Source organism: Adiantum capillus-veneris, chromosome 20, assembly GCF_014529385.1.
Source record: "Adiantum capillus-veneris isolate H3 chromosome 20, ASM1452938v2, whole genome shotgun sequence".
NCBI classification, from domain to species: Eukaryota; Viridiplantae; Streptophyta; class Polypodiopsida; order Polypodiales; family Pteridaceae; genus Adiantum; species Adiantum capillus-veneris.
This window is the reverse complement of record NC_140950.1, coordinates 55,712,098-55,856,276: the sequence shown is the minus strand read 5'-3', so window position 1 is coordinate 55,856,276 and position 144,179 is coordinate 55,712,098.

Below are 144,179 nucleotides of genomic sequence, written 5' to 3'. Positions count from 1 at the left end.
GAAATTTGTAAATTGCCTTTCCAATGTTTGTAACTATTCCAAAATTCACTTCAGATAGTAATGATTAGATCCTGTACTATTCTTGTTTTAAAGACAATACTATGTGTACTATTGGCGTCTTGAAAACATTGAATTTGTATACATTCTCATTGGAAATCAGCAAAGGTATGCTAATTAGCATAACATTTATGCTAGTTAGCAGACTGTTTATGCTAACATAGCCAAAACAATATGCTAATTAGCATACCATGTATGCTAATTAGCATACTCATAGTAGCTAATTAGAATACATTCTAATTAACATACTGAGCATTTTTGTTTGTGCTAACTTCCACTCATAGCATACCATAGTATGCTAATTAGCATACACAATATACAGAAACTGCCATGTTTTCTCCTTGAAACCAGCAATGGTATGCTAATCATCATATTGTCTATGCAAGCTGGCATAAACAATATGCTAATTAGCATGATTGGTATGCTAATTAGCATTCCTCCAATTAGCATACTGTGGATTTTTGTTTTTGCTAACTTCCACTCACAACATAGTATGCTAATTAGCATACACAATATATAGAAATTTTCCATCCCTTCTTGAAAGTAGCATACAGTATGCTAATTAGCATACATGATATGCTTATTGGCATACACAGTATACAGAGAGCTGTTATCTCTTCTCCTTGAAACCAGCAAACCTATGATAATTAGCATGCTGTTAATGGTGTAAACTATGCTAATTAGCATACCCACAGAATGTGAATTCCACTCACAACATACTATACTAATCAACATACATAGTGTATAGAAAGCTGCCATCTCTTCTCCTTGAAAACCAGCAAAGTTATGCTAACTAGCATATATAAGTTTATGCTAATCAACATAAACAGTATGCTAATTAGCATTAGCATACACAGTATACAAGAATCTGCCATTTCTTCTCCTTGAAAACCAGCAAAAGATATGCTAATTAGAACATTTTGTATGCTAACTAGCATTAATAGTATGCTAATTAGCATACCCACAGAACACAATTAGAACACAATGAGACAGGTTGTACAAATGATCTCTCTTAAATTGAGACCCCTCTGTGATAGACACCAAAGCCATGTATACACAAAGCACACAAGAGACACAAGAGACAAAAGATGCCCAAGTTTTTGATAAAACTGCATTATAACCGAGCAAGAAGTATATTGAAGATGCAGTGATTACAACTTAAAAGCTGAAGGGTATGCTATTATAGATTGCTTCATAGATTTTTGGGTTGATTGTGTACACCTGCCGTCTCCTTGGGATGTGATCCATGGGTATTTTGATACATCGTACCAGATGTGAAAGTACGTGGACGATGGGCTGCTTGTGGTCTAGCTTGAAGGTGTATGCATCCAATTGCTTGTAATATAGACCTTGCACAACATATGAGCCTCTATCAATTGCATTGCCCCACTCATTTAGGTACCCCTTCTCCACCTTCTCCTTTGCATCTGGATTTATAGAAAATGTCTCGCCAGCACATAGAGTGCTACTCAACACATCATGATGACCTTCGTATGTAAAGTCATCGTAGGTGGCTGCTTCATCTTCTGAATCGGACACAGCCTCATCAGGTAATGATAGTAGAGTATGATAATCCGAAGGCTACACGTGAGCTTTATTGACAAAGCGATTCCATCTTCCGTGCATGCATGCATCACAGAAGCATGCCAAGGTTCTTGTTGCAAGGGCACTTGGATCCCAAGGTTGTGGCCACGAAAAGCATGCAGAGAGCGAGTTTTTGCCACAGTGACACAATTCCACTTTACCTCCCTGTTCACTTCCCCCTCTTTAACCTCCCAGAACACACAGGCACATTCCCTTTCTTTTGAAGGATAGTGTGAAGGTGCCCCCTGCAGGTTGGCTTGGCAATAAGCAACCACATCAGCTGCACACCGCAAAATAGCTCCATTAGGTTTTAGCTATTCATGGGTCAAGGTTCTTTTCACAACTGCTCTTGCACCATCATGCTCTCTCTTTCCATGCCCTGATCCAAAGAAGAACCAACTCATCCCCATCTCTGTGAGTCCACCATATCTTGCAACGAATTAAAAAGGCCTAGCTCCCTTGAACTGTGAGTCCGTACCATCAGACCACACCCAATTTTTCTTAGGAGTGACACCCTCTTGTTGTAACTAGTCACGGTGTAGCATGAAGCAGTGTTGCACGAACAATGTGTCATGCACCTTGTCATCTGATATGAAGAAGTGGATGGTTTTGACTACCTCCCCTACTCTACGGTAGTATGTTATGTGTACAAAAGTGGTTACTTGACTAGAGTGCCAGTGCATTGACTGAATCTCATTTTGTTCCTCGAAGGCATAATTCTCTGCAAAATCAACAACTGACACGACGACATTCTCCGGAAACCAAAGAAGGCAATCCTTGAATTGTTGTCCTTGCCATCGAGCCACATAGTTATGAGTGATAAAGAGCTCCAACTTGGTCTTCAAGAGTTGAAGAAACTCCCAGCACTGCATTTCTTTGTGCAAAAGATCTTTTCTTTTGTTACTATTTCCATGCTTGTCTTGAGCTTGTACATATGCAAATACTTTCACATTAATACTATTACCTGGCTTTGCTATCTCCAAGCAGCATAATTCCAACGTATTCACTCCACATGTCAAACACTCTCCCATCAGGAATTCCCTTCTATGGAAAATTGCATTTGTAGGCTTTGGATAGAGAACAGACTCCCACATATGTGTGACACCTTTGAAAGTGTGATGTGAAGCCAAGCAACTCTTGCTAATGTTCTCACTTGGGGCATAGATACCGCATATACAGTCACAACTTGCTCTATGCAGCCCAAAAGCATGAGAGCGCATGTGGTTCATTGTGTCCTTCAAAAAAGACATTTGCACATGGTATTCGCAACAACATGTGTATCTATCCTTCAGCCGCCTACAAAAGAATGGATTCAACATCTCAAACATTCTCATGCCAATCTTGCAATCTGGATGTTTTTCCATGAATCTACGAAAGAACTCAACGTGGAACATCCAAATGATGATCATTATTTAGATTGCTAGCTAGGACATCCAACAATTTCATGAAAATAAATCATAGTGACAATCAACATCCTAATGTGCATGCAACAATGTACTAGCATAAAGAGTGTTAGCTAGCATATATCTTGTGTTTACCAGGTAACTCTGTATACTAGGTAGAGCACATGGCATGCTAACTAGCACAGACCATATGCCAACTAGCATACTCATTAGGACACCCATAATGATGTTGAGCATAGTAGGTGTTAACTAGCAAAAATTATGTTAATTAGCATACATTTTGTGATGACTAGCTAGCTCTCTATGCTAGGTATAACACACGGCATGCTAGCTAGCATACTCCATATGCTAACTAGCATACCCAGCCTAGCTGCTAGTTCTAACTAGCATACCCAGCCCAGCTTCTAGTCCTAACTAGCATACTCCATATTCTAACTAGCATACTAGGTATGTTAACTAGCATACCAAGCATGTTAATTAGCATACATATTGTGTTAACAAACTAGCTTTGTATGCTATTTAGGACCCAAGGCATGCTAACTAGCAGAGTCCATATGCTAACTAGCACAATCTATATGCTAACGAGCATCCTCCATATGTTAGCTATCATACTCACTATGCTAACTAGTATATGCATTAGGACACCCATCATGCTATTGAGCATACTAGGTGCTAACTAGCATAAATGATGTTAATTAGCATACATCTTATGCTGACTAGCTAACTTTATATGCTAGGTAGAACACAAGGCATGCTAACTAGCATACTCCTTATGCCAACCAGCATACTCTATATGCTTACTACCATACCTAGCCCAACTTCTAGTTATAGCTAACTAGCATAACCGTTGTCTTAAATAGCATACCCATCATGCTAGTGAGCATATTAGGTGTTAACTAGCATAAGTGGTGTTAACTTGCATACCTTTTGTGTTGACCAACTAACTCTGCATGCTATTTAGAACTGAAGGCCTGCTAACTAGCATAATCACTTTCTATTAGACAACATACTTATCATGCAATTGAGCATACTAGGTTTGTAACTAGCATACTAGGTTTGTTAACTAGTATACCAGGTATGTTAATTAGCATACATATTGTCTTAACCAACTAGCTCTGTATGCTATTTAGAACCCAAGACATGCTAACTATCATACTCCATATGCTAACTAGCATAGTCAATATACTAACCAACACAGTCCATATGCTAACTAGCAAAATTCTATAGATCAGTATGCTTTTAATCAGCATATACAAGTTACTAAGCACTAGAGATACAATGCATAAAATGCATAAGTTATGGTACAAGTATTTTATTGATCACCTAAGGCTCGTCTAGGAGGTGCATTGGGTGTTCTATGTACCTATTCCTCCCCATCCTCTTTCGACAAACATCCTTCTTGTTTGGTGAAACACGAGTCTACACTTTCCAAAATGCGTAGACCAATTCCTTAATTTCATATGTGATAGGGCTATGACAGTGTTGCTTGTGACATGCAACCAATGAAAACAATCGACCATCAACATTGGGCTTCGCCTGTCGTGATCTCGCCTTGTGTAAGGTGCAATGATTGACATTTAGGACCCTGGCAATTTTTGCAATAGGCATGTTTTCATTTGAATTCAACATCATTTGCAATGCTGCATTCTTCAAAAACAACTCCTCATTGGAACCTGGCTGCTTGACGGTAGCCAGTGTGCTGCGGACATTGGAGACAATTGCGGTCTGTACAGCAGCCTCCTCTTGGAAAGACTCATCATGGATCACCTGAACATGCGGATGCTCAGCAACAAGATTCTAGATTTCCCACTTTGCTTCTGTACTAAAACCTTCAGTCCTACTCTTGAAAGCTCTCACAATCTTGGAGGAGATTTTCTTTTTCTCCTCATCGTTGAGGGCATGATATTTTCGCTCAAATTTCATTTGTTTCTGCTCCCGTTTTTTTCTCTTTCTTACTCTCACATATTCCCTGATTACAGAAAGAGCTGAATCTTAGGAGTTGTAATTCATTGCCTATAGTGGCTATCTTCTGATTTTTCCTAAGAACTGTAGACGTGCATACTATGTTACTTACTTAAAATCACTTAAATGTATAGCTGTCAACATTTGATGTTGTAATACACACATACTATGAACAAATGCCCTCACAAAACTATAGATGTGACAAACAAAACCAATGACTTCATTTGGAGTGCAGGGTGGGCTACACATAAGATTTGCCTACCATCAGATTACAGTACGGCTCCATTTCCAGCATTGGAGCTAGTGGCAATAATGTTGGCTGCTGGTTCTCCATTTTTGTAGGTCTATGTCAGAACAAGAGAAAGAGCTCAGCTTTGACAACTAATCTCTCAGGCAGGATTCCCGATTCAAGGAACGAACAAGAGAGAGAGCAAGAATCAGCAAACCCCCTTCTAATCTGAGAGAGAGAGAGAGAGAGAGCAAGACTCAGCAAACCGCCTGCTAGTCTGAGAGAGAGAGAGAGAGAGAGAGAGAGAGAGAGAGAGAGAGAGAGAGAGAGAGAGAGAGAGAGAGAGAGAGAGAGAGAGAGAAAGAGAGACTCCCCACGTCGTCTTCAGTCTGAAAACAGAAGCACATTAAGAGGGAAAATAAATTTTTAATGGAACATTTGAAATTCAAAGGACTTGCCCATCCGTTTGAACATTTGAAATTCAAAGGACTTGCCCATCCATTTTCAGTATATGCTAACAAGCACAAGTAACTAGCACTGTCCAGGACAACATATTCAGTGACACGTTAACATGCTTCTACCCACCAAGAAAATGTTGAATCTTGACATGCATGACTAAGAATTCCATCGTTGCATAGAACTTCCAAAAATCAACATACAGACATTTGACATAAAACTTCTAGAAAAATAATTTACAAACACTATGTAATAATTGAAAAGAGCTGGAAAAAATGGATCTGCTGATGTGTCTTTGACATATCAACCATAGTCATCTAGAACAAGAACAAGATCAACAAGGATAATGGAGACTAAAACGACTTGCTCATTTCAATAGAACGGTTTCAAAATGGCTTTATATAGGTATATTGTGTATAAAACATTTGAACCCCCCAAAGAATGGAAAATAAAGAAAAGAGAAATGGGGGACGAGTTCTGATCTGATAGGCTCCAAAGCGAAGTCTCCTTGTAATTATGATATCAAGCGGGACATGAATCATATCAATGCATCGATATAGATCACTCGCCTAACCCATGATTGAAAACGATTGAAGTGCCTGTGAGCATGGAGTGAATGATGGGTGAAGGATTGAGCACATTCCCAAATACAACTAATAAAACTGTAGTAAAACAACATCCAATACTAAACAAGTACAATTTCGCCTCTTAATTTGTTGCTGCATGGATTCTTATAAACCAAAATATTTCAAGAATCTAATAGAAATTATCCCTACATGTTACAAAAAGAGAAATTCATTCTGCATTTAAATTTCTAACCTTGCTTTGGTTTGAAGCCAAAGATGAAATTTGCTATCTTTCTTGTTCTAGCTGCTGGTGGAGCAAGCAATGCCATCTTCATTGGCTTCACTTCATATTGGAATTCCCCTTTGAGTTCGGATTCTCATTTTCTTATGCACAGAGGCATGGGTAGCCATCGCTAGATGCTCAAGGAATAGCTATGAAGCATCTTGTCAAGACAAATCAAAGAAGTTGGGACTCTGTAGTCAGTAGGATGTCCAAATATGTCATAGGCCTTTATAAACCAGAATGCATAACAATGCTAAAAGACATGCCCATGTTAAATCATATGAAAGATCCCCAACTTGGATTCACATTCGTTATAATCTCCAATAAAGAACATCAAGAAGAAAGTTGAAGTGCTGAGTTACCGGCCCTAGAAAACAGAGACAGGCGGAGAAGACTGGCTAATTCTTAGAAGCTCGCAAACGGTACTGTGTGGAGTGCTACAGTTGGTGGGGCGAGTAAGTTGGAATTTGATGAATTGGAAGCTTGACAAAAGCGATTATTTTTTGCTAATACTGCAAAATTCCTCCTCGACACCTTATTCATTGTCTCTTCTGTGTGATGCCTGATCTACATGCTCCTTTAGTCCTTTCATTTCTATGTCTGCGTTCACCTTTGCCTCTAATTGTTTGATGCACATAAGCTCCAAATTAGCTGAAGGATGCTTAATTACACCAAAGCAATATGGTCAAATGAGGTTTGATGAATGCTATGGGGAGTTTGAAACTACAGCAGTGCCTTCTTGCTTGCCTGACAGTCTTTTGATTTGTTATGATCTAATGTGACACATACAGTTGTACAATGCTGATGGAAATTGAGCTGTGAGGAAGTCTCATGAAGCCTTGCAATAGCCCCTTGTGAAATCCCATACAAGAATTTAGAAAACGTGGTACTTCCCTTGTTGTCCTTCTTTGCCTGGGCTCCTCCCCCTCTTTGCCTCGACATAGGACAAAAGCATAATGTTACGCATAAAAAATAAGTACATCAAAGCCAGGATGCCCTACCAAAAAAAAATCTTGAAGTTACAAATCCACTTGAACCGAATTCAAGAATTAGATGAAAACAAAATGCACAAGGAAGCTGCATGCTAGTGCAATATCATGTGATTGCAAGATACTTTGTTTCACCTTGTACTTCTTTAGCAGACACAATAAATTGAATACATCAACATACCTTCAGTAGCATCTAGCATGTGAAGTTGGTAGCTAGCCTGATAGAAACACAAGAAGACATAAATGAAGCAGATGTTCTCCACTCGGTAGAAGAATGATCAACAGTGACGGTCGAGATCGTGCAATTTTGATCCCTCATTGAACACCCGAACACCAATGAAGACCAGCTAAGATTAGGCATTAGCAATGCAGGCTTTCCATCACCAGCGTCTCCCCACTCAAAACATATGATACTTGTATGAACCTCTCCTACCATAGCTACAACAACAGTGATGAAGATATTTCTGAGTGAAGAAGCACGCGTGCATGTATAGAAGATGTAGAACCAAACAAGCTATCTGCTTCAAGCAGTAGAAGAACAACAAAACTGACATAATAGAAGCCCTAAAATGAAAATCAAAACTTTAAGGAAAAGAGATGTGACCCGTCTCATCTAGTCTCAGAGCAGGAGGGAATAGCTTCCACCAAAACCAACACGATGAGGGGAAAAAACATCGATACATTGGTGTCCACTCTTCTTCAAGGAAGTCTCGGGAGAACTCACCAAATTTTTCACAAGTGTAGCAAGCATTTCCACCTCCACCTCTGCCTCTACCACCATCGCATGAGCTATAACCTCCACCACCACTTCTCTCTCTCTCTCTCTCTCTCTCTCTCTCTCTCTCTCTCTCTCTCTCTCTCTCTCTCTCTCTCTCTCTCTCTCTCTCTCTCTCTCTCATGGTAAGAGTAGAGGTGGGAAAAATGAGCAATAAGTGTCATGCATGCCTGCTCTACATACTCACGTGCTTGCACACACATTTTCTGTTCTGTAAGTGCGCACTTATATTTTATCACAAATTAACGCACAAAGACAAAAGGAACCACAACCTCCCTTCTTATACACAACAAAAATCAAAGAAAACAATCGTCCATCACACAATCTCTCTCTCTCTCTCTCTCTCTCTCTCTCTCTCTCTCTCTCTCTCTCTTACATACACACACACACACACACATCGAGCTGTTACAAGGAATAGTGCAATTTCTCATAGAGAATCAATGCCGGCCCTTCAACCACCCCTTTCCACCAAGCCGTCCTTCCTCTGCTAATTGGTAGCTGGCAATCCCATGCCTTGCTACTCTCGATGTTCCTGATCTACCTGTCTCTACTTGTGTGTGCTTGCCTTGCCAAAAACCTAGTTTCATTTGCAACACAAAATATGCGAGGGAAAGAGTTTAAAAGATCTATGCAATGAGTTTTTAACTCAAGACTTGCTTTTAAGAGCCCCCGTCCCACCCGAGGGCTGGGTAATCACGACTTTTCATGTCCCCTAGCTAAGACTTTTTGGAAAAGCGCAATACAAGTTATCAACTACAGCCATTTTACCAATTTTTTTCTCAATTTTGGCATTCTTTTTTCCAACCACCTTCTAACGTAGAGGGAGGGATCTCTACTCGAGATAGTTATCCACATTTGTGCATTGAAGAGAGAGAGCAAGAGAGCTCTATGTGAATTCTTGCAGTGTAACTGGAGAGAGCTCTATACAGTCCTTCATCGTTTTCACAAAGAGAGAGAGAGAGAGAGAGAGAGAGAGAGAGAGAGAGAGAGAGAGAGAGAGAGAGAGAGAGAGAGAGAGAGAGAGAGAGAGAGAGAGAGAGAGAGAGAGAGACGGGCACATGTCTCCATGTAAAATACTATGGAGAAAAAGGCATTGCTTTCCATCATCCCAACTATCATAATCACGGCAGAGCAAGCTAAGGAAAATTGTGAGACAATGCTCTCGCCTTCGATGGAAACTAAAGATAACGATTCCATCGAGCTCACCTACAAGCATGTTGCATCTTGCACAACATGCTGATAGATCTAGAAATGGAGCAAGAGGTCAAGGTGTGTCAATGACCCACGTCTCGACAATACAGCCTTCACGGACATGTTTGAGAGGTGCTTCAAGAGATGGCAAAGAAGGAACCATATCAGATTTCTTATGGAGTGTTGTGTTTTTCCTACTTCTTGGTTAGAGTCAGCCAAGAGAGACGATGTGACATGCTCTAAGGTTCTCACTGCTTAGCACTCACAGACTCTTAAAGGAAATCTTTGAAGATGCGGGATAAGAAAATCTGACAGAGTTGTGTCACGTGTGCCACAAATGTTGAGAGAGAGGAAGAGAGAGAGTGAGAGGGGACTCTCAGACAACGCTCACAAGTCACAGGCTCACAAGGCAGATTGTAAAGAGGCGGGACCCTTGCCAACCAAAAATAATGTCTTTAAACTTTACATGCATCGTGATTCCCCATTCCCACTATCCTTAGTCCTATTCCTCACTTCAAGAACACAGTGCACTTTTAAAATTCTAAAAAAACTATATAACTTTTTTATTTTCCCTTACATTTATCTTATCCTTGTATATTTAAAAGGTAGTTTACCTCCTCTTCCTTAGCACACACTTAAAAAACCTAATAGGTTCTTTTCTCTCTAAGTTGCCAAAACCCACATAATTAATTTCAAGAGGTAAATTTTAAAATTTGTAGGTGGAAATACACGAAACCTAGGTTTGTTTCGAGCAATGACATGTGGCCTTTAGTTTTGGTTCAAGATAGTATAAAAGATATAGGCTAGATTTTCAAGCATCTAGAACATGATATAACAAAGAAAAATATAGGGAATAGTATATGTGCCCCCCTCCCCCGCCAAATATGATACCCCTCCCTTATTTTTAAGATTGGGAGATATATTATTGGGGGCCTACCCCTAACTTATACCCTTATGTAACTTGTAAAAAAAAACCCCTCCCCTGCACTTACGTTGTGCGGTAAGTTCTCCATGGTGAATCCCCCGGGATCCAAACCGGGTTACCTCATTAGCTAGCTGGAATTCCCCATTTTGATCTTACTTGTTGGGTATAATTTTCTAGTACCTGCAATCTGTCAAAAAATGCTTGATAGCTATAAGTTTACAGTTGTTTCTTGTTAGTTCTAGCTTTCAATCGACAAAATTCAATGAGGTTTTTCAATAACACACAATTTTACTCACAACATCAACAATTCAAGTCTAGTTTCCATTTTGAAAAAGCCACCAGGTTCCTGTGGACTACCTCTCTATGTGGTCAAATTTTTCTTTTATTATGACTCATAGGAACATGGATCGTGATTCATGTTGGGAAGCCAAATTGAATTTTCTTGGTACCATTAGATTTAGCATGACTGGTAGGTACTATGGCATCAAAATTTCTTGAAATGGACCTCTCGATTGAAAATTAGGTCAATTCTGACACTTTGTCAGAGTTCTTGGCAGTTTTGGGCTTTTGTTCTGTTTTTTTATATCCAGATTCAGTTTTGAAAAGGTCACTAAACTCCCAGTGATGTCCTCTAGCTATGGTGCAAATTTTGTATCAAATTGTGTCAGAGGAACATGGATCGTGATCCATGTACCTCAGTGTCCGAATGTACTCAAACTTGACACACAGCTAGTCCTTGGTCTACTGATCCTGGCTATATGGTTTGTGAGTGTTTTGGAGTTTTTTAGGTCAACCAAAAATCAATTTTAGAGTCTATTTCAGTGGTTTCCCCCTTGATCTATTTCTTGCCCTTTTGGCCCACCTTTTGCGTTTTTTTTATAAGAGTTCTTTGGGAGAAAGTACTTCAAATTTTATCACTTTTCTACTTGCTAAATATCAGCTCAAAATTCCAAAAAGATACATGGATCGTGATCCATGTTTGGCAGATTTGGACATGACCTTGGTGAGTTTGTGACAGAGGGTATGGTGATGCTCTTCCCCAAATATTTTTGGATTTGACCCACTTTTTCCAAGTCAAAAGAAATATTTTGTGTTTGCTTTGTGGTTTTTTGCAAACAAATCCTTTTTGGTATTTTGATCAGGTCTTTTCACTTTTTTGTTGTGGATCCTTTTGAAAAAGTTGTTCCCTTAGTTCTCAAGAGTGCACTGGTCCAGTTTCCCTTACAAATGTCCACTAGGTACATGGATTGCGATCCATGTTTGGAAGCATTTGGTCATGATTTTTTGTCCTGCTGTTTCCCTGCTTCTAGTTGATCCCAATTCTCACCCTTTTTTGAATTTGGACAAATAAAAGTTTAGTTTCCCCAAATTTTCCCAATTTTCAAGGTTTTGCTCTGCTTAACCCAATTTCTTGATTTAGATGATCTTTAAGCACTCCATTTTTTACCAAACTCAAGGTTCTGATGCTTAAGAGTATGTTCTAAGCAAAGGAAACATTTTTTGCTCACTTTGCCTGACCGGTACATGGATCACGATCCATGTTTGGCAGGCAAGCTGAAAAATTTATGAACAGTGTGTCTCTAGCAAGATTGTATATCCCCCTTTTTGCAAGTTTTGTTGGTTTTGGTTCATATTTGAGACTCTGACCATCTATTTTACAACTTTTCAGAGTTATGGTCTTCGGAACCAAAAAAAGGTTTTGGACAGTATTTTCCTTGATCCTGTTGGCCCAAATTGATAGTGGAAATTGTTACTTATCCTACTCTTATAAGCTGAAATAGATGCACAAACATAAAAGAATTTAACAGTACCAAAAAAAAAAAAACAAAGTGTATGGTGAAACAATATTTTCCAAGCATGGGAAAATCAAAGAACAAAATACTCTTTTGTACTTCACTCACAACTTTCTTTGCTCATCAGGAGTAGCACTAACTGGTCTCGGACTCTAATCTTTACTAAGCACTAAACCTATGTCTAGATGCTTTACTATCTATGTGTAAACGAAATGGGTGTCAAGAGCTTTGGAAGGGATTTTTCGTACAACTGAGTCACTCACCACCTAAGGAGAGACTTCCTCGGCAACGGCGTCAATGTTAGCGGGTCGCCGCTACGGACATCTGTATCATAGGTTTTTGGTACTAACATAATGTCAATATGCAAGGAAGCGACTCGGGATGGGGCACAAAGATTTAATGAGAGTGGCAACCTCACCAAAGTGAACTCAAAGGGCTATTCATACTACAATAAAAGCAAATCAACCACTTCCTAGTCAGAAAATGATCGTTTGTCCGATCTCACCACTTAGGTTATCACGTCTTTTCAACATCCAAATGAATTTGGAATTCAATGAAACTTAAGGAGAGGTATTACAACGCCTAAGGGTACAATCCTACCAAGTTCTGCAGCCATCTGAGAAGGTACATAGATCACGATCCATCACAAAAAATGTTTAGAAAATTGAAACAAAACTACACAGAAAGATCCCCCTTAAGCATAGAAACACTTATCCAAGGTCAAAACATCAAAAAACAGCCATTTAAGACCTCAAGTCAATGCATTTAGCTCGCAAGCAAGACATCATGAACCATAGTAGAGTCAAGAATGACTACACTTAGATTATAGAGCAAGAGACAAGGAACTCAATGCGCTATTCGAAATTTAATTCTGATTACCAAGCACGGAGAAAAGCGGATTACCAATTGTAGCATTAGCAAGAAGCTCTCACAATGGACGTCCAATACTTCCTTTCGCTAATGATCATGTGTTTTCCAAATTTAAGGTTTTTGACTTAAGAGCTAAGGGGACATTCCCATGGCCATTCGGCCACTTACAAGGACTGTAGACTCAGAGAGGCTAAGAGGGCATGGCAAAATATATTACAATTGGGGATCCTTCTTAGTAGAATTACACCATTTCTTTTGAAAAAATGAGTGAGTACAACAAGGTTTGGTGTACATCCTTCTTTTACGTGTCAGTCCATTGTGTCCACCAAGCAGATACCAAAACTCTTCATGAGATGATGTCATCCCCTATCCGTTGTGCTCTACCTCTATTAGAGTTACTGCATATAAGACCTCATCTTTGGATAGAGATGAGATTTTTTTTGGAGAAAATAGGGCTAGTAATTCTGCCACCAAATGCTTCTCCAAAAGCACTGAATACCCAAACCTCCAAACAAGCTAAACATGAGCCAGTGCCAGTGAACAAGGTAGGAGATTATTGTGAAGGAGAATAAGGAAATATTTTCTCTAAGACCATATGGACATGTTGAGACTAGCTCATATGTCAACGTGTTCGACAAGCACAAGATCGTTATAAATATTATGTTGATGAGAAACATCAACAAGCTACCTTCACAAAAGGGGAAGATGTAGTTCTTTATGAGCACGGAGTGAAAGATAAGGATATTCTTGCCTTTTCATGGTTTTGTAAAACTGATGATTTAGGCCAAATTCTCTCATCATATCATGAGATCATTGGAATGTATGCATTATGTGGGTTTCTTTCATAAAATCTAATATCTAATATCTAACCAACCCAAATGATTTTCTCATATTAAACTGATCACTTAACGTGGGAGAATAAACGGGAACAAGGGTTAAGATATAGACATGTGCTTATAGATCTATCTCAACACGGGGCCAATGGTAAAGGGGCCCAAATGAGATTTTCTCTATCAAAGAACAAGGCATGTCATAAAATATAATATCTAATATCTGACCAACCCAAATGATTTTCTCTTATTAAACTGATCACTTAATGTGGGAGAATAAATGGGAAAAAGGGTTAAGATATAGAGATGTGCTTATAGATCTATCTCAACACGGGGCCAATGGTAAAGGGGCCCAAATGATATTTGGTCTATCAAAGAGCAAGGCTAAACAATGGAGCATAAGACCTTAGGGTTAGCTTCATTGAAGACCTCCAAAAATGTGTGTAAAAACCCTTTGACCTCAGGTAAGCTAGGGCTGAGCTTGAGGCGGGAATCCGACCCAACTCGAGGTGCTAGTCCTGCTTGTCATGCTTGATGACTGAGGTGATTGAGGTGCTTGAGATGCTTGAGGTGCTTGATGATTGAGATGCTTCACGTGCTTGACATGCTAGCATTGCACTTGAGGTGAGAACCTACCCCAAACTTAAAGTGCTTAAGGGCCAAGCTTGTGGTGGGAACTGGGCCTATGCATGAGGGGCTTGAGGTGTCAAAAGGTCAAGATTCAATCCTACAAGGAAGGGGCTAGACCTACAAGAGGGGGGATGAGAGAGAACATCTACACACTCACACAAGGCATGCATGGTATAAAGAAAGAAAAAGGGACACTTGTCAAGTTCCTCCTCATGTTGCCTTTATGGTGTTCCTAAAGCCTATTGATTGGCCACCCGAGGGGTCCAATGATAATTTAGGAGATTTAATTAGTTGATTTTGCATTTATCAAGTTCTCTCTCTCAAAGGGGAAAGGGGGACACTTGTCCCAAGGCTACCCTTGCTGCTTGTAATGCCGCCTGCTTGTGATTGGCTAGGCCTGAAGGGGTCCAATGAACTTCAAGCATGAGCTACAAGGGGGGGTCTACCCAAGAAAGCTAGGGGGTTTCTTAGGGGGTATACTCACCCACACACACTGACAAACACTCTCATTGTGCTCTATGCAAATTGCAAGAGTTCCCTCTCCTTCTCCAAGCAAGTAGAGGTTCAGAGCCTACACCAACACTCTTGGCTATGGAGTGCAAATCCAACCAAGAGCCATGCTTTGATTCTTAATCTTTCCATCTCATTCTTCTTCATCACTATGCTATTAATTATGTATGCTAGCAAGAAGAGTTATGATAAGTGAGGAACTAATTCTTTCTCCTATGAAATGTTTCTTCTTCCTCTTACCTACCCTCACTCTCTGCTAGCTCTCTCCACCTTTGAAGGTGTTTGAGGTCTTGGGACTAAGGCTTGGGATAGTTAAAGATTTCTTCAAGTTTATGTTATGCTTGTGATGCATGAAGCTTTCCATCTTCATTGCATCACCTAGGTCACAAGGAACACAAAGATTGTATTGTAACAAGTCTCTCTTAATGGGAGAAATCATAATACAAATGTCTATTGGAGGGGGGTCCGGCTCCACATGAATCCGGTTCTCAACTGTTGTCATGTTCTCTATATTCTCTCTCTTGCAAAAGTATTGTTCATGCCAAGTTAACGAATTGGTATGATTATGTTGCTATCTTCAATTATGTTCACCCGCTATGCTCACAAAGTCGTTTCTCAAAAGTACTCTCAGTAATTTCCACTACTGTCAAGTTAAATAGGCCAATTCCATTACATTGGTATCAAAGAATTTGGTTTCTCTTTTCTTGCTTAAGAAGAGAGGTCCTTAAGTAGCCTATAAATGGTTGATGTTGTTAATAATATTTGGGTAAGTGGAAATGGGATCTATTATCCGTTTTGTTGAGGCCACTATGTGGGATATGGTGCACACCTCGAAATCTTTGGACTTAAAAATGGAGTCTTTTTAGACTTTCCTATGGCTTTACCATTATTGAGCCATAAGAAGTTCGAAAGGAGCTAGCCCTTGGCAACTCTGCTATGTTAGACCTACTCCTCTACTCTCTATAATTAACCACTTTGAGTTGTGGGTGTAGATACTTAAGAGCCAATTTTCAAAGGCTAAGAGGAGTGGCAACTACGGTTTTGAATTGCCAAAGCATACACTAAGTACATACATAAATTTTGTTAACATGAATGAAAATAATCAAGAGAGTAGAATGAACATTGATGCTTTGATTTTGCACATGAAGGTGCTAATGATGATGCTCCATGTTTGTGAATTCTTGTCACTAGGTTGCAGCAAGCTATGGGCAACCCTGCTTTGCAAGTTGAAGTTACTCAACAACTTCGTGCTTATGGAATTTCCCTTCCTCTCAAAGAGAAGAGAGAGCTTAGGAGGCCTCTTGAAGAGACCCCCAAAAGAAGACTCTCTCCCATTCAAGAGGAGGAATCCAAAGAGCAAGAAAGCAATGAATGTTTAAGCTCCTCTGAAGATGTGGCTCCACGAAGATGGTGGTCTAGACGATTGCCCACTTCTCCCAAGAGGAAAAGATCAACATATAGTCCTTCTCCTCGTCACTCCAAAATGGAAGAGAGGAAACAAAGGAAGAAAAGGTCTAGGAAGAGGTCACCCTCTTCTCCTTCTTCTTCACCTTCCTCCTCTTCCGACGAAATCTATGGCTATTCTCCTAGAGAATACAAGAGGGGAGGACATTGCAAATCATTTTCTGCATGGCAAAGGTCAAAAAAGCTAAAGAAGTTCAAGGACGGGGGAAAGAGTATCTCTTTTCTCACCTATGATGGAACCTTTGGTGCTACCGACAAAGTGTTGGCCTTAATCTAGCAATTTGATGTGGCCTTTGGAGACGAGGGCTTCACAGAGTCCTCCAAGCTACACCATGTAGCTATGCACTTCTAAAAATCAACTTGTCAATGGTGGGCTAGCTTTCGTGGCAATGGTGAAGCCCCAAAGACATGGAAAACTCTACGAGTTTCCATTATGAAGCAATTCCTTGCAAGCGATGCAAAGGAAAAAGTGCTTACCAATGTTCAAAATTCTTCCCAAGGAACTTCCAACAACAACAACAACAATCGGTCCAAGGAGAAGGGAGTTTACAAAGGTAAACACAAACTCTCTCCTAAGGAGATTGAAGCTATCATTATTACCCCAAGAAGAATACTCGCAATGAGACTCCTAGGGCTTCCATCATCAAATCTCCAAAAGAGGATGCTCATTGCAAAGGATAATCACTTTCCTATGCTTGGGGAAAGGTAAGAGAGCATGATGCTTTCATCTTGTTTGACCCTAGATCTACTCACAAATTCATATCAACGGAGTTGGCCACCAAGTTGGGCATTCAAGCTTTTGAGATGGGAGATATGGCAATGACTGACACAGCTTTCAAGGGACAACAAGCCTCTGTTACTCCCTTGATTGGAAAGTTGAGGCTTCATGTCCAAAGCTATGTCGACAAAGAACACTTCTTCATCTCTCCTCTCCAACATGAGGATGCTATCCTAGGGGCACCATGCTTTGATTGCATGGCTGCCAACATGAAGTTCTCTAAAAGGAGAATCTACTTCACCTACATGGGGAAAGAACATGTATATAGATTCTAGTGAGCGTAGTCGCACTATTCCACTTGTAAATCCTCTTGCTTTTGATAATTCAATGGAGAGGAGTGAGCGTGGTTGCACTATTCCACTTGTAAATCCTCTTGCTTTTGATAAGTCAATGAAGAGCTCAGTTTCTGCGTACATGATTTTTTTCAAAGAGTCTCTAAAAGTTCCTAATGTTTCATCAAATGTAAATGGTAGGAATCAAGAAGAGTTAGACTTGTATAATTTTCTAAAAGGATTCCAAGATGTGATGATATCCCTATGGACTTATCTCCAACACGAGGGGACGATGACCATTGCATTGAGCTACTTCCAGGAAGCTCACCGCCTAACAAGCCTTTTATTGAGTCTCACAAGCTCAACAAGAGGAGATCATGAGGCAAGTATAGGAATTGGTAGACAAAGGGATGGTGAGGCCTAGTTTCTCTCCCTTTTGTTCTCCAGTCCTTTTAATGCAAAAGAAAGATGCTACATACCGTATGTGCATGGACTATCGAGCACTAAACCAAATCACTATCAAAAATAGATTTCTCGTGCCTCGGGTAGAAGATCTGTTTGATAAGCTACAAGGCTCTGCCTACTTTAGTAGGATTGACCTTAAGAGTGGCTATCATCAGATAAGGATAGTGGATGAAGATATCCTAAAGACCGTGTTTGACACAACGTTTGATCTTTATGAATATCTAGTCATGCCTTTTGTCTTGACTAATGCAACAGCTACATTCAATTGTCTAATGGAGAAAAATTTTAGACCTATTGTAAATTCACTGGAATGTTCTTTGGTGATATCATCATCTACTCCAAGTCTTTGGAGGAACATAAGCAACATCTCCAAGTGATTTTTCAAGCATTGAGGGAGAATAAGCTTTTTCTCAACCAAAAGAAAAGTGAATTTTTCCTTTAAGAGATTCAATATTTAGGTCATATTATCTCTCAAGCTGGTATCTGTATGGATCCATCGAAGTTAGAGGTAATAAAATCATGGCCTAACCCAAGGAATCTACATGAGCGAAGAAGCTTTATTGGTATGTGTGCATACTATAGATGCTTCATAGCGAAATTCTCTCAAGTGGCAGGATCACTACACGACTTAACTAAGAAGAACGTTAAGTATGTATGGATTGCTAAGGAGAAAAATGCTTTTGATAAGCTCAAAGAGAAGCTTACTTCCCAACCAGTCCTCATACTTCCGGATCTCTCAAAGCCACTTGAGGTCCAATGTGATGCTTGTGGTGATTGCCTTGGAGCAGTTTTGCTTCAAGAAGGGCATGCCATAGCACATGAGAGTCGAAGTCTCAATACTGATGAACAAGTCTTGGGCATTTATGAAAAAGAGATTTTAGCTGCTCTACATGCCCTAGACACATGGAAGCACTACTTGTTGGGGACTCCATTCATTCTACAAACCGATCACCAAAGTCTCAAGTATTTCATGACGCAAACCAAGCTTTTTGACAAACAAATGAGGTGTGTAAATTTTCTTTTGCAATTTAATTTTCATATTGCTCACATTGCTGGTAAGAACAATCAAGTGACCGATGCACTTTCACAACGACCAAAAGTTAATGCGGTGTCTATAGCTACTCAAAAATGACGTATCTTGTATGATAGATGAGTATGCTACTGACCCTAACTTTAGAGACATAATGTCAGCCCTTGCTTTGGGGAAGAAAGAGGAACCATTCACCTTGTAGGATGGTTATCTTCTCCACGGAAATATGCTATGTGTTACACATTCCCTTCATGAGAAAGTTATCTATGAATCCCATGCTACTCCATATGCGGGGAATAGAGGTATTCAACCTACTCTCTCAGCAGTAGAGACATACTTCTATTGGCCTACCATGAAAGTGGACATACAAGAGTATGTTTCAAAATGTGTAGTATGCCAAAAGACCAAGTATGATAGAGGGAAGCAACCTGGACTACTCTAGCCATTGCCTATTCCAAATTCATCATGGGAGAGTATATCCATGGATTTCATCTTTGGATTGCTCAAGTCTATCCATGGGAATACAGGAATATGGACAATAGTCAACAACTTTAGCAAGCAAGAACATTTTATTCCTATCAAAAAGACTATTAAGGCACATCAAATGGAAACTCTCTTCATATCTCATATTTTCAAGCACCATGGATTACCCACATCCATTGTGTCACATAGAGATCCTAGAATGACCAATAATTTTTGGAAAGGTCTCTTTAAAGATCTAGGAACAAGATTGAATTTCTCTTCGGTCTATCACCCACAAAAGGATGGCCAAAGTGAGATAGCCAATCTTACGATACTCGATCTACTCAAGACTTATGTTACCAAAGTAGATCAACGCTCACAATGGGAAAAGTACTTACCTCTTGTAGAGTATGCCTACAATAATACTGTACATACTTCTAGGAAAAATCACCTTTTGAGATCAGTGAGGGAAGACCTAAAATTCCCTTGCTACTCAAAGTACATGTGAAGATCTTTTCCGCCGATGATTATAGCCGTGACCTACAAGAATCTTTTCAAAAGATTAAGGAGGCTATATCCATCTCTCAACAAAGGTAAAAAGCTGCTGCTAATAAGAACAGAAGGGCCTTAATGTTCAAAGAAAATGAGTGGGTCTTACTCAAGTTTCCTAAAGCTGGATTAAGGCAAACGACCGGAAAAAATCCTACGGGCCATCAAAAGTATTATGCTAAACTAGCAAAAAACATACTATGGTCCTTTTCAAATTTTGAAGCCCATCAATGAGACATCTTATTTACTCAAGTTGCCCAACCATTGGCTCATACACAATGCCTTTCATGTAAGCCTACTTAAGCCCTATGAAATTGGAGCTAATCTCTTCAGATAGCTAATTCCAGTGTTAGAATTTACAGCTACTGGAAGTCGTCAATTCAGTTAGTGAAATTGGAATGGAATATAGAAACTGAGCTGGAATAGTTATTGAACTGAAATACTCCACTAGAACTAGAAACAGATTAAATTACTGGAAAAGTGTTTCAGATTCAGATTCAGGGTTTAGGAATACAAGTATTACAGACTGAAGCTCAATTGACTACTGTAGTGATGATTATAGAGCAGAGTTACAAGTGAAGAGATTGTCACTCAAGACAACTTCAAAGACTAGAACCAAGAGACTAGAAGTGAGAAGTCAAAGAGTACAAGGAGCCCAAAGTACAATCAGCCCAATTACAATGTAATGGGTCCTATTTATAGCTTCTTGAGGTTACTGTGGTAACCACCACGATAATTACTCGCTGGTCTGCTATTCGGCTTCTAGGAGACAATTCCCGCCTATTGAGACTATCTCCGTCATGTACATCCTTCCCTCCTTTCTTGAATTTCAATAAGGCTCCAAAATTTCTGAAAAAATCCACCGTCTAATCCTTCTGAGGTGTTGAGGAACCTCTTTGCCTGCTTGCTGAGTTGGTTGATGTTCCTCATGAGTTGGCCTACGTTCCTCATGATAGTACTCTTCTGAAGTTGCTAGCTCTCCTGATATTGCTAGCTTTATACCATACTTCATGCTTGTTCAGTGCTTGGCACCCCTATAGTTGTAATTCCGTGGGTGTCCAGCCAAAGAAACTCCAACACCTTACTGGAAAAATCCACCGTCTGATTCTAAAATTGGTTGGAAAAATCCATCGTCTAATTTTAAAAATAGCTGGAAAAATCCACCATCGGATTCTGAGATAGAACTGCCGAGTATCCTTCCATTGAACCCGCTTCCTCTTGCCCTTCGACCGTGTTGGTGTTTCAGAAGTCCCAGTGCCACCATTGTCCTTCTGGATAAGTCTGTAAATGGCCTCCTACTCAAGATGACCCCCCCTTTCTGAAGTCATTTCTACTTCATAAGGCGTGAGAGGATGATAGGTTTTGGTGTCGGGATCATAGAGCGTGCGTTTGCCTTTTGTTAGACAAGCTCTAGACAATTTGTGACAATCCAAAGTTGTATGGATCCATCCTTCTGGAAGAGGATGATTTTTTTAAATCCTAGCTTCAAAGAGAATCTCAACCATCTCTCTGTATTGTGGTCCCAGGCTTGGTTTACCTGTAACATCCTTTTCAAGGATTTTAGAGGACTCCACAGTAAGTTGCAACAGCTGATTTGTGATCTTGGCGAGACCTCTAAGCTGGATTTTCCATTGTCCCATACACAGCTTAGGTCTTTGTATCTCCTCCTTTAGTTCCCCAGGATCATTTAATTGAAGAGCATCATTGAGCAGTGTTTGCCAGGTTTTCCATTCGACGGTAGATTGCTCATACCAATCCTGAAGATCATCAGTAATATTTGTAGTATGTGAGCCGATCTACTGGTTCTGGATGTTGAGGATACTGTGCTGGGAAAAAACTAGGTAGCTCAGCTTCTTTGGCTGGTAAAGCATACAAGAGGACTAGAGAATCGGGTACAAATTCCAGAAAATTGAGGACAGCCTGATTCTCCTGCTGCATCATCTTTCTAGTCTCTCTAACCAGCTAAAACAGTCTTTGGAGAGCAGTTGCTTGTTCTCCCACTGTCATTTGAGTTGAAGGCCCTTTACAGGTGGTAGCCTGATCTTCAAGAATAGATTGTACCCTCTGATCCAGAACTCTCCTGACAATTTTTTTTTGTAGTAAAACCTCTTTTAATTGACCTCTGATGTCCTTCAAACATTTATAGGTTGGCCTATTTCCCAGCAGGAGCTCTAATTCAATGGCTAGGGAATGACAGTTTACAGTAGACTGCCGCTGCCCCAATGTGGATTAGCTATTTTGTCATCAGAGTTTAGTACTCATTCAGCTACTCTTTCTAGCAATTGAATTCTGCTAGGATGCTCAGGTAGTTGGCACACATCTTGGTCATGGAAAGCAGCTGATTTTCAATGTTGGACCATTTCTCTGGCGTCGACATACAGTTACTGAAACCTTTCAATATCAGACAGAAGAACATCATCCTCCAAATAAATCATGGTTAAAGGAGCTTGCTGATGTCTTTGTCTCTTGTTCAATGTGATGAGCTGTAATGAATATTGCTCATCACCTTTTAGAACCTCAGTCACAACTTTTGCTTTCCCTTTCTCATCCGTACTGTGTTGTGACTGGTGCACTGGTGAATTCCCAATGTTGCTGGGTTGTTGATCTCCAGCCTGCTGATCACCCGACTCTTGATCTTCATACTGGTCTGGCTGGTCTGTATTGGACTGATTTCCTCCTGTGGCCCCTGCTCCACCAGCCCCAGATCCTGAAGGTAGAGATGGAGGAGAGTCATCATCATCATGCCTTTCTTCTGGTTCATCCTCCTTCTCTTCCTCTTCTGTTGCCTTCTCATCATCCTCATCAAGGTTATTTTGCTACTCAATATAATCTAGGATAGCTTGATTTGCTAAGGCACTGTTGTATTCAAAAAGTTTATCCTGCAAATCACTCTGCATTGTTTCCATAAGTGCTCTTAGATTATCTATATTGAAAACAGCATTCCCATCTATGAAGTCATGGAGTGGAGCGTGGATCGAGTCACACACACACACACACACACACAGATACACAGAGAGCTTACGTAGTACGCAGAGAATTGTTTGAAGGGTTATCTCCCAAAACCTTATTATCCACAAAAGTATAAGTGAGTATATACAAAGAGTTAGTGAAAAGTGAGTTAGGCGGGTAGCCGGGGATATCCGTATGAGGCCGCTTGGGCTTTAATCCCAACAACCTCCCACTTAAATTCCAATGTGGCACTTTAAGTAACTGTAAATCTATGAACATAAATGTACAAAGATTTACATGGATGCCATCTATCCAATGCCCAATAACTCACGACAATGCACAAAGCCCTCTCCTGGAAGTCCCTTTGTGAGTAGATCAGCAGGATTGTCCTTGGTGTGGATCTTCAGCAGTTGTATCTGCTTGTCTTCAAGTACTTCCCTAATGAAGTGATATTTCACATCAATATGCTTAGTCTTCGAATGGAACACTGGATTCTTTGCCAATTGTATAGCACTTTGACTATCACAATATAACTCTAGAATATCTACTTTGATTCCCAAGTCGGCTACCAATTTACCAAGCCAAATAGCTTCTTTGCATGCCTCATTTGCTGCAACATACTCAACTTTTGTAGTAGATTGTGTAATACAATCTTGTAATCGAGATCGCCATGATATGGCACCTCCAGCCAATGTAAAGACATAGCCTGATGTAGATCTCCTCTTATCCAAGTCTGCTGCATAATCTGAGTCAGTGTATCCTCTGACACTCAAATCCTGACTACCATAGCATATGCGCATACTCTTTGTCTGTTTTAAGTATCTCATGATACCTTTCACTACCTCCCAATGTTTCTTGCCGGGATTTGACATATATCTGCTAACCACTCCCACTGCAAATGCAATATCCGGACGTGTAGCAATCATTGCATACATCAAACTACCCACTGCAGACGCATATGGAATCTTATCCATTTCAGCCTTTTCTTCCTCAGAAACAGGACAATCTTGTTTGCTAAGTTTCACATATGGTGGCAATGGAACACTCAATGCCTTTCCCTTCTCCATATTGAAATGTTGCAAAACCTTGTCAATATACTCTGTTTGAGATAACCAAATCAACTTCTTTGATCTGTCTCTCTCAATGTGCATACCAAGTATATGACTTGCCTCACCCATGTCTTTCATGTCAAACGATTTTGCCATCTTTGACTTCAAAGCTGAAATTTCTTCCCCAAGTGTTTGCCAGCAATCAACATGTCATCCACATACAAAATAAGGATCAGCCAACTGCCATCCTTAGCCTTCTTTGTATATAGATAGTGATCGAACTCACTATGTTTGTAGCCTTGAGAAAGCATAAACTTGCGGAACTTATGGTACCATGCCCTTGGTGATTGTTTTAAGCCATAAAGACTCTTTAACAACTGGCATACCAAATCTTCCTTGCCTTTCTCAACAAACCCTTCTGGCTGCTGCATGTAAATTTCCACATCTAAATCACCATGCAAGAATGTTGTCTTGACATCCATTTGGTGCAACACCAATCCAATATGGAAACCAATGCAAGAAAGAATCTCAATGTATTCATCTTGACCACTGGAGAGAAGACTTCATCAAAGTCAATGCCTTGTTCTTGCCTAAAGCCCTTGGAAACAAGCCTTGCTTTGTACTTTGGCTGACTATCATGAGCGGTGATCTTATACCTATAAACCCATTTACAAGGTAGAGCCTTTTTGCCCTGTGGTAATTTAACTAGCTTCCATGTCTGGTTTTTATGTAGAGCTGTCATCTCTGACTGCATGGCCAACTGCCATTTTTTTGAGTCAACCACTTATAATGCTTCCTTGTAACAAGATGGTTCTTCGCAATCTGTGAGCATGACATAATTTAGAGATGGCACATAGCGATCAGGTGGTTTGGAGACACGCTCAGAATTTCTCACCACAACTGATTCTGCCTCTCTAGCCACTATAGGCTGTTCCTAAGCCTGACCATGATGTCTTGATGTGCTAGCACTAGGTCCATCTTCCTTGAAGACAACTCTTCTGATCTCCTCTGTCTTCTCTGGCTTAGCGATGAAACTTGGCTTCATTGAAATGCACATCATTGCTACAAATAAATTTTTTGGACTCAGGATCCCAAAGCCGGTAACCCCTCTTGCCTGATTCTCCGTAGCCAAGAAATATGCACTTCTTGCTCTTTCGTTCTAACTTATTCCTGAACTCCTTAGGAATATGGCTATAAGCTTCACAACCAAAGACTCTGAGATGCTTATATGAAGGTGCCTTGCCTGTCCATAGCATCTCAGCCACTTCACTCTTATCCAGAACCCTACTAGGAGACCTGTTGATCAAATGGACTGCTGTAGCCACTGCTTCTATCCAAAATCCATCAGGAAACTCAGCATTTGACAACATTTTTCTGACCTTCTCTTGTATGGTGCTATTCATACGTTATGCAACCCCATTCTATGAAGGATTATATGGTGCAGAAAGTTCCTGCTTAATCCCTTTTGCTTCACAAAAGTCTTGAAAAGCTTTGGAAACGTATTCTCCACCATTGTCAGTTCTCAAGAACTTTAGCTTCTGACCACTCTGATTCTCCACAAGCTGCAAGAATGTCTTAAAGACCTTGAGCACCTCATCCTTGTGCTTCAAGAAGTAAACCCATACTTTGCGAGAATAGTCATCTATGAATGTACAAAAGTACGCTGCTCCCCCTAGTGACAAACTAGGCATTGGTCCGGATAGATCATTGTGCACAAGAGCTAACCGTTCATCCCTATGATTCCTCTTTGATCTATGTGGTTCCTGTGTTTGCTTACCATAAACACAATGCTCACAAAACTCAAAATCTTGAAATGAAAATCCACGTAAATAACCATAATAAGAAAGTATTTCCATTCCTCTTTTTGACATATGTCCCAACCTACGATGCCACAGTGACACACTTGGCTGCTCAATCACATTAATTACATGGTTTTTAACCTTTGAAACATGTAAAGTGTACAAAGTTCCCGATTTGCTTCCATGTGCTACAGTCATCGAACCTTTGGAGATACTCCAAGCGCTGTTCCCAAAAACTGTCACATAACCCGCATCATCCAACTTCCCTGTACTGATCAAGCTCTTTCGGATTGCTAGAACATGTCTGACATTCTCGAGCCATAAAGAAGAGCCATTCTGAAACTTCAACTGCACATCTCCCACTCCAAGTATGTCACAAACGTGCTCATTTCCAAGTCTGACATAATCTTTAGTAGCCACATATGATGTAAACCACTCTTTGTGCGGAGAAACATGTAAAGATGCCCCTGAGTCGATAATCCAATCACTCATAGCATGTCCATCCTCTGCAGTCAAGAAAACAGAATCAAGATTTCTTGTGAGGAAGATGTCACCAGCTGCTATACCAGAATCACTGTCTGAACCAGATCTTGTGACATTCACCTCTTCAATCTTCACAGAACTCTTCTTTTCATCTTGCTTAGAACTCTTTGTTTTGCCTTTTTCTTGTTTCCACTTCGTATAGTCTCGCTTCATGTGACCCTTCTTGCCACAATGGTAGCATTCTATGTCATCCTTTGACTTCGAGTCACGAGACTTACTTCGATTTTGTGCCTTCTTACCTTTCTTCTCTTTAGTCTGTGGTCTCCCTCGAACGACCAAAGCACTATTGCCTTTGTCTTTGTCAATGTTCTTCCTGTTCACTTCCTCTGTGAGCAAGTTGCCTTCTACATTGGCACTTGTAAGACCTTCTGGCACAACAGAATTAATTAACGCTGTACGAAAAGTATCCCAATTGTCTGGCAAAGTGATTAAGAGAAACATAGCCTTCACTGAATCTGGAAAGACTATCTCCTGTGTTGTTAACTGGCTGAAAATTGTGTGAAATTCATTGAGATGATTTGACATGGCTATCCCTTCCTTCATCTTCAAATCCACCAATTTCTTGAGCCAGTAGATCTGAGAAGCAGCACTTTGTTTCTCGTACATATCACATAGCTTTTTCCATACGCCATACGCTGTAGTCTCTTCTGCTACGTTGAAGTAAACATTTTCTGCCAGTGTCAGCATGATTGTGGAACAAGCTAACTCATCAAGATCTTCCCACTCATCTTCAGCCATACCTTCTGGTCTCTCCCCTTTGAGCTTCAGTGGCTTCACTTGTTTTTTCTGCACCAAAACCTGCCAAATCTGCTTCTTCCAGAATGGAAAGTTTGTGCCATCCAGCTTCTTTATGTTGTAAAGAGTCTCACTTTGAGAAGATGCCATACCTGCCAAACTATTTACTTCTGGGAAAAATCCGGCAGATTTTCCCCTGTAAACTGGCCTATATACACAATAAACAAGCTGTAAACAACAAGTTGAACACCTCTCCTCAAGAACTGTCAGTATTTTGAAGAATTTTGATAGAGTCTGCCCTGTAAACTGAGCTCTAGGAACCAAAAGATAGCTCAAAAACAATCATAAATAGCTGACCAATGACAAATCTAAAAATCTCTGTAATATGTTGTTCTGTAAGTATACACGGTCTCCTGTCTGGGCGATCATAGAACCTGTATTTGTCTCAAGACTAAACCCTGAACAATGCCTCAATGGCCTGACGCATAAGATCCAATCCTGTGTCTACACAAAGTCATACATCCTATGGGATAAAAGTCGCCGAAGAGGATGCGTGTAGAGGGAAAATCGAGCAACCTAATCCACCTCACACTGGGTAACCCAGCCCCCAATGCTTGTCTTCAAAAAACCTCACACACGACCCTCTCAGATGGCTCAGCAAACTACCCAGAACTAGCATACATCCTACAATAGACCAATCACTGTCCTATGACCGTTGCGGCGGTCTGTCTGCTAGCATGACTCACAACTAGCAGACCCACAATCACAGTACATCAATTTGTAATACATGCCAGTGGTGTCAAGTTGTCGTATGGCCACACCTCCCCTGGAACTTGGCAAGCACAAGAAGTAGCAATGCAGACTGCAATATATATATCTGATGATATATATGTGTACCTAGTCAATAGATGATTCTTTGAAGACTAATGAGTGATGTATGTCGATGCCGATATTGATGCCGACCACCTCCTGCTTGCCAATCTACACAAGACGGGTTTCTTTGCGGCTGAAACCTATCTTCTGATGTAGTGCTCAGAACGAAATTCTGAGGGAATAAACAACTTCAAAAGGGGGGTAAAACTCCAGGTCTCTTGATGGGGATACTCCCGGAACTCCAAGTGTGAATTTCCAAGCTCCGAATCCAGAATCTGCCTGAAGAGTACGCGCGTGCGCGATTACGCAAAAACGCACTGCACCTCGCTCTGATACCAACTGAAGTCGCGGAGTGGAGCGTGGATCAACTCACACACACACACAGAGATACATAGAGAGCTTACACAGTACATAGAGAATCGTTTGAAGGGTTATCTCCCAAAACCTTATTATCCACAAAAGTATAAGTGAGTATATACAAAGAGTTAGTGAAAAGTGAGTTAGGCGGGTGGCCGGCCATATCCGTATAAGAGGCCACTTAGGATTTAATCCCAACACTCTGGATTCAATATCTCAGCCAAATTATTATAGATACATCTTTCAGTTGAAGTGGCTTTCAAGGCAGTGTGACTAGTTGGCAGTGAGTTGAAAACAACTCACTTCATTCGCAACATGGTTTCGAATATGCCAAGCAGCTCTTTCAGCCTCTTCTTTTTCTTCTCTAAGCGTCCATATCTCAAACTCCATATTGGAAAACTTATCTTCTAAGTGTTGAATGGTCCTAGCTGATTGATTTTCAAGGACACTGTCTCGCAGAGACTGGGCTCCTCTCTCCAGCTCCAAATTTTCAACTCACTGCTCAGTCTCCTTTAGTTCAGCTTTTAACTTGGTCAATTCATCATTTGACACTGAGGCATCCAACATTTTTTCTATAGAATTCACAATAGTGTTCTAGGATGACTGAATAAGTACAAAATAACCATCATTCAGTGTGGTTGGGTCACAGGCAATTATCTCGTAAACTGTGACAGGAGCCATATATGGTAGTGTAGTATAATCAGATTTGTGGAGGAGTAGACGTCCTTTGAGAGGATGAGTCTGCAGCTGTTGTGACCGGTCCTTCTTAGTTAAATGCAGAGCTGCTTCACTGTAAGGGATGGAAACCTCACCAAGTGGACTCGAAGGTACTGCTGGTCCTTTTCCTTTATCAGTCTGACCCGTTGGCTACTCAACACTGGTCCTATTTGACTGGTCTTTTCCTGCACTAGTGGTTGCTGAAATATGCCCTGCTAACTAGATGATTCCAATAGTGGTCTGGACAAGAGGTTGTTTTGATTGGCCAGCTGAAGTCTGGTATGCTGGAGTCTTTTCAACAGCCATTGTTTTTACTTGACTTTCCAGCTGCCTAAGGAAATCACTGCTTTTGGCCAATGTAGTTTTTGGTCTTTTCGAACTGCCAGCCTCCTCTTGCATGGAATTCCTCTTTTGCCCAGTGATAGCTAACTGGTTATCTAGGGCTTCTTCATTTGATGATAAATCCACATTGTTAGTTACCAGAAAGGGCTTCTGGCTCCAAGCCATCCTTACCTGGTCATAAGCGTCTGGAGAAGTTGCCCAGTAAAGGAACTGCCAAACATGCCATGCTTTGAAAACATTTTGGGACTTCAACTTAGCAATTTGGTGAAGAAAATTATGTGACAAAATCTGACATATATTGATTGGAACTGTGGCATCCAATCTTTTTGCTAGTAACATAGCAAACAATTTTTTAGACACATAAGTTCGGTTGTTTTTGAGACTCACAGCTTCAACTACAAAGCGGTAAGTAGAAGGAATGTACAGACCTGCCACTGGAACCCCTTGCACGCTGGCTTTGCATTTCTTCTTGGCAGCATCATCTTCTTTCAAGGCTGCACTGATTTGTTCTGCTGTTACTATAGATGGCTCTGGCTCATCTGGCATCTTGAATGCAAATACAATATTCTCAGGTGTTACCGACACCTTTCTACCATAGACCATAGCACTTTCATCCTCCACATCGAAGGAATCAAGAACCTGTCTAATGATAGATGTGTCAAACTCAATTCTTGTGGCTTGCACAACCACATGCAAGTCCCACAGTCTGAGTAACACCTTGGCTTGCTTAGTAAACACATACCATTGTATTTTACTGTGAGGAATAAGTGGAAGAGAACCTTTTGCAGCAACAATAAGTTCTTGGGTTTCTTCTACAGTCTCCTACATTCTTTCTGACAGTTCTTCCTACCCATACACCGTGAAGACAATGACTCAGTAGAGGGAGTAGAAGAGGACTTACTTGAAGCTTCAAATCCGTATTCTGGTGTAGCTAGTAAAGATAGAAAGTAATCAAAAGTTTCCTCAGACAAAGAATTTTGTGGTTGTAGTGAAGAAACTTCAGAGCTTCGCGATGGCGAATGGATAACATTAGGCAGACGTCGCGTCGTGTAAGAGATTTACAAGGAAAAATTCCTACGCGCTTATTGTTATACGCGTCTGCGCCATAAAAGCTCCACTACTTACCATTCCTAGAGTCCTCTGCACCACAAATGACGTGGTGCACATGCATTGGCTAATCCTCTCCATCTTCTCTAAAATGATTACCACTAATAGTCCAACTGACCCTTTTCCCCATAAAAGCTGATATTGATTTCGACACTTTACTGATTTTGGTACTGCCATGGTATTCTCGTACTGAGACTTTTATGACCTTTTGACTGGTTTTGGAACTGGCTGTATATGAAAAAGGCTTAAAATAGCTGATTCTAGAATCTCCTGGTCCTTAGTTCCCAAACTACCAATACCCTTATTTCTAGAAGTCTCTATGTCTTTTGAATAATAGAGCTTGATTTTAGCCCCATTATATACCCATGCCAACAACAACCCAGATAAATCTTTCAATCTGATTGTGCCATTGAAGAACACGCAACCAACTTTGTATGGACCTGCCCAAGCTATTTTAAAGTTCGGTTTCTTAGGGCCTAGCTTTGATTGATATAAAAGAACCAAATTTCCTTTCTGAAACTCCCTAAATTTGATTTGTCTGTCATGCCAGTGTTTCCTTCTTTGTTGAACAATTTCTTGTTCCAGCATAGTCCTCTACCTTAACTCATCCAACTGTGTTAACTCCTCCAGTCTCTATTTCATATTGTGATTAAAATCTAGCCCATACTCGAGTGTTATCCTCAGACTGGGTATGACAAATTCCATAGCCACAACAACTTCTGTACTATACACCATTCTAAATGGTGTCAATCCCGTGGTGACCTTATAAGCTGTCTGATATACCCAGAGAGCTGTTTGAAGTTTCAAGTCCCACTGGTGCAGCTCTTTCTGCACAATCTTAGTGAGAATAGTCTTGATAGTCTTGTTACTGCTTTCGGCTTGCCCATTGCATCTAGGATAATATGGTGTTGATTTTTGATGCTTGACTGAAAGCATATCCATGAGAATATCCATAGTCATTGATAAAATGCATACCCTGATCTGACACAATCTCCACAGGACATCCGTATCGACAAACAATATTTTCAAATAGAAACATAGCAGTGGATTTTGCCATGTTGTCGGGAAGAGCCTTAGCTTCTACCCATTTGTTCACATAACAAGTGGCCATCAATATATATCTATTCTTCCTTGGAGTAATTTTCTTGAAGGGACCCATTATAAAATCTAGACCCCATTTCATAAAAACACCCAGTGGCTGAACGAGTGTGAGAGGAGTCATATCTGCTGTCGTGGGTCTACCCATTCTTTGACATATATCACAAGTTTTACAAAATCTTATGACATCAGATATTAAAGTCTGCCACCACAAACCAACCTATATAATCTTTTTGGAAGTGATATCAGTATAAAAATGCCCCCCAGAATCCCCATTATGTGCTTCCGAAATAACTTGCATTCATCCCTTCATAGGCACACATCTGCGAAGAACCCCATCAAATCCTAATCTGTAAAGTGATCCTCGAATGATGGTGAACTTCAGACTCTTAATAATCAGAGCCTTCTCCTGATTCAGAGTGTAGTTATCTGGGAATCCTCCCTTAGAAAGAAACTGATATACCTCATACAATTCTAAATCAGTTGATTCTGTCGCTGTTAACTGAAATAGTTTTGCATCCACTGGCTCGTCTCTTAAAAGATCACCTCAAAGTAGCCCTTCGTACTCCTGGATAGGAAATCAGCACCACAATGGTTTATGTCGGGCTTATGGAAGATACAAAATTCAAACTCCATCAGGAACATCATCCAGTGTATCAGTCTTCCTTGAATAATGACTTTACTGATTAGAAATAATAAGGCTTGATGATCCACATAAATATGAAATAGCTTGCCCAGCAAATAATGTCGGAATTTGGTAGCACTGAAAAGCATCCCTAAGGCTTCTCTTTCAGTAGGTGTACACCCTTGTTCAGCCTGACTGAACCTACTAGCAAAGTATATTGGATAATCAGTTCTTCCTTTTGGCTGAGCCAGTATTTCCCCCATCGCCAGTCCTGAAGCATTGACATGTACATGAAAAATGACTTCCCAATTTGGTTGTCGAAGAACTGGCTTACCAATAATAGCATTCTTTAAGTTTTGAAAACTCTCCTCACATTCATCAGTCCAACTGAACTTGTTGGTCTTCTTCGTAAGTTCATACAAAGGTAATGCCTGGGAAGCAAACTTGTGCACAAATCGTCAATAAAAATTGATATATTCTAGAAAATAGCTTAACTCTGACACATTTCGAGGCGCGTTGGCTTGTTGGACACACTGGATCTTGTCATTGGCCATTTCTATACCATTCCTGGACACTACATGTCCAAGTAGCTGTCCTTTCCAGACTAAGAATACATATTTGAATGGGTTTAAATGGATCCCCTTTTCCTGACAGTGCTGAAAAAACATTTCAAGAAAAAGTAAATGCTTCTCCTCTGTGGAATATATGGTAAAATCATCCATAAATATGGCAAGGAATCGGTGAAGGAATTCACTAAATATTTCCATCATACATGGTTGAAAAGTGGCTGGTGCATTGCAAAGACCAAATGGCATTACCAGATACATGAATGCTCCCCACTCAGTAATAAAACTAGTTTTAGTCCGGTCTTTAGGAGAAATTTATAACTGCTAATAGCCACTATAACCATCTATAAAGCTATACATCTCATATCCTGCAATTTTATCAAGTAACATATCCGTGAAGGGTAACGGAAATGGATCCTTAATTGTTTGAGTGTTCAGCTTCCTATAATCCACACACACTCTAAACTTTCCATTTTTCTTGGGTACCACCACAATAGGGAACAACCAGTCACTACTAGCTACTTCAGTAATGAACCCAGCCTTAAGAAGGTTATCAATATCTTCCTTGACCTTCTTAGCATAATTTAAATTCATTCTGTATCACTGCAGTCATACTGGTCTAGCACCAGGTTTCAATGGTATTCGATGTTGACACACTTCTGGATCTACTCCTTTAAGATCAGTATGTTCCTATGCGAACACATCCTTGTACAGCTAGAACATATGTCGGGCCTTCTCTTTCATCTTACAATTCATATGCTTGTTGACATTGATCAATCTAGGATTTTCTTCAGAACCTAAATTCCATTCCTCTATTTCCTGATCATCTGGAAGTAACCAGTTAGGCCCTCCTCCTTTTCTCTTGGTTGACTCCTCAGCGTAATCCCAAGACGGTCCCCTGATCTCTGAACTGCTATTCTGATTTTCAATAACTTCTTCCAAGCGTATTTGTTCAGAATCCATTGATATACTAGAATTAACTGGTTCTTCTGGCCTTCCAGTTAGCTCAACTCGCCGTTCTCCAAAGTTCTGCTCATTGAACTGGTCTCGAAATTGCTTCTTTTTCTTTTCAGTCTGATCTTTGTCCTGTAACACTGCATTGAGATCTATCTTGGTTAATGGGAAAATATTCATTGTTGCCTGTATTTTCTCAGTTTTCTTCACCTTATACTTCTGGCAAAGCTCTTCAGGTCTCAGCTCCTTTTTCTAGCTCCTCGTGTTGTTCGTCTGAATCTGAATTCTGCTATTGGCACCTTGTATTCTTAGAGTCTGATTAGCATAGTCGTGAACAGTCTGTGCCATTTGCAACCATGGGCGTCCCAAGAGTATTCCATACATGCCTTGCACGTTGTGAGCAGGATGAAAACACACACAATGCCTCTATAACGACCCGACACACACTCTTGGGAAGATACACACACACACTATGGGGCACCACTCGGCTTACACAACACACCTGGCCGAGACAGGGAACACACCTCTGGAGTGAGAGGAGAGAGACTATCCACTTGCCCACTCCACACACACACACACACACCCAAAAAACTCAGCTCAAAAGAGGAGAATTTATGATGTTTAGATACAATTGAGCTTGGGCCAACACCAATGGGGAAAATAGCTCACACAATATGGGTAAAATAAGCCAGATACAATCACAAACTAGAGCAGAAACTTCGCTCATAGGAGAAAATTACACAGAAAAACAGCAAGAAAAGAGTGAGGAATTTGGAAAAATGAACAGCGCCATCGCGTCCGGAACGGCCCAAAAGCCCAGTCTACAATGTCAAAGTGCTCAAATCCGACATCGGATAAGCAGTTTACGGCCAAAACAGGCTCCAAAAACCCCAAAAACACACCTGCGGCTGTTCCTCCTCTCTTCTCCACATTTTTTCTGATCTTATCTCAGTTTTTTCAGTTCCCACACTTAGCTTTATTAGTTGGACACCCTTGGCCTTTTAGTTGACCTCAAACGGACCCTGAACAGGCCAAAAACTGACCTCGCAGTGCATAGTTGTCACCTTTTTGCATCATCCGCACACCTGGCACTCATTTCTTTTCAATAATGCGTCTTGCAACCACGTGAAGTGGCCCCAAAAAGTGGTCCTAATGATGACCTTTCTGCATAACTCTCATGAGAAAACACCCACGTTGTGTTCGTCCTCATCCGCGTGCAAATATTGACCCCGTTCGCCCTCCTGACGCCACTAGATGCCATCTGACGCACCTGCTTACCTCATGTCCTCGGCCCGCGGATAGCTTCCTCGAGAATTTTTACACGCTACCAACTCCTCATTATTGTAGAAAAAACACAATGGTACTGGTAATAGTGAAAATCGATGCACTATGTACACCCTGTCCTACCTGTACACATGTGGGCCCCACGTAACCACCTGGCTCTGAAAAATGGGCAATTCTTTATTTGATGCACCATGCATGTATATGTACATATACGCAATCCCTTGCTCCAAAAAACTCCTGACATAATTTGCCCATCCCCTAGCCTGCTAGATCATTCATGATCAGCAGCAGCAAAGAGAGATATGAGACTCGCCGCATCACAAGTCTCCTCATCCCTCATCAACACTGCTTGATCCACAGACAGCTCATCTTGCTCCACCATCATCAATCTAGCATGATACAATTTAAGACGCAATCCATTTACCCTTGACTTATGTAGAACACCATCCAGGTTAGCCAGCTGATATGTGCCATTTGGAAAACACTCCACTACCTTGAAAGGGCCTTCCCACTTAATTTGAAACTTCTTTTGGAAGGTGTTGTCCAGCTTACTGTTGTAGCGCAAAACCAAGTCATGTTTCTTGATACCCTTACTTTTGACCTTTTCATTTATCTTTGCCAAATCCTTATCCTGCATCTGCCCATAATGCTCCAATGCGCTTATCCTATCCAACTGGACCTCTTGTAACTGCAAGAGCCTCTCTTTGAATGCATCACTAGGTGGCCCAAGCAACTTCTCTAACATCTTGACCGTAGGCAACTCTACCTCCACAGGCAATAGTGCTCCCTTTCCATACACCAAATGAAATGGATTAAACCCTGTACCTGTCTTCACCGAGGTACGATAAGCCCATAATGAACTAGGCAATTCCAAATCCCAATTCTTTCCTTGGTGCTCTGTCACTTTCAAAAGAATCTGTACCAACTCACCATTGAATCTTTCATTTAAGCCATTACAGTGTGGGTAATAAGGAGTGGTATGTTGGTGCCTAATCTTCATCTTTGCACATAAAAAATCTAGCAGTTTAGCTCTAAAGCCCGGCCCCTTATCTGAAAGTAGCTCCAGTGGCACCCCAAACTTACAACATATTTCATCATACACAAATTTTGCCACATCCTTTGCAGTGATCTGTTTTACTGCTATCGCCTCTGCCCATCTAGAAAGATAGTCCACTGCCGTCAAAATATAGCTTTTGCCCCTGCGTGTGATAGGTAACGGGCCTATTGCATCAATCCCCCACTTTTCAAACACATCAAACTCCATAATGGTTTTTCGTAGCTCTGGCTTCAACACTCTCTTCCCAAATGCTTGACACCTATTGCAAGACCTACACCAATGGTGAACATCCTTGTGCAAACTAGGCCATACATACCCCTCTTGCAAAATCTTATGCAAGGTGATCTTTAGAGCAAAATGGCCACCACATGCGCCTTCATGATTCTCTTCCAACACTCTGTAAAGCTCCTCCCGCCAAGGTACACGTCTCAACAGGGGAGCAGCCCCTTTCATGTATAAGAAATCACCAATCAATTTGTACCTGTATGCTCTACGCACAAAGCCATACTTCTTAGACTTCTGAATCTCCTTTGGAATGATTCCTGTTAGCAAAAACTCCTCTTCTTGAGCCAAACTTTCCCGGCCATGATAAAGAGGTAAAGTGGTCCTCAACACAAATAGCTCCCCAATCATGCTTTGAGCTACTTCATGTGCCTCTCCATTTAGAGCACGTTCAATGTGTCTGATGCTCCATGCTTCAAACTTTTTTAACAGGCCTTTAATTCTGAAGCACATTTCCTTCAATGAGGTGTTCTTGCTCTTCCACACACCCAGCACTTGCTTCACCACTAACAAGGCATCACCTTTTATGCTCAACCTTCGAACCCCATGCTTCAAACAAATGTGTAATCCGGCTTCCAGAGTAGCATATTCAGCCTCATTGTTACTATGAGCATCCAATTTGAACCCTCTCTTGCATACTAGCTTCCCCTCTGAATCATAAAGTGCTATACCCCCTGAAGCTGCATCATGGCTCTTTCTGTATGAACCATCAAAGAACAACACATGTGCATTTCTGATCTGTGGCACTTCTTCAACTACCTTTCTCACCACCTCTTCCTTAACAATAAGGGGATTCTCCTTGTAGGTCAACAAATCAGCTAGGGTAGCCCTTGTACTATCTTCCACTAGAAAAGAGAACTCAAACTCTTGCAGCTCAATTACCCATTTCTTCACCACATTTGACATGTTAGTGCCATTAATTAACTGTGGCAAAAAGGCATAACTCGTCAAGAAAACAAAAGGTTGTGGTAGCAAGTAATGATGAAATCGTCGACAAGCAAATATTACACTAGCCATCACTAGCTCTACTTCCGAGAACTTTCTCTCCGCTACCAACTTCACTCGGCTTGCACAATACACTGGACTCATATAATGGTTGCCCTTCCCCTTTTGCAATAGCATGGCTCTAATGGCATCCTCCCCTACTGATGGATTTACATAAAACACTTGCTCCCAATCAGGAGCCTGCATGGCTGACAACCCCCCTAACACCTCTTTCACCTCTTGAAACACTTCTTCACAGTTTTCATCCCATTGCAATGGATCATGCTTTGCCACTTGTTGTAATGGATAAAGAATCTGAGAAGACAATGGAATAAACCTTGCCATGTACTTCACTTTGTGTATAAAGGTTGCCAATTGCTTCGTACTCGTAGGTGATGGAAGAAGAATAATAGACTTAACCTTGTCTGGATCAGCCTCAATGCCATTTTCTGACACGATGTGGCCCAATAACTTCACCCTTGGCTGTGCTAGATGACATTTCTTTGGATTTAGTTGTCCTCCACATTCATCATAACGAGCCAATACCATCTGCAGCTTCTCATGGTGTTCAGCCCTACTGCTATAAACACAGAAGTCATCCATAAAAGCTTTAACACAACTACCAATGAATGGTTCCAACACCCAATTTGCTCTCTCTTGATAGAAGGAAGGTCCATTTGACAACCCAAATGGAAATACTGTGTAGCAATAGCAGCCCCATGGCGTAATAAAAGTTGTCTTTGTGCGGTCTTTAAGAGAAATCTTCAATTGAATATAGCCTAAAAAACCATCACACACACTGTACCTCTCATAACCTGCCACTGAATCCAAGATCTGATCAATGAATGGAAGAGGATATGGGTTCTTCTTAGTGGCTGCGTTTAAGGGTTTAAAATCTACACAAATTCTCCACTTCCCATCCTTCTTTGGACTATCTACAACTGGACTCACCCATTCTGTGGTCTCCACAGGGACTATGAACCCTGCCTTCAATAACTTGTCCACCTCTTCTCGCAAGGCTTCCATTTGCTCTTGACCCATCCTTCTTAGCCTTTGCCGCACTGGCTTAGCACCTTCTTTCAGCTCTATATGCATCTCTTCGCCCTTGAACCCTCTGATCTCTTCATATGAAGTAATAAACAAATCAGGAAAACTAGCCAGCATGTGCAAATATATATCCTTCTCCATAGCTGAGAGGTCTCCACTGATCATTTGTGTCATCAATTCCTGCTTCTTTGACAACTCAACCTTGGTTTGCATCAGCCCTTCAATCACTTCATAAGGCCCTTCACTTTCATCTTCAACCTCATTCGCAAATGCAACTAAACCAAACTCCTGGATTTCTTTGTCCATCAAAAGAAATGCAACATCAGCATCCTCATCACTGGTGGTAGTGCTATCACTGTCCTCATCTGTCACCGTGGAAGAGTCTTCATCACTAGACTCATCCTCATCTTCATAAAGTTCCTCTAATCGTTTCCTTGTGTCCATATTATAAAGCTTCTTGGTACCTGTCTTTCCATAGAGGCTAATCATACCATGTCGCCAATCTTGAATAGCCCCCACTGCACGTAACCATGGTCTGCCCAGTATAATAGGATATGCTCCCAACCGCGCTTGCATCACATGAAAATCAACCAGTGCCTTTGCATCATATGCCTCCACTTCTAAGCTCTTTACAACACCCAAGCATTTTACTTTTTGATGGTTTGCCAATCTGATCTGAAACCCTGACACCCCAGCCACTGTGAGACCCATCTTCTCAACGCATGAGTGTGTTATGATGCATATTTGGGCTCCGCCATCCACATAACCTTGTCCCAAATTTTTCCTTTTATGCCACACATCTACTATTGGACAAATGTCTGGTAGCTCATCCATTGCCAACACCTTTACTGAACCTCTCTCTGGCTCTTTCTCCATTCGGTTAACCATCCTCTTCCACTGTCGCTTTAGCTTAGGCACCATCTCTATAAGCTGCCCAAAAGTAGCATCTGCCTTCCTGCTCGCCAGATCCTCCTTCAAGTCATAGCTTAATTGCCCATCCCCTAGTGGAAAATCTGAAACATGAAACTTTCGACGAGCTCTCCTTTTCCTCTTGGCCTTGACATCCTCGCCTTCATGGCTCTTTCCTTTCTTCTTACTAGGACCTGGGGCACTTCTTCCTTCCTTATCCTCTGTGGTCCTCTTCCCAATAGGCATCACTAATGTATCCTCTAGCTTTGATGCCTTCTCCAAGGTGACTACACTTAGCACTTTTGTCTTTCCCTTTTCCTCCTGGGTCAGCCCACTAGTTCCTTCGTCTCCCTTAATTTCAATGCCATAATCATTTGACCTAGTTAGCACCTGTCTTGGCAATGGATACATGTCCCCCCCCATCCTTGGTGGCTTATCACATTGCGGGCTGATGTGACCCAACTCTCCACAATTATAACATGTGGGCGTCTGCCTCCAGTATCTACCATTGCTTTGTCCAACACCATTCCTAGGCTTTTCTTCACCTCCTGGCTGATTTGCAAACCTCCCTCGACCTCGATTATTTCCCACTTGACCTAGCATGTTTAGGCTGAGATTCTTCATCAAATCTACCACTTGCCTCATGTCTTGCCTTAGCCCATCATCTTGCACCGATGTAGTGACCACTGCTGGCATAACCTGAGTAGTAACAGGAACCACTGGTTCATGATGAACCCCTGACATGCGACCTTGTAAAGACTCTATAGGCTGAAATTCAGACCTCATGGGCAAAGACTCCACCCCTAACTGGCTCATTTTCCTCAACTTTTACTCTTTGTTCCTTGCTACCTCTAGTGCATCTTCATATGTCCTAGGCTTCTTTAGCTCCACTCTCCAACGTATATTCTCCCAAAGACCAGCCAAGAACCTGTCCTTCTTCATCATGTCAGGCGGGGGTACCTGTGGTGCTAAGGCCTTGCACATCCGCTCCCATGCCAATGAGAACTTACGTATGTACGCATCTAATGGCTCACCTTCCTTTTGCACCAAAGCCTGTACTTCTTGCCACACTTTGTCAGGATCTTCTATCTTCACAAACTCCACTTCCAACCCATGTCGTAGATTGTCCCAACTCAACCTTACAGGTGGATCAGCCACACACAACTCCTCTTCAAATGCTTTAGACCAAACTCGTGCATCACTCTTCAAACAAATTTGGAGAAGGCGTAACATCTGCGCAGGGTCATGAATCTGGTTGCTAATGCAGGCAACCTCCATCTTTTCCAAAAATTCTTCCACATCTTCATCACTTCTTCCATGAAACTCTGGATAAGAGAAAGCCATGGCTACCCAAGTTACAATGCTTTGAGAACCCCTTTGAACACACGTGCAAAAACCCAAAACTTTTGACTACCCAATCCCCAGAAACTTCAATGGAGCTCAACTTTAGATAAGGACAAACACATGCACATCAAATGAGTTTTCATAGTTGATCATCGGAATTACAACAGGCAAAGGACATTCCAAGATCTCTCGTAATCTTCTTGGCCCGAACATAAAGACTATGCACTGCTGGAAAAAAATCTTCCTGGACACATGAACATTTATCTGGATTCTTTGAGTTAAATGAAATGGAGTGAATTGAGGGCCATTTTGATCATCCATTAAAGCCAACCATGAAGCTCCCAAGAAGGCACACCTGACTTAACCTCTGATTTTGCCAAAATTGCAGCAGTATAATAGCATAAATGGTTCAAAAGACCAAAAAACCAGCCATCATAACTTGGGAAAATTTCGACAGAGTTTCCCCGGAAGTAGAGCAGTAAGAACCCAAAATATAGACTGTATGTGTAAGCATAGACTGCCAACAATAGAACTCGAGCATCAAGTAGGAATCACTAGTACATAGCCTATGGCGAGGTCACGAAAAGGGTGCTCCAGCTACCTGTATCACCGAAAGGATCTCCACATTTGAGAATCCCCCAGCTCAATAAAAACCTCACGTTATCGACCCTCACACGAAGGCTAATGCAAATCGCGTATAGTCAAGTCTCAGAAATGACTATCTTCCAGACCAAGTCTCAGAAATGGTTGGGACTGCCAAATACAACCAAGTATGGCTCCACAAATGCGTACAATGGCAGTTTCCACAAGTAACGTACAATCCAGCAGACAATGCGCTCAAATAGGCGCCAAGTGATGCATACCCACAACAATTGCAAGTGACACCACTGCTAGTATATCACTGTACTCCATCCACCTGTACCTGTGTGAATCACCTGTACCTATACCTCTCCCTGTAACCTGTAACCTATAACCTATAATCTGTAACCTGCAACCTGTAATCCCGAATCTGGAAGCTCGAAGCTCGAAGCAGAAGGTACTCGAAGAAGATCCTCCGTGGGGGCGCCAAAAGAATGTGAGCGGGATGAAAACACACACAACGCCTCTATAAAGACCCGACAAACACTCTTGGGAAGATACACACACACACTATGGGGCACCACTCGGCTTACACAACACACCTGGCCGAGACAGGGAACACACCTCTGGAGTGAGAGGAGAGAGACTATCTACTTGCCCACTCCATACACACACACACACACCCAAAAAACTCAGCTCAAAAGAGGAGAATTTATGATGTTTAGATACAATTGAGCTTGGGCCAACACCAATGGGGCAAATAGCTCACACAATATGGGTAAAATAAGCCAGATACAATCACAAACTAGAGCAGAAACTTCGCTCATAGGAGAAACTTACACAGAAAAACAGTAGGAAAAGAGTGAGGAATTTGGCAAAATGGACAGCGCCATCGTGTCCGAAACGGCCCAAAACCCCAGTCTACAATGTCAAAGTGCTCAAATCCGACATCGGATGAGCAATTTACAGCCAAAACAGGCTCCAAAAACCCCAAAAACACACCTGCGGCTGTTCCTCCTCTCTTCTCCACGTTTTTTCCGATCTTCTCTCAGTTTTTTCAGTTCCCACACTTAGATTTATTAGTTGGGCACCCTTGGCCTTTTAGTTGACCTCAAACGGACCCCAAACAGGCCAAAAACTGACCTCGCAGTGCATAGTTGTCACCTTTTTGCATCATCCACACACCTGGCACTCATTTCTTTTCAATAATGCGTCTTGCAACCACGTGAAGTGGCCCCAAAAAGTGGTCCTAATGATGACCTTTCTGCATAACTCTCACGAGAAAACACCCACGTTGTGTCCGTCCTCATCCGCGTGCAAATATTGACCCTGTTTTCCCTCATGACGCCACTAGATGCTATCTGACGCACCTGCTTACCTCATGTCGTCGGCCCGAGGATAGCTTCCTCGAGAAGTTTTACACGATACCAACTCCTCCTTATTGTAGAAAAAACACAATGGTACTGGTAATAGTGAAAATCGATGCACTATATACACCCTGTCCTACCTGTACACATGTGGGCCCCACGTAACCACCTGGCTCTGAAAAATGGGCAATTCTTTATTTGATGCACCATGCATGTATATGTACATATGCGCAATCCCTTGCTCCAAAAAACTCTTGACAATGTCTAATACTAGGAAGCTAGTTTTGAACTTTTCCTTGCCCACTCTTATCTGCATCCTTGATTTTCTCAACATAACTTCTGACTAATAACTTCCTTTGCTTTATCTTATCCAATTCATAGAGGATATCCTCATCTCCTCTGTTATCTTAATATTCGAGTCGGAAAGCTTTGAGTAGTTTGTTATATGATTTGAGTTGGCAAGCTGCGTAATGGTAGTACCATTTCCTTGCTGCCTCCTTTAATGTCTGAGGAAAGTATTCCCCTCAGTCATCATCATCAATGTTTTTCAACTCAGCTTACTGTTTAAAGGCTTGGATATGAACATCCGGGTCACCTTTCTTCCCACCCTTAAACACTGGAAAATAAATTTTCAATGAAGAGTTGTAATCATGTCAATCAGCATCGTTGCGGCCTCTTCTCATCTTAGGAACCTGACTCCTTTTTTAAGATTTCTTGTAATGGTCGGTATTTGCATCCCATTCAATTTCTTCTCCAGTCTCAGTTTCTGTCTCTTCCCTGGCTTTTCTGTTGGAACTGTGCAACTACTTTTACTACCTTTGGCTCCTTCATCCCCATGTATGGTCCGGAACTCCTAGCCTTGCGTTCTTCCCTCTCAGCCCTTCTTCGTCTAGACTGACTGGAGTGCTGAAAGCCTTTAGACTCATCAGCTTGACTGTGCTCCTTCGGAGCCTCAGTCTTAGTCCCCGGTTCCGTCTTAGGATCAGAATCTCTTTTAGACTCCTCAGGGATAGGGTCAAAGCGGTAGGATGGTTTTCGACCACGGCTGGTTTTGGGTGCCATATCTTCAACTGAAAATTCAAACTGGGAGAAGCGGTCTAGTCAATGAGCAAACAGCTCTAGCCACCATGATCACCAAAATGGAATTGGAGCTAATCTCTTTAGATAGTTGATTCCAGTGTTAGAATTTACAGCTACTGGAAGTCGTCAGTTTAGTCGGTGAAATTGGAATGGAATATAGAAACTTAGATGGAATAGTTACTGAACTAAAATACTCTACTGGAACTAGAAACAGACTCAATGACTGGAAAAGTGTTTCAAAATTCAAATTCAAAGTTTACAAATACAAGGTATCACAGACTGAAGCTGAATTGACTACTGTAGTAATGATTACAGAGTAGAGTTACAAGTGAAGAGATTGTCACTCAAGACAGCTTCGAAGACTAGAACCAAGAGACTAGAAGTAAGAAGTCAAAGAGTACAAGCAGCTCAAAGTACAATCAACCTGATTACAATGTAATGGGTCCTATTTATAGCCTCTTGAGGTTCCTGTGGTAACCGCCACAATAATTACTAGCTGGTCCGCTGTTCGCCTTCCAGGAGACAATTCTTGACTATTGAGACTATCTCCGCCGTCTACACCCTACAAAGGAGAGCCACCAAGTGAATCAATTATTGAAGACGCTCCCAAAATTGAAGACCAAGAAGAGGTGATACAACCCAAAGCTATCCTTCGGCATGAAGAAAATGTACTAAGACATGGTAAGATTATCCGATGGTATCTTATTAAATTCAAATATTATCCTTTTGAAGATGCTAGATGGATGCGAGGAATACATCTTAAGGATAGTATGAACCTTGTCAATGATTATAATGCTACATTAGAGTAAGAAAATGTACAAATTTCTTTTAAATGACTCATGTTTTTGTCTTACAAGACTAGTTCTCTTTTTAATTGTGCACAAATTTAGCTAGTATGCATGCTTAGAATCATGTTGTGATGATGACGTCTCTCAAGCAGCAAGTAGAATTTGTCACTCTACTTTGGGAGAATGAATGGACTAAAGAGCAGACGTGCTTGCGGCAACTATGTCTCCCAAGCACCAAATGGATTAGTCATCCATCTTGGAAAGATGTCGTAGGGTAAAAAGGTATCCTCTACCCGCTAAGTAAAATTGAGTAATGACTAAGGATTTACCTCTTCCACCTCATAGTCGAGGACGACTATGCTTTCAAGAGAGAGGTAATGTCATAGAATCTAATATCAATATCTGACCAACCCAAATGGTTTTCTCATATTAAATTGATCACTTAATGTGGGAGAATAAACGGGAACAAGGGTTAAGATATAGACATGTGATTATAGATCTATCTCAACATGGGACCAATGGTAAAGGGGCCCAAATGAGATTTTGTCTATTTAAGAGCACGGCATGTCATAAAATCTAATATCTAATATCTAACCAACCCAAATGATTTTTTCATATTAAATTGATCACTTAATGTGGGAGATCTGGAATAAGGGTTAAGATATAGACATGTGCTTATAGATCTATCTCAACACGGGGCCAATGGTAAAGGGGCCCAAATGAGATTTGGTCTATCAAAGAGCAAGTCTAACCAATGAAGCATAAGACCTTAGGGTTAGCTTCATTGAAGAACTTTAATAATGTGTGTAAAAGTCCTTTGACCTTAAGTAAGCTCTTGAGGCAGGAGCCTGACCTAGCTCAAGGTGCTAGTCCTGCTTGTCAGGCTTGATGATTGAGGTGCTTGAGATGCTTGAGGTGCTTGACATGCTTGAGATGCTAGGGTTGCACTTGAGGTGAGAACCAGCCCAAGCTTAAAGTGCTTAAGGAAGGGGAGAGCCCTACAAAGGGGGGATGAGAGAGAACACCCACACACTCACACAAGGCATGCATGGTACACAGAAAGAAAAAGGGACACTTGTCAAGCTCCTCATCATGTTGCCCTCATGGTGTGCCTGAAGCCTATTGGTTGGCCACCCAAGGGGTCCAACGATAATTTAGGAGATTTAATTAATTGATTTTTCATTTATCAATTTCTCTCTCTCAAAGAGGAAAGGGGGACAAGTTCAAAGGGGAAAGGGGGACACTTGTCCCAAGGATACCCTTGCTGCTTGTAATGCCTCCTTCTTGTGATTGGCTAGACCTGGAGGGGTCCAATGAGCTTCAAGTATGAGCTACAAGGGGGGTTCGACCCAAGCAGGCTAGGGGTTTCTTAGGGGGTATACTCACACACACACACACACACTCACAAACACTCTCATTGTGTGCTATGCAAAGTATAAGAGCTCCCTCTCCTTCTCTAAGCAAGTAGAGGTTGAGAGCGTACACCAACACTTGGCTATGGAGTGTAAATCTAACCAAGAGCCATGCTTCAATGCTTAAGCTTGCCATCACCTTCTTCTTCATTACTATGCTATTATGTATTCTACCAAGAAGAGTTATGATAAGTGAGGGATTAATTCATTCTCCTATGAAATGTTTCTTCTTCCTCTTCCCTACCCTCATTCCCTGCTAGCTCTCTCCACATTCGAAGGTGTTTGAGGTCTTGGGACTGAGGCTTGGGATAGTTAAATCTTTCTTCAAGTTTATGTTATGCTTGTGATGCATGAAGCTTTCCATCTTCATTGCATCACCTAGGTCGTAAGGAACACAAAGATTGTATTGTAACAAGTCTCTCTTAATGGGAGAAATCACAATACAAATGCCTATTGGAGGGGGGACCGCCGACTCCACATAAATCTGCTCCTCAACTGTTGTCATGTTCTCTAAATTCTCTCTCTTACAAAAGTATTGTTCATGCCAAGTTAACCAATTTCTGTGATTATGTTGCTATCTTCAATTATCTTCACTCGCTATGCTCACAAAGTCATTTCTCAAAATTACTCTCATTAATTTCCGCTACTCTCAAGTTAAATAGGTCAATTTCATTACAGTTTTTGTAGACCAAAAGTGCCTCAAAGTGAACTAATTGGGTGGACAGGTGAAGATTGAATGAAGGGTTGGTTTTCTACTTAAAAGGGTAGAGCTTGAAGTGCTGAGTAAACTGGTCCAAACGGCTCATCAAACGGAGCTCTAGTGAGAAAGTTATTGCAGTTTAAAGCTAGAAGTGGTTGCAGATCTAAGATGGACAGGGTAGATGGGAACATGTGGTTAAAGGTGATTCGAAGTGATAGATGCATAAAGCTTGAATTATGGATTTTGCTCGTCTTTTCAGATCGGCAATCAGGGCTAGGGTGAGAGAGTTATCTAGTAGAGGATGTTTTGGTGGGGGCTAGGTTGGTACCAGTTTGTGCACATCGGGGAATGTGCCATCATGTGGTTTTTGAAGTACGACCAAATTCCAAATTGTACTGCATAGAATGGGGAGTTAACTGGAACTAACGGTGTGTCAAAAGGAGTCACCGTTGCCAAGTTATGGCTAGAGGAAGTCGAGTGACATTGGTGGATGAAAGGCACCGGACGATTATTTGCCATTTTGATGGCCTTGTTAAGTGGACCCGGAGGAGTCATGATATTGTGGGGATTGCATGGTCTGAGTTCAAAAGTTGGGGGCTCCATTAGGCTCTTACGGCTTGGCATCGGATCATCGAGCAGTGACTTGGAGGCTCTGAAAATTGGTGGTGAATGTATTTTGTGTGTGTCTACCACACTATGGGGTTCCTTAACACTAGGTTGGTAATGGGACACTTTTATGTCTTGGGACACTTTTATGTCTTGTTAAGTGACCATTTTCCTTGAATTATATCAAGAGTTTCAAAATGGATTTTGAGGTTCTATCTATCTAGAAAGTTGTCTCATGAGCTGAAAAAAACTTGACATTTTTTTGGAATCTTTAACCTTGTCCTTGCACAACATTTCACAACCTAAACTGTGTGAAAAAACGGGTCCTATTTTTGGCTTTTTTCAAGTTTTTGCAACTACACCACTCTAGAATTCATGTTTGTGAGGTCTATAATGCTAGAGAACTATCTTTAGTAGTCCTCAACATGTCCTGATGCTTCTAGGGATAAATAAATGTTAAAGTTGTAAGTTATGACCAAATTACAAAAATTGTCAAATCCTGTTTTTTAGCCAATTTTAGCTCTTCTATGATTTTTTTGGTGGCTTTCATGATATCCAAATGCAGTTTTGATTTTCTATGTCGCATATTGTAACATAAAGCTAATATTCCTTGAGTTTTGGGGCACCTAATACCCTATTTTGCATAGTACACAATGATGGTTGATTTTTTCAATTATAGAAGAAAATGAAACATTCTAGTATATCAAGTATAGCTTTTTCAATATTTCTAGTTTCTTGTGACAACTATATGCATTTTGTAGGTAGTAACCATATCTAGTCATAAGGATCAAATTTGGCTAGATATTGAATAGTTTCTATGGGATTGTACAACTTATAATGTTGAACCTAGTTTTTTCATGTTTGCTGTATTTAGCACTTCATCTTTGTCCCCAAGATTCACCTTGGTAAGAGATGTATTATTCTTTTGACATGCTCCATGGAACCTTATGAACCTAAAGGACAACAGGGAACTAAGAAAACATGCATATATTATTTGTATTGAGCGTGGCTATAGAAACTTTGATGATAGGTTTGCAGATTGGTAAAAATTCAACTTTTTTGTACCTATTTATTTTGACAAAACAAAAAATAGTGAGTGAGAAGCAATCATATGTTCTGATCACCAACCCATTGAAGTTAACTAGGGAATTTATCTCAAGTCCTACAAAAGTCCCTAATCTTATTTTTATGCAACAAAACATAAGAAATGACTCTTTTTATGAAAATGTGCTGGTCCATCAACTTTGGAGGCTTGGTGTGACCAAAAGATGAGAAATTTTACAAGTTTCTTATTTTTTCCATGTGTAGTAGGCCTTGAACTATAACCTCATGAAAGGATTTTACAAAATGAGTGGATCTACTATGGTTTTGGAGGTTTTTTTCAAAACCCTGAAAGGACACTTTTATGTCCTATTAGGTTACCAACCTAGTGTTAAGGGCTTGAACGGGTGGCCACTTCTAAGTGTGCCACGTGGCCAAGCAATGGCCCCACAAGCAAAACCAAAGAGCCGATTGCAGGGTAGAAGACTTGGGAGGGCACGCTAGTAAGGGCATCAAGTGAGCTCCTTTGGAGCTCAAGGCCATGGCTATGGCGCCTCCCATGGGGCGCTGCTCGCAGGCGGACGTGGTGGCGCTATGGTTGGAGAAGGTGATACAAGAGGCGCTTGCTGCTGTATTGTTAGCGGACGGTGGCTGTCGTGGTCCGTGTGGTGCTGACGTGGCATAATGGGGTGCCCTCAAATGGGGCCGTTCCCACGATCTAAAAAGATCTTCTTTTTTGAGAGAGAGAGAGAAGGCAAAGCAACCCCCCCCACCACCACCAACCCACCCACCCACCCACACACACACACACACACACACACACACACTAGCGACCTCGCTAGTGCGCGGGGCGGGGAAGAGAGAGAGAGAGAGAGAGAGAGAGAGAGAGAGAGAGAGAGAGTTCAAAGGCAGGGGAAAATTCAAATAGAGCCAGTCAAAGGGGCACTTCCCATGCTATGGGAGAGGAGGGATGGCCGAGGTTACCGGCTAAGGGTCATGCCATGCAATGGTTGCTATAAGGGATAATGCCAATTGTATGCAATGCAAAAAGATGCTATATTGAGCTCAAGTTGATTGTACGAATAGATAAACACCCAATTTTTTTATTTTGGGCTTAGCTACTCTATAAAAGGGGATGCACACAATTTTATTTGTCTCTTCTTCTTTTTGGGCTAATTTTGAGGGTTATTGGGAGGGCTTTTTGAGAACCGACGCAGGATTCTTGTTCTTGAGTGCAATTGGAGAAGACAAGGGAAGGTTGGGAAGAACATCAAGGGCACGAAAAGACTCGACGATGGTTCAATTTTTGGGAGCTTTCTGGTTGAAGGGTTGCAATTCATAAGGTGTACTAATGGGGCGTATGCAACCGGATTGTAAAAAGGGCAATCAAAAAAATTGAAGCTATATCACCTGTCAGTTGAATAGATCTCTTGATTCTTGAATCTATGTTTCTTATCATCGTAGCAATTAATAATGTTCTTACTTATAGTGTTCTCTCTCAAACTCTCGTTAATTACGAGTATTACATGTATTAAACCCTATTTCAGTCTATCTGCACTCGTTTATTCGAGTTTGAACGTCTGCTAAGCTCCTGTCTACAGCCAGAGGCCCGGTGCACTCAGACAACTTTTGCCAGAGCATTCAAAAAGTCTGAAGAATGGGCCAAGACCAAAACTATTTCTAAACTATTGTGGTCCTTTCAAGATACTCAAGCGAGTTGATGAAAGGGCTTACAAACTCTCCTTACTTGCGCACTCTCGTATTAATCCGGTATTTCATGTAACCATTTATGTAAAGGCTTACATGGGGACAACAATGTAATTCACCAACATATTTTGGTTGATTTCATTGAACCTCTATCCCAACCGCATGAGATTGAACTCATCTTAGACTATTATGATTTACATACTTGTTATCACGTGCGTCGACAACTTTTAGTCGAGTGGAAAGACTGACCCGAAGAAGGTGCCACTTGGGAAAAAAGTAGTGTTCTTAAAAAGAGGTTTTCCATTTTAGTTTTCAAGGAGAACAACACTTCTCCAAGGCGGAGGGGGGGGGGGGGGGGGGGGGGGGGGGGGGTAATATAAGGCCAAGGGCAAACCCAGGGGGGGCACAGACTTAGGGAAAGGACTGGCTACTACGTGTGGACAAGGGGGTTCTAAAAATGGATGGCCAAGGGCCTATATGATGGGAGGTAGAGTGGAGAAGCCTCTTTGTAGTTCCAGGGTTCTCTCATATGTGTGTGAGGGGGACCTACAAAAAAAGACATGAAAGAGACTCTCTCTCTCTCTCTCTCTCTCTCTCTCTCTCTCTCTCTCTCTTCCTCTTCCTCATCTGTCAATTGAATTCCATTCATCACTTGAATCACCTTAGACCTCTCTGTCTTGTTGATGATGGCCCACCATCTCTTGCACACTCACCTTGAAGCTCCAACCCTTTGTGCTCTGCATCGCCGCTTGAGCTTTCTCAAAACCATCTTGAAGTATTTATTCATCGTTTTCTTTTCACATTAAAGTGGTAATGGGCTGGTGAGGTGGAGCAATGGAATGACACTGTGACTAACATGCGCATGCAAGCTTTTCTCTCTTTCGCATGATGCATCATCCCCATCCTCACCTAGCCCTTGTTTGCGTGTAACCTATATTGACAGGCTCTCCAGAGGAGGTGCTCCTTCCTAACATGGATTCACCTCCTCATTACCTAGGTGACCCGGCTCTAGTTGCGCCTAGCTAGAGAGAGAGAGAGAGAGAGAGAGAGAGAGAGAGAGAGAGAGAGAGAGAGAGAGAGTAAGTGAGTTTCCATATGTTGCTTTGTTCATCAAGCTTATCCATTTCACCTGCATGTGGTTGTTTATTGAACCTCTGCTTGTTTCTCCCTACGTTTGTGTAGTGACCGCCAACCCTTTCAACAATAAGACTTTTTTGCTATTGCTTGGGCTTCCAACCTCTAGGCGTGTCGGTGGGTTAAGGAAGCCTCTCTCTGGATTTTCAAATATATTAATACTAAAATCATTGCATGGGCGGCGAGCCTTGATGATTGGGCCTTAAAAGCTAATTGTCCTTGATGTTGGGCCTTGAAGGCTAATTTTAACACCACTCTGTGCAAAGGCTGCAAGACCTTATAGGTTCGCACATTCAATAGGCGATAGGTGCCTCGGTATTTAACACCATGTGGGCGACGGTCACCTTGATGGCATGCGCACGTGCAAGCTACGACGCAACCTTGATCCCTACACATTCAATAAGTGCCTTCAATGAACGGGGCAAGACCGCCTTGCCCTGGAGACAACCTAGGCGAGTGTAGAGAGATTCTGAGAGGTGCTTTCATGGAAGAGGCGACAACGGACTAAGGTGGAGGAGGGAGAGCTTGACAGACGGTGGGGGGGGATTGGAATCCCTCCCCAAGTTTCAAGATCCAATCCCCCCCCAAGTTTCAAGAGATGGATAAAGTTTGAAAGTAGGAGATGAGATGGCAATGATGAGGGGAGTGTCCACTTAATTGTGTCGCATCCTCTCTCTCTTTCTCTCTCTCTAGCACTAGGGATAGGAACCGCCTGAGTGCTCTTGCCGCATTGCCGTCTCCCAACAGATAACTTGAAATTTTTGGATATTTCCTTAAATCCATGCCACTCTTAAATTAATTAACACTAGGTTGGTACCACAACATGACATTATAGTGTCTTTTTTGGATCATTTTATAGAAAATACCGAGGCAAAATCGTAATGAGTTTCTACCAACTCACATAGTGTGTGACTTGTCCTAGGGTATACTACACAAAAAACCATTACAAAGCTATTTTGAGAATCACTATTTGACTAAAAAAAGTCTCTATATACAAACATTTAGAATATGCTTGGAATCTTGCATATGTGTCCTGCCGTGATTTGTTGAAATGTGTACCAATACTCACCCGTGAGTGTCTCTAATCTCTTAAAATCCTTCAAACGTGAATTTTTCCAAATACAACATTGAGATAAAATCCAAAAAATATCAATCTTGGTATTAACTAATTCCCCTCTTCATGAAGAATCTAACACAATCTTTAGATTTCAAATCTGGCTAGATATGCGAAATCCTCCCCAAAATCATGAATTTTTTGTTAGTTGTCCCACTATTGGCCCCTTTTCCCTATTTGGACGTGGCAATTTGAGCATCGGTGTTTGGGCGTCACCATTTGTGCATTTCACCGTTTGGACCAGGCCATTTGAGGGCAGCAGTTTGGGCGTCGCCATTTGGACGCAGTATATCTGTTAAATGTTGGAATAATAAATGGCATCTACTTCAGATTCTCTTACTATGCCAATGGTCATTTCGGGCGTGTCCAACTGGTGCCATCGATCTCAAGCTAAGAACACCAGGTAGCGCCGTCATTCTCTTCTTTCGAGAACATCAATGGGCTGTTGAGCGGTCTAACCGACCTCTGGCCACCCTCGACGCAGAGCAAGGAGTGCAAGACAACTCGAAGGGGGCACACAGTCAGTCCTCTCTCTCTCTCTCTCTCTCTCTCTCTCTCTCTCACACACACACACACACACACACACAGAGAGAGCAGCAGGGCCCTCTCTTTCTGCATCGTAGGTCTGAACAGTCAGGGCCGAGGAAGGGAACTGGGGAGGCGGGCAAAGGGGAGTGCATGCAGGAAACTCTCTCTCTCTCTCTCTCTCTCTCTCTCTCTCTCTCTCTCTGTGTGTGTGTGTGTGTGTGTGTGTGTGTGTGTCTGTGTCTGTAGGACGCCACAAGCTGACGTGGGTAGGCGTTGCCATTTGGGTGCTGCAACCCCCACCCATAGCTCGAAGTTGAAGAAGTCAGGAGGCTCTAAAAACCTGAAGGCAAAAAACGACAATTAAAAGGAGGAACTTGAGAAGAAACGGGTGAGCAACGGGATGTAGGGAGGTGAAGGAGAAGGTATTGGAGGAAAAAGAGGAGAGAAACAAATGGATAGAAGTGGTCAAAAAAGAAACACGAGGGAGCACCACAGAAGAGACTATATCCGCCATGTTTGAAGAGAAGGATAGGAGAGAATCAAAAGCAAAGAACGTTGCGATTAGGGGCACAGAGTCAGGGGGCTCACTCAAGGAGGACACCGAAAGAGTTATGCAAAATATGGGGATTTGAGTGCCATTTGAGGCTGCTTGGAGGGTGGGGAAGGATGATAGCCAGATCTTATTGTGAGGCTTAAAATAATAGAAGACCATACAACATTTGTAAGGAGGGCAACACTAAAGGGTACGAAGTGTCACAAAATGGTGATGTGGCATGACCACCCGTGGCAAATGTGCTGGCATGGCAGCATTTCGGTCTTAAATATCTATGGACATGATCGCAATATGGGATTAGTTAATCTAACATCAGTGAGATCTGGGATGGATCTAGATGTGATTGTAAAATATGTTGAGGAATCATGGTTCTTAGATCAGAACAGTATCCATGGACGTGATCGCGATATGGGATTAGTTAAATCGACATCAATGAAGTTCAGTACGGATCTATATGCGATTACTAAATACGTTACCAAGAATCACGGTCCTAAATTCTATGTGATGTGATCTGGCTGTGATGTGATGTGAATGTCAGCTTTGTATAAGTTGTGGATTTGTGTCGTCTAGTGTGTCGGCACGTAGAGTCAGTGTCTACTGAACTGGTTTATGGCTTATGTTTGATTTTGCAGGCGTAATCGAGGGCAATTGCAATTCTTTCACGAAGGGGGTGTGTCACCAAATGGTGACGCGACATGATCACCAGTTGGCAGTTGTGTTGGTCCGTGGTAGAGGACAATAGAAATGATGACGTGCAAAAATGAAAGCAAAGACAGAGAGAGAAAAAGAAAGAGGAGAGTGCACATGTGTTTTTCCATAGCAAATTTATACATGCTACTCTCAAGCACGGCTAACATCAGCAAAACAACAACACAATGTCAGCTACACTAAAATCACCAAAACAAAATGAAAGGCCTCTATCGATCATCCAAAACAACAAGACAATCTCGGCTACACTAAAATCACCATGGACCCTTCTGTCGTGTGGTAACACAAGCTACACCAGCCCACATAAAACTACCATGTGCACCTCAAAGAGGCACAACATACACAAATCACAAGCCACAACATCACACATACAAGCATATCATCAATCTGCACCAGTCCACATACTACCATATGCACCTCAAAGAGGTACAATGTACACAACATCACACACACAAACATATCATCAATCGTGCAAAATCAAACCTTACAAAAACATAATAGAAGATCATAAAGCAGACATGTCTCCTCTTTGGAAATTGGAAGATGGAACAATTGCGCTTGCATCAAGACCATTATACAGCACAAAAACCTTCTTGTCCTTCCTAGTACTGAATTTACTAAGAATCCACCACATTGCACATTAGTACTTCATGTTATGAAAAACACAAATGTTTTCAATACCTTATCACTGCAATTTCAAAGACATGACAGATAACAACAAACTTCGTCCAATAGACACTTTCGAGATAACTTCAAAGAATGAAAAGGCTCATGTAGTCGTGGAAAAGCTCTAGCGACATACTACATTGTCTATGCCCTCGGAACAAAAGTAGCAACATGATCAAATAGAAAACAAAGACTTAAGTCTGCAACAACAAGATCAAAAGGCCTCAACCGAAATGTACAACAAAAACTGAATTTTAGAATTGCAAAGCCACAACTAACAACGTAACTAAGACACACTTCAAATAAGCCCTACACCAATTCTAAGCTCTCAGCATAAAACATCTTTTAAACATGCAAGTACTATTTGAGAACAAGACGATATTAACAGTTGGGACATTGAAGCACCCGCCTCTAGAAAGGGAACTTGGTATAGTCCAGGGAAGGTTACAAAAAACGTCATAGCCTGCAAATGTTAGGTACATGCCTTTTCATGTCCACATCCCACAAACTTTATCCTGAACCTTTCACACCCTTCAAGTCCTAGGGGTAGAAGCCTCAGCTCTGTCAAAAAAATCTAGCTTTGGATCGCTCTTGTCAAAAAGAAACTTGTAGACCTCCACAAGGCTCTCCCTCTCAAACCCTTTCTTGCTACATATTACTTTGCATAGAGACTCTTGTCTTCTGATATCATGTGCGCAGATGCTTCTTCCATCTGCTTCATCCAAGCATCAGGACCATAACAAGTAGCTTTACGCCCGTAATCCCTATGCAGCCCCAACAATGTAAGCCAGGATAGGCATCCAACATCATTATTAATTCAGTTCCAATCTTCTTTAGAAAAGGGAATGTATGATGTTGTTAAAGCTTCTTTACACTTGTCTTAGCACTTCTCTAGGATCTTTCTGACCAGAAAAACGTCCACATTGCAGACTGTAAGCGCAACTTTCTACTTGCCTCTCCAAGCTCATTGCCCAAAATAGCATTCTTTGCTCACAGCTGCTCAAGGTCATTTTGCAGGACTACAATCTCTTCTCGTGAGGCTTCATCCTCTTCTCACAGCCCCTCCATGTCTATTGTGAAACAGAATCCCCGAGATGCCATGCATGCTTGCAAGGAAGTCGGGAAACTATCCCAAGAGACCTTAAAGATCTAGCCGACGAGGGGAGTTGAACTCAAGACCTATTATTCAAGAGGGAAATGACATAATCAATCTACCACACTTGGGTGATTGAAAGTTCATACCATTTTCCTCTTTCTATTAGCACACACACACAGCCACCTGAGAGAGACTCTTTACAGAGAGGACTTTCACCTCGCTCGGGAGACTCTCTTATCGGCCCATCACCTCCCAGGTACGGTGCTTACAAGGACTTATTACCCCGCAAAGGTCTCCATGGACAAGCAAGCAGTCTGAGTGGGAGGGATGCTTGTGTTTACGCCCTGACCCTCTCTCAACAGTGAAGACATCTTATTTCACAAGACAGGGAAGTATGATCAGCTTAACATGTCGTCCACTGACATACCGCTCCGTTTTGGGTAGAAGATCGAGGGAACACCCACCACTATCAATGTCTCCCTTGGGAGTGCAGACAGCACACCAGGTGACCAGACTTCCTTACAAGCAAGCATGGCAGCTCTAGAATTACGTTTCACAATAGACATGGCGGGGCTGCTAGAGGAGAATGAAGCCTCACGAGCAGATATTGTTGTCCTACAAAATGACGTTGAGTAGTTGCGAGCAGAGAATGTTGTCTTGGGAAATGAGCTTGGAGGGGCAAGTAGAAAGTTGCACTTACTGTCTACAATGGAGGCTATTCTGGTCAGAAAGCTCCTAGAGAAGTGACGAGACAAGTGTAAGGAATATTTAACAACAGTAGACATTCCCTTTCCTAAAGAAGATTGAAACTGGGTTATTAATGATGTTGGATGCAAAGGGATTATGGGCTTAAATCTACTTGCTAAGATCCTGCTTCTTGGATGAAGCAGAAGGGAGACATAGTTGCACACATGATATCAAAAGACAAGAGCCTCTATGCAGAAGTAATATGTAGCAAGAAAGGGTTTGAGAGGGAGAGCCTTGTGGAGATCTACAAGTTTCTTTCTGACAAGAGAGATCTGGAGCAAGATTGTTTGATAAAGATGAGGCTTCTACCCCTAGGACTTGAAGGGTGTGAAAGGTTCAGTATAAGATCTGTGGGGTCTGGACAAGAAAAGGCATGTACCTAACATTTTGCAGGCTATGAGGTTTTTGTAGCCTTTCTTGGACTATACCAAGCTCCCTTTCTAGAGGCGTGTGCTTTAGTGTCCCAACTTTAAATATCGTCTTGTTTGTTGTTATCCATCATGTCTTTGAAAGTGTGGTGATAAGGTACTGAAAAAAATGTGTTTTCTCATAACATTAAGTAGTAATGTACAGTGTGGTGGATTTTTGGTAAATTCAGTACCAGGAAGGATAAGCTGGTTGGGGTTGTTGTGCTGTATAATGGTCTTGATGCAAGCGCAATTGTCTCATCTTCCAATTTCCAAAGAGGAGAAATGTCTGCTTTATGATCTTGTGTGATGTTTTTGTAAGGTTTGATTTTGCACGATTGATGATATGCTTGTGTGTGTGATGTTGTGTACATTGTGCCTCTTTGAGGTGCATATATTAGTATTAACATTAGATATCAAATGTGTTAGATGGAGAACGGAAGGTGCTAGTTGACAAGACTAATGGGCAATAGCATGTGGGTTGGGGGTGATAGCATAAGCGTGAAAATTGCACGATGGGGATAAAGATGCCAAGGGTAAATTTGGGGGCGTGGGCAAGAGTTGCAGCTTGGTTGCAGATTCAGGTGTCAAGGCTAGAGAGTGTTGTCAGTGGGTTGAGCTCCTGGGACAAGCAGCACTTGGGATAGGTTTGGCGAGGTGTAGTGGATAGGTGAAAGCCTAGAGCATGCAAGTTTGTTAGGGTTGTTTCCTACAGAGGTTATTGTCCTTGTATGCTCTAGAAGTCAAGGGAGAGAAAAGAAAAAAAATAATCAGCAATCTAGAAGTAGCATTTCCACAACTCGTGTACAAATCAAGAAGAAGTCTTTGTGATGTAAGTTTTCACTTCTGTATTTTTATATGGTGTCTTCCATAAACAAATCTTACACCAATCATGTTGAGGTTTCTCAGAGGCATAGATAGCTATAGATGTAGTGTTGGGCACTTTTGTCAATTGATATGTATGCCAATTTTCATGCCTTAGGGAAAGCACCTAAAGATTTTGGTGACAAAATGTAATATTTTTTTGGAATACACCTCTCAACAAGATGTTCCCAAAGTGACGAGGATCAACTCTTTTATGTGTTTAGATTGGATGTAGAGAGAGGGCTTCTCCTTGAATAGGGTGAGTTTTGTCAGCTAACTAAAAACATGTGGCAATGTAAAAGCCATTGACTTGGGGGAATAAGTTCATGAATAGATTTCTAGACAAGGATTGATGGGAAAAAATCACTACACTTGGAAACATACTAGTTAATAACCATATGTGGTTCTCTAATAAAAGCTCAACAACTAATCAAGGAGTTTCCCAATTGTGATGCAGTCCCTTGGTTTGCATTGATTGTGGGATATGCCCAACATGACAAAGATCAAGATGCTTTGAGCTGCTATGCGCAGATGCATCGTAATGGGCTCCCTTAATGCAATCACCTTTATGTCACTTTTATAAGCTTGTTCTAGAATTTGACCACTTGAAAAAAGAGAGAAAATATATGATGATAGCAAGAAACAGGATGTGTTGGTGAAGGGAACCATGCTTGGGAATGCTTTAGTGGATATGTATGTCAAATTCAGTGCTCTAGTGAAAACAACACACAAGTCCTTGACGATGGATTACCTAGTCGAGAGATTTTGTTTTGGTCCTCAGTTATAGTTGGTCAAGTTGACCAAGAGTAGATTCTAGAGATTCTAAGCTACTTTGAGAAATTGCAGTAGGAGGGACACCCTCTAGATACAGTCACTTAAGACTAAAACCATGTGGAAACTTAGAAGCAAACGAGAAAGGTAAAAGAGAGCATATTAGCATACATATTAATGAGAGCATTACTACTTTCTGGAACACCCCATACCTAGTCAAGTTTAACTTGCAATCAGAGAACTCCAACAAATGATGATACACAAAGGTAGGGCAAGTTGCAGCTCACCAAAAACTTTTCCTTTCATGTGAATAACCCATGTGAATATTTAAGAAAATAGAGTTTAAATCATAAAAAATGCCAATTATTTAGGAAAAGTTTCTCTTTGAATCTATCCTGAAGGGAATTTTGTATGTTGTGAAATGGAATTTTTTTGAGCACTAGTGCAAAAGGAACATTGACTCCACACCTGTAGGCAAGTGTCTAAAAAAAAGAAGAGGAGGGCTGGAGCCTCCCCATCATCCACATGTGCATGGAAGATGGGGCTCTAGCCCCCCCTTTTTTTGGACTGCCATCGGGGGGCCTTTGTTAAGGGTTCCTCTTTTGCATAGAGCCCCCCCCCCCCCCCCCCCCCCCCCCCCCCCCCCCCCCCCCCTTTTTTGGACTACCATGCCCAAGTTATGTGTTCACCATGTACATAAAACACACAAATCAAAACATCAAAATGAAATGTCTAGAAAGAGTATATGTACTTATTCATGCTCAACTTTAAGGAGACTATCATTGTCCATAATATTGATGACACTCACCTTAAACTTAAGGTATTGGCCAACAAGAATGTCCTCATGGCGCATTTGTTCAAAACACTCAAGAGCTTCTCAGTACACTTGGTTTTCAAAGCATTATAGAAGAATGCTAGGAGAAGGGAGCTTCTCTATGGCACATCCAAAATAAGAAGGCACATATTGCTTGCCATTACGTCTACCGGCATTGGGTCGTTTTTCATTTAGCCACCAACTGTCGTGGCTGTAGTACCACTAAACTATATGAGTAGAAGAACACAGCCTTCTTGTAATAGCAAAGTTGAACATTGAACACCATAACAATTTACCAATTTTTGATAGTTGGACATGACAATTCACAAGCGCATTGTCATATTTCAAGAGTAGAGTGACATGACACCAAATGCATTGACATAAGAAAATGGGATGGTATTTCATATTAAAGTAGGAGCAAGTACAAAATACTGTCACAACATCTAATTCCTAAAGATTTGTGAATTGAGGACATAGCCAATGGGGCTCTTTCTAGATTTCACATTGAAGAGTTTGGAGAGGGTGGCTGAGTGAATGATATCATCTATTTCTAAGGGCATTGCATCAAGTGTCTACTCTGCACCTTTGCCCTTCCCCAAACCTTTGGCATCCTCCGTGCCTTTAGCCGCTAATGCGGTCCGGTACGGGCAAGAAGAGAGGTGATCTCTAAACACCCCTCAAGACTCCCATGCTACTCAATTGGGACTGGGGAAACCACAAGCAGAACACAAAAACAAACCCATAGCTAAGCCCAAACAAGACCACCTAGTTATGGGATGGGAACTAGGACGCAAGAGAGATTTTGTCACAACCAAGAGGAGGTGCCAAAAAACACACACAAGCAATCTCACACAAAGACACACACCAAATGGTGCAAGAGAGAGTCAGAGAAAAGGGAAGAAAGAGAGAGAGAAGTATAGTTTGCACAAATACCTAATTATCACACTATCATGGAGATTGTATAAACGAAACCACCAACAATTAGTGAATGATAAACATTGCTAGCACACACACATTGTCGTAGGGTGTGGGAAACCTCTCACCATAAAACCCTCTTACAATGAACAAGAAACTTAGAAATGAAAACACACTAACCACTTTCTCAAACAAGCTCAAATGATGGAACTTGAAAGATACGAGTCACCTTGCATTCACCAAACCATGCGGCACAAGTAAAGGAGGATGATTAGAGAACCAAGACACACCTTTGAAGAACCTGTTAAGTATAGAGCCTAATTTACCCCTTGTAATTTTTTGTGGTAAAAACGCACATTTGTAAGGCCCCCATTATGAGGAGAAGCCATCGTGTGTGAAGGAAAATCACTCGCCGGAATATTATGGCCGGACGGCGGCTGAAAGTGGTCGAAAAACGACTGATCGGTTGGCCGGTGGCCGGTAGTGAATGGCTGGTGGCCGGTGGTCGGAAGTCAATGGCTAGTGGCCGGTGGTCGTAAGTCTATGGCCGGTGGCCGGTGGCCAAATTCAAAAGAGGACTTGTCTTCTCAAGGGCGGCCACACATGGGCAGATTGGAGGCTCCGATTTGGACTTATCTACACAAGGGCGGCTACACATGGCTACATCTCATGAGAGAGGGCAGCCCTTTTGGCCTATAAAAGGAGTCCATTTCTACACACATTTCATAGTGTGAAGTTGATGAAACAGGTGGGTGTGAGGTGGTGAGAGTGAAGCAAGGTGGGAGCTCTATTAAGGATATAATCCCTTTGTAAACTACTTCTTGTTTTGAAGTACTAAATCCATTGAGTGGCTGCTTTCCCATGGACGTAGCCCACATTGGGTGAACTGCGTATATCATGTGTACTCTCTCTCTCTCTCTACTCTATTATCTCTTGTGTGTGAAATCTATCTCTCTCCATTAAATAATCTACTCAAATATCTATTTAGCTACATCATATTTCCTAAAAACTGGTATCAAAGCAAGGTTTGCTTGTAGCTAAATTATCTTAAGGAAAGGATTTCTTGAATTGAGTGGGAGTTATGAAGGAGGAAGGGAAGCTCAAGATTGAGAAGTTCAATGCAAAAACTACTAACATTGGAAGATGGAGATTGAAGACTATCTCTACCAGAAGGACCTCTATTTGCCACTAGGTGGTCTTGCGAAGAAGCCCGCAACAATGGCAGATGAAGCATGGATTGTCCTTGATCAAAAGGCACTGGGAACAATCCAGTTAAGCTTGGCATCAACAGTGGCCTTCAATGTTTCATAGATGAAGACAACGGAGGACTTGATGAAGTCACTTGACGACTTCTACGAGAAACCATCGGCATCCAATAAGGTATTTCTTATGAAGCGCTTGTTCAATCTAAAGATGGAAGATAATGGTTCAGTTGCAGAACACCTAAATGACTTGAACACAAACATAAGTCAACTTTGATCGGTGAAAATCAATTTCAATGACGAAGTGCGAGCTCTCCTTATACTATCATCTTTACCGGATAGTTGGGACAGCCTTGTGATGGCTGTAAGTAATTCTATTTGTGGCACAAATACTCTTAAGTTTGATGATGTTGTGGGTGTTCTCCTAAGCGAGGAAATACGAAGGAGAAGCACAGGAGAATCATCAAGTGCTACACTGTCAGTAGAAACAAGAGGAAGTCCTAAGGAGAGGTTCAAAAACCAAAAGGGTCGTGATCGCTCAAGATGGAGCAAGTCACGCACAAAGTCAGTTCTTGAATGTTGGGATTGCGGCAAGAAGGGGCACATCAAGAAGGATTGCTGGTCCAAGAAGAAGAAGGACACTCAATCTCAAGACAACAAGCCAACCTCGGAGGCCAATGTGGCAAGTAAAGTAGAGCAAGATGCTCTAATTCTCTCATTAGACAATGTGTCTAATTCCTGGACAGTAGATTCTGGGGCTTCATTCCATGCGACACCACACAAGCAACATTTCCAAGATTACACCAAAGGTAATTTTGGGTATTTATACTTGGGAGATGATGAAGCTTGTGAGATTGTTGGCAAAGGTACAATTTTCGTCAAAACTGCTAACGGAAATGAATGGAATCTTAAAGATGCTAGGCATGTTCCTTCTCTTCGGAAAAATTTGATCTCTACAGGACAATTGGACAATGAAGGTCACAACATTGCATTCAGAAACAAACGGTGGAAGATCTCAAAGGGATCTTTGGTGGTTGCCAAGGGAGAAAAGGTCGGTACACTTTACTTGTGTACTATCAGCACACAACCTTCAGCTTGTGCAGTAACTACAGAAGTTGACAGTGCAGTGTGGCACTACCGGCTTGGGCATATGAGTGCCAAAGGAATGTAAATACTTCAAACGAAGAAGCTTCTACCAGGTTTGAAAGAAGTGGACTTAGAGTTCTGTGAAGATTGTGTTTATAGTAAATAAAAGAGATAAAATTTCAAAAATCAGAAAATGATTAAAAAAAAAAAAAAACTTGAGTTGGTTCATTCTGATGTTTGGGGTCTTGCAAGTACACCATCACTTGGTGGCTCATTGTACCATATAACATTCATAGGCGATGTGACTAGAAAAACATGGGTTTATGTCATGAAGAATAAGTCCGATGTATTTTCTATATTTCAAAGGTGGAAAGCCTTTGTGGAGAATGAAACAGGTACCAAGGTTAAATGCCTTAGATCCGACAATGGAGGCAAATATTGCAGCCAAGATTTTAAAAGCTTTTGTGCTAGCAATGGCATTTGGAGGCAAAGGACAACCCCAAGGACACCTCAACAAAATGGGATTTCGAAAAGAATGAACAAGGCAATCATGGAGTGAGCACAAAGCATGCGGCTACATACAGGCCTACCGCTTGAGATTTGGGCGGAAGCTGTAAGTACGTGAGTGTACTTAATCAATCGGTCACCCTAAATGGAATTGGATGGGGGAGTTCCATAAGAGGCATGGACAGGTAAACTGGTGAATTATGCATTTCTCAAAGTTTTTGGGTGTGAGGCTTTCATGCACATAGATAGAAGCCTAAGATCAAAGCTAGATGCAAAGTCCAAAAAGTGTTTCTTCATTGGCTATGGAGAAGGTGACTTTGGGTATTGCCTATGGAATCCTGAAGATGGTAAAATCTTAAGGAGTAGGGATGTAATTTTTAACGAACATAATATGTACAAAGATTACTTGGAAAGAAAATAAACAAAAGAAACGGGTGATGAGTACATGGAGCTTGAGGACGGTGAAGACTCAAGGACTGCAAACGGTGACAATGTGCAACAACGTCAACCAAATGAGGAGCCTTAACCCATTACCCGAAGATCTACAAGAGCAAGTAGACCTCCAGAAAGGTTTGTTCATTCCTTTAAGTACCATCTCTTGATCTCAGATTTTGGAGAGCCAAAATCATACGTAGAAGCTATGCAACACGAATCCAAAGAAGAATGGACGAAGAGCATGCAAGTGGAGATGGACTCACTACATCGCAACCAAACATGGGAGTTGGTTGATTTTCCTAAAGGTAAGCAGGCACTTAAAAAAAAATGGGTGTACAAGTTGAAGGAAGAAGGTGGGAAGAAAAGGTACAAGTCTAGGCTCGTGGTAAAAGGGTTTTCTCAAAAGAAAGGTATTGACTTCAATGAAATATTTTCTCCTGTTCTAAAAATGAACTCAATTAGGCTTTTCTTAATCCTTGTGGTTGCCCATGATCTAAATCTTGAGCAAATGGATGTGAATACAACATTCCCTCACGGTGACTTAGAGGAGGAAATCTACATGCTTCAACCAAAGGGGTATGAAGTAAAAGGTAAGGAGAAAATGGTTTGTAGATTAAAGAAGATCTTGTATGGTTTAAAGCAAGCATCAAGACAATGGTACTTGAAGTTTGATTGATGGATGTTGGATCATGGATTCACAAGATGCAACTCGGATCATTGCATCTACACGAAGAATTTGGGAGATGGGAAATTCATCATCCTAATGTTGTATGTTGATGACATGTTGATTGCAAGTGCTAACATGCAGGACATCAAAGACCTAAAAGAGGAGCTATCTAAATCTTTTTCAATGAAAGATTTAGGTGCCACAAAGAGGATACTTGGTATGAAAATATCAAGGAACAGGATGAAGAAGACAATAAAGATATCTCAAGAGGATTACATCAAGAAGGTACTAGAAAGGTTTGCAATGCAAAATGCAAAACCAGTTTCTACACCTTTGGCTGGTCACTTTAAACTAATGAAGGATATGTGTCCAAAGACACAAGAGGAGATAGCCTATATGTCTAAAGTTCCATATGCTGCAGCGGTAGGTTCTCTAATGTATGCTATGTTCTGGACAAGGCCAGACATTGCACATGCAGTGGGAGTTGTGAGTAGGTTCATGGACAACCCCGGTAAAGAGCATTGGCAAGCTGTGAAGTGGATACTTAGGTATAAAAGGGACAACAACAACTGCTTTGTATTTTGGAGGAACTGATATTTTTCTTCAAGGGTATGCTGATGCAGCTATGGCAGGTGACAAAGATACTCGAAGGAGCACTACGAGCTATGTATTCACATTTCGAGGCACAACAATAAGCTGGGCTTCAAAGCTGCAGAAAGTGGTCTCACTTTCTACCACAGAAGCAGAGTATGTAGCAATAACAGAGGCAAGCAAAGAAATTTTGTGGCTTCACAGATTCTTAGAAGAGCTTGGATTCAAACAAGACAATTGTGTCATGTACAGTGATAGCCAAAGCTCTATCCATCTTGCAAAGAACTCTGCCTTCCATTCAAGGACAAATCACATTGAGGTGAGATATCACTTCATATGCACTCTTTTGGAAGATGGGCAACTAAAGCTAGGAAAGGTGCATACAAGTGAAAATTCTGTAGACATGTTTACAAAGGTAAAGAGAAGTTGAGCTTTTGCTCTTCTTCAATCAACATTCAAGGATAGGAAGCCAGGATGGAAAGCAGTCACAGGTTTGGTTTGGAGATCACTCTCCAAGTGGGAGATTGTTAAGTATGGAGCATGATTTACCCCTTGTAATTTTTGGTGGTAAAAATGCACATTTGTAAGGCCCCCATTATGAGGAGAAGCCATCGTGTGTGAAGGAAAATCACTCCCCAAAAACCAAAATTTTCACGGCCAATCTTGAGCAAAGCTCGAGATTGGCCTCGTTGGAATATTATGGCTGGACAGCGGCTGGAAAGTGGTCAAAAAACGACCGGGTGGCCGGCAGTCAATGGCCGATGGCCGGTGGTCGGAAGTCAATGGCCGGTGGCTGAATTCAAAAGCAGACTTGTCTTCTCAAGGACGGCCACACATGGGCGGATTGGAGGGTCCGATTTGGACCTATCTACACAAGGGCGGCTACACATGGCTACCTCTCATGAGAGAGGGCACCCCTTTTGGCCTATAAAAGGAGTCCATTTCTACACACATTTCATAGTGTGAAGTTGATGCAACAAGGTGGGTGTGAGGTGGTGAGAGTGAAGCAAGGTGGGAGCTCTATTAAGTGTATAATCCCTTTGGAAACTACTTCTTGCTTTGAAGTACTAAAGCCATTGAATGGCTGCTTTCCCATGGACGTAGCCCACATTGGATGAACCACGTAAATCGTGTGTACTCTCTCTCTCTCTCTCTACTCTATTGTCTCTTGTGTGTGAAATCTATCTCTCTCCATTAAGTAATCTACTCAAATATCTATTTGGCTACATCATATTTCCCAATAACTAGTATCAGAGCAATGTTTGCTCATAGCTAAATTATCTCAAGGAAAGGATTTCTTGAATTGGGTGGGAGTTATGGCGGAGAAAGGGAAGCTCAAGATTGAGAAGCTCAACGGAAAAAACTACCAACATTGGAAGATGCAGATTGAAGACTATCTCTACCAGAAGGACCTCTATTTACTTTTTGTTGGAATATTCCTTTTCACTTGAATATCATGACCGGACGGTGGCCAGAAAACGATCGGTCGGTTGGCCGTTGGCCGGTGGCCGAATTCAAAAGCGGACTTTTCTTCTCAAGGGCGGCCACACATGGGCGGATTGGAGGGTCCGATTTGGACTTATCTACACAAAGGCGGCTACACATGGCTGCCTCTCATGAGAGAGGGAAGCCCTTTTGGCCTATGAAAGGAGTCCATTTCTACACACATTTCGTAGTGTGAAGTTGATGCAACAAGGTAGGTGTGAGGTGGTGAGAGTGAAGCAAGGTGGGAGCTCTATTAAGGGTATAGTCCCTTTGTAAACTACTTCTTGTTTTGAAGTACTAAAGCCATTGAGTGGCTGCTTTCCCGTGGACGTAGCCCACATTGGGTGAACCATGTATATCGTGTGTACTCTCTCTCTCTCTCCCCTCTATTATCTCTTGTGTGTGAAATCTATGTCTCTCCATTAAGTAATCTACTTAAATATCTATTTAGCTACGTCATATTTCCTAACAGAACCAAAACCTTCAATTGTTGAAAATGGAAGAGCATATACAATAGTGGTTTTAGATAGGGCAATCACACTCTCACACTTTGCAATGTGAAAGCTTCTCTAACACAAGTGTGAAGCTCACAAAGTGGTTGCTACACCTAAGTCTCTCCTCATGCCTATAGTATTGGGCTACTATGTGAAAGGTTGGAGATGGTTTTACAAGAAGGAGATGGGCCTATTTATAGGTTGGAGACACCTCATTAAGATTATTGGAAATTCTAATTTACAAGCTAGCAAACCAGGATTATGATTTTTTTTTAATATCAAAACATTGCGGGCATTCTTTGTCTGCTTGAGTCATCGATGTGAGATTAAGGGAGTGCATTACTGATGGTAGATAAGATGAAAGTAAAGCTTTAAGAGAAGAGAGAGAGAGGTGTGTGCAAGATCAAGTGTATCCAGTTTTGGCAGCTAGGCGGAAAGTGTGACACTCAAGGTATTCAACACATTTGTCTACACCTCATATGTTGGCATGTCCAATTAGGACTAAGATGCTATAATGTACCCTTGGAGAATGAGAAATGCCAATTTTTTAATGTTTGAAAATTTTTTGACCCTAAGATATATAGTAAGGATAATCCAGAGGTTGCACATAAGTAAAATGGATAAAAGATAAGCTTATGAAGCCTTACTGCACACACTATTTTCTCTATGGGCTCCTTGTACCACAAACTAATATATGTGTTAAATCCATGAAAAATTAATAATTATTTTATTTATTATAATTTTTAAAAGAGTTGAGTTTCATTTATTGTTATTCTATGTAAATTTTCCAAGGACGATATGTCAAAATTTCAACCATGAAAGTATGGTTTTTTCATCTCACCACATTCCATATAACTATATCTGTCAAATGACCATAGGATCTTGAGAATAGGAATAGTGATGTAAAAGACTACTAAAATTTTTCACAAAGATAATTACTAATAATTTAAAGAAATGAGCAAAAAACTCTAATAATTCCAAATATTCTCTTTAAGCATATGCAAGATTCATGTGCAAGTTTATTTCAAAATTAAATAAGTGATAAGAGACTTATATAAGAATCTATTCTAAGATCACAATGTTGTGACAGGGCGTGACATGTCCAACCAAGAGATTCCTTACACATAGATAATACTATTTTCTTTAGTTTGTTTAGAAATTGAGCCTTTTTTGTATGTTAATACTTATGTCTTTTCTGTGGCCACCAATTCTTGGCTCTTAGAAATGAGTATAGCTAGGGTGTCATGTTTTATGCAATAACATTGCATAAAACGCTTGCTTTTTTGCAGTCTAAAGCTGCATAAACTTTCAAAACTAGGTACACTTGATCTTGCATACACACACACACACACACACACACACACACACACACACACACACACACACACAGAGAGAGAGAGAGAGAGAGAGAGAGAGAGAGAGAGAGAGAGAGAGAGAGAGAGAGAGAGAGAGAGAGACTTTTATTCTATCTACATGTCTTGAGGGAAGGTGCTTTCTAGAGTTGGGTGAATGGGTGTTTGTGTTAGTAGTCTAGTAGTTAGTGTTAGCAATTAGTAGAAAAAGTTAGTAATATATTTACAACAGGTAAAATGACTTGAAGGATGAGAAAAGAAGGGTGAATGATAAGGGTGTACCCTTGAGATGGTTAATCCTTGAGGAATCTTGGACTCACCTGTGCGTAGATTTTTGAAATTGACTGCTGTTCTTCTTCTTCTTCTTTTCACGCCGCCGCCATAGTTGAATCACCACAAAGGAAATGAGGGCTTTGTTGATAAAAAAGCCCCATTTTGTAGAGATTAAGTATGATTAGGTTACTTATTTTTTATGAATTCTTGAAAGGGTCGAATAAAGTTGTAATATGGGAGAAATAGAGAGAGATATAGAGATGGTGGATGTAGGTAGAGCTTCAAAAGAGAGCTATGGGTGTGAGAGGGGAGGCTAATGGTGAAGAGGGTGAGAGAAAACCATGGAAGTTACAGGTTTGAGTGAGGAATGGAGAGAAATGAGTGTGTGTGTGTGTGCGTGTGTGTGGAAGTAGGAAAGGAGGTGAGAGAAGACTATGGGCTACTTGTGAGAAAAGTGGACAGACTGGGGTCCACCAAAGAAATACTATCTTATCAGTGGCAGCTCCAAGAATTATCAAAATTTTGGAGATGATTATTCAGCTCATGGGCCACATTTTGTCTTTAAACCACTGTGGAAATAGATTCAAAAAATCTCACCAAAATGTCTATCGTTCTTTACAAAAAAGTCTTCAATGGCCCCACTTTTGTAGAATTTGCATAAGGATCCACCAAAGGTAAGCCCCTCGTTGCATGAGAGCATGACCTAAAATATTCTTAGGGGTTTGAAAATATTCATGGTTGTGGATTATACATAAATATAATATATGCATATGATGAAAAAAGCATGCTAGTATATATAAACAATTCATGGAATCTAGAATAGTGTGAGTTATATATATAGAAAATAAATATAGAAAAATATAGGGAATCAAGGGTGTGAATCCACTCCAAGAAAAAACCTCAAAAATACATTTTATCATTAGTCATTGCCTTTCACTAAATTCGTATTTCCTACAAGTCTTGTAAATAAATATATATCAATAAAAACAAATGAGGGCCCTCCTCATAAGAGAAGCTTGCATGAAATTATTTTTTATAGAACAAATGGTAAGAAAGATCATTGTAATGGTGAGTAAATGTACATTGCATACTTAGGTAAATACACACCTAGATATACATATTTAAATAAATACAAAAAATAATTATAATAAAAAATCCCTATATTTAGGCCCTATATACAATAAAATACTTAATATAAAAAAGGGCCATAATATATTTTGGCTTTTATTTTTATTTACTTTTTTGGCTCAACTTGCCCAGTGACTGGCTAAGTGAGGGTTTTTAAGGAGATATAGGAAAAGTCCCCTAACTCACACACGCCTATGTACATTGAAAGGGTGAAGATGGCCACAGTGTTTGGGTGATTTTGGTAGGGTGAGGTAGCTCACTATGGCAATTACAGAGAGCCAAAAAATGACTATCATTAGTCCTCTCCCAGGATGATGATACATTCATGTACCATCAAAAGGCATCTTTCCCAATGAGATTGGTTTCAAGCTATTTGTAGTGTTTTGTGTCTCAAACAAGTCTTTCTTTTGTATTTCTTCTTCACCTTGTCTTGAAATACTCAAACAAACCAAACTACAAGACTTACATGATAATATGGCTTCTTGGTGATGCTCTTGTAGGTCCTTTGGTAGAGTGCGACTCAAGTGGGGATTTAGGAAATACGGGTTTACCTTCCAGGAGTGCTCTTTTCCATTCAAGTCCATAAGCTGATAGTAACTTGAATTGAAAGCCTTCTTGAATATGAATGGCCCCTACCATCTAGTTTTAAAATTGGCATCAAAATGTTTTTTGAGTCGATTGTCATACCTTAGCACAAGATCTCCTTCATTGATGACTTTTTCCATCAGTTTCTTGTCAAGCTTCTTCGTTGCTTGCATAGACTTCCTCTTATAGCACTCGTAAGCTGCTTCTCTTTTCCACTCAAGCTCAACCAAGGTAAGAAGTTGATCCATCCATGCTTCTTGATTATCTTGTCGGCATCTTCATTTTGTTTCCTCGGAATATGATATAGTTGCATTTCTTCAAACTGATTAAACATCTTACGAATGGCATGAACTTTTGTCCTTAAGCTTTCATTCTTGCATGCCCAAATGCCTAAAATCTGTTTAACAATGAGAAGTGCATCTCCCTTTATCATGAGACGTTTTATCCCTTGGCCAATGCGCATCTTCAAACCAAGAAGTAGTGTGTCGTATTCTGCTTCATTGTTGCCCCTTTGCCGTGAAGCCGCATTGTTGGAATGTTAAGCTCGATTGGTTGCAAAGTCTCTTAACACTAGAATGGTAACCTAACAGGACATAAAAGTGTCCTTTCAGGGTTTTGGAGAAAAATTCCAAAACCATAGTAGATCCACTCATTTTGAAAAATCCTTTCATGAGCTTATAGTTCAATAACTACTACATATGGAAAAAATGAGAAACTTGTATTTTTCTCATCCCTTGGTCACTACAAGCCTCCAAAGTTGATGGACCAGAGCATTTTGCCCAAAACAACAATTTCTTACGGTTAATTGCATATAAATAAGAGTGGGGATTTTTGTAGGACATGAGATAAAATGCCCCGTTAACTCCAATGGGTTGGTCACCAAAACATATGGTTTCTTTTACCTCACTAATTTATTTTTGGGCCAAAAAATAAGGTACAAAAAGGTTGCATTTTTTCCATTCTACGGACCTATCATCAAAGTTTCTATAGTCATGCTCAATACAGATACTATATACATGTTTTCTTAGTTCCCTTTGGGCCTTTGGATTCAAAAGGAGCCATGGAGCATGTCAAAAGGATAATGGATCTCTTACAATTGGAACCTTGGGGGCAATGATAAAGTGCTAAATACAGCAAACATGAAAAAACTGGGTTTAGCATTATGACCTCTAGAAACCCATAGAAACTACTCAATATCTAGCCAAGTTTGTAGTCTATGATTAGATATGGTTACTACCTACAAAATACACACAATTGGCCTAAGAAACTAGCAATATTGAGAAAGTTATACTTGCTACTCTAAAATGTATCGTATTCTTCAGCAATCAAAAAACTCAACCATCATCATATACTATGCTATATTATTAGGTCCCCCAAAACTCAAGGAAGATTAGATTTATGTTATACATTACACTTACACAATCAAAATTGAATTTAGATATCAAGAAAGCCACCAAAAAAATCATAAAAGTGCTAATTTTGGCCAAAAACTAGGATTATGCAATTCTTGTAAATTGGTCATAACTTTCAATTTTAACACTTAGCTCTCCCTACAAGCATCAAAACATGTTGAGAACTATGAAGGCCTAACCTCTAGCCATCTAAACCTCACAAACATGAAGTTTAGAGTGGTATAGTTGCCAAAAATTTAAAAAGAAGGCAAAAACAAGACCCGTTTTTTCACACAGTTTAGGTTCAAAAATGTTGTGCAAGAGTAGGGTTAATGGTGAGATCGATGCTCCAAAAAAAATGCTAACTTTTTTTCAGATCATAAGGCAACTTTGTGGATATATAGCACCTAGAAATTCATTTTCATACTCTTCAAATAATTCAAGCAAAATGGTCACTTAACAGGACACAAAAGTGTCCAAGGACATAAAAGTGTCCTGTTACCATTCTAGTGTTAATTAACCATACACCAAGTGAAATGGTGTGAACTATGTGGCCTCCCTGTATGTGGTTCGATAAGCCCACAAGGCACCATCTAAGAAGTCATCCCATAACTTTGTCTTGTTTTGTGCCATCTTTCTATTGATACCTGCAATGAAATTAGCCTTCTTGTTGATGGCTGGGTCAACAACATGACATAACTCAACAAAGACCTATTTTCTGTGAGTTATGGAATGCTAAGGATTATGGTTAGAAACATCAATTGTAAAAATTAGGTACTCTAGTTGCAAAAGCCGGGGTGCAATGGCACTTCCAGATTGTAAATACCAAGCCATTTGATCCCTCAAACTCTATTTTTTGGTTAACCTAAGATAGCCTCAGTATATAAGGTACCTAGGTCACTTTTGTAAAGAAAAACTTTAATCATAATAAAAGTTTAGTGCTCTTGCAGTCTACTGTGTGTGAGAGAGAAAGAGAGAGTGTGTGAGATTCATCCTAGTGCTACTCCCTGCTCGTTCCTCGCATTGTAAATTCGACTTCACCATCATGCTAGCCCCAACAAGAGCTCCACGCAATAATGCCAAACATTCCTCGTGGAATGGAGCAATTGCGCTCGCACATCTATGAGCTATTTGCGGTTTTAAGTATGCCAATAAATGTCTTTTTTTGTGTGCAAGTAGTCATTAGAATCGTGGCAACATAAGCTATGCATAGGTACTCATAGATTCTAGTTTCAAGAACTTTCAAAATTCAGCTCTCTTTATACGCGTTTTTTGCAGATGGGTCTAGATCTAGGATTTTGAGTGTAAAGGCTTGGGATAGGTGTATCTAGTGAGGGGATGGTGCTCCTTTAGTTTTTTACGATTCTGATATGGTTTAGTGAGTTTCCTTTTGTTTGTGTGTATGTGGCTTGGGTGGTGTAGTTGAGAGCAGTGAGATTCTAGGTTGTGGTTTAGTTGTCCTTCTAGAGTGTTGTATATGTAGGATGGTCTCAGCCTGACAAACTAAAGATATTTCCTCCTTGTGCCTATTGTGTCATTTGTGTCCTCAATTGACATTATGTTGATCTAGGTTGTGTTTATGGGTGGTCTGATCTGCTCCCCGAACACTTCTCCACCAAACCATTTGACTGTGGGTAGTAAGGTGTGCTATGACAATGTAGAATGTGAATCTCTTCACAAAATTCTACAAGTAAACCCTTCCTGAACCCTAGACCATTATGAGAAACAATACGACCAAAGGTGTGCCAAATCTACAACAAATATTACTATAGACAAACATGCTACACTTTGATCCTCTACCCACCTAGTCATGTAATCTACAGCCACGGGTTAATTTTATTTGCGAGTTAATCAATTCGTGTTTTTTTGCTACAGGTGATGCTTTTTCGAGTTTATAGAAGCATGGATTCCAGTCATATGTATGCTCTCTAAGGTGGCGTTGTGGTATGTTAAATAAGTACCGAGGGAAGGAGAGAGAAGAAGGATTAGACGGAGAGAGAAAAACATACTTGTGAAATAGAGATAGATCGGGGTGTGAGAGTACCGACAACGAGAGAGAGAGAGAGAGAGAGAGAGAGAGAGAGAGAGTGGGAGATGAGGGGGAGAGAGGAAAGATAGGTTCAAAATGAAAAAAGTCCGGCTAAAGTTTGGGCAAGAAGGTTCTCAAGCCGGTTCAAATTATTTCATTTAGTAACTTGGTATAGAATTGTTTATGTGTTGGTTTAATGTATATATTTTATAAATATCCTACATTTTAATTGAGATGAAAGTGGAGTTAAGTAAAAGTGGAGTTTTGTTGTGAAGAAGGAGGTTGTGTGCACGTTTTCTACTCACATGTGTGTGTGTGTGTGTGTGTGTGTGTGTGTGAGAGAGAGAGAGAGAGAGAGAGAGAGAGAGTGGGAGATGAGGGGGAGAGAGGAAAGATAGGTTCAAAATGAAAAAAGTCCGGCTCAAATTTGGGCAAGAAGGTTCTCAAGCCGGTTCAAATTATTTCATTTAGTATCTTGGTATAGAATTGTTTATGTGTTGGTTTAATTTATATATTTTATAAATATCCCACATTTTAATTGAGATGAAAGTGGAGTTTTGTTGTGAAGAAGGAGGTTGTGTGCACGTTTTCTACTCACGTGTGTGTGTGTGTGTGTGTGTGTGTGTGTGTGTGAGAGAGAGAGAGAGAGAGAGAGAGAGAGTTTTCCTGTTCATATGCGTGTGAAAAGGTTCCAAATCCGGGTCCACAAATAATGTTTTCCGAGCCCTTAGAGAGGCAGTTTGTGGTGGTTACTCATTGCACTATTATATGCCTATAGTATTCATAGAAGAATAATAATCATAGTGTTTCCCGAGCCCTTAGAGAGGCAGTTAGTGTTGTCTACTCATTGCACTTTTAGATGCTTATAAATCTTATAGGGGAATAATAATCGTAGTGACAAATCATGCATATTTTATTGCACACCCCACTTTAAAAGTTAGTGGTGGAGTAGTAGACGATTATAATATTCATATTGACAAATCATGCATATATTATTGCACGTTCCAATTTAGCAGTTAGCATATGCTGCGTGGGACCCCTCATGTCACTAACACATGCCACTCTTCCATCACTATCAATGCTTTTTGAGAGCATAGTGCTTTAGCCTATATATAAATGTTACAAGGCAAGCACCATATGCTGCACAAGTGAATCGGAGGTGCTAATCAAGAGAGATTTTTTCATTTTCCCTGTACTTATACAATGCCTATAGGATATGCTAGTACTGGTAATGAGGTAGTTGCAAAAATCCATGAAGAGCTTCACAAACTCCCCCCCAACGCACCCCTTGAAGAAAAGAAGACGTTTACACAAAGAGAGCGTGACACAAACAAGGCGATCCGGATGTTCAACCACCTTAATCGCGCTCGCGACACCGGAGACCAGGAACTCAATGATGGCTTTGAGACAATGCGAGAAGCTCTGGGCAAGTGGGAGACATGGGGGTACATAGATAGCTCTCGAAGGGCCGCTTTACAGGCGGAGATTGACCATTTGCTTGTCTGCAAACGCACAATCAACCTGGTCGACATCTCTGGCTCTAATGTGGTAGAAGATTGAGGCAAGATTTAAATAATTATGCACTAAATAATATAGTTAAATAAATATGCACTAGCACATGATAAATTGTACTAGTGTGATGCAAGTTGTACTGTGTGTGTGTGTGTGTGCAGGTTTGATTCCCTACGTAATCATGTAAACAACTTATTTTAATTATATGATGCTTATTTTAACTATATGATGGTGTTCCACTCTTCAGTGCCTTGGCGAGAATAATTCATATGTCTCTGTCTGACTTATTATTATTGAAGTAGCTGTGATACTTTTAATCGGCCTGGTCTACTAACACATCTTCAAGATCTGTCATAATTTAGAGTATTGTTGATATCTTGTAGCTAAACTAAACCTTCAAATGTAACTACAAGCTGTTTGAAAGCCAAAAATGTAAAGAAAATCTATGTGAGTTTTTTATATAATGCAAGAAAAAGATGAGCATGTCTTTAGTATTTACCCTACTTTTAGTAGAATATACTTTCCTGTCCATGTAGGTGTTGTTGCAAACAAGGATGAATGCCTAATAAGCCAATTTGAAACTAGGAATCTAAAAAATATTGATGGTTGTACTTGTTTGGGCGAAGACCTCAAAGTAATGAAACACGCATAGACTCTTGCATAATAAAATAGTAATTAAGAACACTTTACTGAGTTGAAGAATTGCATACATACATAAACACACACGTATAAATAACTATATATATTGTATAAACAAGTACTTAAAAACACTTTACCGAGTTGAAGATCTCCTTACGTACATAAACACACACATATAAATAAATAAATAAAAAGATATTATATATATAATATAAATATTATATATAAAACTATATATATTCTTAAACCGACAGTGTAAAGAAATACTGACAAGCAAATGAAATTTTGACAGCATAACAATGTGAAAAATAAAAATAAAACCATTCCATACTTGCTTCTGTGAAAGCTTGCCTAACTTTTGTTAAGCTTTCCTATTCTATACTTGCTTCCGTGAAGCTTGCTTAACTTTTGTGTATACATGAAACCATGATTATGTTTCTAAACATCAACAAAAAGCATGATTATATTCACAAGCAATCAAAATTTCGACAGCATAACGGCGCGAAAATACAAACAACAAAATTTTCCATTCCATACTTGCTTCCGTGAAGCTTGACTAACTTTTCTGTATACGTGAAATCATGATTATGTTTTCAAACATGAAAAAAAAGCATGATGATATTGATAAGCAATCAAAATTTCGGTAGCATAACGGTATGAAAATTCAAACTAAAAAAATTCCCATTCCATACTTGCTTCCATGCAGCAACGAATGCTCACGGGAAGAAGAAATAACATAAGCAAAAAAGCATATGTTGGTATATTACTTTGGTAAATCCAAAGCTCTCAACAAACTTCTATCTAGTATAATAAATATGAAATCATGGTTGAATTGATAAGGACGATCAACACCAACAACATGTCTTCAGTAATACCAAAAAAGTGGCACCCAAACACCATGGTCACACATCGTTCCATAAAAATCACAAACTAGAAAAAATGATAGATAATACCAATGTTGATGTCAATCAAGGGCAATGTGATCCGGGCTCATATTGTTGCCAATCAGTCTCCTCATCACTATCTGCATCAACTGCTGAAATAGCACGTACACATGGAGCCTTGAAGCGTGAAAGATGTTGATGGAAGACCTCTGGATCACTATCTATGCAGAGACAGTGTCTAGAAAACTCAACGCAAACATTGCCCAAGCCACCACATCCAGAAAACATATCAACAATGTAGGTGTGCTCCGTAGTAAATGTCCGCACAAGCCAGCTAAAAAAAGCAAAAAATATGCGTATTTTTACTTTATGTAACATAGTCCAATAACGCATAGTAGGAAGCATATATTCTTACCGAAAGAAGTCAAGGCTACGCTCGGCAGCACCTCTAAGAGCGTGTCCTCCAATGTACTCTCCGTCGACGCGCTCCACCAGTATTCCGGACTTGGCATCGAAAGAGTTGTTGTCCACGCTCTCTCCATCTCGTCGATCGTAGATAGGATGTTGACCCTTACGATAAAACAATCCTAGCAATAGTGTTTCCACCTACAAATTACAACTAGAATGTGATCTAATTGAAGAAAACTACAAGCATGCTTTTCAATCAACAAATAAATTTACTTACTCTCTCAATCTCAATGGTCTTTCGCACATAACCATCGGGGATCAAAATAAGGATGGTGTGCATCATTTTGAATCCCATCTCAATGGCATGGCTAGACACAATGCCAAAGTGATCAGTGGAGCTTAGGGTGATGTACCACCCATTGTCTGCCACATACTTTGAAGCTATTACGGCCACTTTCTTACTTAATTTTTGAGAGAATTGATTCCATGGAGGGACCTGCATAATACGCATCGTTAATTTAATTAAAGTTCCAAAACTATCATAGACTGTCCATTGTGGTTTTGAAGGATGCATACCTCGTTCTCTGAAAAATTTTCAACTTTAAAGTTTGTTGGAAAATCCGCAAACAAAAGAGAGGCCACTTCATTGCTCTTTTCCCCATCAACATGGGCTGAATGATGAAAATCCAAGATCCTGCATACGATCAAATAAATGTATTTCAAACATTCACAACACACACCACACATAGTTAGTCTTTCTTTTCACATGTGTTTACCATTTCTCATCATCGAGAGAAATTTTGTAAACATCTAGCATGTTCCCAATAACGTTCACATCACAATCTATGGAAGGCACTGCATAATCAGAAAATAAAATATTTCATCAAGAATTGTTGAGTAGAAAGAAAGTGACAACTAGATATCTATACAAGCAAGTTTACCTGTCGAGCCTTGAGCACCTTTTTGGTTCTTTTTGGGAGACTTATTGGGCTTCTTGGATCTAACAAAATCCAATCGTTTCTTTATAGAGGAGATTGTACTATTGTTTACTCTTTTCGAAGAGGTGGCTTTCTTGGAAGCTGAGCCAATCTCCTCAATACTATTTTCATTTCTTTCAAGAACGTGCTCTAAAGAAAACAAAAATATATTTCTCACAAACATAATCTAAATAGTATGAGCACTTTAACAATTTTGTAGTTTTTATAAATGCCAAAAATAACCTTTATATAAGTTCCCTTCATCACGTGGGTAGGTGCCTCGAGTGTAATCTAGCCACCAAGGGCAATACTCAATTTCCCAAGCAATCAAACCATAATCTCTCATCCATAGTGGATACATACACTCCTCACAAGAGAGGTCCCTCCAACTTTCAACAGCAATTGGCAACTTCTCCAACAAAGTTTAATCGTAAAGCTGAATTAGCCATCTACATAAAATGCAGTTAACTTTATTTGAGCTCCTTTCCTAAGTGACTTATTTATTATACAAACTCTAAGTAAAAAATAGAATGACAACCATAAAGATATCAATTGTATTACCTGAATAATACTCTCCTTGAAGATTCCATAAGCTCTGGAATTTTTTCATCCGACTCTTTTATGTTGAGCTTACTCCAAAGCTCCACAAAAGCTTTATCAATGTGGTCCCTCAATTGGTGATGAAACCATGCTTCAAAGCCCTCCGACATTTCTTCAATCATTTTCCCTTTGATCCTCAAGCATTGCTTCAAGATACTTCCCCAATACCACTCTTTACGCAAGTACATTCTAAATTTCATTGCACTAATATAACGCTCAGAAGTAACATCATCTACACGGCAATGCATCAAAGAGTGCAATATTTCCTTTTTCCTATAGAGCAAACAATAAACAAACCATAAATGCATTGATTCATTTGATGATTTCATGTGTATTTTTTATCCAAAAATCATTACCTCTTTGGTGATATTTTAGAAGTTGCCAAAGAGTGGACTTTGTCTCTTGTAAGGCCCACTTGATCCTTTTCTCTTATCCAATTGAAGTTAAATAATAAAGAGAAGAACCCTTGGCCATTGGCGGGGTTGGCAATGGCCAACATCTATGTTATATTAGCACGAGATCAAATCAAATCAATTTTTCAATCAAATATATCAAATTCAAATGGCATGTCAACTTACAATTTAGTAGAAATTCAAACATAAACAGGGAGAAGAGAAAGTGTTTACCTTATAAGCTCTTTCTTTGAATATTTTTTCTATTCTTCATTGAGCAACCATTTCCTTTTCTGGCAGTGAAATCGAGGGATCATTGATCTCTTGCATCTCTTTGATAAGAGACAAGTCAAAGTCTTCCTTTTGTAGAGCAAATGAAAAAAAAAGTAAGATTTTACAAAATAATGTCAAGCTTTAGAAATTACATAAAAAGTGTACTTTAAGGCAAAAAAATTTACCTTCTATATGAGCATTGCTAATAAAAGAGCAGGAGCGTTGTACCAACTCCCTTTAGATGCCTTCTTCTCACAAGCAAGCTCTACCTCTATCCATCAAATCCAATCTTGGGGAAAGTCTTTCATTAAAGAATCTTTGCTTGCCACAACCAGTTTTTGGAACAAGAAGATCTCCTGCCCAAAATTTGTGCTCACAGTGGTTCTACCAATCCTAAACCACAATATCTTAAATTAAATGGCAGTAGAATGACATCGATAAAGTAATAGCAATAACGTTCAAAACAACAAATGTGCTTACTCATTTTGAGAGCGCAAAGCTAGCATAAGCTCCCCCTCTGCACTTCTATCAACAAAGACAAATTGACATTTCACAGAACAATGTCTCCACTTTATCATTGAAAATTCTACAACAACAAAAAAGAAAATTAGAAAGCATAGAGTAATACAAGTCAACTTTACATTAAACAAAAAAGAAATCACTTACGTGTTTTTATTAAGCGCATCCAAGTTTTCAAACGGTGATTACCATCCCAAACGATAAATTTTTTTCCCCTTAAGTCTTCCCACTCAAGGGGAAGGGAATTATCAAAATCATCGCTTATTTCTCGCCAAATAGGCCCCCATTCATCTTTGTCTAAGTCGGAAACATAATGTTGATCATGGCCTGGCTTCTTAAATGACACAAGAAATGGAGCTCCAAGCACACTGTATCCAGACATCTCAAACCTTTTCACCAAGCCCTCAGTGCCTGGACCCACCGCTCTAATGGCTTCATTTTCCATCAATCTACAAAGAGGAATTCGAGGAGTTTCCCCACCTCTCTTTACAATAAAACCCTCTACAATCTCCTCTAATATTCGACCATGAACATCCTTTCCAAATATTGTTGGATGATCGGGAGGTTTAGCAACAATTGTTGTTGCTTCAGACACGCTGTGAGCCACCAATTCACCTTGTGTAGCATGAATATCTATGAACACCTCTTCTTCATGCACATCACTCAATATATCCTCTTCTTCATGCACATCACCCAAAATATCTTTATTTCGATGGACATTGGAAGAAGCAATGGAAGATCGTGCATTGGCCCTATGCCCTGTAGTGCCAGATCTTAATGTGTATCCTACTCCTACAAGCAAAAAACAATAAGAACACAAATAGTTTAGTGAGTATGATGAGACAAAATAAAAGAAAACAAATAGCTTAATGTATTTGAACTTACTTTGAGAGATACCTGTCCTGCCACGTTTAGATGGTGTACGAGCCATAATCTATTAACCACAAACAACAAAAATCTTCTTAGCAATGACAATACAAATTAAAATTCTAAATTTCGGCAGCATAATGGCGTAAAATGCAAACTAAAAAAAAAAACCATTCTCAACTTGCTCATGGCAAGGAAAAATACAAATCCACTTTGACATTTGTATACCTCTTCTCTACAACGATCTGTTTTTACATCATTGTAATTGTTACTGTAAGTGTGTATGCAAGTGTGTTAAAGTGTGTGAATGCAAGTGTTTATATGTGTGTGTGTGTGTGTGGATGTATGCATGATTGTGTGTGTGAATGTAAGTATAATATGTGTGTGTCTTTATGCATGATTGTGTATGTGTTTGTGCTATGTATGCAAGTGTGTTGATGTTGTGAATGCAAGTGTTTATATATGTGTATATGTGTATGTATGCAAGTGTGTTGATGTTGTGAATGCAAGTGTTTATATATGTGGGTGTATGTATGTATGTATGTGTGTGTATGCAAGTGTGTTGATGTTGTGAATAAAAGTGTTCATATATGTGTATGTGTGTATATGCTTGACAATACAAATATAAAATTCTAAATTTCGGCAGCATAACGGCGTAAAATGCAAATTACAAAAAAAACCATTCTCAACTTGCTCATGGCAAAGAAAAATACAAATCCACTTTGAAATTTGTATACCTCTTCTCTACAACGACCTGTTCTTACATCATTGTAATTGTTACTCTAAGTGTGTTTAATATGTGTGTATGCAAGTGTGTTGATGTGTGTGACTGCAAGTGTTTAGATGTGTGTGTGTGTGCAAGTGTTTTTGATGTGTGTGTATCACTGTGTGTGTGTGAGTATGTGTGTGTGTGCTTACCTGAACACGCTCGCCCGATCCACCAGAGGAGGTCCAATGGAAGCTCCATTGGAGCTCCTCCATGCCTTGAAAGGCATGGTGAGAGGGCAGCGCGCGCGCTGCCTTCTCACCATGCCTTTCAAGGCATGGGGGAGCTCCAATAGGAGCTCCATTGGAGCTCCATTGGAGCTCCTCCGGTGGATCGGGCGAGCGTGCGCAGGTAAGCACACACACACACACATTCACACACACACACATCATTTGATAGAAAATCTACACACACACACACACACAGTACCTTGTCTTCTCTTGCTCCTTCTTCTTCACAGCAAAACTCCACTTTCTCTTCACTCCACTTTCATCTCCTTCTTCACAGAAAAACTTCACTTTCACTTCACTCCACTTCAATCAAGACCATATTAGGTAAAGTGGGAAAATCCCAATTCCCAGGTTGGACAACTTTCAATATATCATGTATAAAATATAGAGATTTTGTCAAAAATTTGAGTTTTCTTAAGGTCTCATTCCACTTTATGCACATACAATACACAATGAAAACAACTAAAATATCATGGTTTCAATCAATTGGATTATTAGGAGAGGAGTATATTGCATCCATTATCGTTGTCTATGTTCTACTGTCCTACCTACAACTTATCTCAACATGGAGAGCTTGGTTTCTAGGTCCACCACTTGTCCAAGTTAATGTAAAAGTGACTCAAGGTTCACAACTTGTGAAAGCAAGGATCCATTGAGGAATACAATCCACTTGGCTATTTTTCCTTAATTTATTGCATGTGACATTTAAGCAAGGTCCACTTCTAATCTATAACTTCTTAATTTGAGGCATGGGGCATACATAAAATATGTAGCATATGCTCTATTGCCTCATAGGAAGGTTGGTTTCAAGGTGCACTTATCCATGCTAGCCTATCTTGGAGAAATGATGGAGCTTGCTTCTCTCCTTGTTTCAATGGAGACTAGCTTGGACAAGTGGTGGACCTTTGCTTCTCTCTATGTTTCAATAGAGTTAGCTTGGACAAGTGGTGATCTTGGAACAAAACCCCCATGTAAAACATATCATGGGTATTCCAAGTGATTAGAAAGATTACCATTTAAGATATAACCTTATAGGTTGGACAACTAGATCTTGGCTTGGAGAAATGGTGGACCTTTGATTCTCTCCATGTTTCAATGGAGTCTATCTTGGAGAAATGGTGGAGCTTGCTTCTGTCCATGTTTCAATGGAGCCTAGCTTGAACAGTTGGTGGACCTTTGCTTCTCTCTATGTTTCAATAGAGTTAGCTTAGACACGTGGTGGATCTTCAAAATAAACCAACTACTATCAATGTTTCCTAGCTTGGACAAGTGGTGGAGTGTTTCTCTACTCCATGTTTCAATGGATCTTAGCTTGGACAAGTGTTGGACCTTAAAACAAAAACCCCATGTACAACATAGAATGGATTTTCTAGATTTCAATGGAGTCTAGCTTTAACAAATGGTGGAGCTTGTCTTCATCCATGTTTCAATGAAACTAGCTTGGACAAGTGGTGGACCTTGTAACAAACCCTCCCATGTACAACATATCATTGGTTTTCTAAGTGATGGGAAGGAATACCATTCAAGATATAAACTTATAGCTTGGATAAGTAGTTGACTTTAAAACCAAATTCATCATAATACAATGAAATACAGGTCAGCCAATTCCTAAATCTTGAGACCAAACCTCCCATGCTATTAGAGATAATATATTGGATAAGTGGTGGACCTTCTATTATTTTCCCATGCCTAGTTTAGACAACCGGTACACTTCGCAGCTATAAAGGTTGGACGAGTTGTGGAGCCTTGTTTCTATCCATGTTTTGATGGATCTTAGCTTGGACAAGTGGTGGACCTTGGAAAAAAGATTCCATGTACAACATATATGAGGTTTTCCATGTTTTAATGGAACCTATCTTGGACAAATGGTGAAGCTTTCTTCTCTCCATGTTGATTTTGGAACTACCTTAGACAAGTGCTGGAGCTTTTCTTTTCTACTCTTCATAATACAATGAAGTATATGTTGGTTACATGGTGAATCTTAAGGCCAAACCTCCCATTTTACTAGAGATGATAGGTTGGACAAGTGGATCAACCTTCTATCATTTCTCCATGACTATATTGGACAATTAGTAGACATAACATCTCTCTATGTTGTCTAGAGATGAGCTTGGACAAGTGATGGACCCTGCTTCTCTCTCCCCTTGGTTTACTAGTTTGAAGACTCAGTATATATACTTTCTTAGATCTAGCTTGAACAAGTGGTGGACCTTGCATCCACAATCTTAATTCAGTATAAAAAAGTATATGAAAAAATAACATAGGAATCTTGGTTTGAAGGTCAAGCAATTAGGTTCCAAATGCACATAATAATATATTTTCCACCCATATTAAAAGAAAGTTAAATATGCACATAATAATATATTTTCCACCCATATTAAAAGAAAGTTAAATATGTTATTACCAAATTGACAAAGGTAACGTCCAAGAATTATATCTTTCCATCTTGTCAAATCTAAATCTTCATCAAGGCGACATGCATGTATACATCAACTTTCAAGCCATTCAAGAATACATGCACTTAGATTCCATAGTTTTGTTTTCAAAGTCTTTTAGTTTCTAAAACTCTTTCACATAAAGTATGTAATGACAAAATTCTTGAAGCAAACATTTGTGCCCAAGAAAAAGATCCCTCTCACATATTTAAAGTCCATGAATTCTCTGATCCACACTTACAAGTTTTATTTTGACATCAAACATCAATTCTTTCATAGTTCCAAATAAATGCAACCTCGATATGAATTGACAAAAAATGAATTTCTTTTACTATATGACCCAACATAGGCCCCAATCAAATAAAAAATGAGTCCCCAAAAATTTGGGTGCACTCTAGCAATACATCAGAGTCTCCTTACAATAGGATGCACTCCAATAGTACATTGAAGTCCCCTTAGAGTAGGGTGCACTCCATTCAAGTGTTCATAAAATTGACACACCTTTTAAAAAAAAAAAAAGACTATATCAAATTATACAAATGTTGAAAGATACACACTAGAATAAAAAAAGCATCTTATAGCCATATTTATTCAATGCTTTCGTGTTGACAAGTACACACCAAGGACATAATTTGTCTCAGAATCACTATACTGATTTACAATTGTGTTATATGTATAGACTCTCTTATCTCTTGCATACAACCATCCTACCAACCATGGAATTATGGTTCTCTGCAAGAAGTTTTGAAGTTGCTCGGAAGTTTGCCTCCACATCTTTGGAAATATAAGATATGTCCCTGGCATGTTCCACATCACCCTATATGGAGTGTCATCAAAAATTAAGGTATTGTTTGCATCCAAATCCTCAAATATCTTCCAAATATCACTCAGATTTTTGTGATAAACCCTTGTAAATCCTAACATGATATTTGGATTTTGGCAATTTTTGTTACTCATAAACACCTTGAACTTGGTATACTGCTCAGGAAAACACTTTTGTGTGATGCGTTGCACCCTTGTTAAGTTATAGCAACTCCATATCCATAGCTCAAAGTATTCAGCACAAAAATCCAAAAAACTTTGTGCGTCTGGTCGCACCACATGATAAACTTCATCTTTGTCCTCCACAAGTCGCATGTGTTGAGCCCAAGATGGCATAGAATCTCCATGTTTCATTTCAACTGTCTTGAGAAGTAACCCCTCTAGATCCAAGATAAGTACTCTTTTGATGTCCTTGAAAGCAAGTGGTAGGTGATAAGGAGGTGATTCATTCCTTGGACAAGGTCTTGGAGGAGGTTGGATGGGTAATTCAATAGTTTTCTTCAATTTATGCCAGCATATAGCCAATCCATTTTTCTGTAATGGTTCTGAAATTAAAGAACAAGAACACTTAATGCAAACACAACAATAGACATGATTTTTACATTGTCTACCCTAAGGTTTTATTAGATACCAAAATCCATCTATGATCTACTCATTAATAGAAAGAAAGTCAAATTAAAATCCTGACTCTTTTTTATGTTACACTCTCTCTTAGTCTCAATACCATGGAGTTCAACTAGACTTAAGTCAACTAATAACTACTACTTGTTGTTAAAGGTATGCTTGAAGTGTATAAGGCTTAACCAATGCTCTAGTGTAGAATGGGTATTTAGGTCTCAAGGTCTACCACTTATCCAAGCAAAGATCCATTTAGATATGGAAACCCAATTTTTCTTAATATAATGATATAGAGTGGACAAGTGGTGAATCCTGAGACCAAGCCACTCATGCTACTAGGGATAATAGGTTGGACAAGTGGTGGACTTGAATGTAAACCCCCCATGTACAAAGTATCAGGGGTTTTGGGTATTTCAATGGACTCTAGCATCTTGGAAACATGGTGGAGCTTACTTCTCTCCATGTTTCAATGGAGTCTATCTTGGATAAATGGTGGAGCATCATTCTCTCCATGTTTCAATGGAGCCTACCTTGGACAAGTGGTGCATGTTTGTTTCTCTCTATGTTTGAACAGATTTAGCTTGGACAAGTGGTGGACCTTGGAACAAAATCCCCATGTAAAACATATCATGTACATTACAAGTGGTGAGAAAAAATACCATTCAGTATATAACCTTATAGGTTGGAAAAGTGGTGGACCTTAACACCCAATTATTATTAATATAATGACATAGAGTGGACAAGTGGTGAATCTTGCGACCAAACCTACTAGGAAAAGTACGTTGGACAAGTGGCGGACCTTGAATGCAAACCCCCCATGTACAAAATATTACTCATGCTACTAGGAATAATTTGGTATTAAGGTCCATGTTTCAATGGATCCTAGCTTGGAAAAGTGGTGGACCTTTGTTTCTCTCTATGTTTCGATAGAATTTGCTTGGACAAGTGGTGAACCTTGGAACAAAACCCCCATGTAAAGCATGTCATGGGCATTACAAGTGGTGAGAAAAAATACCATTCAAGGTATAACCTTATAGGCTGGACAAGTGGTGGACCTTAGCACCCAATTCCTCTTATTATAATGACATATAGTGGAAAAGTGGTGAATTGTGAGACCAAACCTACTAGGGATAATAGGTTGGAGAAATGGTTGACCTTGAATGTAAATCACCCATGTACAAAATATCATGGGTTTTGCGTATTTCAATGGAGCCTAGCATCTTGGAGACATGGTGGAACTTACTTCTCTCCATGTTTTAATGGAGCCTATCTAGGAGAAATGGTGGAGGTTCCTTCTCTCCATGTTTCAATGGAGCCTAGCTTGGACAAGTCGTGGACCTTTGTTTCTCTCTATGTTTGAATATGGTTAGCTTGGACAAGTGGTGGATCTTGGAATGAAACTCCCATGTAAAACATATCATGGGCATTTCAAGTGGCGAGAAAGGATACCATTTAAGATATAACCTTATAGGTTGGACAAGTGGTGGACCTTAACACAATATAATGACATAGAGTGTACAAGTGGTGAATCTTGAAACCAAACCACTCATGCTACTAGGGATAATAGGTTAAACAAGTGGTGGGCCTTGAAATAAAACCCCCTAGAGTGTTTCAATGGATCCTAGCTTGGAAACATGGTAAATCTTGCTTCTCTCCATGTTTCAATGCAGCCTATCTTGGATAAATGGTGCAGCATCATTCTCTCCATGTTTCAATGGAGCCTAGCTTGGACAAGTGGTGGACCTTTGTTTCTCTCTATGTTTAAATAGAGTTATCTTGGAAAAGTGGTGGACCTTGGAACAAAAACCCCATGTAAAACATATCATGGGCATTACAAGTGGTGAGAAAAAATACCATTCAATATATAACCTTATAGGTTGGACAAGTGGTGGACCTTAACACCCAATTATTCTTAATATAATGACATAGAGTGGATAAGTGGTGAAATTGGGACCAAACCTACTAGGGAAATAGGTTGGACAAGTGGTGGACCTTGAATGTAAACGCCCCATGTACAAAATATCACTCATGCTACTAGAAATAATTTGGTATTAAGGTCCATGTTTCAATGCAGCCTAGCTTGGAAAAGTGGTGGACCTTTGTTTCTCTCTATGTTTCAATAGATTTATCTTGGATAAGTGGTGTACCTTGGAACAAAACCCCCATGTAAATCATGTCATGGGCATTACAAGTGGTGAGAAAAAATAACATTCAAGCTATAACATTATAGGTTGGACAAGTGGTGGACCTTAACACCTAATTCCTCTTAATATAATGACATAGAGTGGACAAGTGGTGAATCATGAGACCAAACCTACTAGGGATAATAGGTTGGACAAGTGGTGAACCTTGAATGTAAACCCCCCATGTACAAAAAATTATGGGTATTGGGTATTTCAATGGACCCTAGCAACTTGGAGACATGGTGGAGCTTATTTCTCTCCATGTTTCAATGGAGCCTATCTAGGAGAAACAGTGGAGGTTCCTTCTCTCCATGTTTCAATGAGCCTAGCTTGGACAAGTGGTGGACCTTTCTTTCTCTATATGTTTTAATAGAGTTAGCTTGGACAAGTGGTGGACCTTGGAATGAAACCCCCATGTAAAACATATCATGGGCATTTCAAGTGGTGAGAAAGGATACTATTTAAAATATAACCTTATAGGCTGGACAAGTGGTGGACTTTAACACATATTTCTTCTTAATATAATGACATAGAGTGTACAAGTGGTGAATCTTGAGACCAAACCACTCTTGCTACTAGGGATAATAGGTTGGACAAGTGGTGGACCTTGAATGTAAACCCCTCATGTACAAAATTATGGGTTTAGGGTATTTCAATGGAGCCTAGCTTGGAGACATGGTGGAGATTGCTTCTCTCAATGTTTCAATGGAACCTATCTTGGAGAAATGGTGGATCATCCTTCTCTCCATGTTTCAATGGAGCCTATCTTGGACAAGTGGTGGACCTTTGCTTCTCTCTATGTTTTAATGGAGTTAGCTTGGACAAGTGGTGGGTCTTGGAACAAAACCCCTTTGTAAAACATAGCATGGACATTACAAGTGATGAGGAAAAATATCATTCAAGATATAACCTTATAGGTTGGAAAAGTGGTGATGGACCTTGACAAGTGGTGAAGGATACCATTTAAGATATGCCCTTATAGGTTGGACAAGTGGTGGACCTTAACACCCAGTTATTATTAATATAATGACATAGAGTGGATAAGTGGTGAATCTTAAGACCAAATCACTAATGACATAGAGTGTACAAGTGGTGTATCTTGAGACCAAACCACTCGTGCTACTAGGGATCCTAGCTTGGACAAGTGGTGGACCTTGGAAAAAAGTCCCCCTGTACAACATAGATGAGTTTTTTCATGTTTTAATGGAAGAGAGATTCGACAAATGGTGGAGCTTGCTTATCTCCATGTGGATTTTAGAACTAGCTTGGACAAGTGGTGGAGCTTTGCTTTTTTACTCTTCATAATACAATGATGTATAGGTTGGTTACATGGTGAATCTTAAGGCCAAACCTCCCATCTTACTAGAGATGATAGGTTGGACAAGTGGTCAACCTTCTATCATTTCTCCATGCCTATAATTAGACAATTAGTAGAACTAGCATCTTTCTATGTTGTCTAGAGCTGAGCTTGGACAAGTAGTGGACCTTGCTACTCTCTTCCCTTGGATTATTAGTTTGAAGACTCATTATATATACTTGCTTAGATCTATATAATTACTCATTAGTTAGGTTACAAGTGGGTATGTAATTTGTTAGCCTCAAGGGACTTTGAATATTGAATAGTAAGACCAAGTGCTGGTTTGAAGATCTTTTGCTTATCTAAACTAGACTCTAACTCAATAATAAGTTTCATAAGTTCCACGAATTGTCCTATCTAGGCTCCAAAAGAGTCTTAATTGGTTTGTGCTAGATTATAACTTCCTTGATGGGGTAGAATCCTAGAAAAATGAGGCACTATAAGTTTTACCTTAGCTCAAATGGATTTTTCACTTAAACTCGACTGCAATTTGGCTATCTAGTCTTTGTCTCGATGGAGTTTAACACTAGATACATAGTAGTGATATTTAAGCTTCATGTCTCTTCACTTGATCGAGATATGAGACCATATTTTCAAGGTCACCACTTGTCTTACCTAAAGACCAATGTGAGACATGGGAGCAAGAAAGCCATCCGATATTGTTTTAAGGACTATTACATAGGCAATCAATAACTTAAGTAAAGAAAAAAGACTTGGATCTTTCACAATTAATAACTTAAGTAAAGCCAAAAAGACTTGGATCTTTGACAGTTTTTTTCAAACTAAAAAAGCACAATCTCATGCTAACAAAACTATAAATCACAATTGAAAGGTTTGAACAAGAAAAAGATCAACAATCTTAATAAGAAGGATACTTTTCATTTCATTTGATGATTACAAACTAAAATAAAGTCTCTCAAGAAATTGATAAACAAAAAATGTAGGTGACTGCTTCATTATTTTGAGCAAAAATATCAAAATCTCTATTGATTGAGCTCCATCTAGTAGTATCTTTGTAAGATCCTGCAAGAAGGAATAAAAAGAAAGATTTGTTAGATACCATGCACATGAGTGTTCAAGCATGTGTATCAAGAATATATGACATGTCACTAGTACCTTAGGGTTGCTTTCTATCCAGCCTTAGAAGATTGTTCTCAGCTTTCACCTTATTTATATAAGCCTTTGCTGTGGTTGCCTTCAAAACTCCTTTTGTGTTACAACCCAATTGCCTAGCTAAAGTGGTCAATTGTGACGCCTTCATGCTTTCAATGGGTGTACGCTCCTTTGCCAAGATCTCTTGTATTTGGGCTCTTCTCATTTCATTGCGGTGGCTTGTGTCACTTGCATCTTCAATGATAGTTTCATCTCTGTCACCTTTTGCAGGTGGTATTCTTCTTGTAAAGAACACCTTAGCTGACCAAACATCATTTTTCTGCTTCCAATACTCCATGATTTGTTTGTATTCACTATCATTTGTCACTATAGGTTGTCCATAACGATTAGAAGCAATTAAATCACGCACATCCCTTCTCTCATCAAGCTGAATCAAGTATGGCAGTAGCTCCTCCAAGAGCATATTGTCAACCATCTTCTCAGCATCAAATTGTGGTGGAAAAATGCAATTGTTTGCTGGTGAAATACATCCCTTGTAAGGAGAGTCATCAATAAGCACTGTTCTTTGTGGATCACATTCAAACCCCATGGCAATTTTGGCTAGAGGCTTGAACATTGCCTCAACGTTTGGATTGTCGGGTCTAAACAATTTTTGAGTTTGAGCGGTGTAGCAAACATCTTGCGACCAAATTGCAAAGAAAGGCAATGTATCCTCAGCTAAGTTGTTTAGTGCTGCAAGGATTTGATACACATTATTCCTAGTAGCTGTCGACCAAATTGCAACATTAAACCTTTGTAAAATAGTCTTCAAGAATTGGATGCAACCTGGCCTGAGTATAATATATCTTTTTGAATCCATTTGCACTGAGTTGTGGTGTGAGGATGGTTGAGGGGAACGTTTCAACAATAGACCATTTAAATCCAATATAATTGTAAGCATGGATTTCTCAACATCTACGCTACATGACGTAGTACCAATTGGCAATAGCTCGTGAGTGGACTTTTCAGTCTCTTTTGATGTATGTTGCATTTTTGAAGCATCGATTTCTTGGTTCTCATTATTGGAAGCTTGCTCAAGTTGCACAACACTAGACTCTAGTATAGAAATATCATCCATCTTGGGCACTTTAGAAACCATAGAATCTATGGATTCTATAGTTGTTGACTGAACCATAGGAGCGTTATCCATCCCAGTTTGTGAATCTAAGAAAACACACACACAAATGGTATCTCAAAACCACTAGAATTTTATTCACCATATTTATATGTAGAACTCCTAGTAAGAAATTTATTTAAGGTAAAGTCGTTGTTAGAATCCTTGCAACCATTTTCAGCATTCGTACACCAAACACCACTTGTCTAAAATACAATCTACTAACTCAACATTTTCCATCCTACACTTTATTAAAGATGAGTACTTAAAGTGAAAACTAAAAGCCACCCTTGTTGAGGAAACATGGATACAAGGTCCACCAAATGTCCAACCTAGACTACAAGAAAATAATTAGAGATTTGGCTTAGATTTGGATTCAAAGGCCACCACTTATTCAAGTAAGATAACTCCACTTGTTTAAGACAGTAATGTTTGAAGCCCCACCACTTGTCCAACCTAGACATTGATTAAATTTTGGTAAGATTTATCACAAATCTAGAGTAGAATCAAGATTCTATGGCCAAGGTAGTCAAATATGTTAGACAACACACAAAGCATAAGAGCACTCTAGATTCTCGTTGAGCATAAACTAAACAATAATCAAATGTTATATTCACTTGAGATTTCATCCATGAAAAATGAAAATGATGCATGTACTTGAGATTTCCATCCATGTACAATACTTTACAATGTCAAGTAAAGTTATAGTCAGCAAACAACTCTTCTCCTGCTTCAACTTGACAAATAGTCTCAATGCATACATGGCCATATTCTTCTGACTTGATGTGTGAAGAGGTGCATTTATGCCAAGGTGGAAAATTTGGATCAAATGTATAGCGTACGTTGGGACAGACATTTGTACTGTGAGAACTATTTATATAGCCCGACACGTTTCCTTCTTCTACACAACCAATAATGTATGATTGATCTTCCTCTTCTTCTATGTTTGGATCCTCTAGAAGAGAATATTTATAAGCTCTTGGAAATATTTTGCATATCTTTTTCCAGTCTTGAAATCTATACTTATGCCCTCCATAGTTTAGAATAGTCAAACCACTTTCCAGGGTAGTATGCACAAATAGCCCATAACCAGCTCCTTCAATACATGAAAGTCGCACTTCAAAATCCACACCGTTAATATGGAAAATTACATCTTTGGGAATAGGAAAAGTTGGTGTCCCAAAAGGATCTTCATGCCAATCATAGTGTGAAATACATCTAGTTTTTATATCACTTAACTCCTTTGTGTCTGCAAAAAGAAGAAAATATTATGCATAAAATAATGACAATATCAAAGAAAGATATCATTATTTTATAGTCCAATAGGTCCATTGTATGGAAGACTTAGAGTGCCTCTTACATGGTGCCTCCAAGGTTTCCAAAAAATAAAATCATTGGAAAAAAAAGGCCACTGTGTCTCCAATCTATTGCCCATTTGAAGCATAGAGAGAACCAAGGTCCACCACTTGTCCAAGCTAGACATGGAGCATTGACACAAGATCCAACACTTATCCAAGAACCCTATAGTATATGTGGTAACATGGGATGCATTGATGCAACAAAAGTAGTCTAGCCTCCTCATCCATCTCTTTTTTCTTGTAGCCTAGAGGGATTAGTTTCAAGGTCTATCACTAGTCAAAAACTACACATAGAACATTGATACAAGGTTCCACCACATGTGAAACCTATCATCTCTAGTAGCATGGATGGTTTGATATCAAGGTTCATCGCGTGTCCTACCTATACTCTATTGTAGCATATAGATTCTGGTTTGGTGGTACTACACTTGTCCAAACTTGGCTTGTTGTTGATATCTGGAGGTAATCAAGGGTCCTCCACTTGTCCAAGTTAGGCATATAAAACAATTGCAAGGTCCACCATGTGTACAACATATGATTGATTATAGCATGCATGGTCTTATTTCATGGGCAACCATCTTCTCTCCAACATGTGTCCAACCTCGGCTCCATTGAAGCATGGAGAGAAGCAAGGTCCACCACTTATCAAAGCTATTATTTTCTCCCAGTGCTTTCAAAACCCATAATACGTTGTACATGGGGGGGGGCATTCTTTTTAGGTCCACCTAAGAAAGGATCCATTGAAACACATAAAGATAAGCAAGCTCTACCATTTGTCCAAGCTAGGAGCCATTGAAACATGAAAACCCCATAATATGTTGTATACAGGGGGTTTTTCAAGGTCTACCACTTGTCTAAGCTATGGTCCATTGGAACATGGAGAGAAGCAAAGCTCCACCACTTTTCTAAGCTAGGATCCATTGAAACATGGAGAGAAGCAAGCTCCATTGTTTGTCTAAGCTAGGCTCCATTGGAACAAGGAGAAAACAAGCTCCACCACTTGCCTATTATGCATAGAGATTCTGGTTTGAAGGTCCACCACTTGTCCAACCTTGCCTTCATGTATGGAGATAATCAAGAGTGCAATGCTTCTCTAACTAAGCTAGGGACATAAAAGAGTTTCAAGGTCCACTACATATACGATCTATGATGGGTTGTAGCATGGGAGGTTTCATTTTAAGGTTGACCACTTCTCCAGCTCCGCTTGTCCAACCTCAGATCCATTGAAGAATGGAGAATAAAGGTGTACCAACTCTCCAAAATAGGCAAGGACAATCTCTATAAAACCCATGAATTGTTAATATATGCTATGCTGTGGAGTTTTGTTTGAAGTTCCACTCCTTATCCAAGCTACAATCCATTGAAGCATGGAACTAAGTAAGATATATCTCTAGTCCAAGATAGGATCCATTGAAACATAGAGAGAATCAAGGTCCACCACTTGTCCAAGCTATGCATGGGTAATTGATATAAGGACCACTACGTTTTCACCTATACTATGCTCTATCATGGATGGTTTCATATCCCACCAATTTTCCAACCTATTTAGTAGGTTGTATTATGGGGGTTTGGTTTCAAGGTACTTCACTTGTCTAAGGTGGGTTCCATTGAACCATGGAGAGAAACTATGTCTACCACTTGTCCGAAATATGCTCCTTTTAAAACATAAAAACAAGTCCACCACTTGTCCAAGCTAAAGTTTCTCTCCATTGAAGCATGGAGAGAAACAAGGTCTACCACCTGTCCAAAATATGCTCCATTGAAACATAAAAGCAAGGTCCACCACTTGTCCAAGCTAATATAACAAATGGGTGTTGGTTACAAGGTGTACCACACTTGTCTAAACTAGTCTTCATGCAAGGTCTACCACATGTCCAAGCTATATGAGCTTGTTTTGAAGGTCTACCACACCTCTTGAAATTAGGATCCATGTAAGGTCCACCTTTTGTCAAGCTATGCATTTAATGAGTACTAAAACTAAGTAAATTGCAGTACTTAAATACCTTTCCAAGCTCATTAAGATTTTGGTCTCTAAGGCCGCCACCACCACATGTCTAATCTATGCTCTAATTGATTACTTATGCTATTTCTCAAAGTCCAAACATAAGCTCCCTTCTAGCAAGGTTAGTTTAAATTTAGGCTCCAGCACCTGTCTAAGCTAGGTTCAATTTATGAAGCATCACCATTTAACCATGCTACGATCTAATGTATCATATCAAGGGGGTATTGATAAAAGGTCCAAAACTTATTGAGTTCAAGCTCTTAAGTAATTAAGTCTTTGTGAGTATTAAATGTTTAGTTTTAGTCTACAGATCCACCATTCAAAAACTCAAGTAATTTACTATTTACATTCAAACCTTGAATGCTTGAGATAAAAAATACAAGCTCAATCAATACTATATAAAGCAAAATCTAACATTAAGAGTATCAAATCAGTAACAAGAAACACTAACATGCACAAGAAACTCAAAACATACGTGTCTCCATTTCCAAAAAGTCCTCCATTGACAGAGGATGGTGTTGTTGTTGTTCTTCTTCTCTTTGTGGAGAGCACTCCTCTGTAACAGGCACAATGTCGCCTGATTGCGAAGTGGATTGTTGAAGTCCAGCCCATTTTTCTATATCTTCATGAGACTTAACAAAGTCTAGCAGCATGGTCTCCATGCTTTTTGCCTCCTCCACACTATCAATTAAGCAGATGACTTCTTTTTTCTGTTGTATTCCTTCTTGTGCAACCAAGGAGCCATCACCAAAAACATCAACAAGCTTGCGGTCTTCAAAACAATATGTACAATGTAGTGCTTGACCAAAGCTCTTTTTTTGGCCTCCAAATATTGCAAATCTGACATATCGTTATCTGCTACTTGAAGAAGAGAACAATCAATTGGCATGGGATGTTCCTCTGATCTTCTTCTCAGGTCTTCAAATGCATTGCCTTGTCCCAAGAAGGCAATAACTGTTAGGAATTGAATTGCTCCTTTGCAAGGAGCTGATGGAAAGTGATGCAATGCACCACAACAATGGTAGCTCAATTATCTCCCATGGCGTGAAAGGCACATTGCAATTTTGTGAAGTTAGTGAAATCCACAAATGCAAGAAAGACAAATCCAGGATCTGTTGACCCTCCAGCAATAGCCAAGATCCCATCCAAAGCATTGTTAAATGTCTCCTCACTCCACTTCAAATTGCCTCCAACGTTTTTTGTCATATCTAAAACACATAAGCCAATAGGCACTTTATTATTGAAGTGGCGCATCAAGTAGAGATTGCCTTCCATTTGTAGGCTCACCACATAGATTGACCATGGCAAATCTCTAGGCTCAGTTTTCTCCTTTTGAAGGTGAATTGCCCATTGCATGTATTTTATTGCTCCATCTGGAAAAGCCATTTTCTTTGTTCCACGCGTCAAACTAGATCTGATCCATTCCTCGCATAGCATTAAAATTGTTTTATAAACAACATCATTGATGTTATACATTTTGACCACCTCCTCCCAGTCTTTACATGGTGAAGACTCATTCAAATTGTTGAAGCCTTCAAGAAGTGCATCTTGAATCAATTTGTCTTGCTTCAACTGCTTGATTCGATCATACATGTCAGTTGCATCACCATCCTTTGCACTCTTTGACAGTAAAATCTTCTCATCTCTAATCTCTTCTTGAATAGTCTTTACCTCTGATTCCTCAAGGCCACAAAGGTATCTAAATACAGTTGTTGGGGGTTTCTTATTCTCCTCTTCTAGATTTTCAATGATTCTATCCAGCAATCATAAACTAAATCAGAGTACGTGACCATGTGTGCCTGTTTAGCAATCCAACTTGCTGCTGCACTCATTCTTGCCAATCGAAGAAAAGCCCTAAAAAGAAATAGAGAAATAATTAAACTATTGAGCAAGATTTGTTAATTAAACACTATCAAAAAGACAAAGAAAATAACTTACATCCCATCCGGCACGAGATGCATGTCCCTCTGCAATTCCACTTGCTGCCTTTGGTGGTCGTCCTGAGAAGATCCATTGACTCCGTAAATGTCTCAATATTGGCTGTAAGGTTGCTTGACATACAATGCCTGAGCCTCCTCATTTGCAATGGCAGATATAGCAGTTGCAACAAATGGAGGAGCATTCACAACAATGCGAGCCTTTCTAAATTTATACACGCTAATCAGTCTTTCAAAGATCTCTTTGTTGTTTTGTTCATTGTGAAGCAAAACTTTTGCAGCATAGATTGAATGCTGCCCATCAAGAATCCAATAATGATAATCTTTATTTTTTGCTCCTCTACCTCTTCTACTGCCAAAGGAGTCCCCTTCTTTGATTTTGCATTTCGAACAGGCATCAAATATGCACATGCTGCGCAGGCTTGGTCGTACTCCGTGAAAATCCAAATAACACACTTTCAGCGTGTTTTTATCCATAATACGTGCATTATAGTGATCAGGAGCAAGCCAACAATTTTGAATAGGGATATCAAATTCCCTATATTGGAAAGGAAAATAATTTATGTACTTATTCATTCCACCTGTATCTTTTTCTTGTCCTTTCATGGCCTCAGCTTCTAAAACATCTGGATCCACAATTCTCATCTTTGACATTGAACCCTCTGTTGATGAGGATGCCAAAGATGCCTTGTCTACATCCAAAATGGAACTAGTTCGCTTAGCTTCTACTTTCTGCACTTTTGCTTGCTTCTTTGTGGATGGTGGTCGTGAAGCTTTCACCTTTTTTCGTTGTAGTGTGGCAATGATGGAGCTTTGAAGTTGATCTGCTGTGATATTTGGATTTGATTCTGCAAACTTCCATCCTCGAGAAAACATTGTCTCTTCTTTGTTTCTAGACATGCGCTCCAATGCATATGCTCCTGGAGATAGTTGAAATTCTAGATTCATTGGAACTAGAATGTCAATGCATTCCACCTCTGGATGACTATCAACTACAGAGACAGATGCTTCCACAACTTGTCCAACATCTTCAAACAAGCTGTCATTCTCCTTTTTGGCAATAAATAGATGCACCTTATGAAATTGTGCACCCTCTATACCATGTATGTCCAAATACCATTTCCTAAGATCATTGCAAGTATAGTCAACTGAGACAGCAACCCTTGCAACCTGTTTTTTTGGAGCCATCTTTCCTGAAACAAAAAAAACCAAATGTTATTTTAACATATACTTTTTTGTAATGGATTAAGTTTGTGTGAATACAAGTTCCACCACTTGTTCAAGCTAGATCTAAGCAAGTATACATAGTGATCATTTAAGCTAGTAAACTAAGGGAAGGGAGAAGTAAGGTCCACCACTTGTCCAAGCTCAGCTCTAGACAACATGGAGAGATTCGAGGTCTACTAATTGTCTAATATAGGCTAACTATATTGAAACATAGAGAGAAGCAAAGGTCCACCACTTGTCCAATCTAGGGTCCATTGAAACATGGAGAGAAGGATGCTCCACCATTTGTCCAAAATAGGCTCCATTGAAACATGAAGAGAAGCAAGATGCACCATGTCTTTGAGATGCTAGGCTCCATTGAAATACCTTAAACCCATGATATTTTGTTATATTGGGGTTTAAATTCAAGGTCCACCACTTGTCCAACCTATTATCCCTAGTAGCATGAGTGGGTTTGGTCTCAAGATTCACCACTTTTCCACTCTATGTCATTATATTAAGAAGATCTGGTGTGTTAAGGTCCACCACTTGTCCAACCTATAAGGCTATATCTTAAATGGTATTATTTACCACCACTTGGAATGCACATGATGGGTTTTACATAGGGGTATGGTTCCAAGGTCCACCACTTGTCCAAGCTAACTCTATTGAAACATAGAGAGAATCAAAGGTCCACCACTTGTCCAAGCTAGGCTCCATTGAAACATGGAGAGAAGGATGCTCCACCATTTGTCCAAGCCAGGTTTGATTGAAACATGAAGAGAAGCAAGCTGCACCATGTCTCCAAAATGCTAGGCTCCATTGAAATATCTTAAACCCATGATATTTCGTACATGGGGGGTTTACATTCAAGGTCCACCACTTGTCCAACCTATTATCACTAGTAGCATGAGTGGTTTGATGTCAAGATTCACCACTTTTCCACTCTATGTCATTATATTAAGAAGATCTGGGTGTTAAGGTCCACCACTTGTCCAACCTATAAGGCTATATCTTAAAGGGTATTCTTTCTCACCACTTGGAATGACCATGATAGGTTTTACATGGGGGTTGGTTCCAAGTTCCACCACTTGTCCAAGCTAACTCTATTGAAACATAGAGAGAAGCAAAGGTCCACCACTTGTCTAAGCTAGGGTCCATTGAAACATGGAGAGAAGGATGCTCCACCATTTGTCCAAGATAGGCTCCATTGAAACATGAAGAGAAGCAAGCTGCACCATGTCTCCAAGATGCTAAGATCCATTGAAATACCTTAAACCCATGATATTTTGTACATGGGGAGTTTACATTCAAGGTCCACCACTTGTCCAACCTATTATCTCTAGTAGCATGAGTGGTTTGGTCTCAAGATTCACCACTTTTCCACTCTATGTCATTACGTTAAGAAGATCTGGGTGTTAAGGTCGACCACTTGTCCAACCTATAAGGGTATATCTTAAAGGGTATTCTTTCTCACCACTTGAAATGTCCATGATATGTTTTACATGGGGTTTGGCTCCAAGGTCCACCACTTGTCCAAGCTAACTCTATTGAAACATAGAGAGAACAAAGGTTCACCACTTGTCCAAGCTAGGCTCCATTGAAACATGGAGAGAAGGATCCTCTACCATTTGTCGAAGCTAACTCTATTGAAACATGGGTTTACATTCAAGGTCCACCACTTGTCCAACCTATTAACGCTAGTAGCATGAGTGGTTTGGTCTCAAGATTCACCACTTTTTCACTCTATGTCATTATATTAAGAATATTTGGGTGTTAAGGTCCACCACTTGTCCAACCTATAAGGCTATATCTTAAGGGTTATTCTTTCTCACCACTTGGAGTGACCAGCATAGGTTTTACATGGGGTTTTGTTTCACAAGGTCCACCACTTGTCCAAGCTAACTCTATTGAAACATAGAGAGAATCAAAGGTCCACCACTTGTCCAAGCTAGGGTCCATTGAAACATGGAGAGAAGGATGCTCCACCATTTGTCCAAGATACGCTCCATTGAAACATGAAGAGAAGCAAGCTACACATGTCTCCAAGATGCTAGGCTCCATTGAAATACCTCAAACCCATGATATTTTGTACATGGGGGGTTTACATTCAAGGTCCACCACTTGTCCAACCTATTATCTCTAGTAGCATGAGTGGTTTGGTCTCAAGATTCACCATTTTTCCACTCTATGTCATTCTATTAAGAATATCTGGGTGCTAAGGTCCACCACTTGTCCAACCTATAAGGCTATATCTTAAACTTTATTCTTTCTCACCACTTGGAGTTACCAAGATAGGTTTTACATGGGAGTTTGGTTCCAAGGCCCACCACTTGTCCAAGCTAACTCTATTGAAACATAGAGAGAAGCAAAGGTCCACCACTTGTCCAAGCTAGGCTCCATTGAAACATGGAGAGAAGGATGCTCCACCATTTGTCCAAGATAGGCTCCATTGAAACATGAATGGAAGCACATCTGCACCATGTCTCCAAGATTCTAGGATCCATTGAAATACCTTAAACCACGATATGTTTACATGTGGGGTTTAACACAAGGTCAATCACTTTTCCAAGCTATTATCCCTAGTAGCAAAGTGGTTTGTCTCAAGATTCACCACTTTTCCACTCTATGTCATTATATTAAAGAAGATCTAGGTTTAAGGTCGACCACTTGTCCAACCTATAAGCGTATATCTTAAAGGGTATTCTTTCTCACCACTTGAAATGTCCATGATATGTTTTACATAGGGGTTTGGTTCCAAGGTCCACCACTTATCCAAGCTAACTTTATTCTTCTCATAGAGAGAAGCAAAAGTCCACCACTTGTCCAAGCTAGGCTCCATTGAAACATGGAGAGAAGGATGCTCCACCATTTGTCGAAGCTAACTCTATTGAAACATGGAAGGTTTACATTCAAGGTCCACCAGTTGTCCAACCTATTAACGCTAGTAGCATGAGGGGTTTGGTCTCAAGATTCACCACTTTTTCACTCTGTGTATTATATTAAGAATATTTGGGTATTAAGGTCCACCACTTGTCCAACCTATAAGACTATATCTTAATGGTTATTCTTTCTGACCACTTGGAGTGACCATGAAAGGTTTTACATGGGGGTTTGGTTCCAAGGTCCACCACTTGTCCAAGCTAACTCTATTGAAACATAGAGAGAAGCAAAGGTCCACCACTTGTCTAAGCTAGGGTCTATTGAAACATGGAGAGAAGGATGCTCCACCATTTGTCCAAGATAGACTCCATTGAAACATGAAGAGAAGCAAGCTGCACCATATCTCCAAGATGCTAGCCTCCATCGAAATACCTTAAACCCACGTTATTTTGTACATGGGGTTTACATTCAAGATCAACAATTGTCCAACCTATTATCGCTAGTAGCATGAGTGGTTTGCTCTCAAGATTCACCACTTTTTCCACTCTCTATCATTATATTAAGAATATTTGGGTGTTAAGGTCCACCACTTGTCCAACCTATAAGACTATATCTTAATGGTTATTCTTTCCTCACCCTTGAAAGACTATATCTTAATGGTTATCCCTAGCTATTATTGCTAGTAGCCTGAGTGGTTTGGTCTCAAGATTCACCACTTTTTAAGAATATGTGGGTGTTAAGGTCCACCACTTGTCCAACCTATAAGGCTACATCTTAAAGGTTATTCTTCTTACTACTTGGAGTGACCATGATAGGTTTTACATGGGGGTTTGGTTCCAGGTCCACCACTTGTCCAAGCTAACTCTATTGAAACATAGAGAGAAGCAAAGGTCCACCCCTTGTCTAAGTAGGGTCCATTGAAACATGGAGAGAAGGATGCTCCACCATTTGTCCAAGGTAGGCTCCATTGAAACATGAGGAGAATCAAGGTGCACCATGTCTCCAAGATGATAGGCTCCATCGAAAAACATTAAACCCACGATATATCGTAGATGAGGGGTTTACATTCAAGGTCCAACACTTGTCCAAGCTATTATTGGTAGTAGCCTGAGTGGTTTGGTGTCAAGATTCACCACTTTTCCACTCTATGTCATTATATTAAGAATATGCGCGTGTTAAGTTCCACCACTTGTCCAACCTATAAGGCTACATCTTAAAGGTTATTCTTTATTACCACATGGAGTGAGCATGATAGGTTTTACATGGGGGTTTGTTTTCAAGGTCCACCACTTGTCCAAGCTAACTCTATTGAAACATAGAGAGAACAAAGGTCCACCACTTGTCCAAGCTAGGGTCCATTGAAACATGGAGAGAAGGATGCTCCACCATTTGTCCAAGATAGGCTCCATTGAAACATGACGAGAAGCAAGCTGCACCATGTCTCCAAGATGCTAGGCTCCATCGAAATACATTAAACCCACGATATTTCGTAGATGAGGGGTTTACATTCAAGGTCCACCACTTGTCCAAGCTATTATTGCTAGTAGCCTGAGTGGTTTCTCAAGATTCACCACTTTTATTAAGAATATGTGGGTGTTAAGGTCCACCACTTGTCCAACCTATAAGGCTACATCTTAAAGGTTATTCTTTCTTACTACTTGGAGTGACCATGATAGGTTTTACATGGGGTTTGGTTCCAAGGTCCACCACTTGTCCAAGCTAACTCTATTGAAACATAGAGAGAAGCAAAGGTCCACCCCTTGTCTAAGCTAGGGTCCATTGAAACATGGAGAGAAGGATGCTCCACCATTTGTCCAAGGTAGGCTCCATTGAAACATGAGGAGAAGCAAGTGCACCATGTCTCCAAGATGCTAGGCTCCATCGAAAAACATTAAACCCACGATATGTCGTAGATGAGGGTTTACATTCAAGGTCCACCACTTGTCCAAGCTATTATTGCTAGTAGCCTGAGTGGTTTGGTCTCAAGATTCACCACTTTTCCACTCTATGTCATTATATAAAGAATATGCGCGTGTTAAGGTCCACCACTTGTCCAACCTATAAGGCTACATCTTAAAGGTTATTCTTTATTACCACTTGGAGTGACCATGATAGGTTTTACATGGGGGTTTGGTTCCAAGGTCCACCACTTGTCCAAGCTAGGGTCCATTGAAGCATGGAGAGAAGGATGCTCCACCATTTGTCCAAGATAGGCTCCATTGAAACATGACGAGAAGCAAGCTGCACCATGTCTCCAAGATGCTAGGCTCCATCGAAATACATTAAACCCACGATATTTCGTAGATGAGGGGTTTACATTCAAGGTCCACCACTTGTCCAAGCTATTATTGCTAGTAGCCTGAGTGGTTTGGTCTCAAGATTCACCACTTTTATTAAAATATGTGGGTGTTAAGGTCCACCACTTGTCCAACCTATAAGGCTACATCTTAAAGGTTATTCTTTCTTACTACTTGGAGTGACCATGATAGGTTTTACATGGGGGTTTGGTTCCAAGGTCCACCACTTGTCCAAGCTAACTCTATTGAAACATAGAGAGAAGCAAAGGTCCACCCCTTGTCTAAGCTAGGGTCCATTGAAACATGGAGAGAAGGATGCTCCACCATTTGTCCAAGGTAGGCTCCATTGAAACATGAAGAAAGCAAGTGCACCATGTCTCCAAGATGCTAGGCTCCATCGAAAAACATTAAACCCACGATATGTCGTAGATGAGGGGTTACATTCAAGGTCCACCACTTGTCCAAGCTATTATTGCTAGTAGCCTGAGTGGTTTTGGTCTCAAGATTCACCACTTTTCCACTCTATGTCATTATATTAAGAATATGTGGTGTTAAGGTCCACCACTTGTCCAACCTATAAGGCTACATCTTAAAGGTTATTCTTTCTTACCACTTGGAGTGACCATGATAGGTTTTACATGGGGGTTTGGTTCCAAGGTCCACCACTTGTCCAAGCTAACTCTATTGAAACATAGAGAGAAACAAAGGTCCACCACTTGTCCAAGCTAGGGTCCATTGAAACATGGAGAGAAGGATGCTCCACCATTTGTCCAAGATAGGCTCCATTGAAACATGAGGAGAAGCAAGCTGCACCATGTCTCCAAGATGCTAGGCTCCATCGAAATACATTAAACCCACGATATTTCGTAGATGAGGGGTTTACATTCAAGGTCCACCACTTGTCCAAGCTATTATTGCTAGTAGCCTGAGTGGTTTGGTCTCAAGATTCACCACTTTTCCACTCTATGTCATTATATTAAGAATATGGGTGTTAAGGTCCACCACTTGTCCAACCTATAAGGCTACATCTTAAAGGTTATTCTTTCTTACCACTTGGAGTGACCATGATAGGTTTTACATGGGGGTTTGGTTCCAAGGTCCACCACTTGTCCAAGCTAACTCTATTGAAACATAGAGAGAAGCAAAGGTCCACCACTTGTCCAAGCTAGGGTCCATTGAAACATGGAGAGAAGGATGCTCCACCATTTGTCCAAGATAGGCTCCATTGAAACATGAGGAGAAGCAAGTTGCACCATGTCTCCAAGATGCTAGGCTCCATCGAAATACATTAAACCCACGATATTCGTAGATGAGGGGTTTACATTCAAGGTCCACCACTTGTCCAAGCTATTATTGCTAGTAGCCTGAGTGTTTTGGTCTCAAGATTCACCACTTTATTAAGAATATTGGGTGTTAAGGTCCACCACTTGTCCAACCTATAAGGCTACATCTTAAAGGTTATTCTTTCTTCTTACCACTTGGAGTGACCATGATAGGTTTTACATGGGGGTTTGGTTCCAAGGTCCACCACTTGTCCAAGCTAACTCTATTGAAACATAGAGAGAAGCAAAGGTCCACCCCTTGTCCAAGCTAGGGTCCATTGAAACATGGAGAGAAGGATGCTCCACCATTTGTCCAAGATAGGCTCCATTGAAACATGAGAGAAGCAAGCTGCACCATGTCTCCAAGATGCTAGGCTCCATCGAAAAACATTAAACCCACGATATTTCGTAGATGAGGGGTTTACATTCAAGGTCCAACACTTGTCCAAGCTATTATTGCTAGTAGCCTGAGTGGTTTGGTCTCAAGATTCACCACTTTCCACTCTATGTCATTATATTAAGAATATGCGCGTGTTAAGGTCCACCACTTGTCCAACCTATAAGGCTACATCTTAAAGGTTATTCTTTTTACCACTTGGAGTGACCATGATAGGTTTTACATGGGGGTTTGGTTCCAAGGTCCACCACTTGTCCAAGCTAACTCTATTGAAACATAGAGAGAAGCAAAGTCCACCCCTTGTCTAAGCTAGGGTCCATTGAAACATGGAGAGAAGGATGCTCCACCATTTGTCCAAGGTAGGCTCCATTGAAACATGAGGAGAAGCAAGTGCACCATGTCTCCAAGATGCTAGGCTCCATCGAAAAACATTAAACCCACGATATGTCGTAGATGAGGGGTTTACATTCAAGGTCCACCACTTGTCCAAGCTATTATTGCTAGTAGCCTGAGTGGTTTGTCTCAAGATTCACCACTTTTCACTCTATGTCATTATATTAAGAATATGGGTGTTAAGGTCCACCACTTGTCCAACCTATAAGGCTACATCTTAAAGGTTATTCTTTCTCACCACTTGGAGTGACCATGATAGGTTTTACATGGGGTTTGGTTCCAAGGTCCACCACTTGTCCAAGCTAACTCTATTGAAACATAGAGAGAAGCAAAGGTCCACCACTTGTCCAAGCTAGGGTCCATTGAAACATGGAGAGAAGGATGCTCCACCATTTGTCCAAGATAGGCTCCATTGAAACATGACGAGAAGCAAGCTGCACCATGTCTCCAAGATGCTAGGCTCCATCGAAATACATTAAACCCACGATATTTCGTAGATGAGGGTTTACATTCAAGGTCCACCACTTGTCCAAGCTATTATTGCTAGTAGCCTGAGTGGTTTGGTCTCAAGATTCACCACTTTTATTAAGAATATGTGGGTGTTAAGGTCCACCACTTGTCCAACCTATAAGGCTATACATCTTAAAGGTTATTCTTTCTTACACTTGGAGTGACCATGATAGGTTTTACATGGGGGTTTGGTTCCAAGGTCCACCACTTGTCCAAGCTAACTCTATTGAAACATAGAGAGAAGCAAAGGTCCACCCTTGTCCAAGCTAGGGTCCATTGAAACATGGAGAGAAGGATGCTCCACCATTTGTCCAAGTAGGCTCCATTGAAACATGAGGAGAAGCAAGCTGCACCATGTCTCCAAGATGCTAGGCTCCATCGAAAAACATTAAACCCACGATATGTCGTAGATGAGGGGTTTACATTCAAGGTCCACCACTTGTCCAAGCTATTATTGCTAGTAGCCTGAGTGGTTTGGTCTCAAGATTCACCACTTTTTCACTCTATGTCATTATATTAAGAATATTGGTGTTAAGGTCCACCACTTGTCCAACCTATAAGGCTACATCTTAAAGGTTATTCTTTCTTACCACTTGGAGTGACCATGATAGGTTTTACATGGGGGTTTGGTTCCAAGGTCCACCACTTGTCCAAGCTAACTCTATTGAAAATAGAGAGAAGCAAAGGTCCACCACTTGTCCAAGCTAGGGTCCATTGAAACATGGAGAGAAGGATGCTCCACCATTTGTCCAAGATAGGCTCCATTGAAACATGACGAGAAGCAAGGTGCACCATGTCTCCAAGATGCTAGGCTCCATCGAAATACATTAAACCCACGATATTTCGTAGATGAGGGGTTACATTCAAGGTCCACCACTTGTCCAAGCTATTATATGCTAGTAGCCTGAGTGGTTTGGTCTCAAGATTCACCACTTTTAATAAGAATATGTGGGTGTTAAGGTCCACCACTTGTCCAACCTATAAGGCTACATCTTAAAGGTTATTCTTTCTTACTACTTGGAGTGACCATGATAGGTTTTACATGGGGGTTTGGTTCCAAGGTCCACCACTTGTCCAAGCTAACTCTATTGAAACATAGAGAGAAGCAAAGGTCCACCCCTTGTCTAAGCTAGGGTCCATTGAAACATGGAGAGAAGGATGCTCCACCATTTGTCCAAGGTAGGCTCCATTGAAACATGAGGAGAAGCAAGGTGCACCATGTCTCCAAGATGCTAGGCTCCATCGAAAAACATTAAACCCACGATATTCGTAGATGAGGGGTTTACATTCAAGGTCCACCACTTGTCCAAGCTATTATTGCTAGTAGCCTGAGTGGTTTGGTCTCAAGATTCACCACTTTTCCACTCTATGTCATTATATTAAGAATATGCGCGTGTTAAGGTCCACCACTTGTCCAACCTATAAGGCTACATCTTAAAGGTTATTCTTTCTTACCACTTGGAGTGACCATGATAGGTTTTACATGGGGGTTTGGTTCCAAGGTCCACCACTTGTCCAAGCTAACTCTATTGAAACATAGAGAGAAACAAAGGTCCACCACTTGTCCAAGCTAGGCTCCATTGAAACATGGAGAGAAGGATGCTCCACCACCATTGTCAAAGCTACCTCTATTGAAACATGGGTTGTTTACATTCAAGGTCCACCACTTGTCCAAGCTATTATTGCTAGTAGCATGAGTGGTTTGTCTCAAGATTCACCACTTTTTCACTCTATGTCATTATATTAAGAATATTGGGTGTTAAGGTCCACCACTTGTCCAACCTATAAGGCTATATCTTAAAGGTTATTCTTTCTCACCACTTGGAGTGACCATGATAGGTTTTACATGGGGTTTGGTTCCAAGGTCCACCACTTGTCCAAGCTAACTCTATTGAAACATAGAGAGAAGCAAAGGTCCACCACTTGTCCAAGCTAGGGTCCATTGAAACATGGAGAGAAGGATGCTCCACCATTTGTCCAAGATAGGCTCCATTGAAACATGAAGAGAAGCAAGCTGCACCATGTCTCCAAGATGCTAGGCTCCATCGAAATACATTAAACCCACGATATTTCGTAGATGAGGGGTTTACATTCAAGGTCCACCACTTGTCCAAGCTATTATTGCTAGTAGCCTGAGTGGTTTGGTCTCAAGATTCACCACTTTTATTAAGAATATGTGGGTGTTAAGGTCCACCACTTGTCCAACCTATAAGGCTACATCTTAAAGGTTATTCTTTCTTACCACTTGGAGTGACCATGATAGGTTTTACATGGGGGTTTGGTTCCAAGGTCCACCACTTGTCCAAGCTAACTCTATTGAAACATAGAGAGAAGCAAAGGTCCACCCTTGTCCAAGCTAGGGTCCATTGAAACATGGAGAGAAGGATGCTCCACCATTTGTCCAAGGTAGGCTCCATTGAAACATGAGAGAAGCAAGGTGCACCATGTCTCCAAGATGCTAGGCTCCATCGAAAAACATTAAACCCACGATATGTCGTAGATGAGGGGTTTACATTCAAGGTCCACCACTTGTCCAAGCTATTATTGCTAGTAGCCTGAGTGGTTTGTCTCAAGATTCACCACTTTTCACTCTATGTCATTATATTAAGAATATGGGTGTTAAGGTCCACCACTTGTCCAACCAATAAGGCTACATCTTAAAGGTTATTCTTTCTTACCACTTGGAGTGACCATGATAGGTTTTACATGGGGGTTTGGTTCCAAGGTCCACCACTTGTCCAAGCTAACTCTATTGAAACATAGAGAGAAGCAAAGGTCCACCACTTGTCCAAGCTAGGTCCATTGAAACATGGAGAGAAGGATGCTCCACCATTTGTCCAAGATAGGCTCCATTGAAACATGACGAGAAGCAAGCTGCACCATGTCTCCAAGATGCTAGGCTCCATCGAAATACATTAAACCCACGATATTTCGTAGATGAGGGGTTTACATTCAAGGTCCACCACTTGTCCAAGCTATTATTGCTATAGCCTGAGTGGTTTGGTCTCAAGATTCACCACTTTTATTAAGAATATGTGGGTGTTAAGGTCCACCACTTGTCCAACCTATAAGGCTACATCTTAAAGGTTATTCTTTCTTACCACTTGGAGTGACCATGATAGGTTTTACATGGGGTTTTGGTTCCAAGGTCCACCACTTGTCCAAGCTAACTCTATTGAAACATAGAGAGAAGCAAAGGTCCACCACTTGTCCAAGCTAGGGTCCATTGAAACATGGAGAGAAGGATGCTCCACCATTTGTCCAAGATAGGCTCCATTGAAACATGACGAGAAGCAAGCTGCACCATGTCTCCAAGATGCTAGGCTCCATCGAAAACATTAAACCCACGATATTTCGTAGATGAGGGGTTTACATTCAAGGTCCACCACTTGTCCAAGCTATATTGCTAGTAGCCTGAGTGGTTTTGGTCTCAAGATTCACCACTTTTCCATTATGATTATATTAAGAATATGGGTGTTAAGGTCCACCACTTGTCCAACCTATAAGGCTACATCTTAAAGGTTATTCTTTCTTTACCACTTGGAGTGACCATGATAGGTTTTACATGGGGGTTTGGTTCCAAGGTCCACCACTTGTCCAAGCTAACTCTATTGAAACATAGAGAGAAGCAAAGGTCCACCACTTGTCTAAGCTAGGGTCCATTGAAACATGGAGAGAAGGATGCTCCACCATTTGTCAAAGCTAACTCTATGAAACATGGGGGGTTTGCGTTCAAGGTCCACCACTTGTCCAAGCTATTATGCTAGTAGCATGAGTGGTTTTGTCTCAAGATTCACCACTTTTTCACTCTATGTCATTATATTAAGAATATTAGGGTGTTAAGGTCCACCACTTGTCCAACCTATAAGGCTATATCTTAAAGGTTATTCTTTCTCACCACTTGGAGTGACCATGATAGGTTTTACATGGGGGTTTGGTTCCAAGGTCCACCACTTGTCCAAGCTAACTCTATTGAATAATAGAGAGAAGCAAAGGTCCACCACTTGTCCAAGCTAGGGTCCATTGAAACATGGAGAGAAGGATGCTCCACCATTTGTCCAAGATAGGCTCCATTGAAACATGACGAGAAGCAAGCTGCACCATGTCTCCAAGATGCTAGGCTCCATCGAAATACATTAAACCCACGATATTTCGTAGATGAGGGGTTTACATTCAAGGTCCACCACTTGTCCAAGCTATTATTGCTAGTAGCCTGAGTGGTTTTGGTCTCAAGATTCACCACTTTTATTTAGAATATGTGAGTGTTAAGGTCCACCACTTGTCCAACCTATAAGGCTATATCTTAAAGGTTATTCTTTCTTACCACTTGGAGTGACCATGATAGGTTTTACATGGGGTTTGGTTCCAAGGTCCACCACTTGTCCAAGCTAACTCTATTGAAACATAGAGAGAAGCAAAGGTCCACCCCTTGTCCAAGCTAGGGTCCATTGAAACATGGAGAGAAGGATGCTCCACCATTTGTCCAAGATAGGCTCCATTGAAACATGAGGAGAAGCAAGGTGCACCATGTCTCCAAGATGCTAGGCTCCATCGAAAAACATTAAACCCACGATATGTCGTAGATGAGGGGTTTACATTCAAGGTCCAACACTTGTCCAAGCTATTATTGCTAGTAGCCTGAGTGGTTTTGTCTCAAGATTCACCACTTTTCCACTCTATGTCATTATATTAAGAATATCTGGGTGTTAAGGTCCACCACTTGTCCAACCTATAAGGCTATATCTTAAAGGTTATTCTTTCTTACCACTTGGAGTGACCATGATAGGTTTTACATGGGGGTTTGGTTCCAAGGTCCACCACTTGTCCAAGCTAACTCTATTGAAACATAGAGAGAAGCAAAGGTCCACCACTTGTCCAAGCTAGGCTCCATTGAAACATGGAGAGAAGATGCTCCACCATTTGTCGAAGCTAACTCTATTGAAACATGGGGGGTTTACGTTCAAGGTCCACCACTTGTCCAAGCTATTAGTGCTAGTAGCATGAGTGGTTTTGTCTCAAGATTCACCACTTTTTCACTCTATGTCATTATATTAAGAATATTAGGGTGTTAAGGTCCACCACTTGTCCAACCTATAAGGCTATATCTTAAAGGTTATTCTTCTCACCACTTGGAGTGACCATGATAGGTTTTACATGGGGGTTTGGTCCAAGGTCCACCACTTGTCCAAGCTAACTCTATTGAATAATAGAGAGAAGCAAAGGTCCACCACTTGTCCAAGCTAGGGTCCATTGAAACATGGAGAGAAGGATGCTCCACCATTTGTCCAAGATAGGCTCCATTGAAACATGAAGAGAAGCAAGATGCACGATGTCTCCAAGATGCTAGGCTCCATCGAAATACCTTAAACCCACGATATTTCGTAGATGGGGGGTTTACTTTCAAGGTCCACCACTTGTCCAAGCTATTATCGCTAGTAGCATGGTTTGGTCTCAAGATTCACCAGTTTTCCACTCTATGTCATTATATGAAGAATATCTGGGTGTTAAGGTCCACCACTTGTCCAACCTATAAGGCTATATCTTAAATGATATTTTTTTTCACCACTTGGAATGTGCATGATATGTTTTACATGGGGTTTTGTTCCAAGGTCCACCACTTGTCCAAGCTAGATTATCTATTACATTATATTATACATACAATATTCAACTAGATTCCCTACCTATCATGTCCAGTAGCATGGATGCTCTAGCTTGAAGGTCCACCACTTGTCCAACCTATACTCTCTATGTAAGGAGATCTCGCTATAAATTCAAAACCTTCCCGCCTAAATTTAAAAATACCTCCCAAATCTTAAATATCCCGCCTAAATTTTAAAATATCCCGCCCAAATTTTAAAATTCAAACTTTTTTATAAAAAATTTAAATTTTACTACTACTTAAATTTAAAATATTCCACGCGAAATTGATTTTAAATTCAAGTTTACCACAAAAAGATATCATTATACCACCTAAATTCAAATATGCAAACCTCAAATCATTATATTGTACATAAATTCAAACAAATTCAAATTAACACCTAAACTGATATTAGTTTGCATAGATATGAATTTATCACACCTAAATTATGTCACCATGTTAGAGAGAGTGGTTAGAATTTGAACAAGGTCCACCACTTGTCCAACCTAGATACCAAGAAGGATTGAGTGTACAAGGTATTGTTTGGAGGTCCTTATAGTCCACTGGTCTCAAGGTCCACCACTGTGGTAAGGGTCACCAAAAAGTGTATATATTCATCCAAAGAAATACACGTATTTTTGGTCTACATGTCCTAGTTTAAACCATTTATGTCCATTAGGTGTATCACTAAACAACACTACTATTTTTGAGAAACAGAAGTTACAATCATATCTACAAATGGATTAGAGGAAAATCAGCTCAGCATACATCCAGAACTCGCTACAAGAATCGACTTTAACAGATCACGCAAGTAAGTCTTCCATTCAATTTTACTAGTATTACAATGTGTTAGTTATTTGTGATATTTATGTATGTATATATACTATGTGTGCATATCGTAATTAAGTGTAATTGTGTATCTGCATTATGTATGAGTATTACAATGAAATAACACAAATATACATACATACACATAGATAACACAGACGCACACATACATGAGCATGTATTTTCAAGAGAGAGATAGCAAGATACAAGATAGATAGATAGATAGAGAGAGAGAGAGATAAATACCTGTTTTTTTAGAGAGAGGAGAGAGAAAGATAACAGATTTCACTGTGTTTATGTATGTGGAAGAGAGGAAGACGATGTATGGGAATATGTGCACGTATTTTCAAGAGAGAGACAACAAGATAACAGATTTCATTGTGGTTATGTATGTGGAAGTGAGGAAGACGATGTGTGGGAATATGTGCATGTATTTTCAAGAGAGAGACAGCAAGATAACAGATTTCACTGTGGTTATGTATGTGGAAGAGAGGAAGACGATGTGTGGGAATATGTGTATGTGTGCGGGGATACTATTAAACTATGTATCTCTGTCTTTTGACGAGAGAGTGTGTGTGCAAGAAGAGTTACAGAGAACCATCTTCTCTATATGGAGAAAGACAGAGAGTGAGAGAGAGAGAAATACCTGTTTTTTCTCTATTCGTGAGGTGTGCAATGTCTCCTGAGAAGACTGCCCGATCCTGCCCTTCTGGAAAGCGTTGTGTACGCTGCTGTTTCTTTATCTTGTGCGCGAACTTTCAATCCTGTGCACTCCACCTGTGTGTTGTGTACGATGCCGAGCTTGCTCCTCTACGCGCGCGTATACTCCAACTGTGTGCGATCCGTGTGCGCTTTCTGTGTGTTTGCTGCTCGCCTGCTTTCTCTGTGTGCGTTGCTCGTGCGCTCTCTGTGTGCCTAATCTTGATAGGGTTTATTAGAATGCCACGTATGCTACAAGTCCATGTTTTATCATAGGATTAAAAAAAACAAAAGCAATATAAAAAATTAACCATTTCACACGGCCAAAATTAAAGAAATCATGGTTGAAAATATGAAAAACATGCGTAACTCTATACTAGGAATTCACTTAAAAAAAAAAAATCTTTGGGCGCTGCCCCGGACCCCGCCCCTTGACGCCCGCCCCCGCCCAGAGAACAATATCCCAAAATCAACCTCCCAACCCCGCCATCGAGAGCGCTATATTCCACATCCCCATCAAGAGCGCTACCCCCAAACCTCACGTGGAAGCGCTGCCTTGTCACCCCATTGTGGCATTGCCCTAAGACCCCGCATCTGGAGTGCTAAATGGGAACATTCTTCATTAGTGAAATTTTGAACATAAATTATATTAGCATATACTTAAATATAATACAAATATTAACATATTAGCTATACTACTAATTTACTATAGCAGTTCTAGATTATGTCCCATACTATATTTAAGGTGCCAAAGGTTTGGCCTTATGGTCCTAGATTTAGCCAAGTGGTCAACACATATAGGACCAAGTGCACACTGTGCCACAAAACTTGGCCACCACTTCACTTGCCAAAGTTTAGGCCACATGGTCAATCCTAAGTTTCCAATGTTCTTATTATGTCACCTTTTGCCTTGTGAAAACCTAGGCTTGTTTTCACATACTCAGGCACTTCAAGCCACAATAAATTGTCATTACTCTTCGGCAACCCTTTTGTTCAAGTCTTTGAAAAAAACATTGTTTAAGGCCACCCTAAACCATTTTCATTTAGGGGTGTCTAAAACTAGCTTTTTGGCAATTCGAGAAGAAAATGGTCAAAGTTTTATACTTAGTTTTAACCACTTGACCAATTCAAATATTGGAAAGCAAGGTCTTGTAATACTTTTCTTTGGACAACAAAAACTAGGTTCAAAACTAGGGCTTTTGGTTTCAAGCACCACTTTCCCAACCTTGATTCCCGTGGACATCACACATTAAAACTAGGTCCCTCACTTGTCCAAGCTATGCTCTAATACAATAAAGGGCTTTTGGTTTCAAGATGCACCACTTTCCCAACCTTGATTCCATTAAAGAAGCTAGCTCTACTTAGACATTTAATAGCAAGGTCCTGCAGCAGTTCAGATTGAACATTTTCCATGGCAGCTAGGTCCACCACTTATCTAAGCTATGCTCTAATAGAGTAAGGGGGTTTTGGTTTCAAGATCCACCACTTGTCCAAACTTGATTTGGGAAGCAAGGTCCTATAATAGTTTGCTTTGGACATTCACCATTACAACTAAGTCCACCACTTCTCCAAGCTATGTTCTAATACACTAAGGAGGTTTTGGTTTCAAGGAGAAACCACTTGTACGACTTTGTTTTTGGAAGTAAGGTCTTTACATAGTTCACCTTGGACCTTGGACATTGGATACTACAACTAAGCCCACCACTTGTCCAAGATATCCTCTATATATAGCCAAAGGGTTTGGGTTTCAAGATTCACCACTTTTCCAACCTTTCTTCCATTAAAGAAAGGAGGGGCATTATAACTAGGTCCACCACTTGTCCAAGCTATGCTCTGATATAGAAAGGGGATTTTGGTTTCAAGGTCCACCACGTGTTCAACCTTGCAAGACTCAAGGGATACTTGGACATTGGAAAGCATAGTCCTATAGTAGTTGATAGGTGGCAGTGGGTATTACAACTAGGTCCACCACTTGCTCTCATATAGCAAAGAGGCTTTGCTTTCAAGGTCCACCACTTGTCCAACCTTGCTTCCATTAAAGAAATGAGGGGCTACGTAAACATTGGCAAGCAAGGTAGCAAGGTCCTAAGGTGTTTCACCTTGGATATTGGGCATTATAACTAGGTCCACCACTTGTCCAAGCTATGCTCTGATAAAGAAAGGGGATTTTCGTTTCAAGGTCCACCATGTGTTCATCCGTTCTAATATAGAAAGGGGATTTTCATTTCAAGGTCCACCACATGTTCAACCTTGAAAGACTCAAGGGATACTTGGACATTGGAAAGCATAGTCCTATAGTAGTTGATAGGTGGCAGTGGGTATTACAACTAGGTCCAACCTATGCTCTAATATATCAAAGAGGCTTTGGTTTCAAGGTCCACCACTTGTCCAACCTTACTTCCATTAAAGAAATGAGGGGCTACGTAAACATTGGCAAGCAAGGTAGCAAAGTCCTAAGGTATTTCACCTTGGATATTGGGCATTATAACTAGGTCCACCACTTGTCCAAGCTATGCTCTGATATAGAAAGGGGATTTTTGTTTCAAGGTCCACCACGTGTTCAACCTTGAAAGACTCAAGGGATACTTGGACATTGGAAAGCATAGTCCTATAGTAGTTGATAGGTGGCAGTGGGTATTACAACTAGGTCACACCACTTGTCCAACCTATGCCTCATATAGCAAAGAGGCTTTGGTTTCAAGGTCCACCACTTGTCCAACCTTGCTTCCATTAATATAGCAAGGAGGATTTGGTCTCAAGGTTCACCACTTGTCCAACCTATGCAAACCTTTTTCATGTTGTAGCATGATTTTTTGTTTGAAGAGTATTTTTCTATAACTATGGATTTAACAATGTAATCTTTTTACTTACAGGATGGACTTCGAATCTGGGGAGAAAGTACATATGATACTTGACAATGAAATCGTTGGTATTGGTTGTGTGTGTAGAACAGATCCAGATTCCACTTGTGGTGGTACAAAGATAGGGCTGGGAAATGTCTCCATACTAGTGGAGGAATGCTTGAAGGATGTGGTCCTACCTTTTCCTACAATGGATACTTCATCTCTCCAAGGCTCATTATGGAGTGTGTTCGATGGTCAAAGCTTCTTTTGCAACCTTTTGTATTAAATGGGAACTTAATTGATCCACCGAAAGCTACAATGGTGATGAAGAACATGATCATTCTGATCCTCTAGTTACAGAGATGCAATACCTATGACAAGCCCAAATTTGAAGCAATGATTCGAGAGTCTTGGAGAAATCAGAGGGTCCTTTTAAAAGATGACACAATGATGCAAACCATGAATGAAGGGACCATCTTATATGTATTTCCACATGATTATGTCAACTTTCAGGAACTTGGTCCTGATTGTGTGGGTGTGGGTATTGAAAGAGAAAATGCAAGCATTCATGATGTGGTTGAAGTGGGTAGCATCACTTTGCTAAAGTGGCCCATCAAGCAGACAACAATGTTGAATGGGAGCCCATTACAACGCTTTGTTCCTGTTGATGGCATGCATGCTACATATGAGGATGTATCCAACGATGGCAATGTTGGAAAAAAACTTGATGGGAGTAATGTTGTCCAGTTGTCAAGGAAGAGACGATACACTTTCATGAACAGGACTCAAAAATCAAAAGCAGCACCAGCTTCGACTTTTTACCTTTCAAACAAATCAATTCAAAGGGTATCATGCATTGATTGTTGTGCACAAAAATGCTGCCAATTTGCAGATCGTGATATGGTGACAAGGTTACGACAACAATTTTGGGGAGAGTCTCAAAAATCACGCACTAATTATTTTATGATGTTCTTTTCTATATGTTATCAGAAAGATGAGAAGTCACGATACCAATTCAGGCTAAATGGCTCTATTGTTTGTTGTAGAGCATGGTATGAGCTACATGGAATACCAAAGACATCATTTTATCGATACAAGGAGAACTTTGAAAATGGTGTGTGCCAATATGTACAGGGAACACATGTACATTGAGAAGGGGACTTCAACATACTAGTTTAGCAAGAGCACTACTAAACGAGTTTGTGGAAAACAACTCTGAGAAGATGCCACATAGAAGTAGAACACTGCTAGATGGCTCAAGAGAGACTCAATTGGTGATTCCATCAACATACAAACAAGTGGATATTTTATGTGAAATCAACACGACACTTGACCAAATGGGCTATGAGAAGAAGCTATCCCAATCTTCTTTTTGTAGAATTTGGAACAAAGAGTACCCACATGTCACTTTAACAAAGACGAGTGAGTTCTCTAAGTGCAATATTTGTAGCTCAATCAAGGCAAGGTTAGAAGCTAAACCTTCTCTTGAAGAGAGAGCTCTTCTCTTGAGGGAGAGAGAAGTTCACATGGCACAACAAAAGAGTTGCAGAAGCCTATATTATGCATGGCGCACGTATTCAAAACTCAACCACAAAAATATGTATGCATAATCCATGATAAGATGGATCAAAAGAAGACTACCATTCCTAGATTACGCATTGTTCCCAAGGGTGTGGATCAGGATATAATCTGCAGGTGGCATTGATTGGCATGATCACTCATGGACATGGAGAAGGTCATTACGGACACTTTGTCTTGAATGGTTTGTGGCCAGCTGATCCAAATCTTACAATTGGCTCAATTGCTAATTGTTTACATACCTCGAGAGGATAGATAAGCATCCTCTTGGTGATCTATAACAATGACTTCCAAGGGCAATATTTCACTACACATGCTTTGAACTCAATAGGGATGCTTTGAGACTACTTGCAGGATACCATGATTGTGAGTGGAAAAGAGCCCATTGTGCAGTCGTCCAGAAATTGCAGATTGAGGAAAATTGGGTGTCAACATTTCGCAGATTGCCAGAGAACTTGTTGGTCAGTATTTTCTTACACATGATGGAAAATTGTAGGTGGACAAAAATCAACATAAATTGATCTTATTTGTCAGAGATTGCATGCTGTTGTGTGCAAGGGTGTTTTCAAAACCATCCAGCGGGATTTTTATATGATGGTTGGCATACACATGAGGACATAGACGCCATGTAGTAGTGTATTCTTCAGAGAAGTTGAGAGACACAAACCTATACTTTGCCACATTTGAGATGGATACTTATCGAAACAGCTCATTGCTCATCTCCAGCTCCATGTTCATTGTTTTCTCTTCACAAAAACTCCCCGATTTCAAGCAATATTGTGATGGCTATCTTTGTGATGCAAGACAATACTTGTTGGATTCCAAACACGCTTCAGTTCAGGTTCTTTATGCAGGATGAGACACCAATGATGCAATATAAGGCACACATGTAGGTGTATCAGTTGAGTGGAAGTATTCGCCTTTGGAAAACAGACACAGAGGACAAGCCAATTTTACCACATGGAGATCCACTCTACTAGTACAAATGGCGGAGTAAGTCAAGGCCCACGAAGAAGTCATTTTGGGGCTAAAGAGACTATATAAATATTTAAAAAATTAGGGAATGGTTTCAAGTATTCCGCGATATTTATACCCGTGATAGATTATTTGGAGTAAGGTAATTGAGATATTGAAAAGTCATCATATCAGAGGGAGTCTTGTATGAAATGTTTTGGCCAAAAACTCAAGAATATTCTCATCTACAAAGCACTACAATGAATTTGCAACAAGGAGCAGAAAGATTCCTAGGCCTTGAAGAGTTGAACGATCATTTTTGTGGGCCTCAACGAGATAGGCCAAGGGAAGAGTTTGACCCTATGTCTGATGTGCACCAAGGTGACTTTCTTATGCTTGTTCCGAGTGACACAGAAATCTATCCAGTGTGGCTTGCAATGGCTTTATCTGACATTGATAATGAGCCTACATCACCAAACTACAGAAAACTCTTGATTCAATATTGGACACCTTGCGCGAGAAAAAGTGGGAATGACAGATACTCAAGCTTACAGTAATTGTTGGAAGGGTTATTGGGCTGTCAACTATAAGGACCCACAAGTGTGGGAAACTATAGATGCAATTGTTTGGTCCTGGAGACCCAACAAAGAAGGACCATTTTCTAGAATAAAGATTCCAGAAAGACATGCTCTAAAAGCCAAAGAAGGCCTCACTCGTGCACATCAGCCACACTTGGATCAAAGTTCAGATATGGTATCAAATGTGGAGTAGAATTATGTGGAGCTTCTATTGTGACTATACTAGTCAATTTGTAAATAAAATCTTTTTTGTATCTTCCTTTGTTTTATGTAATTTATAGTTATTATTCAAATCCATGTGTTGTACATCCTCTTGACTTTTGGTGTTTATCAACACCACAATCCTATGAGATTTTCACTTTATTTACTAGCCACACACCTCAATTTTTCCCACTTTAAGTGGAAAATTCCCAAATTACATGAATTTGGTCGATTTGGAGATTCCCATAATGTGAGATTTTTACCAAAATACCTAATATGGTCTTAATCTCAATTAAAACTCCATTTAAACTTCACTCCACTTTCATCTCAACTATTTTCTTTTTCACACACACCATATATTACAAAAATGATATTGTGGTATAAACACTCACACACACACATTCATTTATATATATATATATATATGTGTATACACACACACAAAGATATACACAAAATGGATTCATATATATAGTTTTACTAAAAAAATACTATGTTTTTTACACACACACACACACACAACCATATATTTAAAAAAATGATTGTATGTGTTTGTGTGTATAAAAAACGTAGCATTCTTAAAGTTAAGTCATGCACACACACACACACACACACACACACACACACACACACACACACACACACACACACACAAAATGTAAAAACTATGTGCACAGTTAAATATCTTATGTGCACATACACTCAACTTAAATATCTTAACTTTAAAAAATGCACATACACTCAACTTAAAAATATCTTAACTTAAACTATGTGCACATACACTTAACTTAAATATCTTAACTTAATAAAATGCTACGTTGTTTACACACACCCACAAAATCATTTATACACACGCACAGTAATGTATATAATTTAACTAAAATAATTATATATACACACTACCAAAAACACACACACATATATATAAAATGGCAAGATGGAATCATATATATAACTTAACTAAAAAAATTCCTACGTTTTTTATACAAAGTCATTCATATAGAATGTTACGTTTTTTATACACACACTCCCACAATCATAATATATTTATATAATATATATATATATACACCACACACAAACACACACACACATACACAAAAGATGAAGACACTATTAGACTGCATTAAATGCAGTCCTTGAACCACCATTTAGAAATTAAATGGCCCCTCAAATTTGATGACATATTCCACTGCACATACATTCAGAACCGTCATATATTAAATGCACTCTTCAATTATGATTTTCATTATTCTTTGAGCCGTCACAAGATCTTACGCAACTGTCTTTTTGTCTTCCTACCAATCTTTCACTTTCATTAACCTTCACATCTTTCATTAACTTTCACCAGTTTCATTAACGTTAACTTTATCTTTAACTTTCATTAACCTTCACCACCTTCACTTAATCCACCACAGTTTTCTCGCATCTCCACCCTGTAATCTGTTGCTTGAGAGAATATGTCCAATATGAAAGTAACAATAACTTGGAAGGTTGGTGGTCAAATAGTCAACCACGACATTCAGTTGAAGGGAAACTCATTGTTGCTTAGTGCTTACTATTTGCAGAGTTTGCTGCCTCCATCTTGCCATTTTCAGTCACTATCTGCTCTTATTGAAAGTGATTGTGGCCTAACAAAAGTCTTGCTGCAACCACAGTGGGATATAGAAGGTCATCAACATTTCTTAATAGATGGTTCTTTTTCGAGCTTGTTTGAGATGCTTCATTCAGACACATTTATACAGGTATCTGACAATGAGAAAGGAAATGACAAAGAGATATCTGAAGATGTTTTAAGCATTGTGCATCTTGAAAGTAGTGGTGACGATATAGGACAGCTCAAAACTCATTCAATTGTCATTTGGATTCAACAAAATCCAGGGGCAAAAAAGTTAAATGATCTGTTAACATTATGTGGAGCTCCTTTGCAAGTTGCTGAACTTCCACAACATTATGATGGAAATTTGTGTTTTGAGTTACCTGCGACTCATGATAAAACAAAACGAATGACAGGGATGGAACAACGCTTTGATGGTCACTTGTGGACTCGCCCATCTGTGACAACCATGGCAATAGCATGCACAATTCGTCTAAGCCACTGTTTGGGATTCATGTAGTGTAATTATTCAACGTGTCCTCATTATATTAAGGAACAAGAATTCAATAGTAGAGATTTGCATGGATATTTGGACAGACAGGTGAAAAAGGACTACCTTGCAATGGAAGAGAATACAACAATAACTTGTCATTATTGTCAGAAGGTTGTTACTTGTGTTGCTGCTTGTCCCTGCAAAATCTATTATGTTTTGCCTAGAGATGGTACAATGTCGCGACTGGCAATACATGTTGGTAAAAATTGTCATAATGTTAAGGCAGGTACCTCTAGGGCTGCTATTTCAAGAGTGCGGAAACTGGTAGGTGCAGTACTAAAAATAGGTGAAATAAGAAATATATACATGGTGGGACTAGTGTATGGACTATTCATGGACTTTAGCTCAATGAGCACATGGTGTTAGAATAATGAGTAAAAATAATAATAAAAATATGGAGGAGTTATGGATATGGAAAGATATTGGAATCATATGATATGGTCCCTCCTTGAATTATTTTGGGTGAAAGAGGAAAAGGTATGCAAGTAAATAATAAAATAAAAGTACCAATGAGTAGAAATCAATTTTTTGTTTTCACGAGGGTGAGGGTGAAAATGTGGGAGTGATTTGTATAAAGGAAAAATATGAGGTTAGAGTATGTACATATTGGCAAAAAAAAATAATATAATTATGGTGTAAGAGGATGAAAGAAGGTGTACATAGGTTTAATAAAACACACACCTAAGTAGAAATATTTAAATAAAATACCAAAATAATTATAAAAAATCCCTATATTTAGGCCATATATACAATGAAATATTTACACACAAAGAGGCCATAATATACTTTTATTTTTTTATTTTTTTTATTTTTTTTGGCTCAACTAGCCCAGTGACTAGCTAGCTGAGGGTTTTAAGAAGATATGGGAAAAGTCCCTGACTCACGCACGCCTATGTACAGTGAAATGGTAGGGATAGCCACAGTGTTTGGGTGATTTTGGTAGGGTGAGGTAACTCACTGTGGCAATTACAAAGAGCCGAAAAAACGGCTATCATTAGCCCTCCCCCTGGATGATGGTATATTCATGTACCATCATAGAGCATCTTTTCCAAAGAGAGTGCTTCAGAGTCCTTGACGAGATCTTCATTGTTTGGCCCCTCAGAATTTTGGCTGGAGTTACACTCATGCTTCATGTAACAATACTTACATGAGACAGCGGCCTTTGGACAGATCTTTGGTAGATCCTTTGGTAGAAGGCGACTCAAATAGGGCTTCAAGCGATACCCGTTTACTTTCCTGGAGTGCTCTTTACCATTCAAGTCCATAAGCTGATAGTAACTTGAATTGAAAGCCTTCTTGACTATGTATGGCCCTTGCCATCTTGTTTCAAACTTGGCATCAAAACGATTGTCGAGTCGATTGTCATACCTTAGCACAAGCTCTCCTTCCTTGATGCCTTTGTCCTTCAGTTTCTTGTCGTGCTTTCTTTCGCTTGTGTGGCTTCCTCTTGTAGCACTCGTATGCTGCTTCTCTTTTCCACTCAAGCTCACTAAGGTAGAAGTCGATCCATCCATGCCTCTTGATCATCTTGTGCTCCTTTGCCATGAAGTCGCATTGTTGGAATGTTGAGCTCGATAGGCTGCAAAGCCTCTTGACCATAGACCAATAGACCAAGTGAAATGGTGTGAACTCCGTGGCTTCCCTATATGTGGTTCGATATGCCCACAAGGCACCATCCAAGAAGTCATCCCATAATTTTGTCTTGTTTTGCACCATCTTTCTAATGATTCCTGCAATGACACCATTAGCCTTCTCCACCAAACCATTTGATTGTGGATAGTATGGTGTGCTATGACGATGTAGAATGTGAAGCTCTTCACAAACTTCTGTGAGCAATCCCTTTCTAAACCCTGGACCATTATCAGAAACAATCTCCAAAGGTGTGCCAAATCTACAACAAATGTGAGTGTAGACGAATTTGCTCACTGTCCTCTCATTTACCTTTGCCACACTTTGTGCTTCCACCCACCTAGTCATATAGTCTACAGCCACTAGAATGTAGAGTTTACCATTTTTTGTCCTAGGCAGAGGACCCATAGCATCAATGCCCCACTTTTCAAAGGGTCCATTTGCAAGCACTATTTGCCTCGGGCCATGCACCAACCTTCTATTTCCATTTATCTGACAATTGTGACAGCTTTTACACCAATGTTGAACATCCACATGCAAACTTGGCCAAACATACCCCGCAAGCAAAATCTTCTTCACAGTTAATTCTTGGGCAAAATGACCACCACATGCCTCTTCATGCAAACCTTTTAGAATGGCTGGAATTTCCTCGATAGTTGGTACTCTTCTGCACACTTGATCCTTCCCTCTTTGATAGAGGGAGCCTTCTAGGAAGAGATATACGCTTGCCTTCTTCATGAGTCTCCTCTTCTGAGCTTTTGTGAAGTCTGTGGAAACTCACCCTCCAAAATGTAGCCAATGATGGGAGCCAATGACTCCAATCCCTGGTACCTCGGTTGCTTCACAGCAGCTGCCACCATGATGACCTGCACTTCTTTCTTTACACATGCAACGGCTTGTTGTGCAAGTAAATCAGCATCTTCATTTTGTTTCCTAGGAATATGATATAGTTGCACTTCTTCAAATTGATTAAACAATCTACGAATGGCATGAACTTTTGTCCTTAAGCTTTCATTCTTGCATGCCCAAATGCCTAAAATCTGTTTAACAATGAGAAGTGCATCTCCCTTTACCATGAGACGTTGTATCCCTTGGCCAATGCACATCTTCAAACCATGAAGTAGTGTGTCATATTCTGCTTCATTGTTGCTAGCTGAACTTGGTAGATTGAACTTCTCTTTCATGACCACCTCTCCACTTGGGTTGAGCAACACTAGCCCTCCCCCTGCTTTTCCTGTGGCTCGACGAAAAGCTCCATCAAAGAACAAGGTAAAAGCATTAGGAATACTTTTTGGTGGTGGCAATGGTAGGGTCTTTACTTCAGGCACCTTAATCTCCTTTTCATGCACCCTATAAGTGAGAATCCCTGCCAATTGTGCACGCACACTATCTTCTACCTTGAAAGAGTATTGAAACTCTTGCAACTCCATAATCCACTTTGAGATCCTAGTACTAAGATTCATTTGAGATGACACCCAAGGGAACAAATTTTCTGCAGTGAGAATTACAAAAGGTTTTGGTAGCAGGTAGGATCTAAACTTTCTCACCGCAAACATGAGAGAAAGCATCATGAGTTCTGCTTCTGTGTAGTCTCTCTCCAAAGCATTCATGACCCTACTAGCAAAGTAGATGGGTCGCATCCTTGTACTGTGGGGATCTTGTTGTAGCAACACAGCACCAATTGTTTCTTTCCCACACTAGAGCTAACAAAGAATGTGTACTCCCAACAAGGAGGCATGAGTGTTGGTAGCTCTGACAAAATGACTTTAATGTTACAAAAGTACTCTTCAAGCTCATCAGACCATGCAAATTCTACTTGTTGTGTCAACTTTTGCAAAGGGTGAAGTAACTCCGAGGCTAAGTGAATGAAGCGTGACATATACTTCACCTTTTGAATGAATGAGATGACCTCCTTAAGACTCTTGGGTGATGGTAGCTCAATAAGAGCCTTTGCCTTTGAAGGATCCACTTCAATGCCTTTGTAAGAAACTTTATGACCAAGCAAGATTACTTCATCCTCACCTATATGGCACTTGTCGGGGTTGAGTTGACCTCCCATGTCGTAGAGCTTCTTTAAACCTTCTTCTACCCTTTGTAGATGCAATGATTTTGAGCTATAAATACAGAAATCATCAATGAACACCCTAATTGACTTTCCAAAGAATGCTTGAAACACCATATTCATGAAACGTTGGAATGTTGCAGGAGCATTTGTCAGACCAAATGGCATGACTCTAAAAGCATAACAACCCCAAGGAGTGATAAAGGTTGTTTTCAATTGATCCTCCAGTGCAATCCCTATTTGAAAGTAACCTGAGTAACCATCGCACACAGTGTACTTCTCATGACCAGCTACCTCATTTAGTATCTCATCCTGGAATGGGAGGGGAAAGTGATCTCTTTTGTTGCCTCATTGAGGGGACGGTAATCCACACACACCCTCCACTTGCCGTTTTTCTTAGGAGTGACAACAACAGGAGAGACCCACTCTGAATTCTCCACTGGATAAATGAACCCTGCTGCTAGAAGCTTTCTTACCTCCTTGAGTAAAGCCTGCTCCTTGATGACTCCTAGCCTTCGTAGCTTCTGAGCCTTAGGTGTGGCCTCTGGCTTCAACTCAATTTTGTGTTGAACAGCATCTACTCCACGCACATCGGTGTAGTCTTTAGCAAAAAGCCTAGGAAACTTCCTTAGCACACATTTGAACTCCTCTCTTTCATCCTTTGTAAGTGTTGTTGATAGCATACCTTCCAGCATCCCTTCATCTTGATCACCTTCGTTCTCTTGAGGACCTACCTCCTCCAAGCCTTGACAAGAGGTCTCTTGGTTGCTTGGCTTAAACCTTACCCCCATGACTTCGATGGAAGACTCCTCTTCAGTAATGCTGCCGCTACTTTCTTCTTCTGAAGTGCTATCGGTCCAACCTTCTTCCGTCTCACTTTGAGATGATTCTTCATGGAGCTCCTCTTGGCGTTGCTCCTTCATGTCAAAGACAACCTTCTTGTGATTGTCATTCCTGCAAATTAGCTTTCCACTCTCCCAATCCTGCAAAGCTCGCATTTTCATTAGCCATGGTCTTCCTAGGATAAATGGGTAACCATTTCCCTTGGTAGACATGACATAGAAATCCACTGCCTTCTTAATGCCAAAGGCCTCCACAAAAACATTTTTACAAATGCCTACGCACCTAGCCTTGCTATTGTTTGCCATCTTGACCCTAATTTCAGGTGTCTCATGGATGTGCATGCCTAGTTTTTGCATGAGTCCCTCTGTCATGATGCAAATTTGTGCACCCCCATCCACTAGACCTTTCCTAACCAATCTCCCTTTGATGTAACAGTCTAGCACCGGTGTAATGTCCTCATTCATTTCAGCTTGTGCAATTTTTACAACAGGCACACTCTCTTTTACCTTTCTCCTAGTGCTAACTGCCCTTGTTAAATCCCTCCTAACTTGTGGACATAATGCAAGAAATTGAGGCCATGAAATATCAGGACCCTTACCTCTCATGTCTTCCAACAAGTTGTACGGAGCCATACCATGTCCAAGAGGGAAGTCTTGGAGGTTGATACGACGTCGAGTCCTCTTGGTTTCCTTGGTTCCCTTTGCCTTCTTGCCTTGTCCATGGTCACTCTGTGATGTGACTCCTTCTTTCTCTTTACCTTTTCCTCGGCCACGCTTAATTCCATTGGCTTCCATGTCAACCTCATTTGAATTTGTCACCTCTACCACATGCACATTTGGACTGGCAAAGGTGGAACTCCTTCTACCCCTTGTGGAGGTGGTCTTGGTCCATTTGGCCTTTGTAGAAGCCTTGGTTGTTGACCAGTTCCTTCACCTGCATTCATCACTGGGTAATTCAAGTTAGGCCTCCCTGGCTCCCCACGGGGCCAAGGACAACTATACATCCCATGTCCAGACTCTCCACAATTCCAACATTGCAAGACTCTCCTAGGTCGTGGATCTCGCTCTTCAGACTTCTTTGCTTGTCCCTTTGGACCTACAGCTTGTGCAAGGTGAATTGACAGGCTCCTTAAAGATTCGTTTAACTTCTCAATTACTTCCGCCGTTACCTCAGGAAGCTCCCTCGATGTTGATGCTTGTGACTTACCTTTGGGTCTAAGACCTTCTATTGGAACCTCTCCCCTTAAGCACTTGAGTTTCCTATACTTCTCAGCAGCCCTAGTTTCAGCTGCATCAAAAGTAGCAGGTGCACCTGCCTCAACTTTTACCTTAAGGTCAGGAAAGAGTCCGGCTATGAACCTCTCCTTCTTTAAAAATTCTGCACCATCACCAGGGTTAGTAACATTTCGTATCCATAGAGCCCAAAGACGTAGAAACTCTTGCTTGTACAAGTAGTAGTCATCTAAGTCTTTTTGCTTATGAGAAACAATGTCTTGCCATAGTTTTTGAGTGTTTTGGGGATCAAAGAAGTATCTCTTAAAATGATTCAAAACTTCTGTGTAATTCCCCTTAACTTCCTCAGGCAAAGAGTCAAACCAAGTACTATCATCTTTCCTAAGGACCACCTCAAACATTTCTACACGTTCTTGATCGGTTACTATCCTCTTGATACGGCAAGACATCTTGAAATTTGCTAAAAATAATTCTGCATCCTCTCCAGGCTCTCCAAAGAAAAGAGGATATCCAGACATTTGGCGTTGGCTCTCCATTATTATGAAAGATTACAATACGAGTTACAATAAGGGATACAATAGAGATCTAGAACCACTCGCCTGCAAATGAAGAAGTGAGAAAATACCACTCTAGGTTTTCTTCTTCAGCTATCCAAGCTTCAATAAGGTCTCGATTTGTTTGATCAAAACAAAAGGGTAGACTATTGATGAGCTCTAAGAAGGGTTGAAATTCTTCAAAGCTAAGGCGATAAACAGAAATCTCTAGAACTTCATTTTCTGGATCCAAAAGAGCAACCACGTCCCAAGTGATAAATTGCACTTGCTCTACAATTCCCAATGCACAAGCGGTTTGTATAAAAACTAGATCTTCATGCTCGTCGAAGGCCGTGAGAAAGTAGCAATTGACTAGGAGCTCCTTTCCTTCGAGTTCCACACAGTCGGAGTGAGGCAACCTTCTCACAATTTCATAAAGAACATCCTCATCAAGTCCAATCAAGTTTGCAAGATTTAAAGACTCCACTTGTGCTACAAAATTCCTGGACAAAACTCCTTAGGATTATGGTTAAATCATTCAAAAGCATAAAGAGATTTACAATGTCTCTATGAACAAAGTGTCATAGAAAGTAGAGAAGGATGAGAATTTATACAAATTTGCAATCTTCTCTATGCTCTCTTTATTAAGACAAGCTCTGAATAGCTCCCTATCTCCTTTGTTGAAAGCGAAAGGAAGACTATTAATAAGACGCAAATGAGGGAAAAATTCACCAAATGTGAGTCTATGAAGCATGAACTCTGGCCGCAAGTTTCCTGAAGAGTCTTCCTCAATGGTGAAATGCACTCGCCAAACGCCAAATTTCACTCTATTTACCAATCTTAGGGCACACACTAGTTGGATGAATGCGCGGTCTTCCTTAGTGCCCAACAACAAGAGGAAAATGGAATCAACGCGTAGGACCTTCCGTCTTAACTTCACCACCCTCTTGTTATGAGGGAGACGCCTTACTACTTGCTCCTGCAACTCAATTGGTAATAGAGCTAGAGCTCTAAGGATTGAACTTTCACTGCACACACATTCCCAGTTAGAACAAATGATCGTTTTTTTGTTTCTTGTAACAACTTGGACAAAGAAAAAATAAACATACACACTACTTTGCCGGGCTGCACTTCATTTTAAAATAAAATGAACACATGTACATCAAAAGAAGTGTGGTAGTTGATGAGAGGTAGAATGACAGGGTTTGGTGATGCAAGAATTTCTCCTGCTCTTTGGGCACCAAACATGAACACCATTCGTTGTTGAAAATGGATCTTTCTACTAATTGCAACGTTTATTCTAATGTGTGGAGTAAAATGAAAGGGAAAAACCTCTATTCCTGGGCCATTATCCATGGCCTATGCATGTCCTAATGCTTAAAACAAAACAAAAATATAGACGTCCAAACTAAGGTCGTACCTAATGAGAGGCGAAATAAAAGGATTTACTGAAGCGTTTATCTCGGCCAACCTAAGAGGACCTAAAATTCTACGAATTACACGTTGAAATTGCAACTTAGTACTAACAATTATGTGTACCTTTTGCCTTGCAATGGGAATGAAGGGATCATACAAATCTTCCTGATTCATGCAAACTACTTGACACTGCTAAAGGTTGATTCTACACAAAAATACACAAGCCGTCCTCAGTGGGGGCACCAATTTGAGGCGGTCCGGGGCGGGCAACAAGGAGAGTGGCCTCTAGACACCCTTCAAGGCTCCCGTGCTGCTCAATGGGGCTGGGGCACAACACAACACAAACCAAAACAACAAACCCACCGCCAAATCCCGACTACACAAGGGGCACCACCTAGTTTAAGAGCGAACTAGGACGCAAAAGAGGAGAATCGTTAGAGCAACCCACAAACAAGCAAGGAATTTACACTAACCCTAACACCAATGGAATACTCTCACACACTAAAACACGAGAGAGAGAGAGAGAGATAGTGCTCGGGCTGCTTTGAAACGTATCGGCAATGATCAAGCAAACACAACTATATATTTAAGAGAGAGAGAGAAAGGGGGAGGGGGTGCTTGTTGCATTAATACCTTCTTACAAATCTGTCATGACAAATCAAAGTGAGATTAGTACTTGTTCAACATAGCTTGCGTAAATTTCACCACAACACATCACAAGAAAAGCCACTCCAATCACTGTCTTAAGGCCAGGGGAATCCTCTCCACCCTGTCGCCCTCTTACAGTATGTGGGATTTATGGCTAGATTGATGACAACACCAGAGACAAGCTATCAAGAACTTAACAAAAAAAAACACCAAGACACTTACGCATCATTGTTGTCCATTACTTCACGTTGGAAGGGAGACAAAGTATCCAAGCTTAGTCCAAATCCACCCTCCTTGATTCAGCGAATGTTGGGCTTACACTAGTAGGAGAAATGATAGATTTCCTACTCTCAATTGAATGAACACTCTCTCTCTTACAATGGCATAGATTTCCCTTGCTAATCCCCTATTACAACACATGCACATGCATAAGACAATGAGCTTCCACTCAAGAGCTCCTTCTAGAGAGGTTGAGCTTGGCTTCTCAAGCTATAGCATAGTGCTCTTGCTTATGGCTCTCCCCTTTTATGCTAGCTACACCCTCCTTTTATAGCAATTTTGAAGGCTAGGGTTACTCCTCTAACCATGGTTGGGTTAGATTTTCAGCAATTTATCTAATTTCTTTTGCTTGGAATTATCAAGAAGTTGGTGGGGAAAGAGAGAGGAGAGAAATGGAGGTGATAGGACTTTTCATAGTGGGTTAGTGTTAGTAGAGTTAGTATTAATTTACAAATGGAATTGGATATTTACAATGGGAGTATCCATGTAGGATACAAATAAGGAAGAAAAACTCTTAAGAGGTAAGAAAAGGTGGATTTCTTATAAGGTTGATGCTCCAAGTGTCTTGAGTAGAGCCAATTTTGACGCTTGTTGTCGATCCATTAGCTTTGACGGTACATTTTTTCTCCACTCTTGACCTTCCTTGAGAGACAAAGTAATTGAAGCTGAGTAATCAACCACCATGATGCTGTCTTTTAAGAGAAGGGGCTGAATTTTGTGGTTTTTTGATAGATATGGGTAATTTGGAGGAGGAAAAATGAGACTAGGTGGTCAATTTTGGAATGGAATTGTGTGTGGGAGGTATGAGTTCACCATGGTTTCTCTTATTCTTCAAGGTTGAGGAGAAGGTGAGTAGTGTGCAGAGAGGAGTGGTGAGAGAGATGGGGATGATGAGTGGAGAAGTGTGTGTGAAAGAGGAAAATGATAAAGTGGAAGAGAGAGTGTGGCTGCATAGCATGGGAAAACTAGGGTCCACTACAAAAATCATAGCTCACAGCTGGTAGCTCCAAAAATCATGAAAAAATTTGGGGTGATTATTCAGAGCGTGGGCTACATTTTCTTTTTTGACCACTACTCCAAATTCGGAGTGGAGATAGGTGCCAAAATTCTCACCAAAAAGCCTGTTTTTTGTGCCTGCAAAAGTCTTTTAGTGGCCCCCTCCTTTGTTGAATTTGTACAATGCATCCAAGAGTGAGCCCCTCCTTTGTCATATTATAATACAAAGCATTCAAGTTGCCCTTGACCCATGCATGGAGGAGGATTATTGGTGAAATAAGAAATATATACATGGTGGGACTAGTGTATGGACTATTCATGGACTTTAGCTCAATGAGCACATGGTGTTAGAATAATGAGTAAAAATAATAATAAAAATATGGAGGAGTTATGGATATGGAAAGATATTGGAATCATATGATATGGTCCCTCCTTGAATTATTTTGGGTGAAAGAGGAAAAGGTATGCAAGTAAATAATATAATAAAAGTAACCAATGAGTAGAAATCAATTTTTTGTTTTCACGAGGGTGAGGGTGAAAATGTGGGAGTGATTTGTATAAAGGAAAAATATGAGGTTAGAGTATGTACATATTGGCAAAAAAAAAAAAAAAAATTATGGTGTAAGAGGATGAAAGAAGGTGTACATAGGTTTAATAAAACACACACCTAAGTAGAAATATTTAAATAAAATACCAAAATAATTATAAAAAATCCCTATATTTAGGCCATATATACAATGAAATATTTACACACAAAGAGGCCATAATATACTTTTATTTTTTTATTTTTTTTATTTTTTTTGGCTCACCTAGCCCAGTGACTAGCTAGCTAAGGGTTTTTAAGAAGATATGGGAAAAGTCCCGTGACTCACGCACGCCTATGTACAGTGAAATGGTAGGGATAGCCACAGTGTTTGGGTGATTTTGGTAGGGTGAGGTAACTCACTGTGGCAATTACAAGGAGCCGAAAAAACGGCTATCAATACCTTAGAGAAAAGATGGATTCCCTATCCACATCCCAAGGTAGAAAAACCAAGAGAAAAACAAAGACTATAAATGTGTAAAATGCTCATACAGTGACTACTTGAGCTCTAATGGAGCCTAGAAAAGAAAACATCCCTACTCAAGGAAACATAATCCACAAAGGGAATGGGAATATTGAACCAAAAGAAGAATCAACCAAAGATAAAATGAAACCACAAAATGACATACCATTGGGAGACAGGGTAGTGGCTACTACCACTAATGACTCAAAATCACACATGACGGTTCATATACTAGAAGTGGAAGAGCCATGGCTACAAGCCTTGTAATTAGGAAAAAAGGGTGGAAATGCAACTTTCAAGTCTACACTCAAAATTGAAATCAACATAGATCATGAGTTCTATCCAGGCGATATACCATCTCTATACGGTGATGAAGGAAAAAAAGTGTTGATAGAGAGCAAACTAGAAACATTGAAAACATGAACATCTTATATAGGGGAACATGAGGCAATTCAAGGATTAGAGTGGTGCCATCAAAGGGGAAATCCATTCCAAAAATTGTTGGAAAGAGGGTTGCAAGAAAACACACACATCTTGAAGAAGATAAACGAAGCTCAAGGCACACAACACAGAGTGTACTACTTAGTGTGCAATGGAAAGATAAGTTATCCCTAGAGTGATGGGCATATATAAAATGCACAAGGGAAAAAACTCCTAGTGAGGGAAAAAATGCCTCGGAAATCCTAAGTGTGTTCACATACATCACTACCACATGTATATGGTAGTAAATTTCCCATGATTGTGATGCGGTGAATGAGAGCTTGCACATAGAAAACAGGGAAGTATCATGCCCTGAGGACATGATCAATCCACAAAAGGGAGTAGGCCCAAAGATTTTCAAAAAGCTTTGAACTTCTCACAAGACAATGCCTTTGTGATAAGATCTCCAAGGTTATCCTGTGTTGGCACATATTCCAAGATGATCTCTCTTGCTGAGAGCCTCTCCTTGACATAGTGGTAATGCACCTCAATGTGCTTTGTGGTAATGCGCTTTGACTGTCAATGTAGATAGTGTTGATAGTGTCCTATCGGGTTAATTTTATTTGCGAGTTAATCAATTCGTGTTTTTTTGCTACAGGTGATGCTTTTTCGAGTTTATAGAAGCATGGATTCCAGTCATATGTATGCTCTCTAAGGTGGCGTTGTGGTATGTTAAATAAGTACCGAGGGAAGGAGAGAGAAGAAGGATTAGACGGAGAGAGAAAAACATACTTGTGAAATAGAGATAGGATCGGGGTGTGAGAGTACCGACAACGAGAGAGAGAGAGAGAGAGAGAGAGAGAGAGAGAGAGAGAGAGAGAGTGGGAGATGAGGGGGAGAGAGGAAAGATAGGTTCAAAATGAAAAAAGTCCGGCTAAAGTTTGGGCAAGAAGGTTCTCAAGCCGGTTCAAATTATCTCATTTAGTAACTTGGTATAGAATTGTTTATGTGTTGGTTTAATGCATATATTTTATAAATATCCTACATTTTAATTGAGATGAAAGTGGAGTTAAGTAAAAGTGGAGTTTTGTTGTGAAGAAGGAGGTTGTGTGCACGTTTTCTACTCACATGTGTGTGTGTGTGTGTGTGTGTGTGTGTGTGAGAGAGAGAGAGAGAGAGAGAGAGAGAGAGAGTGGGAGATGAGGGGGAGAGAGGAAAGATAGGTTCAAAATGAAAAAAGTCCGGCTCAAGTTTGGGCAAGAAGGTTCTCAAGCCGGTTCAAATTATTTCATTTAGTATCTTGGTATAGAATTGTTTATGTGTTGGTTTAATTTATATATTTTATAAATATCCCACATTTTAATTGAGATGAAAGTGGAGTTTTGTTGTGAAGAAGGAGGTTGTGTGCACGTTTTCTACTCACGTGTGTGTGTGTGTGTGTGTGTGTGTGTGTGTGTGTGTGTGTGTGTGTGTGTGTGTGTGAGAGAGAGAGAGAGAGAGAGAGAGAGAGAGAGAGTTTTCCTGTTCATATGCGTGTGAAAAGGTTCCAAATCTGAGTCCACAAATAATTTTTTCCGAGCCCTTAGAGAGGCAGTTTGTGGTGGTTACTCATTGCACTATTATATGCCTATAGTATTCATAGAAGAATAATAATCATAGTGTTTCTCGAGCCCTTAGAGAGGCAGTTAGTGTTGTCTACTCATTGCACTTTTAGATGCTTATAAATCTTATAGGGGAATAATAATCGTAGTGACAAATCATGCATATTTTATTGCACACCCCACTTTAAAAGTTAGTGGTGGAGTAGTAGACGATTATAATATTCATATTGACAAATCATGCATATATTATTGCACGTTCCAATTTAGCAGTTAGCATATGCTGCGTGGGACCCCTCATGTCACTAACACATGCCACTCTTCCATCACTATCAATGCTTTTTGAGAGCATGGTGCTTTAGCCTATATATAAATGTTACAAGGCAAGCACCATATGCTGCACAAGTGAATCGGAGGTGCTAATCAAGAGAGATTTTTTCATTTTCCCTGTACTTATACAATGCCTATAGGATATGCTAGTACTGGTAATGAGGTAGTTGCAAAAATCCATGAAGAGCTTCACAAACTCCCCCCCAACGCACCCCTTGAAGAAAAGAAGACGTTTACACAAAGAGAGCATGACACAAACAAGGCGATCCGGATGTTCAACCACCTTAATCGCGCTCGCAACACCGGAGACCAGGAACTCAATGATGGCTTTGAGACAATGCGAGAAGCTCTGGGCAAGTGGGAGACATGGGGGTACATAGATAGCTCTCGAAGGGCCGCTTTACAGGCGGAGATTGACCATTTGCTTGTCTGCAAACGCACAATCAACCTGGTCGACATCTCTGGCTCTAATGTGGTAGAAGATTGAGGCAAGATTTAAATAATTATGCACTAAATAATATAGTTAAATAAATATGCACTAGCACATGATAAATTGTACTAGTGTGATGCAAGTTGTACTGTGTGTGTGTGTGTGTGTGCAGGTTTGATTCCCTACGTAATCATGTAAACAACTTATTTTAATTATATGATGCTTATTTTAACTATATGATGGTGTTCCACTCTTCAGTGCCTTGGCGAGAATAATTCATATGTCTCTGTCTGACTTATTATTATTGAAGTAGCTGTGATACTTTTAATCGGCCTGGTCTACTAACACATCTTCAAGATCTGTCATAATTTAGGGTATTGTTGATATCTTGTAGCTAAACTAAACCGTCAAATGTAACTACAAGCTGTTTGAAAGCCAAAAATGTAAAGAAAATCTATGTGAGTTTTTTATATAATGCAAGAAAAAGATGAGCATGTCTTTAGTATTTACCCTACTTTTAGTAGAATATACTTTCCTGTCCATGTAGGTGTTGTTGCAAACAAGGATGAATGCCTAATAAGACAATTTGAAACTAGGAATCTAAAAAATATTGATGGTTGTACTTGTTTGGGCGAAGACCTCAAAGTAATGAAACACGCATAGACTCTTGCATATAAAATAGTAATTAAGAACACTTTATTGAGTTGAAGAACTGCATACATACATAAACAAACACGTATAAATAACTATATATATTGTATAAACAAGTACTTAAAAACACTTTACCGAGTTGAAGATCTCCTTACGTACATAAACACACACATATAAATAAATAAATAAAAAGATATTATATATATAATATAAATATTACATATAAAACTATATATATTCTTAGACCGACAGTGTAAAGAAATACTGACAAGCAAATGAAATTTTGACAGTATAACAATGTGAAAAATAAAAATAAACCATTCCATACTTGCTTCTATGAAAGCTTGCCTAACTTTTGTTAAGCTTTCCTATTCTATACTTGCTTCCGTGAAGCTTGCCTAACTTTTGTGTATACATGAAACCATGATTATGTTTCTAAACATGAACAAAAAGCATGATTATATTCAGATCATACCAATGTTGATGTCAATCAAGGGCAATGTGATCCGGGCTCATATTGTTGCCAATCAGTCTCCTCATCACTATCTGCATCAACTGCTGAAATAGCACGTACACATGGAGCCTTGAAGCGTGAAAGATGTTGATGGAAGACCTCTGGATCACTATCTATGCAGAGACAGTGTCTAGACAACTCAACGCAAACATTGCCCAAGCCACCACATCCAGAAAACATATCAACAATGTAGGTGTGCTCCACAGTAAATGTCCGCACAAGCCAGCTAAAAAAAGCAAAAAATATGCGTATTTTTACTTTATGTAACATAGTCCAATAACGCATAGTAGGAAGCATATATTCTTACCGAAAGAAGTCAAGGCTACGCTCGGCGGCACCTCTAAGAGCGTGCCCTCCAATGTACTCTCCGTCGACGCGCTCCACCAGTATTCCGGACTTGGCATCGAAAGAGTTGTTGTCCACGCTCTCTCCATCTCGTCGATCGTAGATAGGACGTTGACCCTTACGATAAAACAATCCTAGCAATAGTGTTTCCACCTACAAATTACAACTAGAATGTGATCTAATTGAAGAAAACTACAAGCATGCTTTTCAATCAACAAATAAATTTACTTACTCTCTCAATCTCAATGGTCTTTCGCACATAACCATCGGGGATCAAAATAAGGATGGTGTGCATCATTTTGAATCCCATCTCGATGGCATGGCTAGACACAATGCCAAAGTGATCAGTGGAGCTTAGGGTGATGTACCACCCATTGTCTGCCACATACTTTGAAGCTATTACGGCCACTTTCTTACTTAATTTTCGAGAGAATTGATTCCGTGGAGGGACCTGCATAATACGCATCATTAATTTAATTAAAGTTCCAAAACTATCATAGACTGTCCATTGTGGTTTTGAAGGATGCATACCTCGTTCTCTGAAAAATTTTCAACTTTAAAGTTTGTTGGAAAATCCGCAAACAAAAGAGAGGCCACTTCATTGCTCTTTTCCCCATCAACATGGGCTGAATACGATCAAATAAATGTATTTCAAACATTCACAACACACCACACATAGTTAGTCTTTCTTTTCACATGTGTTTACCATTTCTCATCATCGAGAGAAATTTTGTAAACATCTAGCATGTTCCCAATAACGTTCACATCACAATCTATGGAAGGCACTGCATAATCAGAAAATAAAATATTTCATCAAGAATTGTTGAGTAGAAAGAAAGTGACAGCTAAATATCTATACAAGCAAGTTTACCTGTGGAGCCTTGAGCACCTTTTTGGTTCTTTTTGGGAGACTTATTGGGCTTCTTGGATCTAACAAAATCCAATCGTTTCTTTATAGAGGAGATTATACTATTGTTTACTCTTTTCGAAGAGGTGGCTTTCTTGGAAGCTGAGCCAATCTCCTCAATACCATTTTCATTTCTTTCAAGAACGTGCTCTAAAGAAAACAAAAATATATTTCTCACAAACATAATCTAAATAGTATGAGCACTTTCACAATTTTATAGTTTTTATAAATGCCAAAAATAACCTTTATATAAGTTCCCTTCATCACGTGGGTAGGTGCCTCGAGTGTAATCTAGCCACCAAGGGCAATACTCAATTTCCCAAGCAATCAAACCATAATCTCTCATCCATAGTGGATACATACACTCCTCACAAGAGAGGTCCCTCCAACTTTCAACAGCAATTGGCAACTTCTCCAACAAAGTTTGATCGTAAAGTTGAATTAGCCATCTACATAAAATGCAATTAACTTTATTTGAGCTCCTTTCCTAAGTGACTTATTTATTATACAAACTCTAAGTAAAAAATAGAATGACAACCATAAAGATATCAATTGTATTACCTGAATAATACTCTCCTTGAAGATTCCATAAGCTCTGGAATTTTTTCATCCGACTCTTTTGTGTTGAGCTTACTCCAAAGCTCCACAAAAGCTTTATCAATGTGGTCCCTCAATTGGTGATGAAACCATGCTTCAAAGCCCTCCGGCATTTCTTCAATCATTTTCCCTTTGATCCTCAAGCATTGCTTCAAGATACTTCCCCAATACCACTCTTTACGCAAGTACATTCTAAATTTCATTGCACTAATATAACGCTCAGAAGTAACATCATCTACACGGCAATGCATCAAAGAGTGCAATATTTCCTTTTTCCTATAGAGCAAACAATAAACAAACCATAAATGCATTGATTCATTTGATGATTTCATGTGTATTTTTTATCCAAAAATTATTACCTCTCTGGTGATATTTTAGAAGTTGCCAAAGAGTGGACTTTGTCTCTTGTAAGGCCCACTTGATCCTTTTCTCTTATCCAATTGAAGTTAAATAATAAAGAGAAGAACCCTTGGCCATTGGCGGGGTTGGCAATGGCCAACATCTATGTTATATTAGCACGAGATCAAATCAAATCAATTTTTCAATCAAATATATCAAATTCAAATGACATGTCAACTTACAATTTAGTAGAAATTCAAACATAAACGGGGAGAAGAGAAAGTGTTTACCCTATAAGCTCTTTCTTTGAATATTTTTTCTATTCTTCCTCGAGCAACCATTTCCTTTTCTGGCAGTGAAATCGAGGGATCATTGATCTCTTGCATCTCTTTGATAAGAGACAAGTCAAAGTTTTCCTTTTGTAGAGCAAATGAAAAAAAAAAGTAAGATTTTACAAAATAATGTCAAGCTTTAGAAATTACATAAAAAGTGTACTTTAAGGCAAAAAAATTTACCTTCCATATGAGCATTGCTAATAAAAGAGCAGGAGCGTTGTACCAACTCCCTTTAGATGCCTTCTTCTCAAAAGCAAGCTCTACCTCTATCCATCGAATCCAATCTTGGGAAAAGTCTTTCATTAAAGAATCTTTGCATTTCATAGGGTGGTCTAAGTCCGTGGGAGCGGGCACAAATTCCCAATGTTAATTTATCAGAAAGTGTACATGCCAGTTGGTTAGCAGGTGAAGGTGGAAAGGGAAAAATATCCTTGTATGATGCATGTGTAACAGATGTTATAAACTCATATATTCAATGTGCAAAGCGTTTGGGATATATAACGGGGCGTTATATAGGAACGGGTCCCACAATGGAGACCTTGCTTTCTCGAGTTGAATCTCAGCAAACTCCAACTCCAACCAACGTGGCCCATCTATTACACGAGGCTGTTGCAGGGACTCCCATGTATGCGCAACCAATTTTGCATGGAGACAAAGAAACAGTACAACGCAAAAAGAGGGGCAGAACAGGAACTAGTAGCTCCCATCGGCCGAAATATGTCATGGAATCTAAGCAACAAAACCATCGCGGTCGACCAAAAAAAATCAAGTTTGATACCCAAGGACCAGGTATTTCTAACATTCCGCTGCAAATTAGTGACAATGATGATGATATTGGATCTCAGAAAGAAACAACCACACCTTTGTCATCTAAAACAAACAATTTGTTTGAGAGTGATGTGCCACGCACTCAGTGGGCCCTCAGGAGAATTCCCATTCAAAGTCAAAGAAAATGTTTTGGAACAGTAGGGAGAAAAAATTGTGACAATATCTTGCATAGTCGCTCAATTGGTCTTGTTGCTCCATGTATATGGTCCGAAAGAATGTTCAAGGGTAAAACAATCGAGCAATGGTTATGGTTTTGTAATCATGATATTTTGCATACCCAATCAATCAAAAGACAAGTCAAAGATTTACCTCCTGCTCCAAATGTTTGGCCAGTAGCAAGAGGGACAGATATCTCCACACAGGAACTTGCCGCGCAGCATCAGAGTGGATTTCGGACAGAGAATTCAATGGTAAATCCACAACCTCTTGCTGGCGACTGCAAAGAAGGTGGTGGCAGCTCGAGGAAGAAAAAGTGGAGGCATGGAATCTCTAAAGAGGCCATGAAGAAATTGGAAGCATGTAATAGTATGACAATTATATTTTTGGATGAAGTGAAAAGGTCTCAAGAGCATGTAATTTTCTGAGTTCTCACTGAAAATAGTTATGAGATTCATATAAAACAGAGTCCAGCATGCACGTGTCCGGGTTTTCAGAAGCGAGAGAATACCAACAAATCCTTTTTGGCATGCAAACATATGTACTATGTGTACACAAAAGTGCTCGGACTTGAACCTAAGGAGCACATGATTATTCATTAGCCAACCCTCTCACCAATGGACATCGCTTTTATTCTTGGACAACCAAGGATGATTTCTCCCTCCATTTAATTACAACTGGTTTGGTATGCTTCTTTCACTCAACTAGAATATTGATCTATGATATGAAAGTGTTTTTCTGTATTTATTTTGGTTTATTATACTTGTGATTATTTATCTTGAAAAAACATTGTTTATGCAGCAAAGGATTTCAAATTTCAAGCAAAAGATATGAAGCATCTTGCAAGCTATTTGGGAGCAAATTACTTGCCTTTAAGAGTGACCATTACATTTATGGCGACTATCCTTTTTTGTACTCTAATTTTGATCTTATCCTGTGGTAGTTTTGCGAATGTACTTACATCCTCAAACTTATGTTGTTTCAAAAAGCAATTGCTTGGGAAAAATAGTATTGTCTCTATCTGGCATTATTTTTTACTTCATCACATTTATATATGCTGTGGATTATATTTAACTCTGAAATTAGTGTTGTCTCTATTCTGCATGATTTTTTACTTTATCGCATGTTTATATGCTGTGGATTATTTGAATCTGATCACATGCGTTGCGAGCATATTTGACTCTAATGGCATGAGTTGTGAAATGGTGATTTTATTTGTTTACATTTTTTCCGTCGTTATGCCCTCTCGGTCTCTCTCTCTCTCTTTCTCTGTGTAGTGATATACAACTCTATGATTTTACTTTCTCTCTCTAGAAGAGAAGTCACTCTCTCTCTCTCTCAAGGACTTATGATCTCTTCTTCCAATGGTAACTCGCATAAATACTATCTCTCTAGAATTTATACTTTCTCTCTCCGTCAACCACACATATATGGAGTCTTATGACGATTGAAAATTACATTAAATAGATACTTTATGCTATGACACATATTTGGTTAAAAAAACTCTAAAGATTGCTAAAATTGTCAAAAAAACTTGAAATGAAAAACTCGCAAATGTTAAATCCCCTGTCCTATCCAACACTTAGATCAACCATAAGGCATCTGATCCATACACACTCATCCATAGATTTGGAGACTGCGCTATACTCAACCTCACAAGTGGAAGTGGCCAATGTATGTTGCTTCTTGCTCAAGCATGATATGCATGAACTAGCAAGCATGAAACAAAAATCACTAGTGGCACTCGTGTGTCAAAACAACCAACCCAATTTGAGTTCAAAAAATCATGTAAATCTAGCATCAATGATGCACTCTTGGGATAAAACAACCCAAGATGTAAAGTGCCACTCAAGTAGAAAAAGATCCGCTTGAAAGCCTACCAATGCCTAGACATTGGGCTATGTATAAATCTATTGATCTATGAGGCTGCAAATTGAATATCTGGCCTTTTGCATACATCAATAAGGAATCCAACAACAATTTGGTAAAGAAGTACATCATCAAAATCACCAGCATCATGAAGACTTGATTTCTAACTTGTCTCCATGAGAGTGGAAATATGTTTTCAATCCTCAAGTCCAAACTTACATAGCAATGTCTCTATGTAACTTGTCTGACACAAGGCAATATCATCATCACACTGCTTAAAATGTATGCCCAAATAATCATGCAGGAGTCCCAAATCTTTCATCTTGAAAGTAGCATGTGAAAGTAGCATGTGAAAGTAGCATTCAAATCAGCCTTGAATTCAGAAATATGTTCCTCCATTGGACCAGCAATCAACAAATCATCCACATATAGAAGAACAATGAGAAGTACATCGCCCTCACACTTTACATACAATATTCTTTCTGTTGAACTATTACAAAAGCCTCATTTGACCAAATGAGAGTCACCTTTCTCATACAAAGCACGAGGAGATTGTTTCAACCATAAAAAGTTTCCTTACATTTGCAAACTTTATCTTCCAACATTTTAATGACAAAATTGGGACGCTGTGTCACATTAACTTCCTCAAATACGTCACCATTAAAGAAAGAAGTAACAATATTTGATTGATGAACATCCCCACAAAAATGATCTACCAATGCACATAGAAAACACACGATAGCCAATGGAATTTTTTCCACAAAGCAAATCACATAAAATCCATGTGTCATTTTCTATAAGGGCATCATATTCAAATTGCATGGCAGCCATCCAATTATTTTAGTTTTGTGCTTCATCAAAAGACATAGGTTCTTCAACATCACATAAACTAGACATAATCTTCTCAAACACAACATCCCATGAGACCAAGATACGATTTGTTTGCGGATGGTACAACCTGAAACCTTTTCTTTCAGCACTATAACCAACAAAAATGCACTTGACTTATCATCCAATTTTCTACGCTGTGTCTGTGGCATCAAAGTATAAGCCAAACAACCAAAAATGCACATGTAATCAATGGATGTCTTTTAATCATGCTATGCTTCATAAGGATTCATAGATTGCAAAGCTTTTGTAGGACACCTGCTAAGTACATAGGTAGCATACATGATGCAATCAAGCCAAAACGAATGTGTCAAAGCTTGACTCTTGACCATACATCGTGCTATTTTTGTAATGACTTGGTTTCCTCTCAGCATTACCATTGTGTTGAGGTGTATACGACATTGCTCACTTGTTTTTTATCCCATGAATATCCAAAAATGCATTAAATTCATGAGACATATACTACCCTCTTGATCGGAATGGAGGGTGACCATAGTACGTTTTGAGACATTTTTGGCCATAGCCAGAAAGTGCTTGAAGCACATAAACACTTTTTACTTGTGTTTAAGTCGATACACCCATGCATACCTAGAGTAATCATCAACGAAAGTCACAAAGTAAAGGTAATTTCCCGAGGATGGAGTTTGCATAGGTCCACAAACATTGCTATACACAAGCTGCAACCTGCATGTAGCCCTCACTGAACCATCCCTTGGAAACCTCAAATGCTCCATCTTACCCAATATATAGCCTTCACAAACATGCTTGACAGGTGCTTCAAGAGGTGGCAAAGAACCAACCATATGAGATTTTTGCAAATGCAACAAACTAGCAAAATTCAAATGCCCAAAATGTGCATGCCAAAGTTTTGCATTTGAAACAATCTTAGATCCACAACTTCATTTGCAAAAGAATTCCTACACTTGTCATACCAAGTGATCTTATACAACCCACATCATAAAATGCCAAATGTAACAATTTCATCACCAAAACTGCGATCATGTACTGCACATCTGTCATCCAAAAATTTCACAACCAATACAACTCTAGTAAGTGCAAGTATAGATAAAAGGTCATTTTTGATCCCATGTATGCACAATGCATCGACAAGTGTGAAAGAATTTCCATTCACAGCAGTTAGAATAATCTTTCCAACTCCCTTGACCGGATAAGAGGCATTGTTGGCACAAGTGACTGACTCAAGAGATGTAAACAAGTCATGATGAGATGTAATGTGTTTTGTAGCACCACTATCAACATACCAGATAGAAGGATCAAATATGCACTCTGCACTAAAAGTCCATTTTGCATCTACATCAACTTCACATTCTGTAACATTTAATGGCCTAGTAACTTGTGTGTAGCGGAAAATAGCATGAACATAGTGAGCATTTCATTAGAATAAATTCCTAATGAGAATAACAAGAGTGCTTGGGTGGAGAGAGCAACAAAAAACATAACACCTAGCTAGATAGCATGAGCAATACTTCAAAAGAGAGAGAAATTAAGCAATAGACAACAGTTGAGAACCAGATTTTCATGGAGCCGATCCCCCCTCCAAAAGGCTTTGTATTATGGTTTCTCACATCAAGAGAGACATTTTACAATACAGTTCTTTGTGTTCCTTCAATACTAGCTAGTGCAATGAAGATGGAAACTTCAAGCACTAAGCAAAACACCTATCAAACACAACATCAATTCCCTCACGGTCTCAGACATAAGACCTCACACAACTTCAAAGATGGTGAGAAATAGCGGGGTAAGAGAGTAGATTGAGAGGAAGGAGTAGTCTTACAAAAAATATGTACATCTCCTCACATAATCACTCATATTAACATAGCTTAGCTTAGTAATTAGCATGGTAGAGGAGATGAGCATGCATTGAAGCTTGGATCTTGGTTGGATTTGCATCACAAAGCCAAGAGTTGTTGGTGTAGGCCTCCCTTCTCACAAGCTTGGAGTAGGTGATAAGCTTTCCATTAGAGAGAGAGAGGGAGAGAGAGAGAGAGAGAGAGAGAGAGAGAGAGTCTTATTACCCCACACATATACTAGTGTGAGTGTGTAATGCAATAATGCCTTGAGAAAATCAGCCCCCTCTCTCTCTTGGTCCACCCTTCTTGCTATTTGCTGATGATGCAACCCTATTGGACCTCCCCACGCCTAGCCAATGGAATTTCAAGTCCATATTCCTGTATTCCCATGGATAAACTTAGGAAATCCAAAGATAAAACCCATGGATATTCTCTCCCA